This window comes from Triticum urartu, chromosome 2A (assembly GCF_056163025.1).
Source record: "Triticum urartu cultivar PI428250 chromosome 2A, HENAU_Tu73, whole genome shotgun sequence".
Classification (NCBI taxonomy): domain Eukaryota; kingdom Viridiplantae; phylum Streptophyta; class Magnoliopsida; order Poales; family Poaceae; genus Triticum; species Triticum urartu.
In genome coordinates, this window is record NC_141874.1 from 173224086 (window position 1) to 173368264 (window position 144179).

The window sequence follows — 144179 nt, forward strand, 5'->3', positions numbered from 1 at the left end:
TTAGATTCCATCCTGAACACCTCCGAACTACCTATGTGAGGGCAGAAGCCGACGAGTGGCCATCCCTCAGATTACATAGAACACGGCCGCACAGGAGGAAACAATTAAAGCATAACAAAATTACATCACAAAACAGGCTTTGTTTTTTATAATACAAGGCAAAGGCAACATGAATACATTTATTCAAATACAACATCCCGCGAACATTGTGCCGCCTCAAGGCAAGACCCCTCCAGGACATCCACAAAATACCATTCGGGTGTGCGGTGATCCTTGCCCTCCGGTGGCCCTCTGGTCACCTCGATGGCGTCCATCTTCGCCCACCACATCTTGCAATGGGCGAAGGCCATGCGTGCACGTTCAATGCAGGCCGAGCGCTTGACGACGTCCAGCCGAGGACACACCATCCGCCTCACGAGTCCGAAGTAGCTGCTTGGCATAGATTCGCCTGGCCATAGCCGGATTATCAAATCCTTCATGGCTAGTTCGGCCACCCTATGCAGCTCCACCAGCTGTTTCAGCTGATCGGTGAAGGACACGGGATGCTCTGGTGCCGCATACTGCGACCAGAGTAGCTTCTTTGTAGAACCCCCTCCTTCGGCTTGATAGAACTCCGCGGCGTCTGATACACTACGTGGTAAATCCGCAAGAGCTCATGGGGAACTTCGAACCCGGGTTAGTAAAAGGTACTGCTTCTCCGCATACTTGCTTTGCATCTTAAATGCCTTACCCGCCATGATCTTCTTGGCCTCCTGGATCTCCTGGAGGGCGACCTGGGCCTCATTCCGTGCGGTCTCCGCGCTCTAACGAGCCTTGGCGAGTTCGGCCCCTTGAACCGACGCATCATGCTCCAAGGCCTCGCATTTTTTCACCACATCCTGGAGCTCCTGTTGGAATTCTTGACCCGGGCCTTGAGCTTCTTATGGGCGGCTTGCTACTGGACAGCCTTCTCCTCGCCCTTGCCCAAGGCCTTCTTTAGGGCCTCGACCTCGGTCACGGATCCTGCACATATTACGACACCACGGTCAATATACAGCGCCTACTCCTTCCGAACACACAACAAGTCGTCACTCACCTTGCTTCTCCTGGAGCCGAACCCTAACCTCGTCGAGCTCGTTCTCGGTCCGCTCCAGCCTCTGCCTTAGTTCGGAGACTTCGGCAACATGCGAGGTTGTGGCCAACAATGATGCTTGCTTATCCATCCATATTACGTTAGTCTCCTATAACAAAAGATTGATCCTCTGTCCGGTTCTTCTTGCCGAACAACAGACAGTGTCTCAGGGTCTACTGTCTACACGGGGTTTTCTCTATCTTACCTCGAAACCTATCAACAGGCTGCTGCAGGCTTCATTTAGTCCACTCTTGGTGGACGGAATCTTCTCGATCACCGCACCCATAAGGACACGGTGCTCGTCCACGACGGAGGCGCCTCGAAGCGCCTCCATCAGTTTATCCGACGCCCCTGGGTGGACAAGGGACACCGGTGGAAGCGGCGCACCCCCCTCCTTCAAAGGGGGCTGCTCACCCGACTCCGGAGCCATATGGGCCTCCGGAATCGTATTCAGCTAAGGGCCGAACTAGATGCGGCCCTCTTCGCCAGTTTCCGTGGGGATTGGCTCCTCCATGTGTCCGGCAGTGGAGGTCTCACCTTGTGGCGCCTCCCAGACGGTGTCCTGGGCTCCTCCCCGGTTCGGAGCGGTCCTCCGGGATAACACTTCAGTGTCGTCCCTAGCCCCGGGGGAATAAGCAGGCGGTGGCGACATGCTCGCCATCTTCGACGGAGCCAACGAACCTCCAGATGAGGATCGCTGGATAAGGTCGCGGGCCGTACTACAATAGTACAATTAACTATGTCGAGATAATGAAGAGAAAGGGCCGGATGCGCGCATGAGCGAGCCATGTCACTTAAGATGCGGCCTGGGGCTTAGTGCGGGGGCGTCGCTCCGGACTGCTGTCAACGTCCCATGAGGTGTTGATCGCTAGGGCGCCTTCCCCTTCTTAGGCGTTTCCGCCTCCGGATGCACCGAAGCCTCCCTCTTCTTCTTCCTCTCCTCAGGGGGAGGATTGTTTTCCTCCTCATCCTCTTCCTCGCCATTGTCCTTAGGGATAGAGGAATAAGCTTCGTCACCTTCGGACGTCACGTCCGAAGTGCCCTTGCGACGGGGGCCACTCTTGGCCCCCTTGGCCCTCTTCTTGGCCTTCTTCTCCGGCGCCTTATAAGGCGTCGGCACTAGCATCTTCGCTAGACACGGGATGACCGGTTCTTCAGGCAGCGGAGCCGGACACTGGATCCACTTCGCCCTCTCCATCCAGTCCTGAAAAAGCAACAATAAAAGCTCAGGCATCATCCTTGAAACAAACAGGTGGAGAATGCATCAAAAAAGACATACCTCGCTAGCGAGGTGTTTAGCGTTGTGCCCGCGATCCGAATCTGCGGCCGGCGGTTTCTCGTTGCCCTTAAAGAGCAACTTCCATGCACCTTCATGAGTAGTCTCGAAGAGCCTCACCAGGTCTGGTGCTTCTTCAGGTTGAACTCCCACAGAGGATGGCTTCGTCGCTGGCATGGAAGGATCCGGCGAACTAGCATCACCTGGATCACATCAATGAGCTTGACGTTCTTGGTTACCATGCTTTGAACACGCGTCTGCAGCGCTACCAGCTCGTCAGGTGAAGCCCAGTCCGGACTCTTCTCGAACCAGGAGGTGAGTTGCATGGGAGCGCCATAGCGGAATTCGGCAGCCGCGACCCAGGTGGTGCCGCGAGGTTCTGTGATGTAGAACCACTGCTTCTGCCACTCCTTTACCGTGTCCACAAAAGTACCATTGGGCCAGGAGATGTTGGACAACTTGCTCACCATGGCTCCTCCGCACTCCATGTGCTGGCCATCCACCACCTTCGGCTTCACGTTAAAGACTTTGAGCCACAACCCGAAGTGGGGTTGGATGCAGAGGGAGGCCTCACACATGACGATAAAGGCCGAGATGTTGAGGAAGGAATTCGGGGACAGATCATGGAAATCTATCCCGTAATAATACATCAGCCCGTGGACGAAAGGGTGGAGTGGAAAGCCTAGCCCGCGGAAGAAATGGGGGATGAACACTACCCTCTCGGTGGGCTTCGGCGTGGGGACGACTTGTCCCTTGGTCCGCAGGCGGTGAGTGATCTCCTTCGCCAAGTATCCGGCCACCCGAAGCTCAGTAATGTCCTCTTCCTTGATGGAGGAGACCACCCACTTGCCTTAACCTCCGGATCCGGACATGGTTGCTTGAGTGGAAAGGAAATGAGAACTCGGGCACTGGAGCTCAAGATTGGAGAGGCAGAGACAGAGAGATGGCATGAGAGAGGAAGAGGGAACCCTTATCCCCTTATAAAGGCAACGAATATTAAACGCCTCCTCACTCGCCTTATGATTCGCCTATTCCCAAGGGATGTATAAACGACACAGTTGGGTTACCCATGCCCGCATTGATGAGAATCCCGCGATAAGGGGACACGATCTCTGCTTTGACAAGACGTGCCAATGGCAACCGCGACTCGGGAGGTGGGATGTGGGACGTCGAACACAAAAGCGGTTCGGAATTATGACCGGTCAGACGTGATGTCATGTTGTAAAAAGCTGTCAGCAGATTAGACTCGTGTAAGGATATATTCTCTCTACGGTTAGGTATGGTGTGTGTAACAGGTCCGGATACTATCATCGCATCCGAAGACTATCTTGAAGTCCGGATAGAAGGGAACCCACCTTGCAATGCCGAAGAAAATCTGCGCGCCGAACTCCTCATCATTGAAGCCAGGTTCAGGGGCTACTGAGGGAGTCATGGACTAAGGGGTCCCCGGGCGTCCGACCTGTTATCCATGGGCCGGACCGATGGGCTGTGAAGACATGAAGGCCGAAGACTGTACCTGTGTCCAGATTAGACTCTCCTTGGCGTGGAAGGCAAGCTTGGCGACCGACTGTGAAGATTCCTTCTTAGGTAACCGACTCTATGTAAACCCTAGATCGCCTCGGTGTCTATATAAACCGGAGGGGTTAGTCCGGAAAGGATATATTCATTACTATAGTCATACAGGCTAGACTTCTAGGGTTTAGCCATTACGATCTCGTGGTAGATCAACTCTTGTAACACTCATATTCATCAAGATCAATCAAGCACGACGTAGGGTATTGATACATCCATTTTGCATCATGCTTTTATATCAATATTTATTGCATTATGGGCAGTTATTACACATTATGTCACAATACTTATGCCTATTCTCTCTTATTTTACAAGGTTTAGATAAAGAGGGAGAATACCGGTAGTTGGGATTCTGGGCTGGAAACGGAGCAAATATTAGAGACCTATTCTGCACAGCTCCAAAAGTCCTGAAACTTCACGGAAGATGTTTTCCAAATATATAAAAAATACTGAGAGCAAGAAACTCACCAGGGGGGCCACACCCTGCCCACGAGGGTGGGGGGCGCGCCCTACCCCCTGGGGGCGCCCCCTACCTCGTGGGCCCCCTGGTGGCCCTCCGGTGGCCATCTTCTGCTATATGGAGTGTTTTGATGGAAAAAAAATCATAAGCCATATTCTCGGATGAAACTCCGCCACCACGAGGTGGAACCTGGGCAGAACCAATCTAGGGCTCTGGCGGAGCTGTTCTGCCGGGGAAACTTCCCTCCCGGAGGGGGAAATCATCGCCATCGTCATCACCAATGCTCCTCTCACCGGGAGAGGGCAATCTCCATCAACATCTTCATCAGCACCATCTCATCTCAAAACCCTAGTTCGTATCTTGTATCCAATTCTTGTCTCCAAGTCCGGGATTGGTGCTAGTAGGTTGCTAGTAGTGTTAATTACTCCTTGTAGTTGATGCTAGTTGGTTTAATTGGTGGAAGATCATATGTTCAGATCCTATATGCATATTAATACCCCTCTGATTATGAACATGTTTATGCTTTGTGAGTAGTTACTTTTTTCCTGAGGACATGGGAGAAGTCTTGCTATTAGTAGTCATGTGAATTTGGTATTCGTTTAATATTTTGATGAGATGTATGTTGTCTCTCCTCTAGTGGTGTTATGTGAGCGTCGACTACATGACACTTCACCATTATTTGGGCCTAGAGGAAGGCATTGGGAAGTAATAAGTAGATGATGGGTTGCTAGAGTGACAGAAGCTTAAACCCTAGTTTATGCGTTGCTTCGTAAGGGATGATTTGGATCCATATGTTTCATGCTATGGTTAGGTTTACCTTAATACTTTTCTTGTATTTGCGGATGCTTGCAATAGAGGTTAATCATAAGTGGGATGCGTGTGCAAGTAAGGGCAGCACCCAAGCACCGGTCCACTCACATACCAAATTATCAAAGTACCGAATGCGAATCATATGAACGTGATAAAAACTAGCTTGACGATATTCCCATGTGTCCTCGGGAGCGCTTTACATCATATAAGAGTTTGTCCAGGCTTGTCCTTTGCTACAAAAAGGATTGGGCCAACTTGCTGCACCTTATTTACTTTTGTTACTTGTTGCTCGTTACAAATTATCTTATCACAAAACTATATGTTACCACTTATTTCAGTACTTGCAGAGAATACCTTGCTGGAAATCGCTTATCATTTCCTTCTGCTCCTGGTTGGGTTCGACACTCTTATTTATCAAAAGGACTATGATAGATCCCCTATACTTGTGGGTCATCAAGACTCTTTTCTGGCGCCGTTGCCGGGGAGTGAAGCGCCTTTGGTAGGTGGAATTTGGTAAGGAAAAATTTATATAGTGTGCTGAAATTTACTGTCACTTGTCACTATGGAAGGTAATCCTCTGAGGGGCTTGTTTGGGGTATCTTCACCCCGACCAGTAGAGCAAAGAGTTGCTCCTCAACCTACTGAACCTATTGAAATTGAAAATGAAAACGAAAATGCTTGCTTTGAAGTTCCTTCGGGTATGATAGAAAAACTGCTAGCTAATCCTTTTCTAGGAGATGGAACAAAACATCCTGATGAACATTTGATATATGTGGATCAAGTTTGTGGATTATTTAAGCTTGCAGGTGTACCCAGAGATGTTGTTAAGGAGAAGGTCTTCCCCTTATCTTTGAGGGGAGATGCATCGACATGGTATAGGCTATGTGATGATATGAGGTCTTGGAATTACAAACGATTGAAATTGGAATTTCATCAGAAGTTTTATCCTATGCATCTTGTTCATCGTGATCACAATTATATATATAATTTTTGGCCTCGCGAAGGAGAAAGCATTGCTCAAGCTTGGGGGAGGCTTAAATCAATGTTATATTCATGCCCCAATCATGAGCTCTCAAGAGAAATGATTATTCAAAATTTTTATGCTCGGCTTTCTGGTAACAATCGCACCATGCTTGATACTTCTTGTGCTGGCTCTTTTATGATGAAGACTATTGAATTCAAATGGGATTTATTGGAAAGAATTATACGCAACTCTGAAGATTGGGACCTTTACATTGGTAAGGAGTCAGGTATGACACCTAGTTTTGATTGTGTTAAATCTTTTATGGATACCGATATTTTTCGTAAATTTAGCACTAAATATGGACTTGACTCTGAGATAGTAGCTTCTTTCTGTGAATCTTTTGCTACTTATGTTGATCTCCCCAAGGAGAAGTGGTTTAAATATCATTCCCCCATAGAAGTAAAAGTAGCTGCACCTATTAAAGTTGAAGAAAAGACTATTACTTATAATGATCCTATTGTTCCTACTTCTTATGTTGAGAAACCACCTTTCCCTATTAGGATAAGGGATCATGCTAAAGGTTCAACTGTGGTTCATAAAAGCAATATTAAAACATATACACCTCCTGAGCAAGTTAAAGTTGAACCTAATATTGCTATTGTTAAAGATCTCTTGTCTGATAATATAGATGGGCATGTTATTTTTTTCTATAATGAAACTGCTAGAATTGCTAAACCCCATGATAAAGATAAACCTAGACCTGTAGTAGGCATGCCTGTTATTTCTGTTAAAATTGGAGATCATTGTTATCATGGCTTATGTGATATGGGTGCTAGTGCTAGTGCAATACCTTATTCCTTATACAAAGAAGTTATGCATGATATTGCACCTGCTGAGATGGAAGATATTGATGTCACAATTAAACTTGCCAATAGAGATACTATTTCACCAATGGGAATTGTTAGAGATGTTGAAGTCTTGTGTGGGAAAACTAAATATCCTGCTGATTTTCTTGTTCTTGGTTCCCCACAAGATAGCTTTTGTCCCATTATATTTGGTAGACCCTTCTTAAACACTTTTAATGCTACCATAGATTGCAAAAGAGATGTTATTACTATCGGTTTAGATGATATGCCTCATGAATTTAATTTTTCTAAATTCAGTACACAACACCGTGAAGAAGAATTATCTAGTAAGGATGAAATTATTGTTCTTGCTTCTGTTGCCGTACCTCCTAGTGATCCCTTAGAACAATATTTGCTAGACCATGAAAATGACATGTTTATGAATGAAAGAAGGGAATTAGATGAAGTATTCTTTAAACAGGAACCTATGATGAAAAACAATTTACCTGTTGAAATCCTAGGGGATCCTCCTCCACCCAAGGGTGATCCCGTGTTTGAGCTTAAACAGTTACCTGATACTCTTAAATATGCTTATCTTGATGAGAAAAACATATATCCTGTTATTATTAGTGCTAACCTTTCAGAACATGAAGAAGAGAGATTATTGAAAACTCTAAAGAAGCACCATGCTGCTATTGGGTATACTCTTGATGATCTTAAGGGCATTAGTCCGACGCTATGTCAACATAAAATTAATATGGAAGAAGATGCTAAACCAGTTCGTGATCATCAATGCTGGTTGAATCCTAAAATGAAAGAAGTGGTAAGAAAGGAGATACTAAAGCTCCTTGAGGCAGGTGTAATTTATCCCGTTACTGATAGTCAGTGGGTAAGCCCTGTCCATTGTGTCCCTAAGAAGGAAGGTATTACTGTTGTTCCTAATGATAAAGATGAATTGATTCCTCGAACAATTATTATAGGTTATAGGATGGTAATTGATTTCCGCAATTTAAATAAGGCTACTAAAAAGGATCATTATCCCTTACCTTTTATTGATCAAATGCTAGAAAGATTATCTAAACATACACATTTTTGCTTTTCCAGATGGTTATTCTGGTTTCTCTCAAATACCTGTGTCAGCTAAAGATCAATCAAAGACTACTTTTACATGCCCTTTTGGCACTTTTGCTTATAGATGTATTCCTTTTGGTTTATGTAATGCACCTCCTACCTTTCAAAGATGCATGATGGCTATATTCTCTGACTTTTGTGAAAAGATTTGTGAGGTTTTCATGGACGACTTTCCCGTCTATGGATCTTCTTTTGATGATTGCTAGAGCAACCTTGATCGAGTTTTGCAGAGATGTGAAGAAACTATTCTTGTCTTCAATTGGGAAAAGTGCCACTTTATGGTTAATGAAGGTATTGTATTGGGTCATAAAGTTTCTGGAAGAGGTATTGAAGTTGATAAAGCCAAGGTTGATGCTATTGAAAAGATGCCATGTCCCAAGGACATCAAAGGTATAAGAAGTTTCCTTGGTCATGCCGGTTTTTATAGGAGGTTCATTAAGGACTTCTCAAAAATCTCTCGGCCTTTGACTAATTTATTACAAAAAGATATACCATTTGTTTTTGATGATGATTGTGTAGAAGCATTTGAAATACTTAAGAAAGCATTGATCTCTGCACCTATTGTTCAGCCACCTGATTGGAATTTACCCTTTGAAATTATGTGTGATGCTAGTGATTATGTTGTAGGTGCTATTCTAGGACAAAGAGTTGATAAGAAACTAAATGTTATTCAATATGCTAGTAAAACTCTAGACAATGCTCAAAGAAACTATGCTACTACTGAAAAAGAATTCTTAGCAGTTGTATTTGCTTGTGATAAGTTTAGACCTTATATTGTTGATTCTAAAGTAACTATTCACACTGATCATGCTGCTATTAAATATCTTATGGAAAAGAAAGATGCTAAACCTAGACTTATTAGATGGGTTCTCTTGCTACAAGAATTTGATTTGCATATTGTTGATAGAAAAGGAGATGAGAACCACGTTGCAGACAACTTGTCTAGGATAGAGAATGTGCTTGATGACCCACTACCTATTGATGATAGCTTTCCTGATGAGCAATTAAATGTCATAAATGCTTCTCATACTGCTCCATGGTATGCTGATTATGCTAATTACATTGTTGCTAAGTTTATACCACCTAGTTTCACATACCAGCAAAAGAAAAATTATTCTATGATTTGAGGCATTACTTTTGGGATGACCCACATCTTTATAAAGAAGGAGTAGATGGTGTTATTAGACGTTGTATACCTGACCATGAACAGGAACAGATCCTACGCAAGTGTCACTCTGAAGCTTATGGAGGACACCATGCTGGAGATAGGACTGCACATAAGGTACTGCAATCTGGTTTTTATTGGCCTACTCTCTTCAAGGATGCCCATAAGTTTTTCTTATCTTGTGATGAATGTCAAAGAATTGGTAATATTAGTAGACGTCAAGAAATGCCTATGAATTATTCACTTGTTATTGAACCATTTGATGTTTGGGGCTTTGACTATATGGGACCTTTTCCTTCCTCTAATGGTTATACACATATTTTAGTTGCTGTTGATTATGTTACTAAGTGGGTAGAAGCTATTCCAACTAGTAGTGCTGATCATAACACCTCTATTAAGATGCTTAAAGAAGTTATTTTTCCAAGGTTTGGAGTCCCTAGATATTTAATGACTGATGGTGGTTCACATTTTATTCATGGTGCTTTCCGTAAAATGCTTACTAAATATGATGTTAATCATAGAATTGCATCTCCTTATCACCCTCAGTCTAGTCGTCAAGTAGAATTGAGTAATAGAGAACTCAAATTAATTTTGCAAAAGACTGTTAATAGGTCTAGAAAGAATTGGTCCAAGAAACTTGATGATGCATTATGGGCCTATAGAACTGCATATAAAAATCCTATGGGTATGTCTCCGTATAAAATGGTCTATGGAAAAGCATGTCACTTACCTCTCGAACTAGAACACAAGGCCTATTGGGCCATTGAAGAACTTAATTATGATTTTAAACTTGCCGGTGAGAATAGGTTATTTGATATTAGCTCACTTGATGAATGGAGAACCCAAGCCTACGAAAATTCCAAGTTGTTTAAAGAAAAAGTTAAAAGATGACATGATAAAAGGATACAAAAGCGTGAGTTTAATGTAGGTGATTATGTATTGCTATACAACTCTCGTTTAAAATTTTTTGCAGGAAAACTTCTCTCTAAATGGGAAGGTCCCTACGTTATCGAGGAGGTATACCGTTCCGGTGCCATAAATATCAACAACTTCGAAGGCACAAATCCGAAGGTGGTGAACGGTCAAAGAATCAAACATTATATCTCAGGTAATCCCATAAATGTTGAAACCAATGTTATTGAAACCGTAACCCCGAAGGAATACATAAGGGACACTTTCCAGAATGTTTCAGACTTCGAAAAGGAATAGGTATGTGGTACGGTAAGTAAACCGACTCCAAAACAGTTTTTAAGGCAATATTTCTCCGTTTTGGAATATTTAGAAAAATAGAAAAATAAGCAGCAGTCCGAGAAGGACACGAGGGCTCCACGAGGGTGGAGGGCGCGCCCTACCCTACTGGGCGCGCCCCTACCTCGTGGGCACCTCGTGTGCTCTCCGGACTCCGTTTTCGTACACGACACGTATTTTGGTCGGTAAAAATTCATTATATAATCTCCCGGGGGGTTTTGACTCCCGTATCATGCAAAAATCTCCTGTCTTTGTTTCGAGCTGTTTTCTTCCAGGGTTGTCAAGGCCAGGCACTTTGTCGTCTCCCTCCTCCTCCAACCATGAGGGCAATGATGCTTGGCTAATGAAGATAGAGCTGAAGAGAGAAGAACCCATGGAGACTAACAAGGATGAAGGGATCAAGAAGGCCACGGAGGACCAAGCTTCGGCAACAGAAGACATCCTTCAACTTGATCACAATCTTCTCACCCCAACTGAGATCGAATCTTTCAAGATGATCGAGTTAGCTCGTATACAAAATAAGTATCTCACACGTGAAAATATTTTGTTGAAGGAGCATATCATCGCACTCAAGGGCATTATCCACAAGTTAGAAGACCTCCTACGCTCGATGTGCGACTGTCCATCGTCAACGACTCCACCTTCTCCACCAACAAAGAAGAATTGAGTATCTGGTATGGGCACTCCACTTTGGCAACTGCCAAGCTTGGGGGAGTGCCCCGGTATCGTATCACCATCACTTTTATCTTTACCGTTTGCCTTAGTTCGATCCTTTTGATAATATCTTGATCTAGTAGAATAGAAGTTCTTAGTGTGATCTAGTTGTGAGTTTTGCTTTATTATCCTTCTATGTAATCGAGTCCATGAGCTATATAATAAAGATTAGTGTTGAGTTAAGGGCTTGATTATTTTGCCATGATCTTAGATGAATAAAAGAAAAGAGAAAGAAATAAAAAGAAACAAAGAGATCATTTGAGTCTTATGGAGAGTAATGAGCTCACATAGAAAGAGTATGATGAATAAAAGTTGTTGAGAGTTGACAAACATAGTTTTGGTCATCGTTGCAATTAATAGGAAGTAATAAAGGAAGAGAGGTCTTCGCATATAAATATACTATCTTGGACATCTTTTATGATTGTGAGCACTCATTAAAATATGACATGCTAAAGAGTTGACATTGGACAAGGAAGACAACGTAATGGGTTATGTTTTCTTACAGGGATAAATTATATTGTCTTGGATCTTCCAACATGATGAGCTTGCCTTTCCCCCCTCATGCTAGCCAAATTCATTGCACCAAGTAGAGATACTACTTGTGCTTCTAAATACCCTTAAACCAGTCTTGCCATAAGAGTCCACCATATCTACCTATGGATTGAGTAAGATCCTTCAAGTAAGTTGTCATCGGCGCAAGCAATAAAAATTGCTCTCTAAATATGTATGATTGATTGGTGTGGGGGAAATAAGCTTTATACGATCTTGTGATGTGGAAGAAATAAAAGCGACGGACTGCATAATGAAGGTCCATATCACAAGTGGCAATATAAAGTGACGTTCTTTCGCATTAAGATTTTGTGCATCCAACCATAAAAGAGCATGACAACCTATGCTTCCCTCCGCGAAGGGTCTATCTTTTACTTTTATCTCCTACATTGCATAAGAGTCATGGTGATCCTCACCCTTCCTTTTTACATTTTATCCTTTGGCAAGCACAATATGTTGGTAAGATCCTGGTATATATGGCTAATTGGATGTGAGTTTTCATGAACTATTACTGTTGACATTACCCTTGAGGTAAAACGTTGGGAGGCAAAACTATAAGCCCCTATCTTTCTCTGTGTCCGATTAAAACTCCATACCCATAAGTATTGCGTGAGTGTCAGCAATTGTGAAAGATTATATGATAGTTGAGTATGTGGACTTGCTGAAAAGCTCTTATACATTGACTCTTTCCTATGTTATGATAAATTGCAATTGCTTCAACGACTGAGATTGTAGTTTGTTAGTTTTCAATGAAGTTTATGATTCATACTTGATATTGTGATTGAATTATTACTCTAGCATTAGAGATCATATGACACAAATTATATGAGTTGCTATTCTAAGAATGATCATGATGCCCTCATGTCCATATTGTATTTTTATCGACACCTCTATCTCTAAACATGTGGACATATTTTTCGATTTCGGCTTTTCGCTTGAGGACAAGCAAGGTCTATGCTTGGGGGAGTTGATACGTCCATTTTGCATCATGCTTTTATATCAATATTTATTGCATTATGGGCTGTTATTACACATTATGTCACAATACTTATGCCTATTCTCTCTTATTTTACAAGGTTTACATAAAGAGGGAGAATACCGGCAGCTGGGATTCTGGGCTGGAAAAGGAGCAAATATTAGAGACCTATTCTGCATAGCTCCAAAAGTCCTGAAACTTCACGGAAGATGTTTTCCAAATATATAAAAAATACTAAGAGCAAGAAACTCACCAGGGGGGCCACACCCTGCCCACGAGGGTGGGGGGTGCGCCCCCTACCTCGTGGGCCCCCTGGTGGCCCTTCGGTGGCCATCTTCTGCTATATGGAGTCTTTCGATGGGAAAAAAATCATAATCCATCTTCTCGGACGAAACTCCGCCGCCACGAGGCGGAACCTGGGCGGAACCAATCTAGGGCTCTGGTGGAGCTGTTCTGCCGGGGAAACTTCCCTCCCAGAGGGGGAAATCATCACCATCGTCATCACCAACGCTCCTCTCATCGGGACAGGGAAATCTCCATCAACATCTTCATTAGCACCATCTCATCTCAAAACCCTAGTTCATCTCTTGTATCCAATTCTTGTCTCCAAGTCCGGCAATCTCCATCAACTCCTTGTAGTTGATGCTAGTTGGTTTAATTGGTGGAAGATCATATGTTCAGATCCTATATGCATATTAATACCCCTCTAATTATGAACATGTTTATGCTTTGTGAGTAGTTACTTTTGTTTCTGAGGATATGGGAGAAGTCTTGCTATTAGTAGTCATGTGAATTTGGTATTCGTTCGATATTTTGATGAGATGTATGTTGTCTCTCCTCTAGTGGTGTTATGTGAACGTCGACTACATGACACTTCACCATTATTTGGGCCTAGAGGAAGGCATTGGGAAGTAATAAGTAGATGATGGGTTGCTAGAGTGACAGAAGCTTAAACCCTAGTTTATGCGTTGCTTCGTAAGGGGCTGATTTGGATCCATATGTTTCATGCTATGGTTAGGTTTACCTTAATACTTTTGTTGTAGTTGTGGATGATTGCAATAGAGGTTAATCATAAGTGGGATGCTTGTCCAAGTAAGGGCAGCATCCAAGCACCGGTCCACCCACATACCAAATTATCAAAGTACCGAACGCGAGTCATATGATTATGATGAAACCTAGCTAGACGATATTCCCATGTGTCCCCGGGAGCGCTTTACATCATATAAGAGTTTGTCCAGGCTTGTCCTTTGCCACAAAAAGGAATGGGCCACCTTGCTGCACCTTATTTACTTTTGTTACTTGTTGCTCGTTACAAATTATCTTATCACAAAACTATCTGTTACCACTTATTTCAGTACTTGCAGAGAATACCTTGCTGGAAACCGCTTATCATTTCCTTCTGCTCCTCGTTGGGTTCGACACTCTTACTTATCGAAAGGACTACGATAGATCCCCTATACTTGTGGGTCATCAGGTATTACCTCCATCGAGAGGGCCCGAACCTGGGTAAATATCGTGTCCCCCGTCTCCTATTACCATCGATCCTAGACGCACAGTTTGGGACCCCCTACCCGAGATCCACCGGTTTTGACACCGACATCCGCTTCCCCATGCTGCCTCGATATCCATTTGACTTGACAAGACTCCGCTGCATGCAGAGAAAACCATCATTGCGTGGGATCATGGAGGCCGGTGGTTGGCCTCCCTCAGGCTATAATTGTGGGTAGGGGTGGAGCCCCTCTTGCTCATCTCCGTCTTCTCACCGCCCGCTTAATCTTATTCTTCTTTCTTGTCTTGCCGTCTTGCCATAGCTCCCATGGCACCGATTAGGAGGTTCTCCACAATGGAAAAGGGAAAGGCCCCTCAGGTGGAGTCTGAACCGATTCTGCGGAAGAAGAGGTTTAACCGCCCTCGCGATGCCGGCGAAAGGCCAGACGTGACGCGACCTTGGTACGAGCGACCTCTGCCTGGCTTCCCGCTCCCTCTGTACGCCCATGCGCAGGGCTCCGGAGAGGGCAGCAGTGCCCAACACCGTGCGATCCACGACCACGGTGGCCAGGCTAGGGCTGTGCGGCCAGTCGGTCCGCAAACCCATGCCGAGGGCTCCTCGCGTGAGTTCGCGGTGTGGGCGGCAATGCCGCCCGCACGTGGATCCAATTCCCGCGGTTCTTTGCTGAGGATATGCTGCCATGGGGGCCGCTCGAGCTATGGCTGTAGCACGCCGGGTGCTGCAGCCTGGCTACCGGGGCGGAGCTCAAGGTCGTCCCCCCGGGCGGCATCTTCATGACCCGAGGATGGGCGCGAGGTCGCCCATGCCTGTCACCCAAAAGGGGCCCTCGCCATCCATTTTGAGTACGATGGCGCCTCCACATTGTTCTCCAAGGTCTTTGATGAGGAGGGCTGACGGCTGGAGTGCTGCCCTGGGGGAAGCAGCCCGCATGGCGCGGCCATGAGCATCGAGCCCGCCTCCGGTCTTGCCGGAAGCTCCTCCAGCAGCAGCGATGACTCCTGGGAATCGAGCGACTCTCTCGAGCCCAGCGATTCTGCAGAGTCCAGCGATGATAACTACATGCCGCCGAGCTCTCGCCGTGCCAGGAGCGCGGCAGCGACGTCCGCTCGGCGTCGCCGTCGCCGGTGATACCCAGCGGCCTGGTCCTTTGAGGTTTTCTTCTTTTGTTTCCCTGCGCGGAATGTTACGAGCCCCGTGGGGGTATGTAAAGAACTATAAAGCTTTTGTTTTAATGCTATCCTCCTTAACTTTGCGTTGAAATTGCGTATCCCACTCCGGCACGGTTCCCCCTTTTCGTTCTCGTGGCAGCTTAGTGCTCTACGCCGGCATGACCTAGTCCTCAGGCAGGCTTCAGCCGCCGCTGGTATGACAGGTCGCGATGCCATGGTCAAAGCCAGGAAGTGAGCGGCCCGAGGTCCGGTGAGAGCTCCTGAGGCACGATGCTCAGGAGGTTCCCTTTGGCGTGTAAGCAGCTCCCCAAAGGGCGAAAAGAAAAGCGACATTGCCCGAGCGAGGCTGCGAGGGTCGAGGGACTAGGTCGTGAGGTTGATGCTGATGTGTATGGGTGACTTATCTTAGTTAGCCTGCGGCGGTTCCCTTGTGCACTAAAAGGATCGAGAAGAGGTGTCTAGAGGGGGGTGATTAGACCCTCAACAAAGAAAAGTAGCAATTTTTAAATTCTTTAGATTAAGGTGGAGTTTTAACACAAGCTTAAGCATTCACAATACATTTCAAGCAAGCATGGCAAGAGTATATGATTGGCGAAAAGTAAAACATGCAAGCTACAAGAAAGTAAATGGATGGGATTGGAGTGTGCAAACGCAATTGGAGACACGGAGATTTTTGGCGTGGTTCCGATAGGTGGTGCTATCGTAAATCCACGTTGATGGATACTTCAACCCACAAAGGGTAACGGTTGCGCGAGTCCACGGAGGGCTCCACCCACTAAGGGTCCACGAAGAAGCAACCTTGTCTGTCCCACCATGGCCATCGCCCACGAAGGACTTGCCTCACTTGGGTAGATCTTCACGAAGTAGGCGATCTCCTTGCCCTTACAAACTCCTTGGTTCAACTCCACAATCTTAATGGAGGCTCCCAAGTGACACCTAACCAATCTGGGAGACACAACTCTCCAAAAGGTAATAGACGGTGTGTTGATGATGAACTCCTTCCTGTTGTGCTTCAAATGATAGTCTCCCAAACACTCAAATCTCTCTCACAGATTTGGATATGGTGGAAAGATGATTTGAGTAGAAAGCAACTTGGGGAAGGCTAGAGATCAAGATTCTTGTGGTTGGATTTGAATATCTTGGTCTCAACACATGAGTAGGTGGTTCTCTCTCAGAAAATGAGTAGTAGAAGTGTAGGCACGTTCTGATGGCTCTCTCCACGAATGGAGGAAGGGTGGAGGGGTATATATAACCTCCACACAAAATCTAGCCGTTACACACAATTTACCAAACTTGGTGGGACTGAATAGTAAAACTCGGTTAGACTGATTCAGTTCAAAATGTGAACAATAGGTTTTTCGGTGGGACCGATATGATCAACGATGGGACCGATGTGCTAGGGTTAGGGTAAGACATTAACTCGGTTTGACCAATTACACAAACTCGGTGGGACCGATTTTGGTAATAAACAGACAGAGAGTTGGTAAGGGAAACTCGGTGGGACCGAAATGATTGCAACAGGCAATAGATAGTTTGCAAGTCCATCTCGGTCAGACCGAGGTCCCATCGATGAGATCGAATTGATTAGGGTTTCTGGCAGTGGCTATGTCAAGTGAGCCCGGTGGCGCCTGATAGATCAAATCGGTGGGGCCGAGTTTGACTTTTGGTTTGGGACATATGTGGAAATGAGAAAGTGGTTGAGGGCTTTGGAGCATATCACTAAGCACTTTGAGCAAGCAAGCCATTAAGAAACACCTCATCCCCTTTTAATAGTATTAGCTTTCCTATGGACTCAATGTGATCTTGGATCACTAAAATAGAAATGAAGAGCCTTGAGATTTTGCCAATCTTCTGTCCTTAGCTTCTTGAAGGGGTTCCACATCCTCTTGTCCATGCCACGCCTTTGTTGAACTATCTGTAATATGCTAGATAAAAATATTAGTCCAATAAAAAATATGTTGTCATTAATTACCAAAATCACCCAGGGAGCAATTGTGCTTTCATGCACCGTCTTGTCATGCCTTAGAGGTGGCGCTTCTAGGTAGGGATCATGCCGGCCTCCCCCTTTTCCTCTCTCATCTAGGTGCTCTACCTCCTCAGGTCCCGGACCTCGAGCGAGGCTCAGCCGCCGCTGGTGTGCCAGGTCGCGATGCCGTGGTCAAGGCCAGGGGGTGAGGGCTAGAGAGCCAGTAGGGAATCCTAAGGCGTGGTGGTTAGGAGCCCCCACTTGAACGTGCAAGCGAATTGCATGGAAAAAGGGGCGGCCGGTAGGGCCCTTCCATAGTTAAGCTCTCGGGGTTCCTGCGAGTTAGTCCATGGAGAAGAACACAACGCATGACCACACTTGTTGTCCCGCCACTGATCATTCTGCAAGAAGATGAAGGCACTGAGGACCTAGTGAGGTGACGTGCGCGGGGTAGGCCGTGAGCCAGAGCTCAATCTCTCAGATTTCTCAACGTTGCAGGGACGGACCCGAGCACAAGCACTGTGCTAGCATGTGTAGCCCCCATTGCGGGATGAGCAAGATGCGGGTCAGCAGTGCGGGGAGGCCGCGAAGGGCGATAGAGCACCAGGCAAACAAGTGATAATCATAAGCCAGCTAATGATCGAAGGTAGAGCCAGTTCTGATAGATGCAGGAAGGATACATGCCACAAGGACGGACCCATGCAGCTTGGGGATAATACTGCCCGAGGGGCGCCCCAACTGAACAAACCATAAAGATGTCACCTGGTACCGTTGCTGAAGAAGCGTCTAGGTAGGTGAAGATGCGTGTCACCGAAGTCGCTCCTCATGAGTTGATACGTCTCCAACGTATCTATAATTTTTGATTGTTCCATGCTATTATATTATCAACCTTGGATGTTTTATATGCATTTATATGCTATTTTACATGATTTTTGGGACTAACCTATTAACCCAGAGCCCAGTGCCAGTTTCTGTTTTTACCTTGTTTTAGAGTATCGCAGAAAAGGAAAATCAAACAGAGTCCAATTGACCTGAAACTTCACGAAACTTATTTTTGGAAGGAAAGCAACCCGGGAGACTTGGAGTCCACGTCAAGGGAGCTTCGAGGAAGCCACGCGGTAGGGGGCGTGCCCTCCACCCTCGTGGGCCCCTCATGGCTCCCCTGACGTACTTCTTCCGCCTATATATCTCCATATACCCTAAAACGATCGAAGAGCACAATAGATCGGGAGTTCCGCCACCAGAAGCCTCCGTAGCCACCGAAAACCAATCTAGACCCGTTCTGGTACCCTGCTGGAGGGGGAATCCCTCTCCGGTGGCCATCTTCATCATCCCTGCGCTCTCCATGACAAGGAGGGAGTAGTCCACCCTCGGGGCTGAGGGTATGTACCAGTAGCTATGTGTTTGATCTCTCTCTCTCTCTCTCTCTCTTTTTCTTGAGATGATACAATCTTGATGTATCGCGAGCTTTGGTATTATAGTTGGATCTTATGTTTCTTCTCCCCCTTTACTCTCTTGTAATGGATTGAGTTTCCCATTTGAAGTTATCTTATCAGATTGAGTCTTTAAGGATTTGAGAACACTTGATGTATGTCTTGTCGTGCGTATCTGTGCTGACAATGGGATATCACTTGATTCACTTGATGTATGTTTCGGTGATCAACTTGCGGGTTCCGCCCATGAACCTATGCATAGGGGTTGGCACACGTTTTCGTCATGATCTCCGGTAGAAACTTTGGGGCACTCTTTGAGGTTCTATGTGTTGGTTGAATAGATGAATCTGAGATTGTGTGATGCATATCGTATAATCATACCCACGGATACTTGAGGTGACATTGGAGTATCTAGGTGACATTAGGGTTTTGGTTGATTTGTGTCTTAAGGTGTTATTCTAGTACGAACTCTAGGGCTGTTTGTGACACTTATAGGAATAGCCCAACGGATTGATTGGAAAGAATAACTTTGAGGTGGTTTCGTACCCTACCATAATCTCTTCGTTCGTTCTCCGCTATTAGTGACTTTGGAGTGACTCCTTGTTGCATGTTGAGGGATAGTTATGTGATCCAATTATGATATTATTGTTGAGAGGACTTACACTAGTGAAAGTATGAACCCTAGGCCTTGTTTCAACGCATTACAATATAGCTTGTGCTCAGTTTTATCATTAGTTACCTTGCTGTTTTTATATTTTCAGATTACAAAAACCTTTATCTACCATCCATATACCACTTGTATCACCATCTCTTCGCCAAACTAGTGCACCTATACAATTTACCATTGTATTGGTAGTGTTGGGTACGCAAGAGACTGTTTGTTATTTGGTTGCAGGGTTGCTTGAGAGAGACCATCTTCATCCTACGCCTCCTACGGATTGATAAACCTTAGGTCATCCACTTGAGGGAAATTTGCTACTGTCCTACAAACCTCTGCACTTGGAGGCCCAACAACGTCTACAAGAAGAAGGTTGTGTAGTAGACATCAAGCTCTTTTCTGGCGCCGTTGCCGGGGAGGTGAGTGCTTGAAGGTATATCTTTAGATCTTGCAATCAAGTCTTTTAGTTTCTTGTTTTATCACTAGTTTAGTCTATAAAAGAAAACTACGAAAATATGGAATTGAGTTTGTCTCATACGCTTCATCTTTTTAATATCTTTCGTGAGTATGATGGAAAATAAAATTGTGCCAAAGTGTTAGAAGAAGAATGCATTAAAATGCTTGGCACAAAATCTTTGAATGATGAGCATGATTGCAATGTTGTTAGTATGAACTCCTTGAATATCCATAGTACTAATGATGATTCACTAGTTATGATCAAAATGTCTCCTATAAACATGTCAATTTTTGTGGAGTGCATTGGGTTTGTAAGTACACACCAAATAGGGAAGATAGATTTTGCAAGAAGCATAAGTACTTAGAAACTAAATTGTTGCAAGAAAGGCTAGATGATTGTGCTGAAAATTTAAATTTTCTTGGCCATACTTGTGAGCTTTGCAATGAAGGTGGTCATTTAACCATCCGATGCAAATTGTTTCATGATCTAATCATGTCCAAAAATTGTGATGATTTGATTCCCTTGCACATTATAATGAACTTAGTTTGCTTATGGGTTATGAAGAAATGAAACGTATAACTAACTATCTTCCAATATTTGCCCGTGATAAACTTCTTGGCTTTGATCTAGAGGAAATTTATATGTATTGTGCGGTGAATTGTATTGAAAATCCTTATATTGCCAACTAAATAAAGAAAAGAAAACAAATAGAAGATGAAGATAATACTAATGAAAGGGAAGAGACTTCCCAATACCCTCCTATTATTTCTTATGATGAATCAGGTAACGAGGAGGAGCCTCCTATTCAACCAATCTCATTAATAAGGAGCTCCAAAAACAGGATTGAACCCACACATGATGTGGTGAAGAAGAAGAAAAGAAAAAGGAAGAGAGGTAAAAAGATATCTATCCCAAATAATGTTGCTCCTATTACTATTGTGCCTCATGAAAATATAATTGTGGAAGATAATGATACTTCTTATGATCTTGAAAATCTTTTTGGCACTTGCTTGGAAGAATATGATAATTGCTATACTATTGGTGCTATCCATACTATTAATGATGAGAGTGATTATGCTTATGATATGAAAAGGCCCAAGCTTGGGGATGCTATATTTGATGAAGATGATGTTTTTGAGAATATATTTGCTGCAATTAATGTTTGTCCCAAGCTTGGGGAAGCTATGATTAATGAAGATGATATTTTTAGTCTCCCAAGTTTTGATATGCAAATTTATAATGATGATAGCATGCCTCCTACTTATGATGATTATTGTGATGATACTTATTCTATAAAAAGTGATTATATTTATAAAAATTATCATGATTATGATTACCCCTTTTCTGAACATTACTCTTTTAATGTGGAAACAATTTATAGTATTCGAGTTTCTTATGATACTCCCACTATTCCGAATGAGAAGAATTTTGCTTATGTGGAGAGTAATAAAATTTCTATGCTTGTAGATCATGAAAATAATGCTTTAGGTGCTGGTTATATTGTTGAATTAATTCATGATGCTATTGAAAATTATTATGAGGGAGGAATATATGCTTGTAGGAATTGCAATAATATCAAGTTTCCTCTCTATGTGCTTAAAGTTTTGAAGTTATGCTTGTTTTGCCCTCCTATGCTAGTTGATTATTGTTCCCATTAGTTGTTTGCTCAAAAAATCCCTATGCATAGGAAGTGGGTTAGACTTAAATGTGCTAGTCATATTCCTCATGATGCTCTCTTTATGTTTCAATTCTTATCTTTTATGTGAGCATCATTGAAATCATCATGCCTAGCTAGGGGCGTTAAACGATAGCGCTTGTTGGGAGGCAACCCAATTTTATTTTTGTTCCTTGCTTTTTGCTCCTGTTTAGTAATAAATAATTCATCTAGCCTCTGTTTATATGTGGTTTTATTTTTTAATTAGTGTTTGTGCCAAGTAGAACCTTTGGGAAGACTTGGGTGAAGTCTTTATGATCATGCTGTAAAAAACAGAAACTTTAGCGCTCACGAGAATTGCTTCCATTTTTTACTGAAGAGTGATATTTAGTTAATTATTTTTGCAGATGATTAATAGACAAATTACTCAGGTCCAAAAATTTATTTTAGAATTTTATGAGTTCCAGAAGTGGTCGAAACCTACAGATTACTACAGACTGTTCTGTTTTTGACATATTCTGTTTTCTATGTGTTGTTTGCTTATTTTGATGAATCTATGAGTAGTATTGGAGGGTATGAACCATAGAGAAGTTGTAATACAGTATATATTACACCAATATTAATTTATAATGAGTTCATTACAGCACCTTATGATGGTGATTTGCTTTCTTATACTAACGGAGCTTACGAGTTTTCTGTTAAGTTTTGTGCTGTGAAGTTTTCAAGTTTTGGGTAAAGATTCGATGGACTATGGAATAATAAGTGGCAAGATCCTAAGCTTGGGGATGCCCAAGGCACCCAAGGTAATATTCAAGGACAACCAGGAGCCTAAGCTTGGGGATGCCCCGGAAGGCATCCCCTCTTTCGTCTTCGTTCATCGGTAACTTTACTTGGAGCTATATTTTTATTCACCACATGTATGTGTTTTGCTTGGAGAGTCAATTTATTTTGTTAGTATTTGCTTGATTTTATTTAGAACAATGTTTTGTATCTTTTATTTCAATAAAAGTGGCATTGATAGCCTTTACTATGCCTATTTTACAAGTCTTCATGTTGTCGTTTGAAAACAGAAAGTTTACCGCTGCTGCAATAATTCCCTAGAAAAGTCAGGATGTGATAAAATGTTGAAACCTTTTGCATATTAATATATGATATATTTACTACAGTGGGAATTTTCTTTCATAAATTTTGGATCTAGGGAAGTATGGATCTTGCTGCACTCTTTATAGACTGTCCTGTTTTGGCAGATTGCTGTTATGTTTGCATTGTTTGCATATGTTTGCTTCTTTAATGATTCTATTTGAGGATAGGACTATTAAATATGCAGAGGAATTTAGTATGAAATGTTGAATAATAATTTTAGTGATTTTCTACAGTAGAGTATGATAAGGTTTTGGCAATGGTTTATACTAACTTATCTCACGAGTCCTTGTTGAGTTTTGTGTGGATGAAGCTTTTGAGATTTAGGGAGACCGTGATATGAGAGGAATTAAGGAGACACAAAAGATAAATATTGGGGATGCCCAAGTCATCCCTAGATAATATTTCAAGAAGTCTCAAGCTTCTAAGCTTGGGGATGCCCCGGTTGGCATCCCACCTTTCTTCTTCAACAACTATCGGTTAGTTTCGGTTGATCCTAAGTTTTTGCTTCTTCACATGATGTTTGCTATTCTTAGAATGTCATTTTCTTTTGATTTGCTTGCTGTTTTAATAAAATACCAAGATATTAAATTATTAAATGTTAGAGAGTCTTCATATCGTTGCATAATTGTTCGACTACTCATTGATCTTCACTTATATCTTTCAGAGTAGTTTGTCATTTGCTCTAGTGCTTCACTTATATCTTTTTAGAGCACGGTGGTGGTTTTATTTTATAGAAATTAATGAACTCTCATGATTCACTTATATCATTTTGAGAGTCTTTAGAACAGCATGGTAGTTTGCTTTGGTTATGAAACTAGTCCTAATATGATGGGCATCCAAGAGGGATATAATAAAAACTTTCATATGAAGTGCATTGAATACTATGAGAAGTTTGATACTTGATGATTGTTTTGAGATATGAAGATGGTGATATTAGAGTCATGCTAGTTGAGTAGTTGTGAATTTGAGAAATACTTGTGTTAAAGTTTGTGATTCCCGTAGCATGCACGTATGGTGAACCGTTATGTGATGAAGTCGGAGCATGATTTATTTATTGATTGTGTTCCTTATGAGTGGCGGTCGGGGACGAGCGATGGTCTTTTCCTACCAATCTATACCCCTAGGAGTATGCGCGTAGTACTTTGTTTCGATAACTATAGATTTTTGCAATAAGTATGTGATTTCTTTATGACTAATGTTGAGTCCATGGATTATACGCACTCTCACCGTTCCACCATTACTAGCCTCTCTAGTACCGCGCAACTTTCGCCGGTACCATAAACCCACCATATATCTTCCTCAAAACAGCCACCATACCTACCTATTATGGCATTTCCATAGCCATTCCGAGATATATTGCCATGCAACTTTCCACCGTTCCGTTTGTTATGGCACGCTTCATCATTGTCATATTGCTTTGCATGATCATGTAGTTGACATCGTATTTGTGGAAAAGCCACCGTTCATAATTCTTTCATACATGTCACTCATGAGTCATTGCATATACCCGTACACCACCGGAGGCATTCATATAGAGTCATATATTGTTCTAAGTATCGAGTTGTAATTCTTGAGTTGTAAGTAAATAAAAGTGTGATGATCATCATTATTAGAGCATTGTCCCAGTGAGGAAAGGATGATGGAGACTATGATTCCCCCACAAGTCGGGATGAGACGCCAGACGAAAAAGAAAAAAAAGAGGCCAAAGAAGCCCAAATAAAAAAGAGGCCATAAAAAAGAGAAGGCCCAAATAAAAAAATATAAATAAACGAATAAATAAAAATGAGAGAAAAAGAGAGAAGGGGCAACGCTACTATCCTTTTACCACACTTGTGCTTCAAAGTAGCACCATGATCTTCATGATATAGAGTCTCCTATGTTGTCACTTTCATATACTAGTGGGAATCTTTCATTATAGAACTTGGCTTGTATATTCCAATGATGGGCTTCCTCAGAATGCCCTAGGTCTTCGTGAGCAAGCAAGTTGGATGAACACCCACTAGTTTCTTTTGTTGAGCTTTCATATACATTTATAGCTCTAGTGCATCCGTTGCATGGCAATCTCTACTCACTCACATTGATATCTATTGATGGGCATCTCCATAGCCCGTTGATACGCCTATTTGATGTGAGACTATCTTCTCCTTTTTGTATTCTCCACAACCACCATTCTATTCCACCCATAGTGCTATGTCCATGGCTCACGCTCATGTATTGCGTGAAGATTGAAAACGTTTGAGAACATCAAAAGTATGAAACAATTGCTTGGCTTGTCATCGGGGTTGTGCATGATTTAAATACTTTGTGTGGTGAAGATAGAGCATAGCCAGACTATATGATTTTGTAGGGATAGCTTTCTTTAGCCATGATATTTTGAGAAGACATAATTGCTTAGTTAGTATGCTTGAAGTATTATTGTTTTTATTTCAATATTAAAGTTTTGTCTTGAATCTTATGGATCTGAATATTCTTGCCACAATAAAGACAAATACATGATAAATATGTTAGGTAATATTCCACATCAAAAATTCTGTTTTTATCATTTACCTACTCTAGGACGAGTAGGAATTAAGCTTGGGGATGCTGATACGTCTCCAACATATCTATAATTTTTGATTGTTCCATGCTATTATATTATCAACCTTGGATGTTTTATATGCATTTATATGCTATTTTATATGATTTTTGGGACTAACCTATTAACCGAGTGCCCAGTGTCAGTTTCTGTTTTTACCTTGTTTTAGAGTATCGCGGAAAAGGAAAATCAAACGGAGTCCAATTGACCTGAAACTTCACGGAACTTATTTTTGGAAGGAAAGAAACCCGGGAGACTTGGAGTCCACGTCAAGGGAGCTTCGAGGAAGCCATGAGGTAGGGGGGCGCGCCCACCCCCTGGGCGCGCCCTCCACCCTCGTGGGCCCCTCGTGGTTCCCCTGACATACTTCTTCCGCCTATATATCTCCATATACCCTAAAATGACCGGAGAACACAATAGATCGGGGGTTCCGCCGCCAGAAGCCTCCGTAGCCACCGAAAACCAATCTAGACCCGTTCTGGCACCCTGCCGGAGGGGAATCCCTCTCCGGTGGCCATCTTCATCATCCCGGCGCTCTCCATGACAAGGAGGGAGTAGTCCACCCTCGGGGCTGAGGGTATGTACCGGTAGCTATGTGTTTGATCTCTCTCTCTCTCTCTCTCTCGTGTTCTTGAGATGATACGATCTTGATGTACCGCGAGCTTTGCTATTATAGTTGGATCTTATGTTTCTTCTCCCCCTCTACTCTCTTGTAATGGATTGAGTTTCCCCTTTGAAGTTATCTTATCGGATTGAGTCTTTAAAGATTTCAGAACACTTGATGTATGTCTTGCCGTGCGTATCTGTGGTGACAATGGGATATCACGTGATTCACTTGATGTATGTTTTGGTGATCAACATGCGGGTTCCGCCCATGAACCTATGCATAGGGGTTGGCACACATTTTCGTCATGATTCTCCGGTAGAAACTTTGGGGCACTCTTTGAGGTTCTATGTGTTGGTTGAATAGATGGATATGAGATTGTGTGATGCATATTGTATAATCATACCCACGGATACTTGAGGTGACATTGGAGTATCTAGGTGACATTAGGGTTTTGGTTGATTTGTGTCTTAAGGTGTTATTCTAGTACGGACTCTAGGGCTGTTTGTGACACTTATAGGAATAGCCCAACGGATTGATTGGAAAGAATAACTTTGAGGTGGTTTCGTACCCTACCATAATCTCTTTGTTCGTTCTCCGCTATTAGTGACTTTAGAGTGACTCTTTGTTGCATGTTGAGGGATAGTTATGTGATCCAATTATGATATTATTGTTGAGAGGACTTACACTAATGGAACTATGAACCCTAGGCCTTGTTTCAACGCATTGCAATACCGTTTGTGCTCAGTTTTATCATTAGTTACTGTGCTGTTTTTATATTTTCAGATTACAAAAACCTTTATCTACCATCCATATACCACTTGTATCACCATCTCTTTGCCGAACTAGTGCACCTATACAATTTACCATTGTATTGGGTGTGTTGGGGAAACAAGAGACTCTTTGTTATTTGGTTGCAGGGTTTCTTGAGAGAGACCATCTTCATCCTACGCCTCCTACGGATTGATAAACCTTAGGTCATCCACTTGAGGGAAATTTGCTACTGTCCTACAAACCTCTGCACTTGGAGGCCCAACAACGTCTACAAGAAGAAGGTTGTGTAGTAGCCATCATGAGCCGCCCATGCCCTGAACCTCGGGAGGCCCTAGAGACCCAGGGAGCTCACGAGGATCCGTCGTCATCTCCGTCAGGATCGCCTAGAGCCTTGCCTCCTAAGCAGCCATGATGCTCAACTTGTGATGCTGATGCCCGACAGCCCTGCTCAGCAAGTCAAAAGGCATGTGAACGTAGCTGTGAGGAGGGCCTTCGCACCGGCCAACCCGTGATGGCCAGAAGCGCTCCTCAGATGCGGCCCTGTTGAGCCCTGGGATGTTGATGTAGACACACAGCTCGCTATCCTCGCCGGGACAAGGAGCCGCGCCGGATGGTGGGCAGCGGTCGCCGCGCATAGCTCTCGTCTCTTTAAGTTACTCGGTTGCCTTGGTGATGAACTCCTGAGCACCTGGCTCCCCGTGCCTTGTGCCTTCCTGGAAGTAGCATGTGCTAAAGCACGCCTCCACATGGTGCCCGAGCGCCTCCCTCGTGACGTTGGCTAGGTCAGAGGCCCTCCGGAGGAGAGCCCCCGAGCCCAGCCTGAGAGGGCCGCTGGGCGTGCCTTCCTATGCGAGAGAGGGAGGCGCCTGCTGGAGAGTTTGGCTCCACTACAGTGATCGATGGAGGCATCACAACAAGATCTGTCTCTGGGCATTCTTCTTCTTTGTGGTTCCCATCTCCTGCTTCCTCGATGATGTCAGCAATGACAACCTCAACGCCAATGCTCTCTAAAGGAAAGGAGATAGTGGACTCACGCTAGGGGCTGCGTTGGGGGATGATGATCACCACGTTTGCATCAGATGCTGTGCTTGTCGTTGGCCCATCCCTACTTTGGTCCTCACCTTCTTTGCCATCCTTTGTGCCAAGGTTAGACCGTCATTATCAAACTGGAGCGAAGTAGGACAAATCAGATTAACAAAAACAATGTATCAAGAACTGATAGAAGCAGTTGGCAGATACTCTTTGTCCTCCTCCTTGTCTCTAAGGATAGAGAGGTCGTATTCGCCCTCGGGTCCAGTGCTAGAGGCAGGAGGCGGTGTGGGAGTCATTTCTCGCTTGGTTGGCGTATGTGTAGAAGGTCGAGAGGACCCGACTACTCCAATAGCCGATGTGGTTGGTTGCCTCAAAGAGGCGCGTCGCATTTGCTGCTGTTGAGGAGTTTGGCGTTGAGATCCTTGCTGCCAAGTGGACTTGACGACCGTTCCCTTGTCAAACACTTCGTCACCTGAAGGTGGAGGATGGACTATATCTCCAGAGACAACTTTCCGGAGGGTGCGAGGTTTCCTTGCCAGGGCAGGGGAAACAGGGGGCTCCCTGTGAATTTGCCCCTCAACATTTTCTTCGCCTCGTCCCCCGGCAAGATTTTTCGGTGACTCATATATTATTCCACCATCAGATTCTTCTTATACACCGGCTGCCATGATATCAAGTTCACCGCCGCCTCCGGCCATTCTTGCTTCTGCCGCCTTGCCGGCGTTATGTGCCGGCTCTTCGTTGGTGGTGTTGTGGATAAGGTCCGTCTCCTCCCTGAAGGTTTTCTCCACCAGGGTGTCAAACCATTTCCTAACCGCGTCTTCGGGTGGTTCTTGCCAACCATTGATGCTATGGGCATTGTAGTTAGACATCATCGCAATAATTGCATCCTTGGTGGAATTGTTGCACAAATGCACTACGTTCGTCGGCAGCTTGAACTTGCCGGTGGTATAGAAGAGCTGGTGGTAGAGGACTCTATGTTGCATCATCGTCAAGTTGGTGCCAAGCCCAGTGGTCACGCGCATGATATCAGCTGTGTTCTTGTAATCCCAAGCTGGCCTTCCCTTGTCCTGAAGGGGGGCAATGCGGCGGCAGAGGAAATCTGCTCCTACCATCTTGATGGTGAGGTCAATGATACGTCTATTTTGCATCATGCTTTTATATTTATATTTATTGCATTATGGGCTGCTATTACACATTATATTACAATACTTTTTCCTTTTCTCTCTTATTTCACAAGGCTTACATGAAGAGGGAGAATGCCGACAAATGGAATTCTGGACTGGGAAAAGGAGCAAATCTGAGAGACCTATTCTGCAAAACTCCAAAAGTCCTGAAACTTCACGAAGAATTATTTTGGAATATATAAAAAATATTGGGCGAAGAAAGCACCCGAGGGGACCCACCAGGCTTCCACAAGGGTGGGGGGTGTCGTGGATCTAAGACTGACAGTAGAATGGGGGGTAAGTATGAGGAGGCAAGATCCTAGCTATGGAGGAGTTGTACGCACGAGTTTTACGAGTTCAGGCCCTTCTCGGAGGAAGTAACAACCCTACGTCTCGGTGCCCTGAGGCGGTCGACTAGATTATATGAGTGTGTGTTTACAAAAGTGCGAACCCTTGTCCCAGAGGAGGAGGGTGGCTTATATAGAGTGCGCCAGGACCCCAGCTCCCCTCCGTTACACAGGGTTCAATGTTCATAAAGGAGGGGCGTTACTGGTAACGCCTACAGTAAAGTGTTATAAATGCCCATAAAGCTATGGTTTAAGTCTTGACCATTGCAGAGTGGAGAGTTTCTCATCTTCTGGTGGTCGAGTATCTTCAAGGTGGTCGAGTGAGCGCATCTTCATGGTCGAGTGGACGATGGTTTCTCTTTGACTGCTTCTGATTCTTTGCAGAGATGTCCTTGGGGAGGGTATGTCGGACAGGTCCATGACCCTACCCTAGGTACATAGCTTCATCATTAGCCCCCGAATGGATCAGGGTTTGAGTGGGGAAGGAGTTGGGAACACTTCCGACCCATTCTTTGTGTTACGAGTATATCCTGTTCTGGAACAATGAGTTGAGGTGATGACGTTGACTCCTTTGTCAGTCGCCGTGGTCCATTCTTGGTTTTTGTCGAGTGAATTTTCACAGTAGAATTCCGAATGATGATGCAGAGGATGTTTGTCTTCCGTCTGATAGGTTGTTCTGCTCTCCGCGGATCTCGCGGGATTCGAATTATGGGAAGCGTGCCAGGCAAACGGAAACAAGGTTATCGGGACGGATTAGGCAAGTCTCCTCGATCCCCACGCCACCTTTTTCGCCATGTATTGCACGCGCGACTGTTGCGGGATTTGTTTAGATCGCCTGGGTCCACCCGTCAGTCACTCGGATGATGACCTTATAAAAGGCCTCGGACCAGGCCTCTGCCCTGTGCGCTCCCATTCTCTCTTCTTCTCTCAATCTCTCCACCACGCTCGCTTCCGCCCTCATCGCCGGGCCTTTACTCGAGCTCGACCCACCGCCATGGGGAAGGAGAGGACGGTGGCGCTGGAACGCGTGAAGAAGGCGACAGCGAAGGCGAAGGGGAAGCGGACCAGCCGGGGTGGATCCTCGTCGAGATTCGGCCTACCGGCGGGCTGGTTCCAGGGCAACTGGATCCGCTTGACAATCACCCAGGATGACCTCGACGACCTGGTGGAGGGGGGACTGATCCCCCACAAGTCAGCACGGCTCCCGGGGGATGAAACCGAGCCGCAGCCGAGGGAGGGTGAGTGTGTTCTCCTCGCCACTCACGTAGATTGCGGATTCTCACTGCCCCCCATCCTTTCTTCCGGGTTTTTTTGAATTTCTTTGGGGCTCAACTCCACCATTTCACCCGAAACACTATAGTATATCTGGCCGCTTTTGTTTTGATGTGCGAAAACTTCTTGGGTTGTCGACCGCATTGGGGCCTTTTCAAACATATCTTCACCTGCCGATCGCAGTCGGTCAAAAAGGCCAAGTCAAGTGACGAGAGGACACAAGTGATCCAGATGTGCGGGGGTCTGGGGATCCAGATGAGGAGCAAGAGTACTTTCCCAGCCATGATTCTTCCCGACTCGGTTCGGGGCTGGCAGTCGACTTGGTTCTACTGCAAGGATCAGCCGACCCCCGGCCAGTCGACTGGACTTCCTCCTTTTTCTTTGGCTCGAGTGGAGAAGCCCGCCCCCTAAAGGTAGTTCTAGAAGAGAAGGCGCAGGTCAAGGTGCTGGTCGAGCAGGTCGTCCAGCTTGTCCGCGATGGGGTGACCGGGATGGACCTGCTGGAGGTCTTTCTCGGTCGACGCATCCAACCTCTTCAGGCGCGCGATCATCCGATGTAGATGTATTCTGGGCTCGAGGATTCCACTCGGATCCACCCGGAGGACGTCAACGAGGACACCTTGGAGAAGTGGTTGATGGGGATCACCAGCAACAAAGACAACCCTCGGGGGTCTAGGAGGGTGGTTCCATTCGACAACTCGCACCAGCCGGAGCAGGTATAATTCTGTCTTATCGAGTATCTTTTCGATTCACCGAGTGACATCTTGTTTATGGTCGATTGAATTTCCTTTGATCATTGTCCTTTCAGGCCCTCATCGACATGTACTCAATGCCCAACGGAGTGCAGGACCAAGAGGCTGAGGAAGAAGGGAGCGGTGGCGAGAGCGGCGAGGAGCATTCGGAGGCCGAGGAAGACGAGGAGAGCGACGAATCGACTGGTGACGAAGAAGTCGACTCGCCTCCTCGCAGGGAGAGGAGATCCAAATAAGCCCACGACTCGGCGAGTGCTCCGGACTTAGTGGTCGCGCCGACTGGTCAGACTTCGAAGCTTCCCAGGACGTCTTCCCCAACGCTGGCTGAAAAGGCTCCAAAGCAGTCCAAAGTTGCGCCGCCTCCAGCGCCGAAAGCCACCTCTTCCAAACTGCCAAAAGCTTTGCCCAGGATCAAAGTGACCGTTCCTACTATCTTCGCGTAACCATTTGACTTGTCTTTTTCATCGACTCGATTAAACGGACGTAACCGATTGAATACGGGTCTTTGCAGTGCTCTATGTCAGGAACCTCTTCTTTCCAGTACCGAGACGAGGAAATGGAAGATGCTATGACCTCCAACCCAGGTATAAACTCTTGTGATCTTGTTCTGGATTCTTTGGTCGACTGCGTTCGTGTGGTTCACTTGGGCTCAAATGATCTGCCTTGCAGCTCCACCCAACATCATTGATCTTCCAGATGACGATGAATATGTGGCTCCTAAGCCTAGGAAGAGCAAGAAGGTAGCAGCTGGTAGGGTGGCTCGGCAAGAACCAACTCCAACACCTCCCGTCCGTCAAGCTGAAGAGGAGGGCAGGGCCTCTGTGACGTTTGCTGCACCCTTGTCGAGTGGGCCTCCCGCACCGTCGACTGCACCTGTGGTTCCTTCAATTATTCAACTCCATGCCACAGAGCTCCAAGCCACCACACCTGGGTCGTCTGCACACTTTTTCACTAGCTACCCCGTCCCGGACAACTAGTTGGAAGCGGCTGTGGAAGCCATTCGACAGGCTGACATGATGATGCAGCGGGTGAAGACGGTGCACGAGAACAGCCAGGATGCCTAAGACGCCAGTGCCGCCCTTCAGGCCAATGTCCAGGTGAGTAAACTTTCCGACTGTTTTTGTTCTCGAAAAATCTTCTTCTGCACAATCTCCTGTTGTTTGCGTCGAATTAGAGCACCCACTGGGTGTTTTGTTGTTTTTGGTAGTTTAGCTCTTCCACTCGGTCTGGGCGAGTGGGATCAGAACCGGTGGGGGCATGCTAAGTGCACCCATCGGGTATAGTCCCCGAGACCACGGTCGACTGATGGCAGTCGACTGGGGTCTGAGTTCTTTGTTCTTTTCTTTCTACTCCTTACACTCGACTCCGGCAGGCCGGTCGAGTAAGATCCGAACCGGTGGGGGCACACCAAGTGCACCCACTGGTTGTAGTCCCCTAGACCGCGGTCGACTGCTGGCAGTCGACTGGGGTCTTAATAGCTTGCTGCGCTTTTTTTAACCTGGTCCAGGCGGACTAGACGAGTTGAGTCTTAGTCAGCGGGGGCACGCTAATTGCACCCGCTGGGTGTAGCCCCTGAGACCGCAGTCGACTGTGTGCAGTCGGCTGGGGTCTAATTGGACTTCTCTAGGTTTTATTCACTCGGAAGTGAACCACCTTTGATCCTATCGATTGATCTGTCTTTTGCCTTCTGCAGAAGTCTTGTACTCTTATTTCCACGTTTGCTGAACTCGAGGAGAAGCAGAGGCAACTCAACTTAGACTTGGAATTGGCTCAGCAAAATCTGAAAAAAGCTCAAAACGAGGCCACTTGTATGGAAGGTAACTGATTGTCGACTAACTCTCAATATATCTCTTTGATCTCTTCTTTAACTCGATTGCTTATTTTGCTGAGAAAATGAAGTTGGCTCTGGAGAAGAAAGACTTGGACCTCGCCACCGCGCAGAAAGCAGCCCAAGACAAAACCGCTCTCGCAGACAAGAAGCTTGCTTCAATCAGAACGCTTGAAGGAGAGGTGAACAAACTGAAATCTTGTCATAATGAAGCTAACCACGAAGTGAACAGTCTAAAGAAGGACAAGGTTGTCCTGAATGAAAAGTTAGAGTCTGCAATCCGCAAGAGGAATGACACAGAAGCTTATCTGAGGACTCTCGCCAAGAAGCTTTATCTCGCGCTGGAAGGTATTTCCTTTAATCCGACTGTGTTGATGCTTGCGATCGGATCTTGCTCGGTTGATTGACTAACTTTTGGCTGCAGAACTCTGCCAAGACTTCAATGAAGAAACTGGAAGGGCCGAGACGGGTCTGGACCCTATCACTTCACCAGTCTGCGACAAAACTGCGATGAACGTGCTCTGACTGGAGTCCCGTATCGCCAGCGCCACAAGCTACCTCACATGCCTGAAGGAGGTTGTCTCTCGAATCGACTCGTCGCTTTGGCCGGGGGCGACGCTTCAGAATAACCTGGAATCCCTGATGACTCGACTGAACGAGATCCCTGACCGAGTGCAAGAATGGAAGAAATCCTCTGCCCGGTGCGGTGCTGACTTTGCGCTGTCCTTGGTGCGAGTCCATTGCAAGGAGGCGCATGAAGATAAGCTGGCTGCGATCAAAGTCGCTAACACCAAAAAGCACGACTTCCAATCCTTCATGGAGACTTTCATCGCTGCCGCCACTCGGATTGCTGATGGGATCGACCTGGACTCATTCGTGGAGCCTGCCAGTCCTCCTCCGGCCGAGTGAACAGACTCATGAAACCTGAATACGCTTTAAATTTGCCTCGGAATGCCGAGTGATTGTTGTAACCGTTGAATTCCATCGAGCTTGATGCCCGAGTACTTTTGATTTACTGCTCGAAATCTTTAGGATTTATCTGAATTTGGTTTATTTCTGACTGTGCTTGTGTTTGTCCTCGAATGGACTTTACACACTGCTTTGAATAGTCTTTGTGCCGGAGACGTAGCAGCTCCAAAGGAGAAGGTTGCAGTCGACCTGCACCTCGTCGTCCTTGCGGATAGGGATGGACCGGACATTGTATTTGTGCCGCAGCTCCGAAGGAGAAGGTTGCAGTCGACCTGCACCTCGTCGTCCTTGCGGGTAGGGATGGACCGGACGTTGTACTTGTGCCGCAGCTCCGAGGGAGAAGGTTGCAGTCGACCTGCACCTCGTCATCCTTGCGGATAGGGATGGACCGGACGTTGTATTTGTGCCGCAGCTCCGAAGGAGAAGGTTGCAGTCGACCTGCACCCCGTCGTCCTTGCGGGTAGGGATGGACCGGACATTGTACTTGTGCCGCAGCTCCGAAGGAGAAGGTTGCAGTCGACCTGCACCTCGTCATCCTTGCGGATAGGGATGGACCGGACGTTGTATTTGTGCCACAGCTCCGAGGGAGAAGGTTGCAGTCGACCTGCACCTCGTCATCCTTGCGGATAGGGATATGTTTCAAACTTAGGCGAGTACTGGACTGCAGCTAAGTCTCCTAGTGAGAGAACTTAGGCGAGTGCTGGACCGCAGCTAAGCCCCCGAGTGGGAGGGTTGCTCTCCACTCGGTAGGATTTTTTCAAACTTAGGCGAGTACTGGACTGCAGCTAAGTCTCCTAGTGGGAGGACTTAGGCAAGTGCTGGACTGCAGCTAAGCCCCCGAGTGGGAAGGTCGCTCTCCACTCGGTAGGATTTTTTCAAACTTAGGCGAGTACTGGACTACAGCTAAGTCTCCTAGTGGGAGGACTTAGGCGAGTGCTGGACTGCAGCTAAGCCCCCGAGTGGGAGGGTCGCTCTCCACTCGGTAGGATTGTTTCAAACTTAGGCGAGTGATGGACTGCAGCTAAGCCTCCTAGTGAGAGAACTTAGGCGAGTGCTGGACTGCAGCTAAGCCCCCGAGTGGGAGGGTTGCTCTCCACTCGGTAGGATTTTTTCAAACTTAGGCTAGTACCGGACTGCAGCTAAGCCTCCTAGTGAGAGAACTTAGGCGAGTGCTGGACTACAGCTACACCCCTGAGTGGGAGGGTTGCTCTCCACTCGGCAGGATTTTTTCAAACTTAGGCTAGTACCAGACTGCAGCTAAGCCTCCTAGTGAGAGAACTTAGGCGAGTGTTGGACTGCAGCTAAGCCCCCGAGTGGGAGGATTGCTGTCCACTCGGTAGGATCTTTTCAAAATTAGGCGAGTACCGAACTGCAGCTAAGTCTCCTACTGAGAGAACTTAGGCGAGTGCTGGACTGCAGCTAAGCCCCCGAGTGGGAGGATTGCTCTCCACTCGGTAGGATTTTTTCGAACTTAGGTGAAACGGATTCGCGACTAAGCCCACCCACTGGGGGATTTCAGAAGTAAATAAGAACAACACAATCGAATGAGAGAACCGTAAGCTCTTGTCTTTGATAAAAAAATTACAAAAGGTGTTTCTCATTACATTTTATTCGAACGAGTGCTTAAGTATAAAAGGGGCGGAGCAGCTCCGCGTTCCAAGCCCGTGGCTCGTCTTTCTGATGCTCAATACTATAAAGATGGTATGCTCCGTTGTGGAGAACTTTGGTGATGATGAAGGGGCCCTCCCAAGTCGGGGAAAGCTTGTGTGGTTTCTGTTGATCCACTCGAAGAACTAGGTCTCCTTCTTGAAAGGCTCGACCCCTCACATTTCTGGCGTGGAATCGACGCAAGTCTTGCTGGTAGATGGTCGACCGGATCAAGGCCATCTCTCTTTCCTCCTCCAAGAGATCGACTGAATCTTGCCGGGCATGCTCTGCTTCCTCTTCGAAGAAGAGCTCGACTCGGGGTGTGTTGTGGAGCAGGTCACTTGGAAAAACTGCTTCGGCTCCATAAACCAAAAAGAAAGGAGTTCGTCTGGTCGACCGATTAGGAGTTGTCCTCAAGCCCCACAGAACTGACAGAAGTTCATCAACCCAAGCGCCTGCTGCGTGTTTGAGATCACGCATTAGTCGGGGTTTCAATCCTTTGAGAATTAGGCCATTGGCTCTTTCTGCTTGTCCGTTTGACTGCGGGTGAGCGACCGAAGCATAGTCGACTCGAGTGCCCTGAGAGGTGCAGAAATCTCTGAATTCATCAGAGTCGAAGTTTGACCCGTTGTCCGTGATGATGCTGTGTGGGACTCCATATCTGAACGTCAATTCTCTGATAAAACTGACAGCGGTGCTAGCATCAAGGTTCTTGATAGGTTTAGCTTCGATCCATTTGGTAAACTTGTCGACTGCAACGAGTACATGAGTGAAGCCGCTCCTGCCAGTTTAGTGGTCCAACCATATCCAATTCCCAAACAGCAAAGGGCCAGATGAGGGGGATGGTCTTCAGAGCATACGCTGGTTTGTGGGACATGTCGGAGTAAAACTGGCAGCCTTCACATCTGTCGACTATATCTTTCACCATTTCATTTGCTCGTGGCCAATAGAATCCAGCTCGGTATGCTTTAGCCACGATGGCCCGAGACGACGCATGATGACCACAGGTCCCCGAGTGGATGTCATTGAGGATCATTCGACCTGCTTCTGGTGTTATGCATTTCTGACCGACTCCAGTCACGCTTTCCCTGAACAGCTGCCCTCTTATCACAGTAAAGGCCTTGGATCGACGAATGATCTGTCGAGCCTCTTCTTCATCCTCTGGGAGTTCTTTCCTGAGGATGTACGCAATGTAGGGCACCGTCCAGTCGGGAGTAATGGCCATAACCTCCATGATCAGGTCGACCACGGCTGGGACCTCGACTTCAGTCGGATATGTGGCGCTCTTAGGTTGCGGGGGCTCTTCAGTAAAAGGATCTTCCTGAACTGTCGGCGAGTGGATATGCTCCAAAAATACATTGCTGGGAATGGCTTCTCTCTTGGAACCTATCTTTGCCAAATCGTCGGCTGCTTGATTTTTCAGTCGGGGTATGTGGTGGAGTTCTAATCCCTCAAACTTCTTCTCGAGCTTTCTCACTGCGTTGCAGTAACCAGTCATGGCTGGGCTTCTGACGTCCCACTCCTTCATCACTTGATTAACTACCAAATCTGAGTGGCCATAGACCATGAGGTGACGGACGCCGAGTGAAATGGCCATGCGCAACCCATACATGAGTGCTTCATATTCTGCTTCATTGTTGGAGGAATCAAAGTGAATCTGGAGGACATATCTGAGCCTGTCTCCTCGGGGGGATACCAGAACTACTCCAGCACCAGAACCGTTCAGCATCTTGGATCCGTCAAAGAACATGGTCCAGTGTTCAGAGAGAACTTGAGTCGGCAGTTGCTGTTCGATCCACTCAGCGAGGAAATCTGCTATTGCTTGGGACTTGATAGCTTTCTTTGCCTCAAACTTGATATCCAGGGGAAGGAGTTCAATCGCCCATTTGGCTACTCGACCAGTTGCATCTCTGTTGTGCAGAATCTCTGACAATGGAGCGTCGCTGACGACTGTAACAGAGTGATCTGAGAAATAGTGTGCAACCTTCTTCGTGGTCATGTAAATCCCATAGACAAGCTTCTGATAATGAGGATATCTTTGCTTTGATGGGGTCAGGACTTCAGAAATATAATAAACTGGGCGTTGAACCTTATAAGCTTTTCCTTCTTCTCCCTGCTCGACCGTAAGTACTATACTGACGACTTGTCCAGTGGCTGCTATATAAAGCAGTAGAGGCTCTTTGCTGATTGGAGCAGCAAGCACCGGCTGGGTGGAAAGCAGGGCTTTTAGCTCTGGAAATGCTGCATCAGCTTCTGGGATCCACTCGAACTTGTCTGATTTCTTCATCAGTCGGTAAAGAGGCAGCGCCTTTTCACCGAGGCGAGAAATGAATCGACTTAGGGCGGCCAAGCAACCAGTAAGCTTCTGGACATCGTGCACACGCACAGGGCGCTTCATTCAGAGTATAGCGCCTACTTTCTCTGGGTTAGCATCGATTCCTCGTTCGGAAACAAGAAAACCGAGTAACTTTCCGCTTGGAACTCCAAACGTGCACTTTGATGGATTGAGCTTGATATCATACCTTCTGAGGTTGGCAAAGGTTTCAGCAAGGTCAGTCAGTAGGTCGGAACCTTTACATGACTTGACCACAATGTCATCCATGTATGCTTCCACATTCTGACTGATCTGAGTGAGCAGGCACTTCTGGATCATCCGCATGAATGTGGCTCCGGCGTTTTTCAAACCAAATGGCATTGTGATGTAATAGAAGCACCCAAACGGGGTGATGAACGCTGTCTTTATTTCGTCGGGTCCATACAGACGGATCTGGTGGTACCCGGAGTAGGCGTCCAAAAAGGACAAATGCTCGCACCCTCCAGTCGAGTCGACTATTTGGTCGATGCGAGGGAGAGGAAAGTGATCTTTCGGGCAGGCCCGATTGATATGCTTGAAATCGATGCACATGCAAAGTGAGTCGTCTTTCTTTGGGACCATGACAACATTGGCTAACCACTCGGAGTGGTAAATCTCTCGGATAAACTCAGCTTCCAAAAGCCGAGCCACCTCTTCCCCGATTGCCTTTCTTTTCTGGACGGCAGACCGTCGAAGATGTTCGTTGACTGGTTTCACCTTCGGGTCGACTCCCAAACGATGCTCATCCAGTTCCCTGGGAACACCCGGCATGTCAGAAGGCTTCCATGCAAAGATGTCCGAGTTCTCACGGAGGAACTGGATGAGCGCTTCTTCCTATTTGGAGTCGAGTGATGTTGAAATGTGAGTCGGAGCAGCACTGGGATCTGTCGGGTGAATATGAATCGACTTCGTTTCACCAGAAGACTGGAATGCTGAATCTGTGGCTGGCTTCTTGGCTCGCAGCAAGTCACTCGGATCTGCATTTTTCTGGTATTCTTGCAATTCTACTACGGCCATCTGGGCATCGGCGATCTTTGAGCCCTTCTGGAAGCACTCTTCTGCCTTCTTCCGATTACCAGAGATAGTAATCACTCCTCTGGGACCTGGCATCTTCAGTTTGAGGTAGACGTAACATGGTTGAGCCATAAATCGTGCATAAGTTGGCCTGCCTAGAATTGCATGATAAGCACTCTGGAAATCCACAACTTCAAACATCAACTTTTCTTTACGGTAATTTTTGGAATCACCGAAAACCACGTCAAGTGCAATCTGACCGAGGGATGCGGCCTTCTTGCCTGGAATGACCCAATGGAAACTCATATGGCTTTCACTGAGCCTGGACATCAGAATGCCCATTCCTTTCAATGTTTCTGCATAAAGTATGTTCAGACCACTGCCACCGTCCATCAGGACCTTTGTCAGTCGAGTGCGTTCGACCACCGGGTCGACCACCAGTGCTTGCCTCCCAGGGGTGTCGATGTGCGCTGGATGATCAGACTGGTCGAATGTAATGGCAGTCTGTGACCACTTCAAGTAACTGGGTGTCGCCGGAACGACCATGTTCACTTCCCTGTTGATAACTTTCAATCGACTTTTGCTCTCGACATCAGCAAAAATCATCAGAGTAGAACTCACGTGGGGGTAACCATCGTCATCTTCTTCCTCATCCTCAGCCTTGCCTGTCTCCTTCTCTTTTTCCTTGGGTTGTTTCTCTCGGAACTGCTGGATTAGGAGCCGACACTGCCGAGTGGTGTGCTTCGGGTAAATGAAATTACCTTCTTCATCTTTTTTGGTGTGGATATGGCACGGCAGATCCAACACGGCATTTCCATCTTGATCTTTTACTTTCTTGGGGTTCCACGGCCCTTTGGGCTTCCCCTTGAACTTTCCTTGAACCACAGCCAAGGCTTCACCCGGAGCAGCTGGCTCAGCCTTGCGCTTCTGTTTCCGACCAGAGTTTCCTCCTCCGGCTTCGTGGGCGACTGCTTTGAGCTTGCCGCTCCGGAGCCACTCTTCTTCTTCACCATTGGCATACTTGGTGGCAATTTCCATCATCCGAGCCAGAGTCATATTCCCTGTCCGGACGAATTTCATATTCAACTCTCGATACCTGACGCCTTCCTTAAAGGAACAAATTGCCCGATGATCTGACACATCTTCTACTGTGTGGTGCAGGGTGATCCATCTCTGGATATAATCCCTCAAAGTTTCATTCGGTTTCTGAACACAACACTGCAACTCTGTCAAACCTGCCGGCCGTTTGCACATGCCCTCGAATGTTCTGACAAACACTTGGGCGAGATCTTCCCAAGTATAGATGCTGCCAGGTGCTAAATGATTCAGCCACGCTCTAGCCGAGCCCTCTAACGTCAGAGGAAGGTGTTTCATGGCCACTTCATCATTACCGCCACTAATCTGGACAGCCACTCGGTAGTCTTGAAGCCAAGTGTCAGGCTTGGACTCCCCGGTGAACTTACTAACTCCAGACGCCAACCTGAAGTTGGGGGGAATCACCGTAGCTCTGATAGCTCTACTGAAGCACTCTGGACCAGAGACATGCACCCTGTTGCTGGTTTGTGGACCTCCATCATGGCCCTCCCGGTGACCTCTGTTTCTGTCGACCAAGCCCTGCACAAGAATAGATCTCGCATCAAAGCCTGGCTCCCTGGGGTCGATTGGAATACCTCGCCCAACACTGTGAGGACGTCTGTCTTCATGCTGCCGAGGCACGTACGACCCACTCCTCGAGGGAGCGCGTGGGCACTCGACGGCGATCATCACGATCGACTCGACGATCATACTGCTCTCGGTTTCTGTACTGATCTCGTCGATCCCCACGTCCCTCACGCCTCGGAGGCGATCTTGGGCTATTGGCCGACTGAACTGTGTCTGCCATCACGGATCTGCTGTGGATCATATCCCGTGACTGAGATACAACTCTATTCTGCTCTCCCGCCGCCCGAAGCAAGGCTCGGATCTGCACCAGACCTCGACTAGCTTTTGACTGGGAGGGTTGGATCGACTCCACTATCCGGGCAGCAGCAACTAGATTCTGGATCGGGGTTCGGTATGCCTGAGTTGGAGGTGGAAACAGGTGGCGTCGACTGGATTCAGGAGCACGTTGTCGAGCGCGATCGTCGAGTGCGTGCTGGAGGTTCTCTAGTTGAGTGCGCTCAGCCAGATTGGCCAAGCGCGCCTGCTCCAAGGCCTGGGCCTCGGGGGTTTCTCCAACTATAGGAGTGTGCAGGGCATCCATGTTCCGGCGATGAAGTTCTTCCCTCTGCTGTGAGGAGAGAGGTTCGGGGCGGTACTCCTCGTGAACGCGCGACGGATCACCGTTCCCATCACCTCCATCTTCACGATTGAAGCCAGGAGGACTGCGTGGTCCATTGACCATCAGGACTTCCGCCGCCGAGTCACTGCTGCCGCACTCGGATGCGGTCTCTACGGAGCCAGTCGACAGATCGAACAGGCCATAGAGAGATTCGTTGGGCTCGATCTCTGCGACATTAGGGGTGGCCCATTGGCGGGCCACCGCATGCTTCACCCACCGCTGAAGCCTCGACCGACCGGTGCGCTTGCTCCGGCAGGTCGCAGGGAGGGGGAAAGCTGCTGGAGTCGACTGGTACTGGGTCGACGGTTGCCACAGGAGGACGCCGCGGACGCACGCACGAAAGTGCACTACCCCACAGGTGGGGAACGCGTCGGCGTCGAGTGGTGCCTCCTGGAGCCAAGCGGAGTCGTCGGCGACAAACACGAGCGCGTCGAGACGGATCTCGCGGCCCTCAGCCAAACCTCCGCCTGAAACCATGATGAAGGGGATCGGAAAAATTGCAAGTTCTCCAATAAGTCGCTAAGACACCTGCCCCACGGTGGGCGCCAACTGTCGTGGATCTAAGACTGACAGTAGAATGGGGGGTAAGTATGAGGAGGCAAGATCCTAGCTATGGAGTAGTTGTACGCACGAGTTTTACGAGTTCAGGCCCTTCTCAGAGGAAGTAACAGCCCTACATCTCGGTGCCCTGAGGCGGTCGACTGGATTATATGAGTGTGTGTTTACAAAAGTGCGAACCCTTCTCCCAGAGGAGGAGGGTGGCTTATATAGAGTGCGCCAGGACCCCACCTCCCCTCCCACATGCTTCAATGTTCATAAAGGAGGGGCGTTACTGGTAGTGCCTGCAATAAAGTGTTATAAATGCCCATAAAGCTATGGTTTAAGTCTTGACCGTTGCAGAGTGGAGAGTTTCTCATCTTCTGGTGGTCGAGTGTCGTCAAGGTGGTCGAGTGAGCGAATCTTCATGGTCGAGTGGACGATGGTTTCTCTTCGACTGCTTCTGATTCTTTGTAGAGATGTCCTTGGGGAGGGTATGTCGGACAGGTCCATGACCCTACCCTAGGTACATAGCTTCATCAGGGGGTGCGCCCCCTGCCTTGCCGTCCACCTGGCAGGCCCACGGTGCCCATCTTTTGCTATATGAAGGGTTTTTACCTTGATAAAAATCAGGAGGAAGCTTTCGGGACGAAGCGCCGTTGTCTCGAGGTGGAACTTGGGCAGAACCAATCTAGGGCTTCGGCTGAGCTGTTCTAGTGGGGAAACTTCCCTCCCAGAGGGGGAAATCATCGCCATCGTCATCACCAACGATCCTCTCATTGAGAGGGGGTCAATCTCCATCAACATCTTCACCAGCACCATCTCCTCTCGAACCCTAGTTCATCTCTTGTGTCCGATCTTTGTCTCAAAACCTCAGATTAGTACCTGTGGGTTGCTAGTAGTGTTGATTACTCCTTGTAGTTGATGCTAGTTGGTTTATTCGGTGGAGGATCATATGTTCAGATCCTTAATGATAATTTATACTCCTCTCATTATGAACATGAATATGCTTTGTGAGTAGTTACATTTGTTCCTGAGGACATGGGAGAAGTCTTGTTATAAGTAATCATGTGAATTTGGTAATCGTTTGATATTTTGATGAGATGTATGTTGTCTCTCCTGTAGTGGGGTTATGTGAACGTCGACTAGATGACACTTCACCATGATTTGTGCCTAGGGGGAGGCATTGGGAAGTAATAAGTAGATGATGGGTTGCTAGAGTGACAAAAGCTTAAACCCTAGTTTATGCGTTGCTTCGTAAGGGGGCTGATTTGGATCCATATGTTTCATGCTATGGTTAGATTTATTTTAATTCTTCTTTCATAGTTGCGGATGCTTGCGAGAGGGGTTAATCATAAGTGGGAGGCTAGTCCAAGAAAGGACAGCACCCAAGCACCGGTCCACCCACATAACGAATTATCAAAGTAACGAACGTGAATCATATGAGCATGATGAACACTAGCTTGACAGTAATTCCCATGTGTCCTCGGGAGCACTTGCTTTATATAAGAGTTCGTCCAGGCCTGTCCTTTGCTACAAAAAGGTTGGGCCACCTTGCTGCACCTTAGTTACTTTTGTTTCTTGTTACCTGTTACGAATTATCTTATCACACAACTATTTGTTGCCGATAATTTCAGTGCTTGCAGAGAATACCTTATTGAAAACTGCTTGTCATTTCCTTCTGCTCCTCGTTGGGTTTGACACTCTTACTTATCGAAAGGACTATGATAGATCCCCTATACTTGTAGGTCATCAAGACTCTTTTCTGGCGCCATTGCCGGGGAGTGGAGCGCCTTGGTAAGTAGAATTTGGTAAGGAAACATTTATATAGTGTGCTGAAATTTACTCTCACTTGTTACTATGGAACGTAATCCTTTGAGGGGTTTGTTAGGGGTATCTTCACCCCAACCGGAAGAGCAAAGAGTTGCCCCTCAACCTACTACACCTACTGAAAATATTTATTATGAAATTCCTTCACGTATGATAGAGAAACTGCTAGCTAATCCTTATGCATGAGATGGAACATTACATCCTAATATGCATCTAATCTATGTGGATGAAGTTTGTGGATTATTTAACCTTGCAGGTTTGCCCGAGGATGAAGTCAAGAAGAAGGTCTTCCCTTTATCTTTGAAGGATAAGGCATTGACATGGTATAGGCTATGCGATGATATTGGGACTTGGAACTAATATAAATTGAAATTGGAATTTCATCAGAAGTTCTATCCTATGTATCTAGTTCATCGTGATCGGAATGACATATATAATTTTTGGCCTCGTGAAGGAGGAAGTATCTCTCAAGCTTGGGGGAGGCTTAAGTCAATGTTATATTCATGCCCCAATCATGAGCTCTCAAAAGAAATTATTATTTAGAATTTTCATGCTCGGCTTTCTCGTAATAATCAATCCATGCTCGATACTTCTTGTACTGGTTCTTTTATGAAGAAGAGCATTGAATTCAAATGGGATTTATTTTAAAGAAGTAAATGCAACTCTGAAGATTGGGAACTCGATGAACGTAAGGAGTCAGGTATAAACCTTAAGTTTGATTGTGTTAAATCTTTTATGGATACTGATCCTTTTTGTGATTTTAGCACTAAATATGGACTTGACTCTGAGTATTATATTCTTTTTGTGAATCTGTTGCTACTCAGGTTGATCTCCCTAAGGAGAATTTTAAATATCATCCTCCCATTGAATTAGAAGAAGTAGAACCTATTAAAGTTGAGGAATAAACTATTACCTATAATGTTGATCATGTTGTTCCTACTGCTTATATTGAGAAACCACCTTTTCCTATTAGGAAAAAGGATCATGCTAAAGCAACTATGGTTCGTAAGAGTTATACTAGAACACCTACACACCCTAAACAGATTAAAGTTGAACCTCGTATTGCTATGGTTAAGGATCTCTTGGTTGATAATATTGATGGGCATGTTATTTATTTCTATGATGAAGCTGCTAGAATTACCAAACCTGATGATAAAGATAAACATAGACCTGTTGTTGGCATGCGTGTTGTTTCTGTTAAAATAGGAGATCATTGTTATCATGGCTTATGTGATGTGGGTGCTAGTGTGAGTGCAATTCCTTTTAATTTATATCAAGAAATTATGAATGATTTTGCACCTGCTGAGATGGAAGATATTGATGTTACTATTAAGCTTGCCAATAGAGATACTATATCACCAATTGGGATTGTTAGAGATGTTGGAGTCTTGTGTGGGAAAATAAAATACCCTACTAATTTTCTTGTTCTTGGTTCTCCAAAAGGTGACTTTTGTCCCATGATATTTGGTAGACCTTTCTTGAACACTGTTAATGCTAAGATAGACTATGAGAAAGATATTGTTACTGTTTGTTTTGGGGATGCATCTCATGATTTTAATTTCTCTAAATTTCATAGACAACCCCATGATAAATAATTGCCTAGTAAGGATGAAATTATTGGTCTTGCTTCTATTGCCATGCCTCCTACTGATCCTTTAGAACAATATTTGCTAGACCATGAAAATGATATGTTTATGAATGAAAGGAAGGAATTAGATGAAATATTCTTTAATCAAGGGTCTGTTTTGAAACACAATTTGCTTGTTGAAATCCTTGGAGATCCTCCTCCACCCAAGGGTGGCCCCATGTTTGAGCTTAAACAATTACCTGATACTTTGAAATATGCTTATCTTGATGAAAAGAAGATATATCCTGTTATTATTAGTGCTAACCTTTCAGAGCATGAAGAAAGGAGATTATTGAAAACTCTGAAGAAGCACCATGCTGCTATTGGATACACTCTTGACGATCTTAAGGGCATTAGTCCCACTCTATGTCAGCACAAAATTAATATGGAGCCTGATGCTAAACCAGTTGTTAATCACCAACGACGGTTAAATCCAAAAATGAAAGAAGTGGTAAGAAATGAAATACTAAAGCTTCTAGAGGCAGGTATAATTTATCCTATTGCTGATAGTAGGTGGGTAAGTCCTGTTCATTGTCTCCCTAAGAAGGGAGGTATTACTGTTGTTTGTAATGATAAGAATGAATTGATTCCACAAAGAATTGTTACATGTTATAGAATGGTAATTGATTTTCACAAATTGAACAAAGCTACTAGAAAAGATCATTACCCTCTACCTTTTATTGATCAAATGCTAGAAAGATTGTCCAAACATACACATTTTTGCTTTCTATATGGTTATTCTGGTTTTTCTCAAATACCTGTGTCAAAAGAGGATCAAGAAAAGAACACTTTTACTTGTCCTTTCGGTACTTCTGCTTATAGAGGTATGCCTTTTGGTTTTCTGCAATACACCTGCTACCCTTAAAAGATGTATGACTGCTATATTATCTGAATTTTGTGAAAAGATCGTTGAGGTTTTCATGGATAATTTCTCTGTTTACGGAACTTCCTTTGATGGTTGCTTAAGCAACCTTGATCGAGGTTTGCACAGATGTGAATAAACTAATCTTGTTTTGAATTTGGAGAAGTGCCACTTTATGGTTGATGAAGGTATTGTCTTGGGGCATAAATTTTTCACAAAGAGGTATTGAAGTTTATAAAGCTAAAATAGATGCTATTGAAAAGATCTCGTGTCATAAAGATATCGAAGGTATAAGAAGTTTCCTTGGTCATGCTGGTTTCTATAGGAGGTTTATTAAAGACTTCTCTAAAATTTCTAGGCCTCTCACTAATGTCTTGCAAGAAGATGTTCCTTTTGTTTTTGATTATGATTGTGTAGAAGCATTCGAAAAACTTAAGAAAGCCTTGATTTCTGCACCTATTGTTCAACCACCTGATTGGAATTTACCCTTTGAAATTATGTGTGGTGCTAGTGATTATGTTGTTGGTGTTGTTCTAGGACAAAGAGTTGAAAAGAAGTTGAATGTTATTCATTATGCTAGTAAAACTCTAGACAGTGCCTAGAGAAATTATGCTACTATTGAAAAAGAATTCTTAGCAGTTGTCTTTGCCTGTGATAAGTTAAGATCTTATATTGTTGTTTCCAAAGTAACTGTTCACACCGATCATGCTGCTATTAAATATCTTATGGAAAATAAAGAAGCTAAACCTAGGCTTATTAGATGGGTTCTCTTGTTACAAGAATTTGATTTGCATATTATTGATAGAAAGGGAGTTGAGAACCCCGTTGTTGGATTTTGGGTTCCGCAGACCCTTGAGAGGTTCGAAATCTGGGGGGCGTGCGAAGAACTCAACCTCCCCAGTCTGCCTACTCGCCAATCTCACAGCCTAGCTGGATGAACTCATAGTAAAAGGGGACACAACAGTTTACCCAGGTTCTGGACACCTTGCGGTGTAAAACCCTACTCCTGCTTTGTGGTGGATTGGCCTCGAGGGGCTAAGGATCAACTAGTACAGTGGGAGAACAACCTCAGGAGGAAGAGTGTTCTTCATCTCAAGTGAGCTGGTGAGCTGATCAGGGTGGAATGGATCCAATCCCCTCCATGGTGGTGGCTAGGTCCTATTTGCCTTGGTCCTCTTCCCATATGAAGGCGGGAAGGGATCCCACAACGGCCAAATTTGAAGGGGGACAACTAGTACATCTTGTCTTGACAAAAGTAGTCTTCACCTGCAAAAGCCTCTGGTCGTGATGCTGTGGTGGGCTCGACGATGACCTACGTCCTGCCGCCGTGGCGGTCTTGGTCTTGTTGCACGGGAATGGAAACCTTTGGCTGATTCCTTGGGACTCCGCGTCTGCGCTTGCCTCCTTAGCACCAAAGAGGAAACTGGTACATTGCGCCCGCTGGCACCCACCTTGCCTTGGTCATCATGGCTCATATCATCTGAACCTTGCGAGGTGAGGCTTGCATAGAAATCACCGCTCCTCGGGAGCCAGCCTGAGGTGGCTGCTCCTCGTGGAGGTCTTGGTGTCGTCCGCCTCACGAGGCTTGGCCCCTCATGAGGGTCTTGAGTTGTTGATGCCGAAGCTGGGCCGTACCAGGCCGTCGGTGAGCCACGCCATAGGTCGCAGGTAGGCAAGTCTGGGTACCCTGATAACCCACAAGTATAGGGGATCGCAAAAGTTTTCAATAATTAAGAGTGTCGAACCCAACGAGGAGCTAAATGTAGAACAAATATTCCCTTAAGTTCTATCGACCACCGATACAACTCTACGCACGCTTGACGTTCGCTTTACCTAGAACAAGTATGAAACTAGAAGTACTTTGTAGGTGTTGTTGGATAGGTTTGCAAGATAATAAAGAGTATGTAAATAAAAAGTAGGGGCTGTTTAAGTAAAGAAACAATAAAGTAAATATAGCGAGTGTGGAAAAGTGGTGGTAGGAGTTGCAAAATTGCCCCTAAGCAATTGACTACTTTACTAGACCGATAGCAAGTATTATGTGGGAGAGGCCACTGCTAGCATGTCATCCTTGACTTGGAATTCTATGCACTTATGATTGGAACTATTAGCAAGCGTCCACAACTAGTAATGTTCATTAAGGTAAAACCCAACCATAGCATTAAGATATATCGGTCCCCCTTCAATCCCGTATGCATCAATTTCTATGCTAGGTTGAAGCTTCTGTCACTCTTGACCTCCAATACATAGTCCTATCAACATACAACTAAGCCTAGGGTGTGATCCACGCGCGCAATCATATGATGGGCACCAAAGGACAACAATATAACCACAAGCAAATTAAATCAATCATAGCAATTCATCAACCACCGATAGGGCAACGAAAATCTACTCAGACATCATAGGATGGCAACACATCATTGGATAATAATATGAAGCATAAAGCACCATGTTCAAGTAGAGGGTACAGCGGGTTGCGGGAGAGTGGACCGCTGTAGATAGAGGGGGGAAGGTGATGGAGATGTTGGTGAAGATGGCGGAGGTGTTGGTGTAGATCGCGGTGATGATGATGGCCCCCGGTGGCACTCCGGTGCCACCGGAAGCGAGGGAGAGAGAGCCCCCCTCCTTCTTCTTCTTCTTCTTCCTTGACCTCCTCCCTAGATGGGAGAAGGGTTTCCCCTCTGGTCCATGGCCTGCATGGCACGGGAGGGGCGAGATCCCCTCCGAGATTGGATCTGTCTCTCTGTCTCTCTTTGTTTCTGCGTTTTCAGATTCTTCCCTTCCACCGTTTCTTATATTCCCGGAGATCCGTAACTCTGCTTGGGATGAAATTTTGACACGATCTCTATCCGGAAATTAGCTTTCTTGTGGCGAAAGAAGGGCATCAACCACCTTACGGGGTGGCCACGAGGGTCAGGGGCGCGCCTGCCTCCATGGGGCGCGCCCCCTACCTCGTGGGCCCCTCAAGCATCGTCTCACGTGAATTTTCTTCCCAAAAATCATATATATTCCAAAAAAAATCTCCGTCAGTTTTTATTCCGTTTGGACTCCGTTTGATATGGATATTCTGCGAAACAAAAAACATGCAACAAATAGGAACTGGCACTGGGCACTGGATCAATATGTTAGTCCCAAAAATAGTATAAAAAGTTGCCAAAAGTATATGACAGTTGAATAATATTGGCATAGAACAATAAAAAATTATAGATATGACGGAGACGTATTAGCATCCCCAAGCTTAATTCCTGCTTGTCCTCGAGTAGGTAAATGATAAAAAAGATAATTTTTGATGTGGAATGCTACCTAGCATAATCTTGATCCTATGTCTAATCATGGCATGAATATTAAGACACGAGTGATTCAAAGCAATAGTCTATCATTTGACATAAAAACAATAATACTTCAAGCCTACTAATAAAGCAATCATGTCTTTTCAAAATACAAGGCCAAAGAAAGTTATCGCTACAAAATCATATAGTCTGGCTATGCTCCATCTTCACCACACAAAATACTCACATCATGCACAACCCCGATGACAAGCCAAGCAATTGTTTCATGCTTTTGATGTTCTCAAACCTTTTGAACTTTCACGCAATACATGTGACGCCCCGCTTCAATCGTACACTAATCATACACGCAAACGATCAAGATCAGGGACTCACAGGAAGATATCACAACACAACTCTACAAATAAAATAAGTCATACAAGCATCATATTACAAGCCAGGGGCCTCGAGGGCTCGAATACAAGAGCTCGATCATAGACGAGTCAGCGGAAGCAACAATATCTGAGATACAGATCGAAAGTTAAACAAGTTTGCCTTAAGAAGGCTAGCACAGACTGGGATACAGATCGAAAGAGGCGCAGGCCTCCTGCCTGGGATCCTCCTAAACTACTCCTGGTCGTCGTCAGCGGGCTGCACGTAGTAGTAGGCACCTCCGGAGTAGTAGTAGTCGTCGACGGTGGCGTCTGGCTCCTGGGCTCCAATGTCTGTTCGTAGCAATCGGGTATAGAAAGGGGGAAAAGAGGGAGCAAAGCAACTGTGAGTACTCATCCAAAGTACTCGCAAGCAAGGAGCTACACTACATATGTATGCATTGGTATCAAATGGAATAAGGGTATCATATGTGGACTGAACTGCAGAAAGCCGGAATAAGAGGGGGATAGCTAGTCCTTTTGAAGACTACGCTTCTGGTAACCTCCACCTTGCAGCAGGAGAAGAGAGTAGATGGTAAGTTCACCAAGTGGCATCGCATAGCATAATCCTAACTCCCTTCGTCGCCATGTGGGAGAGCAATCACCGGTTGTATCTGCCACTTGGAAGGGTGTGGTTTATTAAGTATCCGGTTCTAGTTGTCATAAGGTCAAGGTACAACTCCAAGTCGTCCTGTTACCGAAGATCACAACTATTCGAATAGATTAACTTCCCTGCAGGGGTGCACCACATAACCCAACAATCTCGATCCCATTTGGCCGGACACGGGTCATACCTAGCCTCGGAAGATCAACACGTCGCAGCCCTACCTAGGCACAACAGAGAGGTCAGCACGCCGGTCTAAATCCTATGGCGCAGGGGTTTGGGCCCATCGCCTATTGCACACCTGCACGTTGCGAGGGCGGCCGGAGAGCAGACCTAGCAACCTCCATTACAAAGGAAGTTGCGTTACGCGGTCCAACCCAGCGCGCGCCACTCAGTCGCTGACGTCATGAAGGCTTCGGCTGATACCACGACGTCGAGTGCCCATAACTATCCCCGCGTAGATTATTAGTGCGTATAGGCTAGTGGCCAGACTCAGATCAAATACCAAGATCTCGTTAAACGTGTTATCTTGAAATAAACGCGAACACCGACCACGGCCAGGCCCACCTCTCTCCTAGGTGGTCTCAACCTGCCCTGTCGCTTCGCCACAAAGATCCACACAGAGGGCCGTTGGGACAAAGGTCCTTTCAGCCCCCAATCCGTGAATCACTCGCGGGTGCTCCACGAGCCGACCCGACTTTAGTCACAACATGTATCATGTATAAAGTATATACCCATGATCACCTCCCGAGTGATCACGGCCCGATAGTATAGCATGGCAGACGGACAAGAATGTAGGGTCACTGATGATAAACTAGCATCCTATACTAAGCATTAGGATTGGAGGTAAAGGTAAAAACAGTAGTAGCAAGGACAGGCTATACATCAGAATAGGATTAACGGAAAGCAGTAACATGCTACACTACTCTAATTCAAGCAGTATAGAGGAGAGTAGGCGATATCTGGTGATCAAGGGGGGGCTTGCCTGGTTGCTCTGGCAAGAGAGAGGGGTCGTCAACATCGTAGTCGTACTGGGTAGCAGCGGCGTCGGTCTCGGTGTCTAGCAAGAGAAGAGGGGGGAGAAACAATAAATATAATGCAAACAAATGCATGACGATGCATGACATGACAAAGCGAAAAGCTAGGTGTGCCCTAACGCGGTACGAGGTGGTACCAGTGAAGGGGAAAACATCCGGGAAAGTATTCCCGGTGTTTCGCGTTTTCGGACAGATGAACCAGAGGGGGAAAGTTGCGTGTTTGCTATGCTAGGGATGCGTGGCGGATGAACAGGTTGCGTATCTAGATTCATCTCGTTGTTCTGAGCAAATTTCATATAGAAAACTTTTTCATCCGAGCTACGGTTTATTTTCTATGATTTTCTAAAGTTTTTAAATGATTTCCTAATTTTCTTATTTACTTTAATTTCGAAATTCGCCAAATAGAAACTGGGTGCACCCGGTGCAGTGCACCCAATAGTGCACAGAGGCTGCCAGTGGGCCCCGTTGACTGCCATGTCAGCAGTCAACATTGACCCGTTGACTGGTCAATGGTGCCAAAGGGTCCCACACGTCAGTGTCTTAGAATTTTCTAACTTGATTTACTTTAATCTAATCAAGAGGGGGACCCACATGTCATTTGCTACAGAGTAGGTTAGTACTAATCTAATCCTAGGCTAACCTAATACACACACGCACACACACACAGAACACACGCACACACGCGCGCATGGCCGCTCGGCCATGGCCGGCCATAGCCAACAATAGGAGCAACCGACGGGGAGGCGAGGCCACGCGCGGGACGGGGCCCGGCCTCGGCGTAGGGGGAGCTGCGCGGACGCGGTTAGGTGCCGGCGGACGCGGCAGCGACGGCGATAGTACAGGAGGAGGAGCTGGCAGAGCAACGCGGCGGCAGCGGGTGAGGCCAAGGGAACGCGGGCGCCGGCAGGGCTCGCCGGAGTTAGCGGCAGATGCGGCCGGCATGGCGGGTGACCGGCAGCCAGGGGAGGCGCGCGCTCGCGGCGGGAAGCAGCGAGGTGCGGTGGGGCGGCGGCGGTAATAGCAGAAGGAGCAGCAGGGGGAGGAGGGGCGGACAGGCTAAGCGGCTGCAGGGGGGTGATGCGGGCGAGGTAGAGGGAAGGGGCGGCTAGTGGGACGAGCACCGGCAGGCAAGCGCGAGTGCGGGCCGGCAAGGCAGCGGTCGCAGGCGACGCGAGGCATGGACGGGCGTGCGCGAGCACGCGACGCACGCGCAAGGCAAGGCCGCGGCCTGTCGATCTTGTGAACGTGGCGGTAGGGGGGCGTGGGGACGCGGCAAGCGGCTGCGGGGTACGGGACGGTGCCAGTGGGCATCATGGGTGTGGGCTAACGGGGCGCCGGCCGACGAGGTAAGGCGGGCGTCATAGAGTAGTGGGGCGCCGGCGGACAGCCACGGCGGGCGCGGCGAGCAGGCAGGGCGGGGCGCTCGGGGGAGGCACGTGGTGAGCGCGTCCACGCAGCAAGCTGCAGGCGCTCAACATTGACGACTATGGTGAGCTATGAGGAGAAGAGGGCGGAGGAGAAGGGGAGCTCACAGCGGAGCTGCAGGGGATGGCAGTGGGCTCGGTGAGGGTCGACGGCGACGGAATCGTCGGCGAACGGCATCGGGTCCCGAGTTGAAGGCGGGGTCGATGGCGGAGCTCGGGGCCGTCGGTTGGAGACGATGTCGATCCCGTCGTTGCGGTGGCTCCGAGGTTGAACGCATCCACGTAGTCATCTAGGAGACGCATACGATGCTCCTGACATAATCTCAGGTGGCGGCGAGGTCGCTGGGCGCGTGCACGGAGGAGGCCATGGCGATGGTGGCTCGGTTGAGCGAGGGGAATAAGGAGAGCGACACGAGGGGGAGAAGTGGGAGAGGCAGGGCGAGCGGGCGAACCCTAGGGCACCGGGGATAGTCTTATCCAACTGGGGACCCGTGAGATAGCCGACATAGAGGCCTCGGCAAGGTGGATGGTCGCCACGCACTCCTCTGCTCGTGTAGCGGGAGGTAGGGGATGCCCCCGCGGGCTGGGCTGGCTATTGTGCTAGATGGGCCAAAGCGCCCAGAAGATCAGGTCCTTTTTTTAAAACTTCTCTTTTTTTCTACTTATTAGATCCTGGTTTTATTTAGTTTTTGTTATCAAATGAATTTTGTTGATCATGTAACTTTGCACATAATTCAAACACTATATTTAGGGGCTGCACAAAATGTTTCGGGGTATTTACAAATAGTCAATTTTTGGTTTGTATTTAAAGGTCTCAACTAAGTGTTGCAGATATATCTTAAATAATCTCAGGTTCAATTAAAAATCCACTTGATGTTGGGTTCCTACTTGTTAATTTCCTAGTGAATATTTTCCGCCCTACGAACATTTTTGTTCTACCGTTTGAAGAATAAAAAATTGACTTGTAATTTAATTTGTATTTTTATTTGATTTTTATGAAGCGGCAATTTGCATAGTAATCATAATGACTTGGCCACCTATAGGGGGAGATTACTGTAGCATGATTCTCGGGGTGTTACAAATCTCCTCCACTACAAGATATCTCGTCCCGAGATTTGAGCGGTGGAGTAAGGGGGGAAAGGTGCTGGTAGCGAAACCTAACGAGCCTTCTCGGTCTTGGCTGCCCTTTCGAAGAGGTCGATCCATTACGTTGATGTCTTCATTTATATGCTTCAGGTCATCATGATGAAGTTGGCAACCTTTCTTCGGGAACTCCATCGTAGTTATGAAATAATAAGGGGTGGGTATTCCGGGGGGAACGGACCTCTGAAAGGTTGACTACCTGGTCGATAACATCGGGGAAGGTGGCAGAGAGTAACTCTCGAATTGAAACCAAAAAATATCGAGAGCAAAGTAAGGAGGTACCATGAGAGGTTTCCAATGGGCAGGCAATCATTCGATGGCCTAATCAGAAGGTGAAAGGGGTTCAGAGCAATGATAATAAGTATTGCGTCTCATACCAGAATAGATCACTAGACAGGTGGTCCGTGAATTACATATGAGGCCACGTGCGAGGAATAGCTTTGGGAACAGGGGGTGTACAGGAGAGTCAGGTTTCGATCCTGGGACCTATGGGTTATGGACCCACCATGTGGGTTGAAAACAGGAAAGCTCTATCAGGTGCACGGTCAAGATAGCAAGGTATGTCAGAGGATAGCCTGCCAGTTATGTTGGTAACAACGTTGGTACCAAGGGAGAGGGACGAAGAGAACCATTTCCCTGCTCGTTGAAACGAGGCAGACCAATAGGCAAGGTTCTCGTCCATCGGTGGTTATCAGAATGTCATCAACAATAGTGACGGGGTCTTGCTGATAGAATTGTACAACGAAGTGTTTACATAAGCAGGATAATATTGCTGCTTAGATCATTTAGATCACAAGAAACGTTAACCCAACCAATGCAAAGGAAAATATGATTATCAGTTTAAACAGAACAATGGAAAGGAAAATGTGTTTAAACACATATTTCAAGGGTATATCCTTCCCAAGGACAAGCAGAGAATGATATCCATGACATGATATAAAGTAGAAAACCCTTTAGGAAAGGGGAGAGAAATATCACGACTTTACCCATACAACGGTGTTTGGGGTAAGTAATAAAGAAGTTCTTGCATTGTGCTTCAAATGTTCTTATTGAAAATCGGAGTACCACATACATGCTTCGGGATAGCATGGACATGGTCTTTAAGCAAAGGTCGGACTTGGATACACAAAGGATTCAACAGAAACAACTTATTGAATAAGTCTTACAGTTTCCCCATGGAAGAATGGGTAACCTTGCTAAAAAGAAAACTATAACAATAGGGCCTTCGGCCAGGTGTGCTAGGCATGACATCACCTTACCGAGTCATATAAAGACCAATGTTATAACTCTTGGAAATATGTTCCAACCATCATATCTGACCGAGATTCAGATCTGGTCGGTGTTAGGATACATCAGACTCAGGGTGCTTGAGAAGAAAAGGTGTAACACACATTGACAAGATGACATTGTAAGATTCTTGGAAATGAACTATAGAAGCAAGTTTCAAAACAAGAGTTCATCATTAAACCAAGGAGAGGATGGGGTGGCTGATGGACTTAGCGAGAATTCCTCGAGATTTCCAAAAACTTGGATTTCCATAGTTATGTGAACAAGGAGATAACATTTGTCAGATCAAATGATATAATGAGGTATGCTGGAGGAAAACATACACAGTTAAACATTGGTTGAAAGGTGCACCAGAAATATGGGCTTAGGTAGCATGATCAATGTTAGAATGGTGATTCAACAACCAATAGTCTAAGAACGAAATATCGACCATTAACTTCAAATCAATAGGGTTGCTAAAAACATGAACAAGTTTGGGTTGAACGGAAGACAATAAAGTGGTCGATGATAACACAAATCATCGAGGGCAAGGATGGTACTTCCCATCATGAATTCAATTGATATCCTGGAAGGGGTCAAAATGTTGATGATGATCACGACACATTTATCGAGAGGTTTCAAGAAGATGTAACCGATCGGCGATGACATCAAGTCAACGGAATGATGAAGCGAGAAGTTAGTGAAACCATAGGTACGACAGAAACTTGAAATCAAGCTTGTCATTCAAGGACAATTTTTATGACAAGGAAGATCGACGTAAGATTAGCTCACCTCGAAATTTTTGCTTCGGGAAGAAGGACCAGGTAGCACAGTTAAAATCGGCATGACAAAGGTATAGCCAAGCAGGCTAGGAATGACGTGATTGAGTTTATCACCTCAAGAGTTGATTAATCATGGTGCGGACTCGAGTCAGTTATAGGTGTCTTTGAGTGTTTAATAACTCAGAGCCCGTGAAAAATTGGAATCAATGGGAATGTAGCACTTGATGAAGAACTCATAAGAAGTTATGCGGTTCCATGATATTCTCGAGATACCAAAGTGTAATACTCGACGGTAGATCAAAGTAAAGGTTGGACTGGGGTATTGATCCACAGAAGACAAATGCTTAAACTTGCCCGAGAAATGGGATCAAAGAAGAACAACATGGTCGGAACCATAGCTGCAAGGGATCCAATTTAATGACACTGGAAGAATTTCCCAAATGATTAAATATTTTGCAAGAAGCTTCCATGATAATTTCCACATCGGGTCCATGGGCATGAACACAAAGTTCAAGGTCGACTCCCACTTCTTCAATGCATAACCTATCATTCACTTCTCGTTTCTTTTTGAAATGGCATTAGTTATTGAAAGTTTTACCTGGTGCAGTACCAGATAAGTATGACCTGTGAAATCTTTCGGGTTCACACGGATTAGGGAAGGCATAGGTTCAACCCATCAGGGCATCTTAGGAACATATACCACAAACTTCAATCGTAAATACCACGAGCTCAAAAACAGAGCATGGTTGAGAAAACAGAGGATACAATTTACCAAAAGCATTATGTATCAGAGGAAAGGCTCACGAGGTTATTGAATAAGGAGGACACTATCGAATAATAATCCAATAAAGGATCTGATGGTCCATAGCGGAGCTGATGTGAGCATCGACACACAATCAGTTGAAGAAAGGATGCAAGGGCATTAGATTATAGAACACCTGAATGATTCGATGCTTAGATATCAAAGGAATTATAATTTCCAAATAGAAGGATCAGAAGCAGACGCTCTGATCAAGGGTGGATAAGTTCAATAGACCTAAGGGTACAATTGACGGCAAACAGATTGGTCGAGAACAAGCTCATGTTCAAAAATGACGTCTGAGCCAGAAAGATAATTTGAAAGGATCAACTAATGATTGCATGCATTCGCACTCATGTTGAATCAATAGGATCAAAATGACGGTGCCTAAGGATACTGACGAATATTGCCAGACATATGGAAAGCATCCATAATGCAAGCAGACAAGTATTGTAGAGCAATAAGCTACTAAGGATTTTTGGAGGATCGAATAGTATTTCGAAGACCATTGTGAAACACATGAACAACTGGGGGATGAGCGGATACTCGATAAGTGCGAGAATTATCCATAGGGGTATTCAGGTGACAAAGAACAGCAAGGCAGTAAGCTTAAAGGATTATCGAAACAACGACGAGCATTTCGGGGTATCTTGTAATAACAAGACCAACTGGGGATGAATGTAAGAATAACAACTGCAAGTAGTTATCCATAAGGGTTGACGGTGGAAGGGGAATTGCAAATGCGATGAACACAAGTTCTCGGGTTAACAGCAGAGAGTATCTTCAGGGTCTTCACGTGCAGCAGACGATCATCAGTAATAAGGGGCTCTCTGGGTGAAAGTGATAATGAGATCCTAATGTTAGATTTAGCAAAATTCATTTTACCCGAATAGAAGAGAGATCAGAGTCCCAGAGTATAGACAAGGAGTAAAAGATCCTAATACCACCCAATGGCGATGTGGGCCCGTAAGCCACACAGCCATGTTAGTAAAAGTTTTTCTATGACTAGACTCGACTTCGGCCAAGGAGCATGGAAGGGGGATTCCTACAGGCAGTCGGCTCTGATACCAACTTGTGACACCCCCACTTCAATCATACACTAATCATACTCGCAAACGTGTATGATCAAGATCAGGGACTCACGGGAAGATATCACAACACAACTCTACAAATAAAATAAGTCATACAAGCATCATATTACAAGCCAGGGGCCTCGAGGGCTCGAATACAAGAGGTCGATCATAGACGAGTCAGCGGAAGTAACAATATCTGAGTACAGACAAGTTAAACAAGTTTGCCTTAAGGAGGCTAGCACAGACTGGGATACAGATCAAAAGAGGCGCAGGCCTCCTGCCTGGGATCCTCCTAAACTACTCCTGGTCGTCGTCAGCGGGCTGGATGTAGTAGTAGGCACCTCCTGAGTAGTAGTAGTCGTCGTCGACGGTGGTGTCTGACTCCTGGGCTCCAACATCTATTCGCAGCAATCGGGTATAGAAAGGGGGAAAAGAGGGAGCAAAGCAACCGTGAGTACTCATCCAAAGTACTAGCAAGCAAGGAGCTACACTACATATGTATGCATTGGTATCAAATGGAATAAGGGTATCATATGTGGACTGAACTGCAGAAAGCCGGAATAAGAGGGGGATAGCTAGTCCTTTCGAAGACTACGCTTCTGGTAACCTCCACCTTGCAGCAGGAGAAGAGAGTAGATGGTAAGTTCACCAAGTAACATCGCATAGCATAATCCTAACCGATGATCCTCCCTTCGTCGCCCTGTGAGAGAGCGATCACCGGTTGTATCTGGCACTTGGAAGGGTGTGTTTTATTAAGTATCCTGTTCTAGTTGTCATAAGGTCAAGGTACAACTCCAAGTCGTCCTGTTACCAAAGATCACGGCTATTCGAATAGATTAACTTCCCTGCAGGGGTGCACCAGATAACCCAACACGCTCGATCCCATTTGGCCGGACACACTTTCCTGGATCATGCCCGGCCTCGGAAGATCAACATGTCGCAGCCCTACCGAGGCACAACAGAGAGGTAAGCACGCCAGTCTAAATCCTATGGCGCAGGGGTGTGGGCCCATCGCCCATTGCACACCTGCACGTTGCGAGGTTGGCCGGAGAGCAGACCTAGCATCCTCCATTACAAAGGAAGTTGTGTTACGCGGTCCAACCCGGCGCGCGCCGCTCAGTCGCTGACGTCACGAAGGCTTCGGCTGATACCATGACGTCGAGTGCCCATAACTATCCCCGCGTAGATGGTTAGTGCGTATAGGCCAGTGGCCAGACTCAGATCAAATACCAAGATCTCGTTAAACATGTTATCTTGAAATAACCCCGAACACCGACCAGGGCCAGGCCCACCTCTCTCCTAGGTGGTCTCAACTTGCCCTGTCGCTTTGCCACAAAGATCCACACAGAGGGCCGTTGGGACAAAGGTCCTTTCAGCCCCCAATCCGTGAATCACTCGCGGGTGCTCCATGAGCCGACCCGACTTTAGTCACCACATGTATCATGTATAAAGTATATAATATATACCTGTGGTCACCTCCCGAGTGATCACGGCCCGATAGTATAGCATGGCAGACGGACAAGATTGTAGGGCCACTGATGATAAACTAGCATCCTATACTAAGCATTAGGATTGCATGTAAAGGTAACAACAGTAGTAGCAAGGACAGGCTATGCATCAGAATAGGATTAACGGAAAGCAGTAACATGCTACACTACTCTAATGCAAGCAGTATAGAGGAGAGTAGGCGATATCTGGTGATCAAGGGGGGGCTTGCCTGGTTGCTCTGGCAAGAGAGAGAGGTCGTCAACACCGTAGTCGTACTGGGTAGCAGCGGCGTCGGTCTCGGTGTCTAGCGAGAGAAGAGGGGGGAGAAACAATAAATATAATGCAAACAAATGCATGACGATGCATGACATGACAAAGCGAAAAGCTAGGTGTGCCCTACGCGTTACGAGGTGGTACCGGTGAAGGGGGAAAACATCCGGGAAAGTATTCCCGGTGTTTCGCGTTTTCAGTCAGATGAACCGGAGGGGGAAAGTTGCATGTTTGCTATGCTAGGGATGCGTGGCGGACGAACGGGCTGCGTGTCCGGATTTGTCCCATTGTTCTAAGCAACTTTCATATAGAAAACTTTTTCATCCGAGCTACGATTTATTTTCTATGATTTTCTAAAGTTTTTAAGTGATTTCCTAATTTTCTTATTTACTTTAATTTCGAAATTCGCCAAATAGAAACTGGGTGCACCCAGTGAAGTGCTCCCAACAGTGCACAGAGGCTGGCTAGTGGGCCCCGTTGACTGCCATGTCAGCAGTCAACGTTGACCCATTGACTGGTCAGCGGTGCCAGAGGGTCCCACACGTCAGTGTCTTAGAATTTTCTAACTTGATTTACTTTAATCTAATCAAGAGGGGGACCCACATGTCATTTGCTACAGACTAGGTTAGTACTAATCTAATCCTGGGCTAACCTAATACACACACACACATAGAACACACGCACACACACGCGCATGGCTGCTCGGCCATGGCCGGCCATAGCCAACAACAGGAGCAGCCAGCGGGGAGGCGAGGCCATGTGCCGGACGGGGCCGGCCTCGGCGCAGGGGGAGCGGCGCAGACGCAGTTAGGCATCGGCGGACGCGGCAGTGACGGCGACAGTACGGGAGGAGGAGCCGGCAAAGCAACGCGGCGGCAGCGCGCGAAGCCAAGGGAACGCGGGCGCGAGCAGGGCTCGCCGGAGGTAGCGGCGGATGCGGCCGACACGGCGGGTCGCCGGCAGCCAGGGGAGGCGCGCTCGCGGCGGGAAGCGGCGAGGCGTGGTGGGGCGGCGGCGGTAATAGCAGAAGGAGCAGCAGGCGGGAGCAGGGGCGGACATGCTGAGTGGCTGCAGGGGGTGACGCGGGCGAGGTAGAGGGAAGGGGCGGCTGGTGGGACGAGCACCGGTAGGCGAGCGCGAGTTCGGGCCGGCAAGGCAGTGGTCGTGGGCGACGCGAGGCATGGACGGGCGTGCGCGAGCATGCGACTCACGCGCAAGGCGAGGCCGCGGCCTGTCGAGCTCGTGAACGTGGCGACAGGGGGCGTGGGGAGGCGGCAAGCGGCTGCGGGGTAGGGGACGGTGGCTAGTGGACATCACGGGTGTGGGCTATCGGGGCGCCGGCCGACGAGGTAAGGCGGGCGTCCCAGTGCAGTGGGGCGCCGGCGGACAGCCACGACGGGTGCGGCGAGCAGGCAGGGCGGGGCGCTCGCGGGAGGCACGAGGTGAGCGCGTCCACGCAGCAAGCTGCAGGCGCTCGACATCGACGACTATGGTGAGCTATGAGGAGAATAGGGCGGAGGGGAAGGGGAGCTCACAGCAGAGCTGCAGGGGACGGAGTGGGCTCGGTGAGGGTCGACGGCGACGGAATCGGCGGCGAATGGCATCGGGTCCCGAGTTGAAGGCGGGGTCGATGGCGGAGCTCGGGGCCGTCGGTTGGAGACGATGTCGATCCCATCGTTGCGGTGGCTCCGAGGTCAAACGCATCCACGTAGTCATCGTAGGAGATGCATACGATGCTCCTGACATAATCTCAGGTGGCGGCGAGGTCGCTGGGCGCGTGCACGGAGGAGGCCATGGCGATGGCGGCTCGGTTGAGCGAGGGGAAGAAGGAGAGCGGCACGAGGGGGAGAAGTGGGAGAGGCAAGGCGAGCGGGTGAACCCTAGGGCACCGGGGATAGTCTTATCTAACCGGGGACCCGTGAGATAGCCAACACGGCGGCCTCGGCAAGGTGGATGGTCGCCACGCACTCCTCTGCTCCTGTAGCGGGAGGTAGGGGATGCCCCCGCGGGCTGGGCTGGCTATTGTGCTAGATGGGCCAAAGCGCCCAGAAGATTAGGTCCTTTTCTTTTTAAACTTCTTTTTTTTCTACTTATTAGATCTTGGTTTTATTTAGTTTTTGTTATCAAATGAATTTTGTTGATCATGTAACTTTGCACATAATTCAAACACTATATTTAGGGGCTGCACAAAATGTTTCGGGGTATTTACAAATAGTCAATTTTTGGTTTGTATTTAAAGGTCTCAACTAAGTGTTGCAGATATATCTTAAATAATCTCAGGTTCAATTAAAAATCCATTTGATGTTGGTTTCCTACATGTTAATTTCCTAGTGAATATTTTCCGCCCTACAAACATTTTTGTTCTACCGTTTGAAGAATAAAAAATTGACTTGTAATTTAATTTGTATTTTTATTTGATTTTTATGAAGTGGCAATTTGCATAGTAATCATAATGACTTGGACACCTATAGGGGGAGATTACTGTAGCATGATTCTCGGGGTGTTACAATACATGAGCGTGAGCCATGGACATAGCACTATAGGTGGAATAAAATGGTGGTTGTGGAGAAGACAAAAACGAGAAGATAGTCTCACATCAACTAGGCGTATCAACGGGCTATGGAGATGCCCATCAATAGATATCAATGTGAGTGAGTAGGGATTGCCATTCAACGGATGCACTAGAGCTATAAGTATATGAAAGCTCTAACTGAAACTAAGTGGGTGTGCATCCAACTTGCTTGCTCATGAAGACCTAGGGCATTTGAGGAAGCCCATCATTGGAATATACAAGCCAAGTTCTATAATGAAAATTCCCACTAGTATATGAAAGTGATAACTCAAGAGACACTCTATATGAAGAACATGGTGCTACTTTGAAGCACAAATGTGGTAAAAGGATAGTAACATTGCCCCTTCTCTCTTTTTCTCTCATTTTTTTTGTTTTTTTGTTTTTTTGTTGGCTTCTTTGGCCTCTCTCTCTCTCTCTCTTTTATTTTTTGGGGCTTCTTTGGCCACTTTTATTTTGATAACCTCACATGGGACAATGTTCTAATAATGATGATCATCACACTTTTATTTACTTACAACTCAATATTACAACTCGATATCTAGAACAAGGATATGACTCTATATGAATGCCTCCGGCGGTGTACCGGGATGTGCAATGATCTAGCGTAGCAATGACATCAAAAAACGGACAAGCCATGAAAACATCATGCTAGCTATCTTACGATCATGCAAAGCAATATGACAAAGTATGCTCAAGTCATGTATATGATGATGATGAAAGTTGCATGGCAATATATCTCGGAATGGCTATGGAAATGCCATGATAGGTAGGTATGGTGGCTGTTTTGAGAAAGGTACATGGTGGGTTTATGGTACCGGCGAAAGTTGCACGGTACTAGAGAGGCTAGCAATGATGGAAGGGTGAGGGTGCGTATAATCCATGGACTCAACATTAGTCATAAAGAACTCACATACTTATTGCAAAAATCTATTAGTCATCGAAACAAAGTACTATGCGCATGCTCCTAGGGGGATAGATTGGTAGGAAAAGACCATCGCTCGTCCCCGACCGCCACTCATAAGGAAGACAATCAATAAATACCTCATGCTCTAACTTCGTTAGATAACGGTTCACCATACGTGCATGCTACGGGAATCAAAAACCTCAACACAAGTATTTCTACAATTCACAACCACCCACTAGCATGACTCTAATATCACCATCTTTATATCGCAAAACTATTGCAAGGAATCAAACACATCATATTCAGTGATCTACAAGTTTTATGTAGGATTTAATGACTAACCATGTGAATGACCAATTCTCGTCATCTCCCTAAATAGATATAAGTGAAGCAAGAGAGTTTAATTCTTTCTACAAAAGATATGCCCATGCTCTAACAAATCTAAGTGAAGCAAAAGAGCATTCTACAAATGGCGGTTTTCTATGTAAAGAGAAACAGGCAATCCAAACTTCAAATGATATAAGTGAAGCACATGAAGCATTCTATAAAGCCATACTCAAAAGATATAAGTGAAGTGCAATGAGAATTCTATAAATCAACCAAGTTCTATCTCATACCAGCATGGTGCATAAAATAAAGATGAAAACTAAATGCAAAAGACGCTCCAAGATTGCACATATCGCATGAACGAAACGAATCCGAAAACATACTGATACTTTTTGAAGAAAGAGGGGATACCTTCCGGGGCATCCCCAAGCTTAGATGCTTGAGTCTCCTTGAATATTTACTTGGGGTGCCTCGGGCATCCCCAAGCTTGAGCTCTTGCCTCTCTTCCTTCTTCTCACATTGAGACCTTCTCGATCATCGAACACTTCATCCACACAAAACTTCAACAGAAAAACTCGGTAAGATCCGTTAGTATAATAAAGCAAATCACTACTCTAAGTAATGTTGCAAACCAATTCATATTTTGTTTTTGCATTTTTTCTACTGTAATATAACTTTTTCATGGCTTAATCCACTAATATGAATCGATAGTTTCATCAAAACAAGCAAACTATGCATCGAAAACAGAATCTGTCTAAAACAGAACAGTCTGTAATAATCTGAACAATCAACATACTTCTTATACTTGAAAACTTCTACCAAAATTAGTAAAAATAAAAAATTTGTATAGAAAGACAGTGCAAAAAGAATCAGAACCATTTGATGTTCCAGCTAAAAATGTAAAATCGCGCACTACAGCCAAAGTGTCTGTCCTGCACCGTACAAACCATCAAGCAAATGTAAACACCCTAAAGGCAAACCTTGGCACATTATTTTTATAATACAATGGAATTGTACAAGGAGATAATTATTTTTATTTAAAAGTTTCTGTAATCAAGATTCACAAAGTTTCCGTGAGCATGAACAAAGTTCAAGGCTAGCTCCCACTTCAACAATGCTTGTCTTTCTCACTTTCGCTTTCCTTTTTGAAAAAGATTTGGGTTCCCCTCTTTATTTTTGTTGTTTTTAAACTATATAAAAGCACTCAACATAAATAAATGACTCTCTAAAACTTCCGGGTTGTCTCCCTAGCAGCGCTTTCTTTAAATCCATTAAGCTAGGCATATAGTGCTCAAGTAATGGATCCACCCGGATCCCAAGGTATATCAAAGCCAATTTTAATTAACAATGATTTGTAATTTAGTGGTGAGCACAAGGTAACATATATCATGTAATGACGAAGTCTAACTCTCTTCCTATGCATCAGCATGTCATAAAAGAACAATTCATGCACACAAAGTAAGGGCCAATGCATAGTATAAACAGTTTCTTGCAATTTTATCGTATTGGAGACATACAGAGGTGGAGATATAGTTCCTATGTCATAATAATTGCAAGTAGGAGCAGCAAGCACATGCATATTATATTCATTAAAATCATCATGTGCAACGGTAAAAGGCAACCCATCAATATATTCCTTAATAAGAGCAAACTTCTCCGATATAGTGTAGTTTGGAGAATTCAAAAAGATAATAGGACTATCATGTGTGGGTGAAATAGCAACAATTTCATGTTTAACATAAGGAACTATAGCAAGTTCATCTCCATAAGCATAATTCTTATTGTCATCTTGTCCACAAGCATAGCAAGCACCATCGAAAAGGGATATTTCCAGAGAATCAACGGGATCATAACAATAATCATAGCAATCATCCTCCGGTAAGCACGAAGGGAAATTAAACAATGTATGAGTTGAAGAGTTACTCTAATTGGAAGGTGGGCACGGGTAGCTAATCCGCTCTTCCTCCTTTTGTTCTTCGCTCTCCTCATCTTTTTCATCCAACGAGCTCACAGTTTCATCAATTTCTTCTTCCATAGACTCCTGCAAAATATTAGTCTCTTCTTGGACAGCGGAGTAGTACTCAATATATGGTTCAACATAGGCATTATAAGCATAATTATCATAGCATTATTTAAGTATGGAAAATTTTTCTGATTTGTAAAGAGTAGCATCACACTTTTCAATCAAAGAAGCAATTTCGTAAGCACCCTTAAAAGCAACAAATTCTTCAATTTGTTGAACATCAAAGTAACTATAAACACCCTTAGCATAAGAGGATATGATTCCATTATCACTAAACAAACATTGGTAGGGAAGGTGTTTCTTAGGGTCTTCAGAACAACAAGTATAATCATATATTTCACATAAATTCCAAGCATAGCATTGCAAACGATGAATTTGATATAGTAAAGTTTTCCCTTTTTCAGATATTCGGTGTCGCACATAATAAGCATGCTCATCTAAAGATTTGCCCTCAACTAAGCTAATTGGAGTTTCAGCACGAGCACATAGGGATCGAAGATGATCCAAGTAATAAGCTTCAGCAGTGTGATAGATTTTGAGTGGTTCTTCAACCATTGGTTTAGTAGGTACAACTAATTTATTGGTATTTTGCGTTTCCTACCCATAACTAAAGATAGAAAACAACTAAGAACAGCAAATAAAAATTACTTAGCGATAAATCAAACAAGCACACACGAGAATATTCACCCCACGTTATTGCTTCCCGGCAACGGCACCAGAAAAAGGTCTTGATAACCCACAAGTATAGGGGATTGCAACAGTTTTCAATAAGTAAGAGTGTCGAACCCAATGAGGAGCTAAAGGTAGAACAAATACTCCCTCAAGTTCTATCGACCACCGATACAACTCTACGCATGCTTGATGTTCGCTTTACCTAGAACAAGTATGAAACTAGAAGTACTTTGTAGGTGTTGTTGGATAGGTTTGCAAGATAATAAAGAGTATGTAAATAAAAAGTAGGGGCTGTTTAAGTAAAGAAACAATAAAGTAAATATAGCGAGTGTGGAAAAGTGGTGGTAGGAGTTGCGAAATTTCCCCTAAGCAATTGACTACTTTACTAGACCGATAGCAAGTATTATGTGGGAGAGGCCACTGCTAGCATGTCATCCCTGACTTGGAATTCTATGCACTTATGAATGGAACTATTAGCAAGCGTCCGCAACTAGTAATGTTCATTAAGGTAAAACCCAACCATAGCATTAAGATATATCGGTCCCCCTTCAATCCCGTATGCATCAATTTCTATGCTAGGTTGAAGCTTCTGTCACTCTTGACCTCCAATACATAGTCCTATCAACATACAACTAACCCTAGGGTGTGATCCACGCGCGCAATCATATGATGGGCACCAAAGGACAACAATATAACCACAAGCAAATTAAATCAATCATAGCAATTCATCAACCACCGATAGGGCAACGAAAATCTACTCAGACATCATAGGATGGCAACACATCATTGGATAATAATATGAAGCATAAAGCACCATGTTCAAGTAGAGGGTACAGCGCGTTGCGGGAGAGTGGACTGCTGTAGATAGAGGGGGGAAGGTGATGGAGATGTTGGTGAAGATGGCGGAGGTGTTGGTGTAGATCGCGGTGATGATGATGGCCCCCGGTGGCACTCCGGTGCCACCGGAAGCGAGGGGGAGAGAGCCCCCCTCCTTCTTCTTATTCTTCCTTGACCTCCTCGCTAGATGGGAGAAGGGTTTCCCCTCTGGTCCATGGCCTCCATGGCACGGGAGAGTCCCTCCGAGATTGGATCTGTCTCTCTGGTTCTGCGTTTTCAGATTCTTCCCTTTCACCGTTTCTTATATTCCCGGAGATCGGCAACTTTGATTGGGCTGAAATTTTGACATGATCTCTATTCGGAAATTAGCTTTCTTGCGGCGATAGAAGGGCATCAACCGCATTACGAGGTGGCCACAAGGGTCAGGGGCGCGCCTGCCTCCCTAGGGCGCGCCCCCTACCTCGTGGGCCCCTCGAGCAACGCCTCGCGTGGATTTTTCTTCCCAAAAATCATATATATTCTGAAAAAATCTCCGTCAGTCTTTATTTCGTTTGGACTCCGTTTGAAATGGATATTCTGCGAAACAAAAAACATGCAACAAACAAGAACTAGCACTGGGCACTGGATCAATATGTTAGTCCCAAAAATAGTATAAAAAGTTGCCAAAAGTATATGAAAGTTGAATAATATTGGCATGGAACAATAAAAAATTATAGATACGACGGAGACGTATCATACCCCCATCCCCAGAACGTTGACAGTAGCCCCTGGGCCCAAGGCGCGCTCGGACTTGGCTTCGAGGCGAAGCCAAAGGGTAAGTGCGAAGCGCCACGGGCCCTAACCGCCTGCGGCCTTGGTCAAAATGTGGCGATTGATGGGACGTGGGTGCCTCCGCTTCCCCACACGGCCTCGGCAACCATTCGACTTGATGAGTCCCCGCTGCACACAGAGAAAAACTAGCATTGCATGGGATCATGGAGGCCGGCGGTTGGCCTCCCTCAGTCTATAAATGAGGGGAGGGTCGGAGCCCCTCTTGCTCATCTCCGTCTCTTGCCGCCCACTCCTTCTTCTTCCTCTTCATCTCGCTGTCTTGCCGAAGTTCTCATGGCGCCAACAATGAAGTTCTCCATAGCTAAGAAGGGGAAAGCACCCAAGGAGGGGCCGGACTCGCTGCCGCCCAGGAGGGGGTGAGGCGCCCCGCAAGCATGCTGCGACCTCAGAGGTAGCTCCTCAAGGGCGTGGGCACACTTCCTCGGGGGCCGGTGTCGCTTGGGGTGGCCGCGGTGGCGCTTCTTCTCAAGGTGGGGGCCGCCAAAGGCAAGGCAGCCCCCGTGATAAGGGGGGCGTGCCATGCTCGCCCGACCTCCTTAACCGAGCTTCCATTTGGACGATGTGCTCCCGGAGTTCGAGCTCCTTTGTTGGCGAGTTGCCGGTCACGAGGCTTGACAGCCTATGGCTGCAGGCTCGCGGCTGCTGCAGCAGGGCCTCATGGGCCAAGGTCGAGGTCACTGCCGCAGGCAATGTGGCCTGGGTGTTCGCTCGCGCACGAGTGTCGGCGTTCTGGGAACGGGGGTCCCCAAACTTGCCTGCCTGCGGCCCACGGCGCGGCTAAGTCAGCAGACCGTACGGCCCACCTTCATCAACAAGGCATCCAAGACCCTCGCGAGGGTCCAAGCCTCGCGAGGCAGACGACACAAGACCTCCTCGGGAGTAGCCTAGCCAGGAAGGCTCACGAGGAGTGGAGATATCAAGGCGGGACAAACCTCACGAGGATCTCGTGACGTGAGCCATGACGCACGGCACCAGGCGGGCGCCAGGTGGGCGCTAGTGCGCGCAGCATCCTTATTTCCTCTTTGGTGCTAAGGAGGCAAGCACAGGCGAGGAGTACCGAGGCATCCGGCAAAGGTTGCCATATTTGTGCAACGAGACCAAGACCAGGAGGACAGCAAGACGGAGGTCATCGTGGAGCCCAAGACAACGTCACCACCAAAGCTTTGCACAGGCGAAGACTACTTTTGTCAGGATAGCTTGTACTAGCTGTCCCCCTTCGAATTTGCCCACCGTTGTTGGTTCCCTTCCCGCTCAATATTTGGGAAGAGGACCAGGGCCAATATAAATAGAACTAGCCACCACCTTAGAAAGGCGGAGAGAGATCATTCAGACCATCCTCACACACACAAGCTCACCGAGCTCAAGAACACCTCAACCTCAGGAGGCTGTTCTTCCCTTGTACTGTTCATCATCAGCCCTAGAGGCAATCCACCACCACCACACTGGAGTAGGGTATTACACCACAACGGTGGCCCGAACCAGTATAAATCTTGTGTCTTTCTGTGTTGCGAGTTCGTCGAGTTCGTCCGCGAGATCTTAGCGAGCTAGGGCGTAGATCGGTGGGAGGAAAAGACTTCGCGCGCACCCCAGTGTTCGAACCTTAAGGGTTTGCCGGAACCCCTCATCCGACATTTGGCACGCCAGGTAGGGGTGTGCCGGGACTCCTCTCCACCATCCTGCGCCCCGTGCGGCCGCACTACACTCCCATGACAGGTGCCCCGCCACCCATCTCTGCGGCCAGCACCAGCAGCAGGGAGTCTGGGTACCGAGCCCTGGCCCCCGCCCTGCGACAAGTGCAGTGGCCGGCCAAGTTCAAACCGGAGATGCAGCCGCGTTACGACGACGCGACAGACTCGGCGCCATTCCTTCTGGCATAGGAGGAGGCCGTCCTCGAAGCCGGAGGTGACGACAAGATCATGGCCAACTTGTTCCCCTGGCCCTCGCCGGCGAGCCACGCGCCTGGTTGCTCAACCTCCCGGGATCCACGGTGGAATCCTGGGGGGAGCTCCGCAACCTCTTCACCACGTGCTACATAGTGCCGGCGCACCACGCAGTCGCGACACTACTGGGTGGCTCCCAAGCACCGCCTTCAGATCGCCACGTCAAACCTTTCTTGCTCAGATTGGGGCGTCCTCCAGGCGCCCAGGGGCTCCGCCTGGTTGGGCTGCGCCAGAGGCCGACCTCAGCTTCGGCTCGGAATACCACCCCATCTCCACCGCCGGCGCAGGGATGCTCCCGATGCTCTGCACACCCACCATCTTCAACGTGGCCATTACCAAGACCCTCATCGACGGCGGCGCCGGCCTCAACTTGCTCTCCGTAGAAGCCTTCAGCCTTCTTCATGTGCCGCTCGAATGGCTCAGCCTCAGCAAGCCCTTCACTTGAGTGGGTGGTGGAGCTGCCCACTCTCTGGGGCAGATCCGCCTCCCTGTCACCTTTGGCATGCGAGACAACTACCACACCGAGCTGGTGGACTTTGGCATCGCACGCATCGGTCTCCCGTACAATGCCATCCTCGGGTACCTGGCCCTCGCTCAGTTCATGGCGGCGACTCACCCGGCCTACAACATCATGAAGATGCCAGGGAGCAAGGGCGTCCTCACCATCAAGGGGGGAGCTAAGGAGACCGTGGCGGTGCTCAGGCTCGCCTTCAAGACCGCGGCAGTAGCACAGCCAGCCGACGTCGGTATGCCCGAGGCCAAGGAGACCGCGCCCACCAAGAATAAGCAGTTGTTCACTCAAGACAAGGCGGAGACCAAGTAGGTGCCGGTCAACGCGGATGGGTCTTCAAGAGCCACCTTCACCATAGGAACCGGCCTTGACCCGGGACAAGAAGAAGCTTTGGTGAGATTTTCGCGCGCGAACAAGGAGATATTCACGTGGGAGCCCAATCAGCCGGTAGGGGTCCCAAGAGAGGTAATCCAACATCATCTAAAGGTGTGCCCCAACGTACGCCCCATGAAGCAGCGAGCAAGACGACAGTCCACTGAGAAGTAGGCCTTCATCGTCCAAGAGACACAGAAGTTGGAGGCGGCGGGTACCATCCGAGAAGTTCGATACCCCGAATGGCTGGCGAACCCCGTCGTAGTACCAAAGAAAGGCGGAAAGGAACGGATGTGCGTGGACTTCACCAACCTTAACAAACCGTGCCCCCAGGATCCATTCCCGCTTCCACGCATCGATCAAATTGTCGACTCCACCGCCGAATGCGACTTGCTATGTTTCCTGGATGCATTCTCAGGATACCACCAAATCAAGATGGCAGTGGAGGATGCGGAGAAGACAGCCTTCCTGACACCATGCGGGGTGTACTGCTACACCTGCATGCCCTTTGGGCTGCACAACGCGGGTGCAACCTTTCAACGGTTGATGCAAATCGCCTTGGGGCGGCAGCTTGGCAGAAACACAGAGGCCTAGGTTGATGACATAGTGGTCAAATATCACGAGGCGAGGACATTGATTCAAGACTTGGAGGAGACCTTCGGGAGCTTGCGCCAAGTGAACTTGAGGCTTAACCCGGAGAAGTGCGTGTTTGGTGTCCCCTCCGCCAAGGTACCGGGGTTCCTCGTATCCCACAGAGGGATCGAGGCAAACCCAGAGAAGATCAAGGCCATCAAAGACATGAGCCCACCACAGACCCTCAAGGAAATGCAGAAGCTTGCATGGTGGGTAACCGCGTTAGGGCGTTTCATCTCCAAGCTAGGCGAGCGCGCCTTACCCTTTTTAAGCTCATGAAGAAGGGCTCATTCGAGTGGACCCTGGAGACCGACCAGGCCTTCCAAGACCTCAAGAAATACCTCACTAGCCCCCTGCTACCTCTTGAGCACTGCGTTGGATTTCCTTGAAGAGGAAAGGATGGTGCAGCAAAGTAGCGTAAGTGTTTCCCTCAGTTTTTGAGAACCAAGGTATCAATCCAGTAGGAGGCTACGCGTGAGTCCCTCGTACCTGCACAAAACAAATAACTCCTCGCAACCAACGCGATAAGGGGTTGTCAATCCCTGCACGGTCACTTACGAGAATGAGATCTGATAGATATGATAGGATAATATTTTTGGTATTTTTGTGATAAAGATGCAAAGTAAAATAAAAGCAAAGGAAATAATTAAGTATTGGAAGATTAATATGATGAAGATAGACCCGCATGCCATTGGTTTCACTAGTTGCTTCTCTCAAGAGCATAAGTATTTTATGGTGGGTGAACGAATTACTGTTGAGCAATTGACAGAATTGAGCATAGTTATGAGAATATCTAGGTATGATCACGTATATAGGCATCACGTCCGGGACAAGTAGACCGACTCCTGCCTGCATCTACTACTATTACTCCACTCATCGACCGCTATCCAGCATGCATCTAGAAAATAGAGTAACGCCTTAAGCAAGATGACATGATGTAGAGAGATAAATTCACGCAATATGATAAAAACCCCATCTTGTTATCCTCGATGGCAACAATACAATACGTGCCTTGCTGCCCCTATTGTCACTGGGAAAGGACACCGTAAGATTGAACCCAAAGCTAAGCACTTCTCCCATTGCAAGAAAGATCAATCTAGTAGGTCAAACCAAACTGATAATTCGAAGAGACATGCAAAGATAACCAGTCATACATAAAAGAATTCAGAGAAGATTCAAATATTGTTCATAGATAATCTTGATCATAAACCCACAATTCATCGGTCTCAACAAACACAGCACAAAAAGAAGATTACATCGAATAGATCTCCACAAGAGAGGGGGAGAACATTGTATTGAGATCCAAAAAGAGAGAAGAAGCCATCTAGCTAATAACTATGGACCCGAAGGTCCGAGGTAAACTACTCACACTTCATCGGAGAGGCTATGGTGTTGATGTAGAAGCCCTCTGTGATGGATGCCCCCTCTGGCGGAGCTCTGGAACAGGCGCCAAGATGGGATCTCGTGGATACAGAAAGTTACTGCAGTGGAATTAGGGTTTTGGCTCCCGTTTTGATCGTTTGGGGGTACGTAGGTATATATAGAAGGAAGGAGTACGTCGGTGGAGCAACAGGGGGCCCACGAGGGTGGAGGGTGCGCCTAGGGGGGGTAGCCGCCCCCTACCTCGTGGCTTCCTCCTTTATTTCTTGACGTAGGGTCCAAGTCTCCTGGATCATGTTCATTCCAAAAATCACGTTCCCGAAGGTTTCATTCCGTTTGGACTCTGTTTGATGTTCCTTTTCTGCGAAACTCTGAAATAGGCAAAAAACAGCAATTCTAGGCTGGGCCTCCGGTTAATAGGTTAGTCCCAAAAATAATATAAAAGTGGATAATAAAGCCCAATAATGTCCAAAACAGTAGATAATATAGCATGGAGCATTCAAATATTATAGATACATTGGAGACGTATCAAGCATCCCCAAGCTTAATTCCTGCTCGTCCTCGAGTAGGTGAATGATAAAAAAGATAATTTTGATGCGGAGTGCTACTTGGCATAATTTTAGTGTAATTCTTCTTAACTGTGGTATGAATATTCAGATCCGAAATATTCAATATAAAAGTTCATATTGACATAATAATAATAATACTTCAAGCATACTAACTAAGCAATTATGTCTTCTCAAAATATCATGGCCAAAGAAAGTTCATCCCTACAAAATCATGTACTTTAGTCATGCTCCATTTTTGTCACACAAGAATGCTCTCATCATGCACAACCCCGATGACAAGCCAAGCAATTGTTTCATACTTTAGTAATCTCAAACCTATAAACTTTCACGCAATATATGAGCGCGAGCCATGGACATAGCACTATGGGTGGAATAGAATATGATGATGGGGGTTATGTAGAGAAGACAAAAAAGGAGAAAGTCTCACATCAACGAGGCTAATCAATGGGCTATGGAGATGCCCATCGATTGATATTAATGCAAGGAGTAGGGATTGTCATGCAACGGATGCACTAGAGCTATAAATGTATGAAAGCTCAACAAAAGAAACTAACTGGGTGTGCATCCAACTTGCTTGCTCACGAAGACCTAGGGCACTTGAGGAGGCCCATTGTTGGAATATACAAGCCAAATTCTATAATGAAAAATTCCCACTAGTATATGAAAGTGACAAAACAAAAGACTCTCTATCATGAAGATTATGGTGCCACTTTGAAGCACAAGTGTGGCAAAGGATAGTAGCATTGTCCCTTATCTTTTTCTCTCCTTTTTTGGGCCTTCTTTTTTTATGGCCTTTCTCTCCTTTTTTTAATTCCTCACTTGGAACAATGCTCTAGAAAATGATGATCATCACACTTCTATTTATTTACAACTCAATGATTACAACTTGATGCTAGAACAAAAGATGACTCTATATGAATGCCTCCGGTGGTGTACCGGGATATGCAATGAACCAAGAGTGACATGTATGAAAGATTTATGAACAGTGGCTTTGCCGCAAATACTATGTCAACTACATGATCATGCTAAGCAATGTGACAATTATGAATGTGTCATGATAAACGGAATGGTGGAAATTGCATGGCAATATATCTCAGAATGGCTATGGAAATGCCATAATAGGTAGGTATGGTGGCTGTTTTGAGGAAGATATAAGGAGGTTTATGCGTGAAAGAGCGTATCATATCACGGGGTTTGGATGCACTGGCGAAGTTTGCACCAACTCTCAATGTGAGAAAGGGCAATGCACGGTACCGAAGAGGCTAGCAATGATGGAAGGGTGAGAGTGCGTATAATCCATGGACTCAACATTAGTCATAAAGAACTCACATACTTATTGCAAAAATCTACAAGTCATCAAAAACCAAGCACTACGCACATGCTCCTAGGGGGATAGATTGGTAGGAAAAGACCATCGCTCGTCCCCGACAGCCACTCATAAGGAGGACAATCAAAGAACACCTCATGTTTCAAATTTGTTACATAACGTTTACCATACGTGCATGCTATGGGACTTGCAAACTTCAACACAAGCATTTCTCAAATTCACAACTACTCAACTAGCACGACTTTGATATTATTACCTCCATATCTCAAAACAATCATCAACTATCAAACTTCTCTTAGTATTCAAATAACTCATAAGATTTTTTTACTAATATTGAATACCTAGCATATTAGGATTATTTAAGCAAATCACCATGCTATTTAAGACTCTCAAAATAATATAAGTGAAGCATGAGATATCAATAGTTTCTATAAAACAAATCCACCACCGTGCTCTAAAAGATATTATTGAAGTACTAGAGCAAAACTATATAACTCAAAAGATATAAGTGAAGCACATAGAGTATTCTAACAAATTCCAAATCATGTATGGCTCTCTCAAAAGGTGTGTACAGCAAGTATGATTGGGTTAAACTAAAAAGCAAAGACTCAAATCATACAAGACGCTCCAAGCAAAACACATATCATGTGGTGAATAAAAATATAGCTCCAAGTAAAGTTACCGATGGATGCCCCCTCCGGCGGAGCTCAGGAACAGGCCCTAAGATGGGATCTCGTGGATACATAAAGTTACGACAGTGGAATTAGGGTTTTGGCTCCCGTTTTGATCGTTTGGGGGTACGTAGGTATATATAGGAAGAAGGGGTACGTTGGTGGAGCAACAGGGGGCTCATGAGGGTGGAGGGCGCGCCTGGGGGGGAGGGGTTAGGCACGCCCCCTACCTCGTGGCTTCCTCCTTTATTTCTTGACGTAGGGTCCAAGTCTCCTGGATCATGTTCGTTCTGAAAATCACGTTCCCGAAGGTTTCATTCCGTTTGGACTCCGTTTGATATTCCTTTTCTGCGAAACTCTGAAATAGGCAAAAAACAGCAATTCTGGGCTGGGCCTCTGGTTAATCGGTTAGTCCCAAAAATAACATAAAGGTGGATAATAAAGCCCAATAATGTCCTAAACAATAGATAATATAGCATGGAGCAATCAAAAATTATAGATACGTTGGAGACGTACCCCCCCCCCAGTGATGGTGGCACCGCGGCCACTTGAGCCCCTGGTGCTCTACCTTGCCGTCACCCCGTACTCCGCCAGCGCGGCGCTGGTGGTGGTTCTGGAGGAGCGCCAAGGCAAGGGTGTGCCACGCCAAGCTAGAGCTGATGCAGCACGGGGTCAGGAGGGTGCAGCCTAGCCATCAGCGGTGGAAGACTAAGCTCAGCAGGGCAACATCATAGAGGCTCCTGAGGACGGTCAGGTCTCAGGAGACCCATCACCCCAGGATATGCCACAATCTCCGCAGGACCCGAGCCTCGGCAGAGTGCCAGCCCTCGTCGAGCATCCGGTGTACTTCGTCAGCACTATACTGCAGGACGCAAGGGCGTGCTACCCCATGCCGCAGAAGCTCCTGCTCGCACTTTTGGTGGCCTCACGCAAGCTGTGGCACTACTTCAAGGGCGACCCCCTGAAGGTCGTCTCAGCCTACCCATTGGAAAGGGTGCTCAGGAGCCCTAACTCAGCCGGAAGGGTCGTTGAGTGGAACATCGAGTTGCAAGCATTCCAGTTGTAGTTCAGCACTACCAGGGTCATCAAGGGAGCCGCGCTCGCCGATTTTGTGGCAGAATGGACAGATGCAGCGGCTCTTGAGGAGGGAGAAGACCGGTCCACCTCCCCAGGAAGCGAGGCTCCAGATGGCTGGGTCATGTATTTCGATGGCGCCTTCGCGCACCAGGGCACGGGGGCTGGAGCAGTGCTCATCTCGCCCACTCAGGACAAGCTCTACTACACCGTGCAACTCTGTTTTCAGCACGGCGAGAAGGTCTCCAACAACATCGTAGAATACAAAGGTCTCATAGCTGGCCTGAGGGCTGCGGCAGCTCTAGGGGTGAAGCGCCTCACCGTCAAAGGCGACTCGCAGCTCCTCGTCAACTTTTCCAACAAGGTGTACGAGCCGAAGGACGAGCACATGGAGGCCTACCTCGTGGAGGTGCACAGGATGGAAAAGCAGTTCTCGGGCCTAGAGCTGCAGCACGTGCCTCGAGGCACCAACAAGGAAGCCGATGACATTGCCAGGAGAACATCCAAGCGACAACCGCAAGAGCCCGGCGTCTTCGAAGAGCATCTCCTCAAGCCATCAACTATGCCGCCCCTTTCAAGCATGACTCAGCCTCGGGAGGAGCTCCCACAACCCCCGGCCACGGGAGCCCCAGCCTGTGGCCCGACCTCGGGAGCTCGGCTGCTCTTGGCGCTCGAGCCCCAGGAGGAGTGCTGGATCAAGGAATTCAAGGAGTACCTGATGCACGGGACACTGCCGGAGAAGGAAGAGGACGCGGAGCGCCTGGCCCGGCAAGCCACGGCATACTGTATCCAGGATGGCAAGTTATACAGGAAACGACCGTATGATGTCATGCTGCGCTGCATCTCCAGCGATCAAGGAAGGGAGTTGCTGATTGACATACATGGCGGTGATTGCGGACACCACTCATCATGACGGACCCTCGTCGGCAAGGTGTTCCGCAGTGGGTTCTATTGGCCTACAACACTCAACGATGCGGCCGAGCTGGTGAAATCCTGTGAAGCTTGCCAATTCCACGCCAAGCAAATCCATCAGCCTGCTCAGGGCCTCCAAACCATCCTGCTCACATGGCCGTTTGTGGTCTGGGGGCTGGACATCTTAGGCCCGTTCCCCCGGGCGCCAGGGGCTACCGCTATGTCTACGTCGCCATCAACAAGTTCACCAAGTGGGCGGAAGTGGAAGCCGTCCGTACCATTCCAGGCGGCTCTGCTCTCAAGTTCATCAAGGGCCTCATGAGCCGCTTTGGGGTCCCCAACCTCATCATCACAGATAACGGTTCACAGTTTACTAGCAACCTTTTCAAAACCTACTGTGCTAACCTTGGAACGCAGATCTGCTACGCTTCGGTGGCCCACCCCAAGAGTAACGGGCAGGCCAAGCGCGCTAATGCGGAAGTCCTGAGGGGCCTCAAAACCAAGACCTTCCAGAAGAAGCTGGAGGCCTGCGGCAGGGGCTGGCACGACGAGCTCCAGTCCGTGCTGTGGTCCATCCGAACCACCGCTACCAAGCCAACGGGCGGGACTCCGTTCTTCCTCGTCTACGGAGCTGAAGCCGTCCTTCCTCACGAGGTCAAGCATCACTCCACACGGGTCCCAGCGTTCGACAAAACGCAGTAGGACACCATGCGGGGGATGGATCAAGTGTTGGGAGAGGAACGTCGTTGCGAAGCTGCATTGAGGGTGGCAAGGTACCAACAAGCGATGCGGCGATACCACTGCCGCAACATCCACTCCAGAACGCTCGAGGTGGGCGACCTCGTCCTGAGGCGGGTCCTCTGAGAGAAGGGTTGCATAAGTTGTCGCCCATTTGGGAGGGCCCGTTCAGGGTCGTCCATGTCTCCAGGCCGGGTGTAGCGCGCCTGGAGACGCAGGACGGGATACCCGTCCAGAACGCCTAGAACATCCAGCACCTCCGGAAGTTCTATCCATGAAGCAAGGCCTAGTGCCTGAGAAGCAAGGCGCAGAGCCTGAGAAGCAAGGCCCAGAGCCTGAGAAGCAAGGCCTAGAGCCTGTGAAGAATCGCCGCCCGTGACACTCTCACGTAGTAATGAGTGGGGCTATACACGCCCCGGAGTCTCAGGAGCGCCGGCCTCAGGCCTTGGGGATCCCTCCCATGCCTAGTGGACAGCACTTAGCTCCGCGCTGGTGAGAAGACTTGAAGACTAGATTAGGTGCCGGACGCGGCTTTTCATTTGCTTTCCGTAGTTGACTCGCTTTTCCTTAATCAAAGTTTGCCTTTGGCGTTCCTTGCCGATTTGGTTCCCTCGCCTCTCACTGCATTTTTCCGGCTCGAATTTTCTCGTGTTCTCTCTCTCGCATGCCTCGTGGGGGGGGGGGGGGGCTAGGCAGGTGCCCTCGTGAGCATTTTTCTCTCCTTTCTGCCTTCTCGCGAGCCACCCTCGTTCAAGCCCAAAAGCTGGCGCACCTCTCCTAGTCCGAGCCCCTCGGGTACTACGATACGAAGCGCCAGGTCAGGGCCAGGACGTACGACAAATCTCTTAACGCACTTCCTAACGAGTTTTTTGCAGTTCCTGAACGAATGCAAGCCACCAAGGAAAGATGGATGCGAGGAAATAAACGCTTCGCGAGGAAGAGGATGTCCTGAGTATACCAGGTTAAGTTATCATTGCGCAAAGTAACGACACAGCACGAGAACAACACGCATACTGACATAACCAAGGAACCATAGTTCGATACACGCCCCCTGGGCCCATTATGGTTTCATTCTTGATGCAGGAAAAGAGCAAAACAAAAGTAGCGTTGCGGCGATCCATGAAGACAGGCCCCTGGCGCCACCCCGAGCCTAGCCGGATCCTTCCTCATGCTTCATAGAGATGCGGCGACGAGATGACCCGCTGCCACCTTCGAAACAGGCGCAGGGGCTGGTCGTAGCTGCCACTATTGGAGCTGTCGCCGGAGGAAGAGATGCCGTAGCTGGACGAGACACCGTCGCCGCTGAGGGCGGGCTCGCCTTCGTCCTCGCCGTGGCCGTCCCCAAGGCTGAGCACCTCCTAACCATCGTTCGCCTCGGGGCAGCACCCAGCGCGGCGACCATCTTCCCCAAACACCCTCACATACATGGTCGATCCGCCATCATACCTGAAGTGGAGGGTGCACCGCCTGCCCAGGCCGCGCACGGGCAAATGTCTGCCAACCGCGGGCCAGGGCTATGTTGCCTGCGGTAGATGTCTCGACCGCAACCTAAGAGGCCTTGCTGCAGCAGCCATCCGCCTGCAGCCAGAGTCCGCCTGGACCGGAGGCTGGCAGTTCGCCGGCGAAGAAGCGCGGAAGTTGGAGCCAGTTGCCGGCCGGGTTCTCCGACCGGATGACAAACTCCGGCGACACCTTAGCCGTGTGGAAGCGCGGACGAGGAGGCCGCGCCACCACAGCACGCCTCCCCTCGACGACTAGACCACCATGGCTGGGATGACCCGCTCCACGTATCGCGGCGCCGCCTCGACAATGGGCCACGGCAGGGGTCGTGGCATGCTTGCGCGGACGGCCGCGACCGCGCTTGGGCGCCGGGGAGCCTGGTCCCTCGTGAGGGGCCTTCCCCTTCTCAGCGGCAGAGAACTTCCTTCGTGGCGCCATGGGTGTCACTGCAAGCGATGGAGCAAGGAAGAAGAAACAAGCAAGTGGGGAAGAGATAGGCGACGGGGGCTCCGCCCCCCTCCCCATTTATAGCAAGAGAAGGCCAACCGGCGTCTCGCACGATCGCAGGTAATGATGGTTTTCATTACATGTCGTAGGGACTTGTCAAGTCGTGCAGTTGCCGAGGCGACATGGGGAAGCTGAGACGCCCACGTCCAATCAACCGCCACGCGTCGACCAAGGCCTCAGGCTTTTGGGGCCCACGGTGCTCTGCACATGGCCCTTGGCTTCGCCGCGAAGCCAAGCCCGAGCGCACCTTGGGCCCGGGGGGCTACTGTCGGTGTTCTGGGATCGGGGGTCCCCAGACCTGCCTGCCTGCAGCCCACGGCGTGGCTAAGTCATCAGACCGTATGGCCCACCTTCACCAACAAGGCATCCAAGACCCTCGCGAGGGTCCAAGCCTCGCGAGGCAGACGATGCAAGACCTCCTCGGGAGTAGCATAGCCAGGCAGGCTCATGAGGAGCGGAGATATCAAGGCGGGGCAAACCTCACGAGGATCTCGTGACGTGAGCCATGACACACGGCACCAGGCGGCCGCCAGGCGGGCGCCAGCGCGTGCAGCATCCTTGTTTCCTCTTTGGTGCTAAGGAGGCATCCGACAAAGGTTGCCATATTGGTGCAACGAGACCAAGACTAGGAGGACGGCAAGACGGAGGTCATCGTGGAGCCCAAGACAACGTCACCACCAGAACTTTGCGCAGGCGAAGACTACTTTTGTCAGGATAGCTTGTACTAGCTGTCCCCCTTCGAATTTGCCCGCCGTTGTTGGCTCCCTTCCCGCTCAATATTTGGGAAGAGGACCAGGGCCAATATAAATAGAACTAGCCACCACCTTAGAAAGGCGGAGAGAGATCATTTAGACCATCCTCACACACACAAGCTCACCGAGCTCAAGAACACCTCAACCTCAGGAGGTTGTTCTTCCCTTGTATTGTTCATCATCAGCCCTAGAGGCAATCCACCACCACCACACTGGAGTAGGGTATTACACCACAATGATGGCCTGAACCAGTTTAAATCTTGTGTCTTTCTGTGTTGCGAGTTCGTCAAGTTCGTCCACGAGATCTTAGCGAGCAAGACTTCGCGCGCACCCCAGTGTTCGAACCTTAAGGGTTTGCCGGAACCCCACATCCGACAACGAGGTCTAATTGGGAGGTGCACCCTCCACTTCAAGTACGACGACCTCGCTAACCTTTACGTGAGGGTGTTTAGGGTGGACGGCCGCCGTGCAGGGTGATGCCTCGAGGATGGCAGCAACGACGATGAGCTTGGCCTTGACGATGACTGCGACGACGACGAGGGTGGGCTTGCCCTTGGCGACGGCCGCGCCTCCTACAGTGGCGGCGGCTCCTCCTCCGACGAGAGCACCAGCAGTGGTGGCTATGATCAGCCGCCCCGCCGCTGGGCTTGGATCGGGGAAGGCGACGGGTCGTCTCGCCGTCGTGCTCTGGTGAAGCGGGAGGAGGACTCGGGCTGAGTCCAGGGTTGTTTGAGCCTGGCTTCAGGAGCTGCTGCGGTAGTACGGGCCACTTTTGTTTAACATTTCCTTCCTCCTGCATTTTGAAAAAAGTAGAGGGCCCCGCTTGGGTGTGTAATGAACCATGGCACTTATGCCACTATGCTATGCTTATTATTTTGATGTTATGTTGTGATATGTGTGTTCCGAGTAGGTGCGGTTTGGGTAAATTATCTTGATATGCTTGCGGCAGTTTCCTTCCTCGCGACGCACCACCTCTCTAGGAGCGTCCGGCGGAGCCGCCTTCCTGATGACCCGGGAGCCATCGGGGCTCAGGAGGCATTGAAAGCTGCGGGGTTATTAGAATGCTTGGCGGGGCGTTTCATTCTTCCTCGCGCGAGCCCCCAGGCGTGGGTTGGTTGGGGTTGGTACACTGCATCGCACTGCCCACGAGCTCATTCGAGAGCGTCTCGTGAGTATTAAAGAAGCCGAGGATTCAATGAGGTGTGTACACAGTGTGGGCAATCCCAAACACACACACCTGCCTAGTCCCCATGCGTGTGACGCGCTAGGAGGAGCGACGGGCAACTGCCGCTCTTCCGGAGCCAAGACTGAGAGGCGAGCGAAGTAAGAGGAGAAAAAATCCAACTCACTGAACGAAAAGGAACACAAAAACTCCAAATTCCATTAAAAAGTTGCAAACCAACTACAGAAAGCAAGCAAAAGAACAGCCGTGTCTGGCACCTAGTCTAGTATTCTCACCAGCACGGAGCTAAGTGCTACCACTAGGACGTGGGAGGGAGCCCCCATGAGGCCCGCGGGTGAAACTCAGGAGACTCCGGGGCATGTATAGCCTCACTCATTATTATGTGAGAGTGTCACGAGCGGAGACCTTCATAGGCACGGGGCCTTGCTTCATGGGTAGAACTTTCGGAGGTGCTGGATGTTCCAGGCGTTATGGATGGGGATGCCGTCCTACGTCTCCAGGCATGCGGCGCCAGGCCTGGAGACATAGGCGATCCTGAACAGGCCCTCCCACATGGGTGAGAGCTTATGTAGCCCATCCCTAGAGTGCACCTGCCTCAGGACGAGATCACCCACCTCGAGCATCCTGGAGCGGATGATGCGGCAGTGGTACCGCTGCAGCGCCTTTTGGTACCTTGCTGCTCGGAGCGCTGCTTGACGGCGGCGTTCCTCCCCCAGCATGAGGTCCATCCCTCGCCAGGCGTCCTGGCATGCCTCATCAAAGGCCAAGACTCGTGCGGAGCGATGCCTGACCTCGTGAGGGAGAATCGCTTCGGCTCCGTAGACGAGGAAGAATGAAGTTTCGCTTGTTGGCTTGGTCGCGATGGTGCGGATGGACCACAACATGGACTGGAGCTCGTCCAGCCAGCCCCTGCCGTAGGCCTCTAGCTTCTTCTAGAAGGTTCTTGCCTTGAGGCCTCTCAGGACCTCCGCGTTGGCACGCTCAGCCTGGCCATTGCTCCTAGGGTGTGCCACTGAGGCATAGCATATCTGCGTTCCAAGGTTAGCACAATATGTTTTGAAAAGGTTGCTAGTGAACTGTGAGCCGTTGTTAGTGATGATGCGATTAGGAATCCCGAATTGGCTCACGAGGCCCTTGATGAACTTGGCTGTCGAACCAGCTAGGATGGTGCGGACGGCCTCTACCTCCGCCCACTTGGTGAACTTGTCGATGGTGACGTAGAGGTAGCGGTAGCCCCTGCGCGCTCGAGGGAACGGGCCCAGGATGTCCTGCCCCTAGACCGCGAATGGCCACGAGAGAGGGATGGTCTGGAGACCCTGAGCGGGCTGGTGGATCTGCTACGCATGGAATTGGCATGCTTCATAGGATCTCACTAGCTCGGCGGCATCATTGAGTGCCATGGGCCAGTAGAACCAATTACGGAATGCCTTGCCCACGAGGGTGCGTGATGAAGAGTGATGCCAGCAGTCTCCGCCATGTATGCCCGCCAGCAGCTCGTGCCCTTGCTCCCTAGAGATGCACAGCAAAGAGACATCGTTTGGCCGCTTTCGATAGAGCTCACCGTCTTGAATGTAGTAGGCCGTGGCCTGGCGAGCCACGCACTCCGCGTCTTCTTCCTTCTCCGACAAAGTTCCCTAAAGCAGATATGCCTTGAACTCCTTAGCCCAGCACCCCTCTTGAGGCTCAAGCGCGAGGAGTAGACGTGCTCCCGAGGTCGGGCCGCAAGCGGGGGGCTCCTTAGAGGGGCACTGGGGGGATCTCCTCCTGAGGTGATGTTGGTTACGCAGCAGGAGGGGCTGCCAACGGCTTGAAGAGCCGCTCCTCAAAGATGCCAGGCTCCTGTGGCAGGCGCCAGGACGCCCTCTTGGCGATGTCATCTGCTTCCTTATTCGTGTCGCGTGGCACGTGTTGCAGTTCCAAGCCTAAGAATTGTTTCTCAATTTTGCGTACCTCCGCGAGGTATGCTTCCATGTGTTCATCCTTCGGCTCGTATACTTTGTTGGAGAAGTTGACGAGGAGCTGGGAATCGCCCTAGATAGTGAGGCGCTTTGCTCCCAAGGCTGCCGCAGCCTTGAGCCCGGCGATCAGGCCTTCCTACCTTCTCACCCTACTGGAAGAAGAGCTGCACGGCTTAGTAGAGCTTGTCCTGGGTGGGTGAGATGAGGACGGCTCCAGCCCCCGCGCCCTGACGCACGAAGGCGCCGTCGAAGTACAGGACCCAGCCGTCTGGTTCTTCGCTTCCCGGCGAGAGGGGTCGACCCTCGCCCACTTCTGGGCTAGGAACGTTGGTCCATTCTACCACGAAGTCAGCGAGCGCCACACCCTTGATGGCTCTGGTGCTGCTGAACTCCAACTGGAACGCCTGTAGTTTGATGTTCCACTCTGCGACCCTTCCTGCAGCATTAGGGCTCCTGAGCACCATCTCCAGTGGGTAAGCTGAGACAACTTTGATGGGATGGCCTTGGAAGTAGTGGCGCAGCTTGCGGGAGGCGGCAAGAAGCGCGAGCAAGAGCTTCTATGGCATGGGGTAGCGTGCCCACGCATCGCGCAACACGGTGCTGACGAAGTACAGCGGATGCTCGATGACGGCGGAAGTGTTGGTGACGTCTTGTACCTCCTGAGGCCATCGGGCCTCAGGAGCCTCATCGCTGGTTGGGCTACTGGAGCCTCAGGATCTCCATCCTGAGGGGCTCGGTCTTCTGTTGGGGTAGTCAAGGCCTCAGGAGCGCCATCCTGAAGCCGGTGCATTCCAACCGGTTGCGGGGTGATACTCCACGAGCCCTTGGCCGGGCGTTCCTCCCGGACCGCCACCAGCACTGCGCTAGCCGAGTGAGGGTGGCGTCCAGGTAGAGCACCAAGGGCTCGAGGGGGCGTGGCTCTACCATCACCAGCGGGCTGGTGAGGTACTTCTTGAGGTCTTGGAACGCCGCGTCGACTCCGGAGTCCACTCGAATGGTCCCTTCTTTTTCATCAGCTTGAAGAATGGGAGGACACGCTCTCCTAGCTTGGAGGTGAAGCGCCCTAAAGAGGTCACACAACCCGCCAGCTTCTGCATCTCCTTGAGGGTCTGTGGCAGGCTCATCCTCTATTGCCGTGACCTTCTCTGGGTTGGCCTCGATTCCCCTATGCGACACCAGAAAGCCCAGCAACTTGCCGGAGGGGATGCCAAACACACATTTCTCCAGATTGAGCCGTAGATCTACATTGCGCAGACAGGCAAATGTTTCTTCCAGGTCTTCCTTAGGGTCCTTGCCTCTTGAGACTTCACCACTATATCGTCATTGTAGGCCTCGGCGTTCCTCCCGAGCTGCTGACCCAGAGCAATGTGCATCAGCCACTAGAAAGTTGCTCCAGTGTTACGCAGTCCGAACGGCATGCAGGTGTAGCAATATACCCCATAAGGGGTCAGGAAGGCTGTCTTCTCAACATCCTGCACCGCCATCTTGATTTGGTGGTAGCCCAAGAAGGCGTCCAGAAAGCACAACAGGTCGCATTCGGCGGTGGAGTCGACGATCTTATCAATGCACAGAAGTGGGAAGGGGTCTTGAGGGCAAGCCTTGTTGAGGTTGGTGAAGTCGATGCACATGAGCTCCTTCTCGCCCTTCTTGGGGACGACAAACGGATTTTCCATCCATACCGGGTACTGCACCTCCCGAATGACACCAGCTTCTTGTAGTTTGCACGTCTCCTAGACGATGAATGATTGCTTCTCTGCGGACTGCCGCTGAGCCCTTTGCTTCACCAGACGCACGCTAGGGCATACCCTCAGGTGATGCTTGATTATACCCCTCGGGATCCTGACCTGATCCTTAGGCTCCCATGTGAACACATTCTTGTTCCTGCGCAAGAAGCTGATCAACGCCACCTCTTGATCTGGAGGGAGACCGGCACCTATGGTGAAGGTGGCACTCGATGCCCCATCTTCATCAACCGGCACCTGCTTCATCTCGGCGCGGTATTGGGAGAACAGTTGTTTCTTCTTCGCTGGCACGGCCCCTGGAGCCTCTGGGTCTCCTCCCTCACTTGGTTGCGCAGCCGCTGCAGCCCTGAAGGCGAGCTTGAGGGCTAGCAACGCTTCCTTGGTATCTCCTGCCACGGTGAGGACGCTGTAGCTCCCCCGCATCTTCATGAGATTGTAGGCAGGGTGATTTGCTTCCATGAAATGGGCTAAGGCCGGGTACCCGAGGATGGCGTTGTAAGGGGGTCCAATGCGGGTGATATCAAAGTCGATAAGCTCGGTGCGGTAGTTGTCACGGGTGCCAAAGGTGACCGGGAGGCGGATCTGCCCCAGGGGGCAGGTGGAGCCGTCGACGACCCTGGAGAAGGGTTTGGTGGGGCGGAGCCGGCCATGAGGCACATGAAGCCTTGATTTCTGCACCTATTGTTCAACCACCTGATTGGAATTTACCCTTAGAAATTATGTGTGATACCAGTGATTATTCTGTTGGTGTTGTTCTAGGACAAAGAGTTGATAAGAAGTTGAATGTTATTCATTATGCTAGTAAAACTCTAGACAGTGCTCAAAGAAATTATGCTACTACTGAAAAAGAATTCTTAGCAGTTGTCTTTGCCTGTGATAAGTTTAGATCTTATATTGTTGATTCCAAAGTAACTGTTCACACCGATCATGCAGCTATTAAATATCTTACGGAAAAGAAAGAAGCTAAACCTAGGCTTATTAGATGGGTTCTCTTGTTACAAGAATTTGATTTGCATATTATTGATAGAAAGGGAACAAAGAACCCTGTTGTAGGATTTCGGATTCCGCAGACCCTTGAGAGGTTCGAACTCTGGGGTGCGTGCGAAGAACTCAACCTCCCCAGTCTGCCTACTCGCCAATCTCACAGCCTAGCTCAACGAACTCAAAGGAAAAGGGGACACGACAGTTTACCCAGGTTCGGGCCACCTTGCAACATAAAACCCTACTCTTGCTTTGTGGTGGATTGGCCTCAAGGGGCCGAGGATGAACTAGTACAGTGGGAGAACAACCTCAGGAGGAGGAGTTTTCTTTAGCTCAAGTGAGCTGGTGAGCTGATCAGGGTGGAATGGATCTGATCCCCTCTATGGTGGTGGCTAGGTCCTATTTATAGTGGCCTTTTTCCTCTTCCCAAATGAAGGCGGGAAGGGATCCCACAATGGCAAAATTCAAAGGGGGACAACTAGTACGTGCTGTCCTGACAAAAGTAGTTTTCGCCTACAAAAGCCTCTGGTCGTGATGCCGTGGTGGGCTCGACGATGACCTTCGTCCTACTGTCCTAGCGGTCTTCGTCTTGTTGCACGGGAATGGAAACCTTTGGCTGATTCCTCGGGACTCTGCGTCTACGCTTGCCTCCTTAGCCCCAAAGAGGAAACTGGTACACTACACCCACTGGCACCAGCCTAGCCTTGGTCGTCATGGCTCACGTCATCCGAACCTTGCGAGGTGAGTCTTGCATAGAAATATCCGCTCCTCAAGAGCCAACCTGAGGTGGCTGCTCCTCGTGGACGTCTTGGTGTTGTCCGCCTCGCGAGGCTTGGCCCCTCGTGAGGCTCTTGAGTTGTTGATGCTGAAGCTGGGCCGTACCAGGCCATCGGTGAGCCCCGCCGTGGGTCGCAGGCAGGCTAGTCTGGGTACCCCCATTCCTAGAATGCCCACACCCGTTTTAGACTTGTCTAGGTTAGAAAATGTTCTTGATGACCCACTGCCAATTGATGAAAGCTTTCTTGATGAGCAATTAGTTGTCATAAATACTTCTCATAATACTCTATGGTATGCTGTTGAGCTAATTACATTGTTGCTAAATTTATACCGGCTAGTTTCACATACCAACAAAAGAAAAAGTTTTTCTATGATTTAAGACATTACTTTCGGGATGACCCACACCTTTATAAAGAAGGACTAGATGGTGTTATTAGACATTGTGTACCGGAGCATGAACATGAACAGATCCTACGCAAGTGTCACTCCGAGGCCTACGAAGGACACCATGCTGGAGATAGAAGTGCACACAAGGTATTACAAACTGGTTTTTATTGGCCTAGTCTCTTCAAGGATGCTCGTAAGTATGTCTTGTCTTGTGATGAATGTCAAAGAATTGGTAATATTAGTAGACGTTAGCAAATGCCTATGAATTATTCACTTGTTATTGAACTATTTGATGTTTGGGGATTTGATTATATGGGACCTTTCCCTTCCTCTAATGGATATACACATATTTTAGTTGTTGTTGATTACGTTACTAAGTGGGTAGAAGCTATTCCAACTAGTAGTGCTAATCATAACATTTCTATTAAGATGCTTAAAGAAGTTATTTTTCCGAGTTTTGGAGTCCCTAGATATTTGATGACTAATGGTGGTTTACATTTTATTCATGGTGCTTTCCATAAATTGCTTGATAAGTATGATGTTAATCATAGAATTGCATCTCCTTATCACCTCGATCTAGTGGTAAGTAGAATTGAGCAATAGAGAAATTAAACTGATCTCGCAAAAGACTGATAATAGATCTAGAAAGAAATGGTCTAAGAAACTTGATGATGCTTTATGGGCTTATAGAACTGCTTATAACAACCCTATGGGTATGTCTCCATATAAAATGGTTTATGGAAAAGCATGTAACTTACCTCTTGAATTAGAACATAAGGCTTATTGTGCAATCAAAGAGCTCAACTATGATTTCAAACTTGCCGGTGAGAAGAGGTTATATGACATAATATTGCTTGATGAATGGAGAACCCATGCCTACGAGAATGCCAAGTTGTTTAAAGAAAAAGTTGAAAGATAGCATGACAAAAGAATACAAATGCGTGATTTTAATGTAGGTGATCATGTTTTGCTATACAACTCTCATTTAAGATTTTTTGTAGGAAAGCTTCTCTCTAAATGGGAAGGACCTTACATTATCGAGGAGGTTTACCATTCCGGTGCCATCAAAATCAACAACGCCGAAGGCACTAACCCAAAGGTGGTAAATGGTCAAAGAATCAAACATTATATTTCAGGTACTCCCATAAGTTTTGAGACAAATATAATTAATACCATAACACCGGAGGAGTACATAAGGGATACATTCCAGAACATTTCAGACTCCGAAAAGGAATAAGCATCTGGTATGGTAAGTAAACCGACCCCAAAACATTTCCAATGGCAACTTTTCTCCGTTTTGGAATATTTAAAATTAGGGAAATTAAAAGCCCTATTCAAGAATTCATCCGATTAACTAGTTAACTTGCCGATTAATCGCTACTCATAGGGCCACCGAGTAGCCGATAAACCAAAAAATCGTCCGATTAATTGATTAAATGGCCGATTAACTTGCCGATTAGCCGATTAATCTCCTACTTGCTAGCCAACCGAGCAGCTACCCGTTAACGATTTCCTCAACAATGATTAAAAGTAGTCCGAAGAGCGCATGAGGAGGTGGCAAGGCAGGAGGGTGCGCCCCCACCCTTGTGGCCACCTCGTGTACCCTACGGACTCCATTTTCTTGCACAATACTTCTTTTGGTCGACAAAAAATCATTATATAATCTCCCGAAGGTTTTGACCACCTTGCCACGACAAAATCCTCTATTCTTGTTTCGAGCTGTTTTTCTGACAGATCTAGATCACCATGACGTCTCCAAGCACCCCCAAGGGCAAGTTTTTCGAGAAGGTCATCAACCCCTACCTTGCGGAGATGCTGCAACACCCTCAAAACATTGAGATGCACGAGGGGTGCTGCACATCCGCGATGTTGAAGGGCCAAAGAAGAGTGGAAGCATGGAGACAAGACTCGAAGCAATGGAGCAGCAAGTTTTCAAGTGTCAAGGGATGGTGGAACATGGACTCAACGCCAATCGCTTGATGATCGCAGAATTTACCAATAAACACAAGCGGGATGCCAAGGACATTGGGGAGGCCATCTTCAAGCTTCACGAGAAAATCGAGCCCCTCCAAGCCTAGATCTATTACTTGCAAAACCAAAACTGTGAGTATGAATACATATTTAAGAAAATGAGTTTGGATGCAGATTTGAGGATCCCGGAGACTCTATCATCCTTCTATGATGGTGAGCCTATGCCCTGAAAGATGGATGACAAGCCTACAACGTCAACAACTTCATCATCACCACCTCCGAAGAAAGATATATATATATATATATACACACACATGGGTATGGGACTCCCCTTGGCTTGTGCCAAGCTTGGGGGAGGTGCCCTGGTATCGTATCACCATCACATCCTTACCTTTATCATTTTTCTTAGTTCGATCCTTTTAGTTATACCTTGATCTAGTAGAATAAAGTTTTTAGTATGATCTAGCTTTGAGTTTTGTTTTGATCTCTATCTATGTAATCGAGTATGTGAGTTATATATAATAAAAAGTAGTTTTGAGTTGAGGGGATTTGCTTTCTTGCTATGATCTTGAGGGTATAAGAATAAGAGAAAGAACAAAAAAAATAAAAAGATCATATAGTGATCTTATGGAGAGTGATGACTTCACATATAAGAAGTATGATGAATAAAATTTATTGGAAGTTGACAAACATAGTATTGGTCATTGTTGCAATTAATAGCAAGCAATAAAGAAAGAGAGGCTTCACATATAAATGTACTATCTTGGACATCTTTTGTAATTGTGAGCACTCATTAAAATATGACATGCTAAAAAGTTTCTGTTGGACAAGGAAAACAACATAATGGGTTATGTTTTCTTATATCCAATAGAAGTTATATTGTCATGGATCCTCCAACATGTTGAGCTTGCCTTTTCTCTCTTATGCTAGCCAAATCCTTTACACCAAGTAGAGATACTACCTGTCCTAACAAACATCCCTTAAACAAGTCTTGCCTTGAGAGTCCACCATACCTATCTATGGATTGAGTAAGATCCTTCAAGTAAGTTGTCATCGGTGCAAGCAATAAAAATCACTCTCTAAATATGTATGATCTGTTTGTGTGAAGAAAATAAGCTTTATATGAACTTGTGATATGGAAGAAATAAAAGCGACATACTGCATAATTATCACAAGCGGCAATATAAAGTGACGTTCTTTTTCATTAAGATTTTGTGCATCCAACCATAAAAGCGCATGACAACCTCTACTTCCCTCTGCGAATGGCCTATCTTTTACTTTTATCTTCTACCTTTATATAAGAGTCATGGTGATCTTCACCTTCCATTTTTACATTTTTTTCTTTTGGCAAGCACTATGTGTTGGAGAAAGATCCATATATATATATATACATACATACATAAACACTATTCTGATCATGGGATCAGAATAATATTCTGATCACAACCTGACCTGCCCCGCTAGTAGTACGTTGAACTTCCCTGTGAACTAGGTTGAACTTCCGCCAACATTGCTCAAATGGGGCTTGCGATATACCGTTGGAAAGCTATGGACACCAATATCATGACCCAACTTAAATTTTCGGCAAAATATAAGCGGTTTAAGAGCAGTTTTGAAAACCATTTTTTCTTCGCACAAAAAACGTGAATCGTATTTTCGATTGCATTTCTAAACCGTATATCGGAATGAGGCATATAATATGGCCTTGGAAATCTGCTGCAAAACCGCTCCTTCCACATATTGAAAGTTTTCTCTAATTCCCTATGGTTAAAGAGTAATTTGAAAAAACGTAAATTTTCGTAAACCGAACAGCTGAGTTCGTTTTTTCGATGTCATTTCTAAACGACTAATCCAATGGAGGCATATGATACGGCGTTGGAAAGCTTATGAAAATGCGCTACTTTTTCATCTTGATTTTTTTTTGTAATTTTGAATGGTTTAAGAGTAATTTAGAAAATGGTCCAAGTCCTACCGAGTTCGTATTTTCGAGCTAATTTTTTAACCGTGTGTCCGAATGCAGCAAGTGATATGGCGTTGGAAAGCTTGAACAAATGCGAAACTTTTTGGTATGTATTGTTTCTCCCAATTCTTTACGGTTTAAGTCAGTTTAAAAAATGGCAAAAAATGTATTTTCGCCGTATTTTCTACAAACTTTATCGGAATGAGGCAAATAATATCCCGTTGAAAAGCTATGGAAAATGCGAAACTTTTTCATGTTGATGGTTTTCTCTGATTCCTAGCCGTTTTCAAGAAATTGCGAAAATGGCGAGATCATTCGTTTTGCCTTTATCGCGAAACAGATTCTTCGAAAATGCACCGCGTGAAGAACTTGAACTTCTCGGCGCGTGTACCTGAACTTCACTATGTTTTTCACGTGATTTTTTTGCTCATAGGTCTCCATCCACTGCTCGTAGCTCTCCATCCATTCACCGGAATTGAGCAGGTGATATACCGATGGAAAGCTGCTGTAAGCACGCAAGTTTCCTGTGTTGATCGTTTTTTCGTACTCGCGACGATTTTAAAAGTTTTTCATCTAAAATTCATTCATCGTAGTAGTTGAACTTCGTTCTGTTTTCACGTTGAACTTCTGTGACGTTTTTTCGTTCGTAATTTTCTAATCCGTTCGTCAGTGTTGCATAGATGATATTCCTTTTGTAAAAAACTCTCTCACAATAATTTTTTTAATTTTCTTCGACCGAGAACTTGAACTTATAAAAATAAAATTTTAGTCTTTGCCTTTTCATTCCTTTTTAATACAAAATACACACCGTGTAGACGTGAACTTATGGCAGTTATCAATCTGAACTTCTCTCGGTTACGTGAAAATATCTGAGTTTTTTATAAATATTAATCTGATTTTTCTTAATCTTTTTTTCATGAATTCTGAAGTGCTCTATTTTTAAAAGTTGAACTTCTTGTTATTTTATTTTTGAACTTCTTGTTTCCAATTCTTTAATAACGAGTGAAATCTTTTTTTTTATAATCAGCGAACTTCTCCATCTTCTTAATATGGACTTCCTGGTTTTTTTCTTAAACTTTTTTATGAAATTTTGAAGCGCTCTATTTTTAAAAGCTGAACTTCTTGTTATTTATTGAACTTCTTATTTCCATTCTTTAATAATGAGGAAAATCTGAGTTTTTTATAATCATCGAACTTCTCCATCTTTTTAAATTGGACATCCTGGTTTTATTTTTTCTTAATCTTTTTTATGAAATTTTTGAAACGTTCTATTTTTAAAAAGTTGAACTTCTTGTTATTTACTTTTTGAACTTCTTGTTTCCATTCTTTAATAACGAGGAAAATCTGAGTTTTCTATAATCATCGAACTTCTCCATCTATTTAATATGGACTTCCTCGCTTTATTTCTTAATCTTTTTATGAAATTTTGAAGCGCTCTATTATTAAAAGTTGAACTTCTTGTTATTTAATTTTTGAACTTCTTGTTTCCATTCTTTAATAACAAGAAAAATTTGAGTTTTCTATAATTATTGAACTTCTCCATCTTTTTAATATGGATTTCCTGGTTTTATTTCTTAATCTTTTTTATGAACTTCTTGGTGTTTTCGATTTGGACTTCTTGCTGTTATTCATTTGTAACCCAAAAAAATCCTAGTTTTGTGATAAACATCATACAACTTCCTGGTTATTTCGAACTAAACTTCTTGGTTATTTAAATTTGAACTTCTAGAGTTTTTTATTTATAAATGGTGAAAATACTTCTTTATTGAATTTTGAACCGGCCCATTATTTATATTTGAACTTGTATAGTTTTTTATTTAGAAAACCGTGAAAATATTTTTTATGAATTTTAAAGTGCTTTATTTTTTTGTTTGAACTTCTCACTTTTCATTATTTTAGTAAAAGAAAAACTCTGAGTTATTTTAAACATCAAACTACACTGTTATTTTTATTTGAACTTCTCAACTTTTTTATTCTGAACTTCTGTGTATTTTATTTTTAGAAATGGGGGAAATAAAACCGATATATTTTCCCCTATAAGGAATTTCAGGAGTTTATTCTTAAGTTGAACATGTAATTTTTTTCTTTTTCTTACATATCTAGGTTTTCCATATAACTTTTGTTCATGAAATTCCTTTTTCTTTTCAAGAGGGGGGGGGTTCTATTTTTTTAGAAAAGAGGTGGGAGGCAAGTAGTAGAAAATTTTGGATTTATTTTAACATTTTTTAGCTTCCATATTTGAACAATTTGAACTTCTCGTAATTTTTCCTACGAACATTATTGGATATGTGTTTTTTTTGTTTTTATGAACACAATTTGACTTTTGAGCCACACAGGACAAAATAACTAACTGGATTATGGGGAGAGATAGCAATGTGAAGAATCGTATGTGCCGAATTGTTGTTCCCCTTGCTGGTGAAACCATGGTCAATGCTAAAGTTGATCTGGGAGAACACACACAAACAGACATACACACATATGTGGAAAGAGAAATTATATGTGCACACACTTAGTAATACATGAACCTTCCTGGAACTAATACATGAACTTCTTTGTACAGACTTCTTTCACACGTTCAAATGCACATCTGTTCCAAAACAAAATCTTAGGAGAATAAAATTGGGCAAAAACTTGGAAACATTAATGCACATATAAGGGAGTGGGAAAAACAATAAACTGCGTGTATATGGCAATGGAAAACCGCGGCTAACTAGCATAAGAGATAGAGGAGGTTCTCATTTGTGTCACATATGGCCAATTGATGGCCACGTTTTTCAAGATGGTTGTAGGTTGAGGTACTAGTAAGGATGAAAGAACGAACCTAGGCAAACAAGTGTATATGTAGCCTGTTCTTTTTCTTGGACAGGCCAAACATAATCAAGTTACACTCACAATTAGCAACAGATTGCACCTCTCGCACCAGTTGTACCATGATATGTGACCTTGCAACATCCATGGAGAAGAAGACTGTCATTTGTACTGCTCCTAGTGTTGTTTACACTAGCATCCACTTTGCCTGCACGATGCGCCCCTCTGAACACATTGTGTGGTAGCAACAACACCCAAAAAACAAGGAATAACCTATCTGAACCTTAACCCCAATACTCTCTGAACTTTAGTCCCCCTCAAACTGATGTGTCCGCCACTTCAGAGTAGGGATGAGCTAGGTTCTCTTGGTGCGCTACTTCAATTCCTCCATGGAGATGGATCTTCAGCGCCTTGAGCACGACATCATGAACTGCAGCGTGGAGTGAGCCTGCTGTGACAAGAGGAGAGGCACGACAGGGCTGGGCCATGCCGGTGTCTTCGACGGAGGACCGCGGCCGCGCGATAGCTAGTTGGGTGCAGGGACTCAGTGGCTGCACGTAGATGGACGCCGGTGGTCGAAGAGCGGGAAATGGGGCGGCCGAAATAGTGTGGGCTGGAGCATGCGACCGCGGCGGCACACGAGTGGCGGACGCGGTGCCTACCTCGACGGAGCGGATGGTTGCGCCACTGCCGCCGTCCCCTGCAGTTTTGCCTATGGTTGAACGCACGTGATGAAGGTAGGGGCTGCACCCCATGAAGGTCAGGTAGGGGCGCATGGAGACCAATGGCGGCGGATGTGCAGAGGACTGCCGGGGGAGACGCACGACTGCTGCCAGGAAGGGAGCCACAACGGCTGCTGCCGTGGAGGTCGGCCACGTCGGGCGCTAGCGCAAACGTGACGCAGGGAGGTGGTGGGATCGGGATGTTCCGATGGCGGCGCGTGGTCGTGAGGCAGCAGAGGGTAGATGCGTGCGCGCAGGATCCATGGCGGCCATGAGTTGCGGCCGGATGCGTACGTGCGGGATCCGTGGTGGCCGGATCCACGGGCGGTGGTGTGTGGTTGGCCGGAACCCTGGAGGACAGGTCCTCGCGGCGGCGCGCGGGGAGCATCCGGGGAGGAGAGGTCCTGGCGGAGGCGTGTGTGTAGAAGGGCGGTGATGGCCGGCGCGGTGGTGGAGGCGGGCTATGGCCGCGGTGGCGAGCTGTGCTGCTAGTGGTGGTGGCACACATGGCCGGAAGATGGGGTGGGGCGGGGTAGCGCGGCGTGACGGACAGATCCGGGGGTGGGGGTGGTGCGACGGCTGGATCCGGGGGCGGCGTGGCGTGGTGGCCGGGGACGGGGTTGAGGCAGCACATAGTGAGCTCGTGGCGGCGGCTGAATCGGTGGAGAGGAATAAAAGTGCGAGGGTTGGGGAAGGAGTGGGTGGGATCTGATTCGGGTGTTTTTATCTCAGGAACATCTGATTGCCCCTATATAAGGTCGCTGTGATCCAAATAACTATTCTAATCCCAGGATTAGAATAGTGCTACTATATATATATAAATATATATATATATATATCCACTCGGATGTAGGTTTTCATAAAGTATTATTGTTGACATTACCCTTGAGGTAAAAGGTTGGGAGGCTAAACTATAAGCCCCTATCTTCCTCTGTGTCCAACTGAAGGTTTGAACCCATAAGTATCGCATGAGTGTTAGCAATTGTGGAAGACTAAATGATAGTTGAGTATGTGGACTTGTTGAAAAGCTCTTGTATTGACTCTTTCCGAAGATACGATAAATTGCTATTGCTTCAATGTCCGAGATCATAGTTTGTTAGTCTTCAATGAAGTTTCTGATTCATACTTTACCTTTTGAACGAATTTTTACTTTAGCATAAGAAATTATATGACAATATATGTTGTTGTTCTAAAGATGATCATGATGCCCTCATGACCGCATTTTATTTTATCGACACATCTATCTCTAAACATGCAGACATATTTATCGATTTTGGCTTTCGCTTGAGGACAAGCGAGGTCTAAGCTTGGGGGAGTTGATACGTCCATTTTGCACCATGCTTTCATATTGATATTTATTGCATTATGGGTTGTTATTACACATTATGTTAGAATACTTATGCCTTTTCTCTCTTATTTCACAAGGTTTACATGAAGAGGGAGAATGCCGACAGCTGGAATTCTGGACTGGAAAAGGAGCAAATCTGAGAGACCTATTCTACACAACTCTAAAAGTCCCGAAACTTCACGGAGAATTATTTTGGAATATATAAAAAAATATTTGGCGAAGAAAACACCCGAGGGGCCCCACCAGGCATCTACAAGGATGGGGGCGCGCCCTACCCCCCTGGGCACACACGCTGCCTTGCCATCCACCTGGCAGGCCCACGGTGCCCACCTTTTGCTATATGAAGGGTTTTTACCTAAAAAAATCAGGAGGAAGCTTTCAGGATGAAGCGCTGCCGTCTCGAGGCGGAACTGGGGCAGAACCAATCTAGGGCTCTGGCTAAGTTGTTCTGCCGGGGAAAATTCCCTCCCGGAGGGGCAAATCGAAGCCATTGTCATCACCAATGATCCTTTGACCGAGACGGGGGCAATCTCCATCAACATCTTCACTAGCACCATCTCCTCTCAAACCCTAGTTCATCACTTGTATCCGAACTTTGTCGCAAAACCTTAGATTGGTACTTGTGGGTTGCTAGTAGTGTTGATTACTCCTTGTAGTTGATGCTAGTTGGTTTATTCGGTGGAAGATCATATGTTCAAATCCTTAATAATAATTAATACTCCTCTGATTATGAACATGAATGTGCTTTGTGAGTAGTTACGTTTGTTCCTGAGGACATGGGAGAAGTCTTGTTATAAGTAATCATGTGAATTTGGTATTCGTTCTGTATTTTGATGCGATGTATGTTGTGTCTCCTCTAGTGGTGTTATGTGAACATCGACTACATGACACTTCACTATGATTTGGGCCCAGGGGAAGGAATTGGGAAGTAATAAGTAGATGATGGGTTGCTAGAGTGACACAAGCTTAAACCCTAGTTTATGCATTGCTTCGTAATGGGCTGCTTTCGATCCATATGTTTCATGCTATGGTTAGATTTATCTTAATTCTTCTTTCATAGTTGCAGATGCTTGCGAGAGGGGTTAATCATAAGTGGGAGGCTTGTCCAAGAAAGGATAGTACCCAAGCACTGGTCCATCCACATATCAAATTATCAAACTAATGAACACAGATCATATGAGCATGATGAACACTAGCTTGACAGTAATTCCCATCTGTCATCGGGAGCGCTTTGCTTTATATAAGAGTTCGTCCAGGCTTTTCCTTTGCTACAAAAAGGATTGGGCAACCTTGCTGCACATTAGTTACTTTTGTTACTTGTTTCCCGTTATAAATTATCTTATCGCACAACTATTTGTTGCCGATAATTTCAGTGCTTGCAGAGAATACCTTACTAAAAACCGCTTGTCATTTCCTTCTGCTCCTTGTTGGGTTCGATACTCTTACTTATCGAAAGGACTACGATCGGTCCCCTATACTTCTCGGTCATCAGCCAGTGGCCCTGAGGTGAAGGATGCGAATTGTGGCGATTGAGAGTTCTTGTCGTTTATGTAAGGGAGCCCCAATCCCCGCTGTGCTCCACCTTTTTCATCATAGGCCTGCAGAAATCTCGTAACTCAGCGTCCCTTATCTAGCACCATTCTGCTCTCCATTCGTCCCACCTCAAGTTCAGTTGTCCATCGAGGTTGGCCTCCTTGGCGCTGGCTTTGGGGATCCATGTAATGCCACCGGAAGGAACATCCACTTCGACATGTGGAACAAAGTAATGGCGGAAGAGAGGAACATTGGGTGTTACTCCAACAAAGTTCTCGCACATGTGCGAAGATAGACATAAAAGTCATGACATTTGGTGTGAATTCAAGGAGATGGAACTCATATGTGTACATGATCTTAGAGAAAAAATCAGAGAAAGGGGGGGACAAGCCCGCAATAGAAATTTGCGGTGAAGAAGGGGTACTTGTCTCTGCTGGATTTGGTAGAGCCGGGAAAAACTTGCAGCGTGGGATGGGCCACCATTTCCCTCCCCCACATGATCACGTAATGCTCTACTAGATCCTCTTGCTTGAGCACTGGCACGAGGACGACGTTCTTCCTCTGAAGCGCTTCCATTTCCTCCTTCATATCCTCTACTTCTAGGTCGGCTGGCTTTTTAGCCTTGCCCCGGCCTCTTTTGGGAGCCATGGTGGATGCCAAGGAAGTGGATTCGGTGGGAGGGCAATGACGCAGGGGAGCGGCGGCGAAAGGAGCAGGGCACTCTGTTCTTGCGCAAGGAAGAAGATGAAGGAGGCGGATGCTAGATTGGAAGTGAAAGGGGATAAATTAGCAGTGCCTCTCGTGATTTCCTTTTTATGGGGAAGGCGCGGGGACTGGCTCTTTACTGTCCTATGTGGTTGCACTTTTTATACCCACCACCCCTAGCAACCATTTTAATCCACCTCTCCCATGTTTGACATTTAATGCACGTCACGGGGGCGTGGTAAAAGAGAAGATTATAATAGTTATCCTCTGCCACGCGTGCCTGTGTACTGTTTGGGCCAAACCCAATGACACCTCGCATGCGTTTGTGGCCCAGGCCCAGGGGCTCCTATTGGTGCACTAAAATGTGGGTGCCTTAGTACCCTGACTTATGCACAGGCAGTTTTAGCCTTCCTGACAGCAAGGCTTGCCGGCGGACTACTCCAGACAAGATACCAACATACAAGATCGTTGATACGTCCATTTTGCATCATGTTTACCTACTGTTATTTATAAAGGTTTTATGCATAAAAATGCTTTTTGGAGTAATTCTAATGCATTTTCTCTCATAATATGCAATGTTCACGCAAAGAGGGAGAATTCCGACAGCTGGAAATCTGGACCTAAAAAAGCTACGTCAGGCTACCTATTATGCACAACTCCAAATGAGCTGAAACTTCACGAGGAATTTTTATGGAATATATGGAAAATACTAGACTAAATGACTACCAGATGGGGGCCACCTAGTGAGCACAAGACACCAGGGCGCACAAGGCCCCCAGGCGCACCTTGGTGGGTTGTGCTCAGCCTAGCCCACCTCCGGTGCCCATCTTCTGGTATATAAGTCATTTTGACCTAGAAAAAAAATAAAGAGAGGACTTTCAGGACGAAGCACCGCCGTCTCGAGGCGAAACTTGGGCAGGAGCACTTTTGCCCTTCGGCGGAGTGATTCCGCTGGGGGAACTTCCCTCCCGGAGGGGGAAATCAGCGTCATCATCATCACCAACAACTCTCCCATCTTGGGGAGGGCAATCTCCATCAACATCTTCAAGAACACCATCTCCTCTCAAACCCTAGTTCATCTCTTGTGTTCAGTCTTTGTACCGGAACTATAGATTGGTACTTGTGGGTGACTAGTAGTGTTGGTTACATCTTGTAGTTGATTACTATATGGTTTATTTGGTGGAAGATTATATGTTTAGATCCATTATGCTATTTAATACCCCTCTGATCTTGAGCATGATTATCAACCATGAAGAAGCCTCCTGGCAGGTCATCGAGAAGTACTAAGTTAGTACTAAAGGACAAGATTCCAATTACCCGCAAGCTCCGCACCGGCAAGCCAAGACCCAGCATGCTCCTTGCCACGAAGTACCCCCTTCTCGCTTTTCAACCACTCCACCTCATCGACTAGCTGATGGCTTGGCAATATTAGGTGTCAAAAGGACGAGCGACTTGGGGAGGATCATCGGGGCATGTGTTAGCACATTGCACAAATGTCAACTTTATTGACACCCGTCTATTCATCGTGTCGAGACAACATGCTCACCCAGACCGGCGGCACAGAAGGAGAGACGCCTTTTGCCAAAAGATCGTTATCAGCTCAGGGTGCATTAAATTCCCTTATCCTAGTTCGGTAGGATTAGGTTGAATAGCATCAAGGCCGCTATTACATAATATGTAATGACCATGTTGCCACTATGGTGACCCCTTTTGGTCTATAAAAGGAGGTCCATGGTTACCTTGGCACGGATTGACACTTTGCTCACTCTTACACAGTAGTTGTGCTTTGCACGCACCTTTCCGGCAAGCTGCTCATTGTAACTTGAGACCCAGGTCAATCCACCCAAAGTCAGGGCTAGGGTTTTACGCCCCCCACGATGTCCCGAACCCGGGAAAAACCTCGCGTGCGAACTTATGGATTTACTCTCCACCCTGTTGATCTCCCCAGCCGAAATGCAAAGGGGCCACACTGGTCCCATAGATTGTCATGCCCCGACAACATCAAACGCCACTTCAAATCCATCTGTGATTACATCGAGGGAGACATAGAACTTTGCAAAGTACATACGGATCTGAATGTTGCAGACCCATTGACTAAACCTTTTCCATGAGCAAAACATGAGCATCACCAGAACTCTATGGATGTTAGATTCATTATGATGTAAACTAGATTATTATCATATTTGCACATTCAGGATAAATGTCTATTATCCATGCTAGAATTGTATTAACCAGAAACATAAATACACGTGTGGATACATAAACAACACCGTGTCCCTAGTGAGCCTCTAATAGACTATGTCATTGATCAAACATGGTTAAGGTTTCCTAACCATAGACATGACTTCTCATTTGATAATGGGATCACATCATTAGGAGAATTGTGTGATGGACAGACCCAACCGTGTTTGCTTGTGATAAATTTAGATCATATATTGTAGATTCAAAAGTAATTGTTCACACTGATCATGATGCAATAAAGTATCTTATGGAAAAGAAAGATGCCAAACCTAGGCTTATTCGATGGATTCTCTTGCTACAAGAATTTGATTTGCATATCATTGATAGAAAAGGAGCAAAGAACCCAGTAGTTGATAACCTGTCTAGGTTGTAGAATGTCCTTCATGACCCACTACCTATTGATGATAGTTTCCTGATCAGCAATTAGCTGCAAGAAATGTTTCTAATAGTACACCTTGGTATGCTAACTATGCTAATTATATTGTTGCTAATACATACCACCTAGTTTCCCATACCAACAAAAGAAAAAAATTCTTCTATGATTTAAGACATTACTTTTGGGATGAGCCACATCTTTATAAAGAAGGAGTAGATGGTATTATTAGACGTTGTGTACTTGAGCGTGAACAGGAACAAATACTATGGAAATGTCACTCTAAAGCTTATGGAGGGCATCATGCGAGAGATAGAACTGCTCACAAGGTATTATGATCTGGTCTTTATTGGCCTACTCTCTTGAAGGATGCTCGTAAGTTCGTCTTATCTTGTGATGAGTGTCAAAGAATAGGTAATATCGGTAAGCGTCAAGAAATGCCTATGAATTATTCATGTGTTGTTGAACCATTCGATGTTTGGGGATTTGATTACATGGGACCTTTTCCTTCATCTAATGGGTATACTCATATTTTGGTTGATGTTGATTATGTTACTAAGTGGGTAGAAGCTATTCCAACTAGTAGTGCTGATCAAAACACCTCTATTAAAATGCTTAAAGAATTTATTTTCCCAAGGTTTGGAGTCCCTAGCTAGTTAATGAATGATGGTGGTTCACACTTTATTCATGGAGCTTTCCATAAAATGCTTGCCAAGTAAGATGTTAATCATAGAATTGCATCACCCTATCATCCTCAGTCTAGTGGTAAAGTTGAACTTAGCAATAGAGAAATAAAATTTATTTTACAAAACACTGTTAATAGGTCCCGGAAGAATTGGTTTAAGAAATTAGATGATGCACTTTGGGCTTATAGAACAACATATAAAAATCCTATGGGTATGTCTCCTTATAAAATGGTTTATGGAAAAGCTTGTCATTTGCCTCTTGAGTTAGAACATTAAGCTTATTGGGCAATTAAAGAACTCAACTATGATTTCAAACTTGCTGGTGAGAAGAGGTTATTTGATATTAGCTCATTAGATGAATGGAGAACCCAAGCTTATGAGAATCCCAAGCTATTTAAAGAAAAAGATAAAAGATGGCATGATAAAAGAAGCCAAAAGCGTGAGTTCAAGGTTGGAGAATATGTTCTTTTGTACAACTCTCGTTTCAGATTCCTTGCAGGAGAACTCCTCTCCAAATGGGAAGGACCCTATGTTATGAAGGACGTTAATCGATCTGGAGCTATCAAAATAAATAATGCCGAAGGTACTAACCCGAAGGTTGTTAGTGGGCAACGAATAAAACATTATATCTCAGGTACACCCATTAATATTGAAAGAAATATTATCTAAACTATGACACCGGAAGAACACATAAAAGAAACCTTCTGAAACACTCCATAAACGTGAAAAAAGGAGGTAGGTGATACGGTAAGTACACGGACTCCGAAAAATCCGCAAAATATTTTCTATCTGTTTTGGAATATAAAAAATTAGGAAAATAAGAAACTATTAGGAAGGTGACCCTAGTGGGCACAAGACACGAGGGCACACCTGGCTTGCCAAACGCGCTCAGCTGGGTTGTGCCCACCTCGGGTACCTTCCAGACTCTGTTTTTCTTCTGTTTGCTTGTTTCCCAAGATAAAAAATCTTTATATACCCCCCAAATCTATTGACCATTGTATCACGGAGAAAACATCTATTTTCAATCCTTGCTGGTTTCGATCGGATTTGTTGAGCCAGACAAAATGTCTTCTTCTTCCTCCAACAACATGGAAGAGGATGCTTGGTTGATGAAGATCGAGTTGAAGAGAGAAGAGCTCGTAGAAGCCGTCAAAGGGGAGAAGAGTAAGGAGGCTCCCGGAGATCAAGCGCCGGCGGTTGGGCATGCCTGGCCTACCGGAGATCAACCTTACTATGATCATCTCACCCCCATCGAGATCGAAGCTTTTCAAATCATCGAAATGGTTCATGTGCAAAATAAATATCACACCCGTGAAAATATTCTGTTGCAAGAGCACATCATCTCCCTCCGGAGTGTCATCTGTAGATTGGAGAATCTCTTGATCATCAAGGATAAGATCGCTACCACTTCATCACCACCAATTCCTTCTTCATCACCAAAACAAAATTGAGTATCGGGTATGGGCACTCCCCTTGGCTTGCGCCAAGCTTGGGGGAGGTGCCCTGGTATCGCATCACCTCCACTATGTTTTGCATTTAGTTACCTTAGTTCGACCCATAGTTCTCTTTTGCTTTAGATGAATAAAAGTTTAGTTCGATCCTTTCTTTTCGAGAGTGATCTATCATTGTAATCGTAAGCGAGATATATACTAAATTTTAGTTGGAGTTTTCCTTTCTTTACTTTCATGTTCAATAAAAAGGAAGGAAATAAATGAAAAAGATCATATGCTAATCTTATGGTAAGTAATGACACCTGTAACGCCCCGAGACCGATGTGCCAGGTGTCTTCCAGTAGTTCGCTATTGTTGCCTTGTCATTTGCTTGCGTGTCATGCATATCATGTCATCATGTGCATTTAATTTGCATATGTGTTCGTCTCATGCATCCGAGCATTTTCCCCGTTGTCCGTTTTGCATTCCGGTGCTCCTATGTCCTCCGGTGTCTCCTTTTGCCTCTTTTCGTGTGAGGGTATTAAACGTTCTCGGATTGGACCGAGACTTGCCATGCGGCCTTGGTTTACTACCGGTAGACTTCCTGTCAAGTTTCGTGCCATTTGGACTTCGTTTGATACTCCAACGGTTAACCGAGGAACCGTAAAGGCCTCGTGTGTGTTGCATCCCAACACCCCTCCAAAGTGGCCCAAAACCCACCTAAAACCCCTCTATCATCTCGGTCGTTCGATCACGATCGCGTGGCCGAAAATCGCACCTCATTTGGACTCTCCTAGCTCCCTCTACATATATATATATATGTGATCCCCTCCAAAATTCGCGGACGAAACCCCAGTGTCTTCCTCCTTGTGCCGCCGGACATGTCCAACCGCGCCGGACATGTCCACTGGACACCTCACTCCGACCAATGAGGGTGTGCCACGTCAGCTCCGCCGCCGCCTCTCCCAACCACGGCGCGCCACCTGTCATCGCCTCTCTCTCCTCCACCGCGCGGCCTGCGGGACCCGGATCGGGCCCGCGCGAGCCCACGCCGCCGCCGCCGCCCACCCGTTCGGCCCGCGCCTCAGCGCGCCGTCACCCGTGCCTGCTCGTCGGGACTTTGCCGGCCGCATCGCCGGAGCTCCTCCGCCACCACGTCGCCGCCCCGGCTCGGCACCGCCGCGCCGCCTTCGCGCCTCGCCCCGGCCACTCCCGAGCACCGCCACGGCTCGCGCGCGCCGCCGCGGAGCCCGTTCCCCGCCGCCTCGCCTCCCGAGCGCCGCCACAGGCCACCTTGACCGTAGGCCGTGCCACTCTCGTCACTCAAGCCGGCAGCTTCCTCACTGCGCCGTCCTCGTCGAGATCTGTCTGGATCCGGCTGGATCCGGCACGGATCCATCAACTCCGGCCATCTTCAACTTCGCCGGACTTCCTCGAGCTCGTCGGAGAACCGCGCCTCGCCGGAGACGAAGCGGGACCAGATCCACCCATCCCGCCAACCAAACGCCTCTCTGCGCCCAGATCCCTCCGTCCCGGGTCTTCTCCTTCCAGTTTTCGCGAGGTCTAATTTCGACTAAGTTCCCAGATCTGCATATTTTCATGCCATATTCATCGCATCATAACTTCATCACCGTGGCTCCGTTTTGACCGTGTAGCATATCGAATTGTTCGCCTCGACGAGGACTTCATTTCATTCCATTGCACCATGTTCATTTGAGTTCATCTTCTTTCCCTAATTGCTGTTGCAAGAGTGCTAGTTAATATTCGTTTCAGATTCTTATCAGTAATTGGTCATTTGTCATTTTTGCCATGATTAATGTGTGCCTCCTATGAACTTGAGCCCTACATGTGTTTTGAAGTATGCCATGCCATCTTTACAAGGGTGTATGCCATGTATTTTTGTGATCTCTGTGGTGACTAGCACAAGCATGCAAAGTAGCCCTCGTAATGTTGCTAATTTCAGGGACTTAGAAATCTTCTAAGTCTTTGCCCTGTTAATATTTTTATGCCATCTATTCATGTTGCTACAGAGTGATCCATGCCTCTTTTGAGCATGATCAGTAAGGATGTTTTGAAGATATTGTTGTGCTCTATCCATCCATGTCTTTGTTTGCATTTATGGAGCACCTTAGCTTGACTCAATCGAGCTCTACTTTTGCTATAAAATATTCCTGGCAGATTGTTTGCATGTTAATCAATTTTGCCGAGGTTGTTTTAGTTTATCCTTGCATGCTATGAAGTTGTTCTTGCCATGTCTAGCTTCTATGCCATGTCTACTTGCTGGGTGTATGCTTAGTTTGTCCTGCAATGCCTTGTGGTGAGTGCATCAGGCTCGTAAACATGCCTACTTAATATCTGTTTTACCATGTTCCAGTTTTCTTCTAAGTCTGAATCAGTTAACGTAACTTGCTATGTTTACATGGGTGCCATTGTATTTTCTGATCCCTTTTGGCTTATGGTCACTAAGGGACTTTTGTTGTATGCTTTGAGTAGATTCATGCCATGCCTTGCTTTGCCATGATATGTTCCTGTAGCATGTTGTTATCTTGCTCTAAACATTGCTTCCTGATGTTAAATTCCTGACATGTTTTCACTATGTCTGTAACCTGATATCTTTTGGACTTTTGCCATGCTTGTTTGAACCTGCTATTGAGTGAATTAGCCGTAGCTCAGTGTTCATATTTTGTCAAGCATCTTGAGTGGATCCCTGCCATGTATTTTGTTGCTATGTTAGAGTGCAGTAGCTTGTTGTTCTTGATGCATTTAGATGGCCTCGTGCTGTTAATCGCAGATCGGTGCCATCTTTATTTTGCTTGTCATTTGCTAACCGTGCGTCCGATTCCGGTGATCTTTATATCGATTTCGACCGAAATCAACTCCTCTTTCCAGTTCCACTCTTGGTTTTCCAATTTGAGGCCAGGTTCAATATTTCCTTTCCGAAACATGCATATGCATCGCATATCACGTCCCGCATATCATGCCATGTTTTGCATCATGTTGCTTGCGCATTGCACCGTGGTTGATTGTGTCTCCCTTTGCTTGTTTTCTTGCTATGGGTAGAGCCGGGAGATGAGTACGTGATCGAGGACCCGTTGAGTACGTTTACAAGGTCAAGCTTTCCTTCTTCTCGGAGAACTTTGCAGGCAAGATGACCATACCCTCGAAATCACTTCTATATTTGCTTGCTAGTTGCTCGCTCTATTGCTATGCCTATGCTGCTATACCTACCACTTGCTATATCATGCCTCCCATGTTGCCATGTCAAGCCTCTAACCCACCTTGTCCTAGCAAAACGTTGTTTGGCTATGTTACCGCTTTGCTCAGCCCCTCTTATAGCGTTGTTAGTTGCAGGTGAAGATGGAGTTGTTCCATGTTTGGAACATGGATATGTTTGGGATATCACAATATCTGTTATTAATTAATGCATCTATATAATTGGTAAAGGGTGGAAGGCTCGGCCTTATGCCTTGTGTTTTGTTCCACTCTTGTCGCCCTAGTTTCCGTCATACCGGTGTTATGTTCCTTGATTTTGCGTTCCTTACACGGTTGGCTTATAATGGGAACCCCTTGACACTTCACCTTGAATAAAACTCCTCCAGCAAGGCCCAACCTTGGTTTTACCATTTGCACTAACAACCTATCACCTTCCCTTGGGTTCTTTAGACTCAAGGGTCATCTTTATTTTAACACCCCTGGGCCAGTGCTTCTCTAAGTGTTGGTCCGAACTGAGTAGACTACGGGGCCACCTCGGGGCAACTTGAGGGTTGGTTTTACTCGTAGGATGTCTCATCCGAGTGTGCCCTGAGAACGAGATATGTGCAGCTCCTATCGGGATTTGTCGGCACATTCGGGCGGCTTTGCTGGTCTTGTTTTACCATTGTCGAAATGTCTTGTAACCTAGATTCCGAGTCTGATCGGGCCGTCCTGGGAGACGGATTATCCTTCGTTAACCGTGAGAGCTTGTGATGGGCTAAGTTGGGACACCCCTGCAGGGTTATGAACTTTCGAAAGCCGTGCCCGCGGTTATGGGCAGACGGGAATTTGTTAATGTCCGGTTGTAGAGAATTTGACACTTAACTTAATTAAAATGCATCAACCGCGTGTGTAGCCGTGATGGTCTCTTTCCGGCGGAGTCCGGGAAGTGAACACGGTGTTGGAGTTATGCTTGAACGTAAGTAAGCTAGGATTTCTTCTTGATCATAGATTATCGACCGTGCTTTGCCTTCTCTTCTCGCTCTCATTTGCGTATGTTAGCCACCATATATGCTAGTGCTTGCTGCAGCTCCACCTCATACCTTTTACCCTACCTATAAGCTTAAATAGTCTTGATCGCGAGGGTGTGAGATTGCTGAGTCCCCGTGACTCACAGATTACTTCCAAAACCAGTTGCAGGTGCCGATGATACTGTGCAGGTGACACAACCGAGCTCAAGGAGGAGCTCGATGAAGATCGTGTTCGTTATGTTGTTTCGCTTCCAGTTGATCAGTAGTGGAGCCCAGTTGGGACGATCGGGGATCTGTAGCATTTGGGGTAGTCTTCTTGTATTTTGGTTTCGTAGTCGGACCTTGATTGTATCTAGGTGATGTAATGCTTTATTCATGTATTGTGTGAAGTGTCGATTGTAAGCCAACTATGTACCTCTTTTCTTATTCATTACATGGGTTGTGTGAAGATTACCTCACTTGCGACATTGCTTACAATGAGGTTATGCCTCTAAGTCGTGCTCCGACACGTGGGAGATATAGCCACATCGTGGGCGTTACAACACCACATAAGGAAAAGTATAAGTAGGAAATTTTATTGGAGATTGACGAACATAGCATTGGTTAATGATGCAATTCATGAAAGAATTAATAAGGGAAGAGAAGATTCACATGTAAATACACTATCTTGGAAATATTTTGTGATGTTATATTCCAAAAATTTTGGCATTGGACAAGGAATACAACGTAATGATTTATGTTTGTCCATATTCACATAGAAGTTATATTGTCATAGATCCTTCAACATGTGGTGCTTCGCCCCCCATCTTTGCTCGCCAAAAGTTCCGCACCAAGTAGAGATATTACTTGTGCATCCAAAAACCCTTAAAGCCAAATTTTATTTTCAAGAGTCCATCATACCTACCTAAGGATTGAGTAAGATCCTTCAAGTAACTTGTCATCGGTGCAATAAGGCAATAAAAATTGCTTCTAAAAGTGTTAGATCATTTAGTGTAAGAGAAAATTGAGCGTTGTGCGAACTTGTGATGGCAAAGAATAAAAGCGACAGACTGCATAATAAAGGTTGCTATCATAAGGGACAATATAACATGATGTTCTTTTGCACTAAGAGATTGAGCATACAAACAAAAAGCGCATGGCAACCTCTACTTCCCTCTGCAAAGGGCCTATCTTTTACTTCTATGTATTTACATTCATGCAACAATCAAAGTTTTTCTCTCTATTCCTCTTTATTTTTCTCTTTTGGCAAGCATCATGTGGTGAGGAAAAATCTAGGCACATATATCCAATTGGATATGGGTAGCATGAGTTATTATTGTTGACACCACACTAGTACAGCGAGGTGCTATACAAATGGTTTTTAACCCCTTTCCGCGACGGCATTTGGAACCGTCGCCAAGTGAGTGTGGGCGATAGGGGGGTCCTTCCCACATGACCCAGAAACCGTCGGGGATATGCCCTCCTGGCACACATGCTCAGCAAAATGAGGTCATGTGCGACCGGTGAGCGACCAAATACGGTTATACATACAGTAGTGCTCAAAAAAATACAATCATACATGCAAAAATCATTTTCGGTCGTAAGTACATCCCACACAGTCAGTCCCCGCTAAAAGTTTCCATTCATATATACATCCCACATAGTCTCTCCAAGGAAAACATTTCTACTCGCAGGTACATCACACACAATTTCCCCATTAAATCGTTTATGATAGCGTTTCATTGCACACGGTATTAACAATTTTATCGTTTGCGTTATTGAATGCATCACACACGGTGCGTAGAAGAAACTGTGTGGCAAAGGCTGTCCATCACACACAGTTTTTATGTGGTAAATGTTTGCGCCAGGTGGCCTAATGCAAACAGTTTTCAAGAGGATGTCCTATGTGATTGTTGATTAATCTTACATGATTTATTCCTAGACAGTGTGTGTGTTATTGATTGCATCACACACGGTGTTTTCTCAATAACCGTTTGCAATAAAAAAACCCAATTAGGAGGCTAATTATCCTATTATTAGTAATCCATTTATTAATCTAATTTACATTTCATATTAAGCACACAATATATTTCATTTTCATAATTGAAATACATCAAAGTACAACATTATATAGCTTCAGCACTATGCTACCCCATTACGCAACTGCACCAGCACCGAGTTTCACATGCAACATCCATAACCTTGCGAAATTAGCATCATAGATGGTAATGGTACATAGACAGATGTATCTCATCTGGAAAACTGCTGAAGTAGAAGGCGAACATTGAGACTTCATTGATATTGAAGGTCTTTGCAACTTTAGGCTAGTGTCTATGGATGATTGACCGTCCATCCTTCGTCCTCTTCAGGAACACTTCAATATTGAACCGTGGGTGTTGTATGAATACCTTCCTTGCCTCCTGACCATACAGGTGGTTTGAGAGGTAATCATCAGTGAACTGCTTTGGAAAGGCCTGAAAACAAGGATGTGCATAAATATCTCTCTATATTGGAAATGGGGCAAAGAAATAAAAAAGGCAAGGTATAATAGTTAGTACCATCCAGTAGTGAAATGATGTCTTCTTCATTGTGCAGACAAAGATCTTGTTGTTTTTTTGTCGCTAATTTCTTTATCCTAACAATCTTTCTGAGTTTCTTGACTTGACTGATATTCATGGACAACTAATTTCCCAATATGCAAAAAGGGTCGAACAGTGGGTCAAAACCGCTGATAGTGGGACCTACATGTGCAAGACCAAATTGTTAAAAAAAACTAAATATTAGAATGGTTCCTGTAATTGCACAATAATGTGCTATTAGACAAAAGGACCATGAATGTGCAAACCTCGATTGTAAACCTCGGTGCTTCCCATTGTTTCCCTGCAACACATATAAGGTAGTTAGTCATCAGGTTAAGTGAGGGTTCACATGCTATCTGTAAAATATGTTGATGAAAAATAAGCACATTGCAGATTCATCATATTAATTCAAGATACATGGAAAACCCATTTATCCAAACCAAGCATGATTAAGAACTAGGAAATATAGCACTTGTATATGTTTCTCATGTATTAAGTGCAACCAAATTCGATTTATTCCTCACATGCACAACAATACAAAATTCTACCCACGATAATTGGACTTTGCATTGTAGAATTGAACCAAGCAGTTAACTAAACACCACGACAAATGAGCCAAACATTAACTGAGCACCACATTGCACAATATAACATACTCCTAATAGAAGATCAGACAGTTAACCAAACCAAGCATGCTTAACAACTTGGAAATATAGCAATTGTATTTGTTTCTCATGTATTTAGTACAACCAAATTCAATCTATTCATCACATGGTATACAATAACAGAATGTACCCACAACAATTGAACATCGCATTGCAGAATTGAACCAAACAGTTAACTAAACACCACAACAAATGAACCAAACATTAACTGAGCACCACATTGCACAATATAACGTACTCCTAATAGAAGATCAGACAGTTAACCAAACCAAGCATGCTTAACAACTTGGAAATATAGCAATTGTATTTGTTTCTCATGTATTTACTACACACAAATTCGATATATTTCTCACATGGTAAACAATAAGAGAATGCACCCACAACAATTGAACATCACATTGCAGAATTGAACCAAACAGCTAACCGCATCGTGTCGTCGACGCGTGAGGCGTCGACGGTGGCCTCGATGGCGAGGTGCTCCTCCAAGATCTGGGGGTCGACACGAATGGCAGCCATCGCGACCTCATCCGCGCGTGCGGCCGCGATTTGCTTCTCCACTGCCAAATGCTCCTTGAGATCCTGGCTATACTGCGCGCACCATGGCTTAGGGCGACGCTTATTTGGTGGAGGGGTCGGTGATTTGGGTGGAAGGTGTTGCGCCGGCGGTCAGGGCATGTGGGAAGTGGAAGGAGGAGGAGGATGGGGCTCGAGTGTGGATTACCTGCCTGGATAGACGAGGCCGAACAGCGTGAAGGAGGGTCGCCGGCGAGGAGGCAGCGCTGCAAGCAAGGAGTGAAGGTTTCAACTTGGAAAGGAAGGCAGAAACAGGGGAAATGTGGCTATTGGTAAGGGGGAGGGGCGGGGAGGTGCATATTTCCGCGGAAGCCGAAAATTTGGAATCGCTTCAGCAAAGAAACTAGCGCGCAAAGTGTCATCACACACGGTCCCCTATTCAGAACTATGTACGATATGTGAACATCACAAGCGATTCAGATAGCTTAACCCGTGTGTGATGAGTTTGAACGTCAAAAATTTTGGTTCGAATTTCCTTGGTTACAGTGGTCATCCACGTCATTGCATAATTTGGGTACACAAAGCAGACTACAACATACCCACACTTCTTAATCGAGCAAGTTCCGCCATCAAACAGAGCTAGATGACCTAAACATTACTCTAACAAATTAAAGACCAGCATTTCAGGTGCATAATTCAAATTGGTTTTGTAGGCATTTCAGGTGCATAATTCAAATTTGAACTACATGCACATGCTCCAGTGCATATAAGCGGGTTGAAAAATCAAATCTGTGTCCTTGGTTGCATGCTTAGGTCCCATGCAAGAAATAGGAATGAATGTCAAAAAGCCTGCCACCGTCACTCGAACGCAAACATTGAGATACCTGATTTTTAAGTTCTAGTAAATCTAAAATTCGTCTGAAATTCATGAAACTTGGCATGCTATCATGGAGCAGCATCAACATATCGTGGTAATTTTTTTGTCCCATTTGGGGCGGGTTTGGGTATAAGCTTGTCACAAACCAGAGCTTCTCGCAACAAGCATGATGGTTTCGGTAGGGAATGTGACACCTTTGGGGAAGAAACGATATCTGTTTCCTCTTATTGCTTTCAAAATTTTTGTAGTGTCAAAATAGAACAATAGGAGTGTTGTGTTTAATTTTGGAATTTTTCGGGGTTCGTTTGGAAATTTTTATATATTAACTGGGTTTTCTAGGCATTTTATGTGCATAATTCAAATTTGAACTACATGCACATGTTACAGTGCATATAAATTGGTTGAAAAATCAAATCTGTGTCCTTCGGCGCATGCTTAGGTCCCATGCAAGAAATGGGAATGAATTTCAAACACCCTGCCACCGTCACTCGGGCGCAAACATTGAGATACCTAGTTTTTAAATTCTAGTAAATCCAAAACTCGTCTGAAATTCATGAAACTAGGCATGCTATCATGGAGCGGCATCAACATGTTGTGGTAAAATTTTGTCCCATTTGGGGCAGGTTTGGGTATAAGCTTCTCACAAATCAGAGCTTCTCACAATAATCGTGATGGTTTCGGTAGGGAACGTGGCACCTTTGGGGATGAAACGATATCCGTTGCCTCTTATTGCTTTCATAAATTTTCTAGTGTCAACATAGAACAACATGAGTGTTGTGTTTAATTTTAGAATTTTTCGGAGTTCGTTTGGACATTTTTTTACATTAAATGGATTTTCCAGGCGTTTTATGTGCATAATTCGAATTTGAACTACATGCACATGTTCCAGTGCATATAAATTGGTTGAAAATCAAATCTGTGTCCTTCAGTGCATGCTTAGGTCCCATGCAAGAAACGGGAATGAATTTCAAACACCCTGCCACCGTCACTCGGGCGCAAACATTGAGATGCCTGGTTTTTAAATTCTAGTAAATCCAAAACTCATCTAAAATTCATGAAACTTGGCACGCTATCATGGAGCGGCATCAACATGCCGTGGTAAATTTTTTGTCCAGTTTGGGGTAGGTTTGGATCTAAGCTTCTCACAAAACAGTGCTTCTCACAACAATCGTGATGGTTTCGGTAGGGAACGTGCCACCTTTGGGATGAAACAATATCCGATGCCTCTTATTGCTTTCAAAAATTTCTAGTGTCAACATAGAACAACATGAGTGTTGTGTTTAATTTTGGATTTTTTTTCGAGGTTCGTTTGGACATTTTTATACATCAACTGGGTTTTCTAGGATTTTTATGTGCATAATTCAAATTTGAACTACATGCACATGCTCCAATGCATATAAATTGGTAGAAAAATTAAATATGTGTCCTTCGGTGCATGCTTAGGTCCCATGCAAGAAATGGGAATGAATTTGAAACACCCTGCCACCGTGGCTCGGCCGCAAACATTGAGATACCTGGTTTTAAATTCTAGTAAATCCAGAACTCGTATGAAATTCATGAAACTTGGCATGCTATCATAGAGCGGCATCAACATGCCGTGGTAATTTTTTTGTCCCATTTGTGGCAGGTTTGGGTATAAGCTTCTCACAAACTAGAGCTTCTCACAACAAGCATGATGGTTTCGGTAGGGAACGTGCCACCTTTGGGGACGAAACGTTATTCGTTGCCTCTTATTGCTTTCAAAATTTTCTAGTGTCAACATAGAACAACAGGAGTGTTGTGTTTAATTTTGGAATTTTTCAGGGTTCGTTTGGACATTTTTATACGTTAACTGAGTTTTCTAGGCATTTTATGTGCATAATTCAAATTTGAACTACTAGCACATGCTCCAGTGCATAAAAATTGGTTGAAAAATCAAATCTGTGTCCTTCGGTGCATGCTTAGGTCCCATGTAAGAAATGGGATTGAATTTGAAATTCATGAAACTTGGCATGCTATCATGGAGCGGCATCAACATGCCATGGTAAAATTTTTGTCCCATTTGGGGCAGGTTTGGGTATAAGCTTCTCACAACAAGCATGATGGTTTCGGTAGGGAACGTGCCACCTTTGGGAACAAAATGATGACCCACAAGTATAGGGGATCAATTGTAGCTTTTTTCGATAAGTAGAAGTGTCGAATCCAAGGAGGAGAAGAAGAAAATGACAAGTGGTTTTGAAAGTGCGTTATATCGACTAGAGGGGGGGTGAATAGGCGATATTTATGAAAGTCTTCAAAACGTGGAAGTTATGAACACAAACGATAGAAATAAACCTATTACCCTGCAGCGGAAGGTAGACTACACTAGGCAAGCCATAGTCAAGTATTCAATAGAGTGAAAGCACAATGACTAATAGCTGTAATGTAGTAAGGATCAGGTAGGAAGATATTGTGAAGCCACACAGAACACGCAGTCACTCAGTGAAGACAAAAGATAGTGCGAACATACAATGACTTCACAACGAGTAAAAGTAAGTAAAGGGAAGGGAAGATGAAACCAGTGACTCGCTGAAGACAATGATTTGTTGGACCAGTTCCAGTTGCTGCGACAACTGTACGTCTGGTTAGGGCGGCTAGGTATTTAAACCTTAGGACACATAGTCCCGGACACCCAGTCCTGAACACGCAGCTCAGGACACCCAGTCCTCACCGTATTCCCCTTGAGCTAAGGTCACACACACCTCGCCCAATCACTCTGGTAAGTCTTCAAGGTAGACTCCCAAACCTTCACAGACTTTGTTCACCAGCAATCCACAATGTCTCTTGGAAGCTCAGAACACGACGCCTAACCGGCTGAAGCATGCACAGTCCTCAAGTGTAATAAGTCTTCAGATCACACAGACAAGAAGACTTAAGTGATGCCTCATTCTCTTTGGCTCTGGGTGGTTAGGGCTTTATCCTCGCAAGGAATTCTCTCTCAAAGGCTTCGAGGTGGGTTGCTCTCAAACGACAAAAGCCGTACTCTGAATCTGAGCAGCCAACCGTTTATGGTTGTAGGGGGTGGGCTATTTATAGCCACTTGGCAACCCAACCTGATTTGTCCGAAATGACCCTGGGTCACTAAGGAACTGACACGTGTTCCAACGGTCAGATTTCAAACTCACACGGCAACTTTACTTGGGCTTCAAGCAAAGCTGACTTGCCCAACTCTGGACAAGATTCGCTCTCAAAGTCTTCACTCGAAGACATAGGTTTTGTTTAAGCATCACTTCAGTCATTCTGACTGGTTCTCTTGGACCCCACTTAACAGTACGGTGGTTCCTATGACTCAACACAGAAGAAAGAGAACTACGAAAGATCTAAGTCTTCGAGCTCCATAGGCTTCATGTTGTGTCTTCTCTTGTCATAGTCTTCAATGTGAATATCTTCATATACCACCTTTGACTTCAATGTCTTCATACATTTTTAGGGGTCATCTCTGGTAGGAAAACTGAATCAATGAGGGACTTCTACCTATGTTATCCTGCAATTCTCACAAACACATTAGTCCCTCAACTAGGTTTGTCATCAATACTCCAAAACCAACTAGGGGTGGCACTAGATGCACTTACAATATCCCCCTTTTTGGTGATTGATGACAAACTAGTTGAAGTTTTCAACGGGGAATATAATCTGTGAAATTGTAAAGAATAAGGAATTGTTTTCATAAGTTGCAAGGGCTCCCCCTGAAGATGTGCATATAAGTAATTAGCTTTTGGAATGCAAATGCACATGGCAGGTTGTACTTTCTGGAGATCCACTTCAACTTATGATGACAATCCACTATGCATGTTAAAGTATATGAAGATAATGACATGCATAATGGAAAATGACATGCATAATGGAAAATGGACGTTTGCAGAATGATTTAAGTGCGGAATTTATCGTCGCAACACAAGGTGGCAGATAAGTAGCAGACGACCATCGAGTTTAAGTGTTACAACTCAAAGAACCAAATGTAGCAAAACGAGAGTTGTAAGCATGAAGCAAATATAAAGCACCCGCCCATATGGACCCGCTTGAAGACTATCAACCTCATATGCTTCTCCCCCTTTTGTCAGTAAGGACCAAAAAGGTTTGAAGACATAGAGCATCTACTCGTTCCCATGAGGAGTAGGTGAAGCAGCAGGGTCGTTGGTGGTGTTTGGCGGTGCTGAAGAGCTTGGAGCAGAGTCGAAGCGTGCTGAAGGAGGTGGCGGTGAAGTAGCATCGTCTTCATCCTCGATCACTCTGGCATTCACAGTTGCAGCAGAGGAAGAGAACTCAGAGTCTTCAAGGGATGGAGTTCGTCGCAGCACTGCCCTTCGAGGAGGTGTGGAGTCAAACTTGAATCGCTCAGTGAAGCCATCCTCTTGAAGATCATCTTCAGAACACATCAGCGTTAGCCCTTTCCATGTGCGGCGAGAGGTTTCATGGGCAACAAAAGCATTCTTGGTGGCAAGATTGCGAATGCGATTAACATCCACCAAGAGGCTTTGCATCTGACGCTTCAGCCAGTCATGATGCCTATCTTGTTTCTGATGAAGAGCCACAAGAAGCTCTCGGTCGTTGAGAACACGAGTTCGCTTCTTGGGTCGTGGAGCAGTTGTACTGTCAGTGGCTTCAGTGAGAGCAGGATGCGGTGCACGTGTATTGCCAGCCAAAGGATACACACGAGTTACGGCTTCCACGCCTTCAACGTTCTGAGTGAAACTTTGATGCTCTGCATTCTGAAGACTGAGAGGTTCCTTGGCAGGCTCAGGTTAGATGACTTCAATAGACATACCACATCAGGCAAAAAGATCCGATGGTTGCGGGCCGAGGGCTGATATGAGATAGCGGAGTGAAGTTTGATCAGCTGCATCACCCAAGGGGCGTAGAACTTCAAACCAAACAGATCAGAGCCAGATGCAGCAAGTTGGCGAATGAAGAAATCCTGTGTATTGAAGCATTTTCCATGACGAATGTAGAAGACCAAAGTCTTCATTGCACCTTCCAGCTTGGCATGGGGAGAATGTCCTTTGATTGGCCAGAGAGTTCGCCTTATGATGTGATAAATGGTTCTTGGCAGATACTCAAGGTCTTCAACGAAGAACTCCGTGGGATAAGCAGCATCGTGGGGCAATGGCTTCATCATACTGAGCATCTAACTCATATTAGGTTCAGTCTTCTGAAAGATGCTCTCAATAGCTTCACTATGAAGCTGACAGCCATGCTCGTAGAGATCGCCAGGAGTGGGCAAACCAGTGAGCTCAATGATGTCAAAGGCTTTGGCTTCGTGATGAACGTTTCCTGTCATCCACTCCAGGACCCAAGTCTTCGGATCTCTGCTATACCCGCGGATGTGAAGTGTGGCATAGAATTGGAGCAGCAACTCTTCATTCCAATGCTCTTGGTCAGTGACGAACGGCAGCAGTCCAACCTCTTTGAAGCAATCCAGAGCTTCTTCCAGACAGGGCAGACCAGCTATAGCTTCAATGTCAAGGCGCTTGTGTGGGAAGATGCGACCTTGGTTGTAAAGAACGCATGAGTAATAGCTTCGCTGCGGATAACTCCAGAACCGATCAGATGATATTCTTTCCCTGGAGTAGGGGTTCCTGGAGCTGTTGAAGAATGTGTTGTCTGCTCTGAAGCCATTGATATTGAAGGAGCCAGGTGCTGATGCAGGACCTGGGAACCTTGGCAATCTCAGGATTGGCTTCTGTACCTGAGGCCTGTGCTCAACATGATAGTCGAACTGGGGACTGGCAGCAGACTCAGGAACAGAAGTGGTGGGATCAGTGGCTTCACTGACTTCTGGTGCTTTTCTTGGTGAGGTCTCCACATTAGCTTCAGCCATGACAGCGTCAGTGGCTTCAGTGGTGTTGGCGGTGGCAGCCTCAAGATTTTCAACCTCCACTTGACGAGCTGGAGGGTCGGTCACAATCACGTTCTCCTCGAGAACCGCTTCTTGGTGGGACAGGGGAGTAGCAGCTTGTGGGACTTCTTCTTCATCGGCTGATGCAGCCGGAATGTCTTCAGCAGATTCAGCTTCAGACGTAGAGACTGGAGGCCTTGGTCCTTTGCGAAGCCTATGCAACGCAGGCGACGCCTGTGTAGTTGGAGTTGTCTGGGCCTCAAAGTCTTCTTCCTCTTGTGGGCGATCAGCCCATGAAGCATCCTGAGCGATTGGCGTCAGAGGACGACCAATGCTGATGAGTTCGCTGTGCTCGAGCTGAGGAAGGACTGCACCATCTTCTACATGGTCATGGTGACCAATGTCTTCAGCAGTGATGGGATCAGCTGCTGGAAAGTCTTCAGCTTCATGAGCCTCTATGAACGCAGGCTCATGGATTGTTAGTTGGCGTTCCTACTTCTCTGGGTTTCTTGTGGAGGAATGAGCATTGAAAGTGGACTTAAGGTTTGTCTTTGGATCTTCTGCTGACAAGGACGCAGAGAAGACATTCGACAGTTTCAATAGAATGCATATGATTTGGAGAGATAGAGTTTGAGATAGACAGCATAGAGAGGTTAGGGTCCGATCACATTCACTTAGTTCAAAAGATTCAACAAGAAGACATAGCTATAAGTGAATGCTATAGAGGACAGAACACTAGTATCTATATATATAATCAACATAGTGAAGATAATCATGAAGACATGTTGAGATTGAAGCCAAACCAAATGTGAAGACATAGCAAGGTAACGCCATGAGTGAAACACTTCAAAATAGAACATTTGGTGGTGGCGTTACCCACCGTATAGGAAGTATTAGACCCAGACACGGCGCACAATTATCGTGGCGCTCCGAAGTCAAATTCGACATTAATGGATTCATACTTAGAATGTATGTCTTCATTGATTGAAGATATACTTTACTTTGTGTGTTGCACATCTAAGTCATCAATATGCATAAGGGTTAGGACGTGTGCCTGATCACAGGACATTTGAGGATTCCAGGATATTTAGCTCACACCGTAACTTGCAAAATCTCTTCTCATCCAAGGTCTTGGTGAAGATATATGCCAATTGCTCTTCAGTGTTGACGTGTATGATATCAATATCTTCCTTCACAACATGATCTCTGAGAAAGTGATGACGAATTTTAATGTGCTTTGTCTTCAAGTGCTGAACTGGGTTGTTGGCAATCTTGATGGCGCTTTTGTTGTCGTAGTAGAGTGGCACTTGCTTCAGATGAATGCCATAGTCTTTGAGCGTTTGCTTCATCCACAGAAGCTGAGCGCAGCAAGATCCAGCAGCAATGTATTCAGATTCAGCAGTGGAGAGAGATACACGGTTCTGCTTCTTTGAAGACCAACATACAAGTGATCGTCCCAGAAAGTGACATGTGCCTGATGTAGACTTGCGATCAACTTTGTCACCAGCATAATCAGCATCCGAGAATCCAACCAGATCAAACTCTGAGCCCTTTGGATACCATAATCCTAGAGTTGGGGTGTGAGCCAAATATCGAAGAATTCGCTTCACAGCTAAGTGATGCGACTCCTTTGGTGCCGCTTGAAATCGAGCACACATGCAAACACTAAGCATAATATCTGGCCTAGATGCACATAGATAAAGTAAAGAACCAAACATGGAGTGGTATACCTTTTGATCGAACTCTTTACCATTGTCGTCAGGACCCAGATGATGCTTGGCTGGCATTGGCGTCGTGAAGCCTTTGCAGTCTTGCATACCGAACTTCTTCAGGAAATCTTTGAGATTCTTCTCTTGAGATATGAAGATGCCGTTGCGTTGCTATCGTATTTGAAGACCGAGAAAGAACTTCAGCTCTCCCATCATAGACATTTGATATTGCTCTTGCATCATATATCCAAACTCTTCACTGTACTTCTGATTGGTGCAGCCGAAGATAATGTCATCCACATATATTTGGCACACAAACAGTTCACCATCATATGTCTTCGTGAAGAGAGTGGGGTCGAGAGAACCAGGTATGAAGCCTTTGCTCTTCAGGAAGTATTTGAGTGTGTCATACCAGGCCCGAGGGGCTTGTTTGAGGCCATACAATGCCTTGTTGAGCTTGTATACCATGTCAAGATTTTTTGGATCTTCAAAGCCAGGAGGTTGTGCAACATACACTTCTTCTTCAATCTTGCCATTGAGGAAGGCGCTCTTCACATCCATTTGATAAAGAAGTATGTTGTGATGATTTGCATAGGCCAGCAGTATGCGTATGGCTTCAAGTCTAGCCACAGGAGCAAATGTTTCATCGAAGTCAATGCCTTCCACTTGAGTATATCCTTGAGCAACGAGACGAGCTTTGTTTCTGACAACTTGACCATGCTCATCTTGCTTGTTGCGGTATATCCATTTGGTGCCTATTATGTTGTGTTTCCGAGGACAGGGACGTTTGACCAGTTCCCATACATTATTCAGCTCAAACTGTTGAAGCTCGTCTTGCATAGCTTGAATCCATTCAGGTTCCATGAAGGCTTCTTCAACTTTCTTGGGTTTTGTTATTGAGACGAATACGAAGTGCCCACAGAAATTTGCTAGCTGAGTTGCCCTTGAACGAGTGAGTGGACCGGGTGCATTGATGGTATCAATTATTCTTTCAATCTGCACTTCATTGGCAACGCGAGGATGTACAGGGCGAAGATTTTGCTCTTGCCGATCATTATCGTTGTTAGAAGGAATGTCTTCAGGCTGAACATTGTCTTCATGTTGATCAGGTGCTGAGATGATAAGTTCTTCTTCCGGATGAGCTTCAGAAGTTATAATTTCTCCAGTTCCCATTAGCTTGATTGATTCACTGGATTGAACTTCATCTAGCACATTTGGCAGTTGCTCTCTTTGTGAACCATTGGTCTCATCGAACCGCACATCCACTGTTTCAACCACTTTGTAATGAAAGAGATTGAAGACTCTGTAGGAGTGCGAATCCTTTCCATATCCAAGCATAAAACCCTCCTGTGCTTTTGGTGCAAACTTTGAGGTGTGATGTGGGTCCTTGATCCAGCACCTGGCGCCAAATACTCTAAAGTAACTGACATTTGGCTTCTTGCCAGTAAGGAGCTTATAAGATGTCTTTTTCAGAAGCTTGTGAAGATAAACACGATTGATTGTATGGCATGCAATATCAATGGCTTCAGGCCAGAATTTTCTTGGAGTCTTGTATTCATCTAGCATCGTTCTGGCCATCTCAATGAGTGTTCTGTTCTTGCGTTCGACGACCCCATTCTGCTGTGGTGTGTACGGGGCTGAGAATTCATGTGTGATGCCCAAGGTATCAAGATATGTATCAAGGCCAGTGTTCTTGAATTCAGTGCCATTGTCACTTCTGATATGCTTTATCTTGGCGCCATAGTTGTTCATTGCTCGATTGGCGAAGCGTCTGAAGACATCCTGCACTTCAGTCTTGTAAAAGATTATGTGCACCCAAGTATATCTAGAATAATCATCAACAATGACAAAGCCATAGAGACAAGCAGTAGTAGTAAGAGTTGAGTAATGAGTGGGACAGAAAAGTCCATGTGAAGCAGTTCGAAGGGTCGAGTAGTGATCATGATTGTCTTCGAGGGATGTTTGGCCCTCGTCATCTTTCCTGCCTCACAGGCACCGCATAAGTGATCTTTCTTGAACTTGACGCCCTCGATGCCTATGACATGCTTCTTCTTTGCCAGGGTGTGGAGGTTCCTCATGCCAGCATGCCCAAGCCTCCGATGCTAGAGCCAGCATTCTGAAGCTTTTGCTAGAAGACATACGGCAAGCTGTGGTCCTGCTGAGAAATCTACCACGTACAAATCATCTTTTCAATACCCTTCAAATACTAGAGACTTGTCAGATTCCATTAGAACAAGGCAACGATATTTTCCAAATATTACGATCATGTTTAAATCGCAAAGCATTTAGACAGACATTAAGTTGAAGCCAAGGGATTCAACAAGCATGACTTTATCCATGTGTTGATCCCTTGAGATTGTAACTCTACCTAGACCCAATACCTTACTTTTACCAGTGTCAGCAAATGTGATGTGGCTCTTGTCGGATGGACGTAAGGTTGAGTCCATAAGAAGGCTTCTTTTGCCAGTCATGTGATTTGTACACCCACTGTCAATAATCCATTCTGAAGACGCTGGTGTCGTACCCTACAGTGCAGTTAGGGGGATAGGCTTCACCAAGAGCATTGTGAAGCAAAAACATTTGACGAACCAGTGGGTTATGAAAGCTTAGATCCAGATTAGGACTAATAGGGAGAGTAGTAAGTGATTCGGGAACGAAGTACATAGTAAGACCATTCGGGCATTTGATCTTGCGCCCTACAAGATGTTTAAGGTCCCCAGCAATAGCGTCAGACGATTTTGGTTTTCTGCTGGAGACCTTTCCCTGCAAAAGAGAGTTAAGCTTTCTTAGCCACCCACATCTTCAAGGGTGGCTTAGAAGCAATAAGTCTAAGTGCAGCATCTGAGAACTTTGGCTTTGGAGCCCTAGCAAACAGTCTTGCAGGCGGACAATAGTACTCATAAGAATAAGCAGAATAGTTCTTGGTCTTATGAACATGGCGGTTTGATGAACCGCTCTCATATTCATATTCCTGAGTATGGTTTCCCTGCAGAACATTTGCGTTAGTGCGACTCAGGTGAGTCCTCTGTCTGTATGAAGCCTTTGGACCATATGAAGCCTTTGGTCTGAGGTTTGTCTTCTTCAAGTGAGGTGTCATGAAGACATTCACAGGAAGATTTTCCAGACACTTTTTCGGAACCCAGATCTTCTTCATAGGCGGTCCATTCCTGCAGTTAGTACCAATGTACCTGGCAAACACTTCACCATTCTGATTCTTAAACAGTATATAGTTTGCATCAAAGGATTCATCAATGATAATGGGGTTAGCACAAGTGAAGCCAGATAGATTGGATGGATCTGCTGAAGGTTCCTTTGTAGCAACCCACATGGTTTTGGGGTACTGCTCAGGTTTCCAGTAAGAGCCATCTGCATTTTCCTTATGAACCCTACACCCTCTTTCCTAGGGTTTCGGTTCAAAATCTGCTTTTTCAGGACATCACATAGCGTCTAATGCCCTTTAAGACTTTTGTACATCCCTGTTTCAAGCAATGTCTTCAACCTAGCATTCTCATCAGCAATAGCGGTGGTATCCTCAGCAGAGGGGTTAGTTACCGCATCAACAGTTGAAGATATTGCAACAGCAGTAGCAGTAGAACATTCAGCAACAGAAGTAGCATTATCACGCTCAATGCATTTAAGACATGGTGGTTCAAATCCTTCCTGAGCGAGACCGATCTGTTTGGCGTGAAGTGACTCATTTTCCGTTTGAAGATCTTCATGAACCGCTCTCAATTTCTCAAGATCTTGCTTCCTTTGAAGATAATCATAGGAAAGCTTTTCATGAGTTGTTGAGAGAGTTTCATGACGACTTTCAAGTTCCTGATACTTAACGTGAAGATTTTTTATGTCTTCAATTAAGGATTCAGATCGAGTCATTTCAGCACCTAACAGATCATCGCTTCTGTCTAACAGTTTTTGAATATGTTCCATAGCTTTCTGTTGTTTATTTGCAATTTTAGCAAGTGTTTTGTAGCTGGGTTTTGAACCACAATCAGAGTCATCGTCACTAGATGTTTGATAGTGAGTAGTGCATGTGTTTACCTTGGCACCGCGTGCCATGAAGCAGTAGGTAGAAGCGGAGTAGTCCTTGTCTTTTGCATCGGTGTCGGTGATGAAGTCATTGTCTTCAGTGTTGAAGATGGACTTGGCAACGTATGCTGTAGCCAGACTTGCGACCCCTGAATCGGACTCCTCCTCAGACTCCACCTCCGCCTCCTCAGAAGCGGACTCCTCCTCTCAATCCATTTCCTTGCCAACAAACGCACGTGCCTTGCCAGATGAGCTCTTCTTGTGTGATGAAGACTTTGAGGAAGATTTGGAAGAAGACTTTGAGTATTTCTTCTTCTTCTTGTCGTCAGAGTCATATTCCTTACTCTTCTTCTTCTTCTTTTTGTTCTGATTGTCCCACTATGGACACCAAAGATGAAGTGGCCAGGTTTCTTGCACTTGTGACATGTTTTCTTCTTGTAGTCGTGAGCAGAAGCTTCATCATTCCTTGAGCTTGATCGGGAAGACTTTCTGAAACCTTTCTTGTTGGTGAATTTTTGGAACTTCTTCACAAGCATAGCAAGTTCCCTTCCAATGTCTTCAGGACCATCCGAACTGCTGTCAGATTCTTCTTCAGATGAGGAGACAGCTTTCGCCTTCAAGGCATGAGTTCGCCCATAGTTTGGACCGTAGATATCTCTTTTCTTAGAAAGCTGAAAATCATGTGTGTTGAGCCTCTCAAGTATGTCAGACGGATCGAGTGTCTTGAAATCAGGACGTTCTTGAATCATCAGGGCTAGGGTGTCAAACAAACTATCAAGTGATCTCAGTAGTGTCTTGACGACTTCATGTTTGGTGATCTCAGTAGCGCCGAGGGCTTGAAGCTCATTTGTGATGTCAGTGAGTCGGTCAAATGTGAGCTGGACATTCTCATTGTCATTTCGCTTGAAGCGGTTGAAGAGGTTGCGAAGGACACTGATTCTCTGATCTCTCTGGGTTGAGACGCCTTCATTGACCTTGGAGAGCTAGTCCCAGACCAGCTTAGATGTTTCCAAAGCACTCACACGTCCATACTATCCTTTGGTCAGATGAACGCAGATGATATTCTTGGCAGTAGAGTCCAGTTGAACGAACTTCTTGACATCAGCAGCAGTGACACCTTCTCCAGCCTTGGGAACACCGTTCTTGATGACATACCATAGGTCGACGTCAATGGCTTCAAGATGCATGCGCATCTTATTCTTCCAGTAGGGATATTCAGTTCCATCAATGACAGGGCACGCAGCGAAGACTTTAATTATCCCTGCAGTTGACATAGCTAAAACTCCAGGTGGTTAAACCGAATCACACAGAACAAGGGAGCACCTTGCTCTGATACCAATTGAAAGTGCGTTATATCGACTAGAGGGGGGGTGAATAGGCGATTTTTATGAAAGTCTTCAAAACGTGGAAGTTATGAAGACAAATGATAGAAATAAACCTATTACCCTGCAGCGGAAGGTAGACTACACTAGGCAAGCCATAGTCAAGTATTCAATAGAGTGAAAGCACAATGACTAATAGCAGCAATGTAGTAAGGATCAGGTAGGAAGATATTGTGAAGCCACACAGAACACGCAGTCACTCAGTGAAGACAAAAGATAGTGCGAACATATAATGACTTCACAAGGAGTAACAGTAAGTAAAGGGAAGGGAAGATGAAACCAGTGACTCGCTGAAGACAATGATTTGTTGGACCAGTTCCAGTTGCTGTGACAACTGTACGTCTGGTTAGGGCGGCTAGGTATTTAAACCTTAGGACACACAGTCCCGGACACCCAGTCCTGAACACGCAGCTCAGGACACCCAGTCCTCACCGTATTCCCCTTGAGCTAAGGTCACACACACCTCGCCCAATCACTCTGGTAAGTCTTCAAGGTAGACTCCCAAACCTTCACAGACTTCGTTCACCGGCAATCCACAATGTCTCTTGGATGCTCAGAACGCGACGCCTAACCGGCTGAAGGATGGACAGTCCTCAAGTGTAACAAGTCTTCAGATCACACAGACAAGAAGACTTAAGTGATGCCAAATTCTCTTTGGCTCTGGGTGGTTAGGGCTTTATCCTCGCAAGGAATTCTCTCTCAAAGGCTTCGAGGTGGTTTGCTCTCAAACGACAAAAGCCGTACTCTCAATCTGAGCAGACAACCGTTTATGGTTGTAGGGGGTGGGCTATTTATAGCCACTTGGCAACCCGACCTGATTTGTCCGAAATGACCCTGGGTCACTAAGGAACTGACACGTGTTCCAATGGTCAGATTTCAAACTCACATGGCAACTTTACTTGGGCTTCAAGCAAAGCTGACTTGCCCAACTCTGGACAAGATTCGCTCTCAAAGTCTTCACTCGAAGACATAGGTTTTGTTTAAGCATCACTCCAGTCATTCTGACTGGTTCTCTTGGACCCCACTGAACAGTACGGTGGTTCCTATGACTCAACACAGAAGAAAGAGAACTACGAAAGATCTAAGTCTTCGAGCTCCATAGGCTTCATGTGGTGTCTTCTCTTGTCATAGTCTTCAATGTGAATATCTTCATATACCTCCTTTGACTTCAATGTCTTCATACATTTTTAGGGGTCATCTCTGGTAGGAAAACTGAATCAATGAGGGACTTCTACCTATGTTATCCTGCAATTCTCACAAACACATTCGTCCCTCAACTAGGTTTGTCGTCAATACTCCAAAACCAACTAGGGGTGGCACTAGATGCACTTACAGGTTTTCATCAAGGTAATGTCTACAAGTGCTGAAGTTGTAAGTAGCAGAGTAGTTTGATAGCAAGATAATTTGTAACGAGCAAGTAACGATAGTAGCAATAAAAGTGTGCCAAGGTAGCCCAATCCTTTTGAGGCAAAGGACAGGCCAAAACGGTCTCTTATGATGAGCAAAGCGTTCTTGAGGGTACACAGGATTATCATCTAGTCACTTTCACCATGTTGGTTTGATTCGTGTTCGGTACTTTGATAATTTGATATGTGGGTGGACCGGTGCTTAGGTGTTGTTCTTACTTGAACAAACCTCCTACTTATGTTTAATCCTTCAACAAGCATCCACAACTAGGAGAAAAGTATTAAGAATAAATTCAAACCATAGCATTAAACTTTTGGATCCAATCGGTCCCTTACGGAATAGCGCATAAACTGGGGTTTAAGCTTCTGTCACACTCGCAACTTGATAACCCACAAGTATAGGGCATCGTAACAGTTTTCGAGGGTAGAGTATTCAACCCAAATTTATAGATTCGACACAAGGGGAGCCAAAGAATATTTGAAGGTATTAGCAGATGAGTTGTCAATTCAACCACACTTGGAGATTAATTATCTGCAGCAAGTAATCAGTAGAAAGTAACATGACAGTTTTGATAGTAGTGACAGCAGTAACAGTAACGGTAACAGTGATAGCAGTTTTGTAGCAAGTGTAACAATGATGATAGCAGTAGTAACTTAGCAGGAACAATATAAGATAAATTGTAGGCATTGGATCGATGACTTGTTGGATGATATTCATCACGAGACAGTTATAGCCTAGGGTGATACGACACTAGCTCCAGTTCATCAATATAATGTAGGCATGTATTTCGTAAATAGTCGTACGTGCTTATGGAAAGAACTTGCATGACATCTTTTGTCCTAGCCTCCCGTGGCAGTGGGGTCCATATTGGAAACTAAGGGGTATTAATGCCTCCTTTTAATAGAGAACCGGCACAAAGCATTAACACATAGTGAATACATGAACTCCTCAAACTACGATCATCACCGGGAGAAGTCCCGGTTTCTGTCACTCCGGGGTTGCCGGATCATAACACATAGTAGGTGACTATAACTTGCAAGATCGGATCTAGAACATGGATATAATGGTGATAACATAAACGGTTCAGATCTAAAATCAGGGCACCTGGGCCCGAAGTGACAAGCATTAAGCATGGCAAAGTCATAGCAACATCAATCTTAGAACATAGTGGATACTTGGGATCAAGACCTAACAAAACTAACTCGATTACATGACGAATCTCATCCAACTCCTCACCGACCAGCGAGCCTACGAAGGAATTACTCACTCCCGGTGGGGAGCATCATGGAATTGGCGATGGAGAAGGGTTGGTGATGATGAAGAACGAAGATCCCCCTCACCGAAGCCCCAAACGGACTCCAGATCTGGCGTCCTGATGAAGAACAGGAGTTGACGGCGACTCCGTGTCGTGGATTGTGATAATTCTTCCTCCCTGATGTTTTTATGGAAAAATAGGATTTTATAGCGTCAGTTTTAGGGTCTGAGGGGCCACCAGGTGGGCACAAACCACCTAGGCACGCCAGGAGAGGGGGGCGCGCCCTGGTGGGTTGTGCCCACCCAGGTGCCCCTCTCCGGTGGATCTTGGCTCCAGAAATTCTTAGTATTGATATAAAAAAATCCTTGCAAAGTTTTGTTCCATTTTTAGAACTTTTATTTCTACACAAAAACAACACCATGTTAGTTTTGCTGAAAATAACGTCAGTCTGGGGTTAGCTTCATTCAAATCATGCAAATTAGAGTCCAAAATAAGAGGAAAAGCATTAGGAAAAAGTAGATACATTGGAGACGTATGAACTCCCCCAATCTTAAACCTTTTCTTGTCCTCAAGCAATTCAGTTGATCAAACTGAAAGTGAAAAAGAAACACTTTTACGAACTCTTTTGCTCTTGTTTGCATAAATAAGCTTAAACAGCACCTAGGTTTTTAGCCAACATTATAACTAACCATGCCAACAATAACTCTTAAAGATTATATTAACTCATATCAATGACATAATCAGCTAGCGAACAATAATAAGGTATCTCAAATGGCAACACATTGTCAAAACAACAATGATTTAATATGACAATAGTGGTATCTTGCTAGCCCTTTCTGAGACCGCAAAACATAAATGCAGAGCACCTCCAAAGTCCAAGCAGCGACTAGACATTGTAATTCATGGTAAAAAGATCCAGTCGTGATGCACCCAACATTAGCTAGACACAATGCATAAGTCATGATAGTTGTGCTCTCAGGTTCTGGCGCTTGTTTTAAAAGGTGATGACACAACATAAAAGTAAATAGATTTGTAGAGGTGCCAGAGCTCAAGTTTTAAAACATAGGTAAATGATATTTTGAGACATGCACTCTTCTCATTTACTTCACGACCATCAGTTATCAATATCTTCCATGCTAAGCACACTAGTGGCGGTTCCCAAGCGATAAAAGTAAAGGTTTACTCCCCCTCCACCAACAATCACATTCCATGGCTTGTCCGAAACAATGGGTGCCATCCAAACCAACAACAGTCCCAGTGGAGTTTTGTTTAATTATTTGCATTTTTGAGTTCGGGACTGGGAATCCCTATTACCGCCCTTTTCTCATGCTATGGGGAGTGAATAAACACTCGAACTGAGAATAACCCGCTTAACATGGAAGATACCGACCACCTCCTGTCGTTCCATGAACGATCCAGGCACACAAAAAGGATATTTTTTAGAAGTTTTTAGAGGTGGCACACGCAAATTTACTTAGGACGGCAGGGTAATACCGCATATACGTAGGTATGGTGGACTCATCTAGAATAACTTCGGGTTCAAGGTTTTTGATGTACAAGCAGAACCCCCACTTAGTACAGGCGAAGGCTAGCAATTAGATTGAGAAGCGGCCAGCTAGAGAGCCACAACGATCATGAACATGCATTATGCATAAGTAACATTGGACACTAGCATGAGTAGGATATGAACACCATGAACATATATCATAGAGGCTATGTAGGTTTTGATTCAACTACATGCATGAACATGTGCCAACTCAAGCCACTCGAACATTCAGAGGAGGATACCATATCATCATACTACATCACAATCATTTTAACGCAATGTTGATATCCAAGATAAATCATTATCCACTCCCAGCTACTTATGCATGGCATGAGAAACTATAATCTCTAATTGTCATTGCAAACATGTTTAATCATAATGGGCTGGATCAAGGATACTAGGTTAAACATATTTACACAAACAGAACAAGTCGAGTTCATACCAGTTTCTCTCTGCCACGGCCAATTCATCGAATATCATCATTATTGCCTTTCACTTGCACGACCAAACGATATGAAAAAAATAATAGTGCAAGAGCGCCATGGACTAAGCTGGAATATGTAAACATTTTATTCAATAGGAGAATACAATGTAAAATGTGCTCTTTATTAGTTCAACAATTATTCATATAAGAGCCACTCAACATTTTCATTGTGGTCTTCTCCTTGGTGCAACTCGAACAAAAAGAAAATAAATTCAGAGAAACACACGGAAATATTTTTGGAGTTTTTGGAGTTTCTTGAACAAACAAATAAAATGGGAAAAAGCAAAAGGAGAAAAACTATTTACACGGGAAAGCTCCCAACAAGAAAAAGAAGAACAAGGAAATCTTTTTGGATTTTCTTTTTAATGGTACAACTAAGCATTGATACGTCTCCAATGTATCTACTTTTTCTCACGCTTTTCCTCTTGTTTTCGACTCTAATTTGCATGATTCGAATGAAACTAACCCCGGACTAACGCTGTTTTCAGCAAAACTACCATGGTGTTTTTTTGTGCAGAAATAAAAGTTCTTGGAATGGAACAAAACTTTGCGAGGAATTTTTATATAATATATAAGAATTTCTGGAGCCAAGACCTACTGGAGAGGGCCCCCTGGGTGGGCACAACCCACCAGGGCGCGCCCGCTCTCCTAGCACGCCCATGTGGGTTGTCCCCACCTGGTGGCCCCGCTGACCCTGAAACCAACTCTATAAATTCATATTTTCGGAGAAAAATATGAGGGAGAAAGAATTATTGCAATCCACGAGACGGAGCTGCCGCCATGCCCTGTTCTTCCTCGGGAGGGCAGATCTAGAGTCCGTTTGGGCTCCGGAGAGGGGGATTTTCATTCTTCGTCATCACCAACCAATCTCCATCGATAATTCCATGATGCTCCCCACCAGGAGTGAGTAATTCCTTCATAGGCTCACTGGTCAGTGAGGAGTTGGATGGGATTCATCATGTAATCGAGCTACTTTTGTTAGGGCTTGATCCCTAGTATCCACTATGTTCTTAGATTGATGTTGCTATGACTTTGCCATGCTTAATGCTTGTAACTTCGGGCCCGGGTGCCATGATTTCAGATCTGAACCGTTTATGTTATCATAATTATATCCATGTTCTAGATCCGATCTTGCAAGTTATAGTCACCTGCTACGTCTTATGATCCGGCAACCCCGGAGTGACAACAACCGGGCCCACTCCCGGTGATGACAATAGTTTGAGGAGTTCATGTATTCACTATGTGTTAATCCTTTGTTCTGGTTCTCTATTAAAAGGAGGCCTTAATATCCCTTAGTTTCCAATATGGACCCCGCTGCCACGGGAGGGTAGGACAAAAGATGACATGCAAGTTCTTTTAATAAAGCATGTATGACTATTTACGGAATACATGCCTATTGGGGATCGTTGCAAAAATCAAAATATTTTTCTATGCATCACCAAGATCAATCTATGGAGTAACTAGCAACGAGAGAGAAGGGAGTGCATCTTCATACCCTTGAAGATCGCGAGTCGGAAGCATTGCAAGAACACGGTTGGAGGAGTCGTACACGTAGCGATTCAGATCGCGGCCGAATCCGATCTAAGCACTGAACAACGGCGCCTCCGCATTCAACACACGTTCAGCCCAGTAACGTCTCCCGCGCCTTGATCCAACAAGGAGGAGGGAGAGGTTCAGGAAGAAGGCTCCAACAGCAGCACGACGGCATGCTGGTAATGGAGTGGCAGTTCTCCGGCAGGGCTTCGCCAAGCTCACGCGGAGGAGGAGAGGTGTTGGGGAGCGGAGGGGCTGCGCCTTGGATGTGTTGCTGCATCCCTCCCCTCGCCCCTCTATTTATAGGGACAAGGGGGAAGGGGGTCGGCCCCTCTAGATCAGATCTAGAGGGGGCGGCGGCCAAGGGGGAGGGGGCTTGCCCCCCAAGCAAGGGTGGCGCCCCCCCTTTTGGGTTCCCCCCAAACCCTAGGTGCATGGGCCCTAGGGTGGGATGGCGCCCAGCCCACTAGGAGCTGGTTCCCTTCCACCTACAGCCCATAAGGACCTCCGGGGCAGGTGGACCCTCCCGGTGGACCCCCGGAACCCCTCCGGTGGTCCTGGTACAATACCAGCATACCCCCGAATATTTCCGTGACTGTATGATGACTTCCCATATATAAATCTTCACCTCTAGACTATTCCGGAACTCCTCATGAAATCTGGGATCTCATTTGGGACTCCAAACAACATTTGGTAATAACATAAAAATCTTCCTAATAACCCTAGCGTCATCGAACCTTAAGTGTGTAGACCCTACGGGTTCGGGAACCATGCAGACATGACCGAGACAACTCTCTGGCCAATGACCAACAGCAGGATCTGGATACCCATGTTGGCTCCCACATGTTCCAGGATGATCTCATTGGATGAACCACGATGTCGAGGATTCAAGCAATCCCGTATACAATTCCTTTGTCAATCAGTACGTTACTTGCCCGAGATTCGATCGTCGGTATCCCAATACCTCGTTCAATCTCGTTACCGGCAAGTCACTTTACTCATTCCATAACACATCATCCCGTGACCAACCCTTTAGTCAAATTGAGCTCATTACGATGATGTCTTAACAAGTGGGCCCAGAGATACCTCTCTATCATACGGAGTGACAAATCCCAGTCTCGATTCGTGCCAACCCAACAGACACTTTCGGAGATACCCGTAGTGCACCTTTATAGCCACCCTGTTACGTTGTGACGTTTGGCACACCCAAAGTATTCCTACAGTATCCGGGAGTTGCACAATCTCATGGTCTATGGAAAAGATACTTGACATTAGAAAAGCTCTAGCAGACGAACTACACGATCTTGTGCTATGCTTAGGATTGGGTCTTGTCCATCACATCTTTCCCTTAATGATGTGATCCCGTTATCAATGACATCCAATGTCCATAGTCAGGAAACCATGACCATCTGTTGATCAATGAGCTAGTCAACTAGAGGCTCACTAGGGACATGTTGTGGTCTATGTATTCACACATGTATCACGATTTCCGGATAATACAATTATAGCATGAACAATAGAAAATTATCATGAACAAGGAAATATAATAATAACCATTTTATTATTGCCTCTAGGGCATATTTCCAACAGTCTCCCACTTGCACTAGAGTCAATAATCTAGTTACATTGTGATGAATCGAACATCCATAGAGTTCTGGTGTTGATCATGTTTTGCTCGAGGAAGAGGTTTAGTCAACGGATCTGCGACATTCAGGTCCATATGCACTTTACAAATATCTATGTCTCCATTTTGAACATTTCATGAATGGAGTTGAAGCGACGCTTGATATGCCTAGTCTTCCTGTGAAACCTGGGCTCCTTGGCAAGGGCAATAGCTCCAGTGTTGTCACAGAAGAGAGTCATCGGGCCCGATGCATTGGGAATAACTCCTAGGTCGGTAATGAACTCCTTCATCCAGAGTGCTTCTTGTGCTGCCTCCGAGGCTGCCATGCACTCCGCTTCACATGTAGATCTGAAAGTGCGTTATATCGACTAGAGGGGGGGGTGAATAGGCGATTTTTATGAAAGTCTTCAGAACATGGGAGTTTTGAAGACAAACGATAAAATTAAACCTATTACCATGCAGCGGAAGGTAGGCTACGCTAGGCAAACCATAGTCAAGTATTCAACGAAGTGAAAGCACAAAGAATATTGCAGCTAGGTAGTAAGGATCAGGTAGGAAGATATTGTGAAGCCAAACAGAACACGCAGTCACTCAGTGAAGACAAATGATAGAGCAAACACACAATGACTTCACAAGGAGTAACAGTAAGTAAAGTGAAGTGAAGATGAAACCAGTGACTCGTTGAAGACAATGATTTGTTGGACCAGTTCCAGTTGCTGTGACAATTGTACGTCTGGTTGGAGCGGCTAGGTATTTAAACCTTAGGACACACAGTCCCAGACACCCAGTCCTGAACACGCAGCTCGGGACACCCAGTCCTCACCGTATTCTCCTTGAGCTAAGGTCACATAGACCTCGCCCAATCACTCTGGTAAGTCTTCAAGGTAGACTCCCAAACCTTCACAGACTTTGTTCACTAGCAATCCACAATGTCTCTTGGAAGCTCAGAACGCGACGCCTAACCGGCTGGAGGATGCACAGTCCTCAAGTGTAATAAGTCTTCAGATCACACAGACAAGAAGACTTAAGTGATGCCCAATTCTCTCTGGCTTTGGTGGTTAGGTCTTTATCCTCGCAAGGAATTCTCTCTCAAAGGCTTCGAGGTGGGTTGCTCTCAAACGACAAAAGCCGTACTTTCAATCTGAGCAGCCAACTGTTTATGGTTGTAGGGGTGGGCTATTTATAGCCACTTGGCAACCCGACCTGATTTGTCCGAAATGACCCTGGGTCACTAAGGAACTGACACGTGTTCCAACGGTCAGATTTCAAACTCACACGGTAACTTTACTTGGGCTACAAGCAAAGCTGACTTGTCCGACTCTGGACAAGATTCGCTCTCATTGTCTTCACTCGAAGACATAGGTTTTTGGTTTAGGCATCACTACAGTCATTCTGACTGGTTCTCTTGGACCCCACTTAACAGTACGGTGGTTCCTATGACTCAACACAAAAGAAAAAGAACTACGAAAGATCTAAGTCTTCGAGCTCCATAGGCTTCATATCGTGTCTTCTCTTGTCATAGTCTTCAATGTGAATATCTTCATATACCACCTTTGACTTCAATGTCTTCATAAAGTTTTAGGGGTCATCTCTGGTAGTAAAACCGAATCATGAGGGACTTCTAGCTGTGTTATTCTGCAATTCTCACAAACACATTAGTCCCTCAACTAGGTTTGTCGTCAATACTCCAAAACCAACTAGGGGTGGCACTAGATGCACTTACAATCTCCCCCTTTTTGGTGATTGATGACAAACTAGTTGAAGTTTTCAACGGGGAATATAATCTGTGAAACTGTAAAGAATAAGGAATTGTCTTCATAAGTTGCAAGGGCTTCCCCTGAAGATGTGCATATAAGTTAATTTGCTTTTGGAATGCAAATGCACATGGCAGGTCGTACTTGTGGAGATCCACTTCAACTTATGATGACAATCCACTATGCATGTGAAAGTATATGAAGATAATGCCATGCATAATGGAAAATGGACGACTGCAGAATGATCTAAGTGCGGAATTTATCTTCGCAAAACAAGGTGGCAAATAAGTAGCAGACGACCATCTAGTTTAAGTGTTACAACTCATAAGAACCAAATGTTGCAAAAAAACGAGAGTTGTAAGCACGAAGCAAAATTTAAGGCACCCGCCCATATGAACCCGCTTGAAGACTATCAATCTCATATGCTTCTCCCCCTTTTGTCAGTAATGACCAAAAAGGTTTGAAGACATAGAGCCTCTACTCGTTCCCATGAGGAGTAGGTGAAGTAGCAGGGTTGTTGGTGTTGTTTGGCGGTGCAGAAGAGCTTGGAGGTGCTGAAGGAGGTGGCGATGAAGTAGCATCGTCTTCTTCCTCAATAATTCTGGCAGTGACTGTGGCAGCAGAGGAAGAGAACTCAGAGTCTTCAAGGGATGGAGTTCCTAGCAGCACAGCCCTTCGAGGAGGTGTGGAGTCAAACTTGAATCTCTCAGTGAAGCCATCCTCTTGAAGATCAGCTTCAGAAAGCATCATCGTTAGCCCTTTCCATGTGCGGCGACAGGTTTCATGGGCAACGAAAGCATTCTTGGTGGCAAGATTGCGAATGCGATTAACATCCACCAAGAGGCTTTTCATCTGACGCTTCAGCCAGTCATGATGCCTATCTTGTTTCTGATGTAGGGCCACAAGAAGCTCTCGGTCGTTGAGAACACGAGTGCGCTTCTTGGGTCTTGAAGAAGTGGCACTGACAGTGGCTTCAGTGGAAGCAGGGTGTGGTGCACGTGTAGTGCCAGCCAAAGGATACACCCGAGAAACTGCTTCAACGCCTTCAACGTTCTGTGTAAAACTCTGATGTTCTGCATTCTGAAGACTTTGAGGTTGCTTGGCAGGCTCAGAATATATGGCTTCAGTAGACATGTCCACGTCAGGCAAGAAGATCCGATGGTTGCGGGCTGAGGGCTGATAAGAGATGGCGGAGTGTAGCTTGATCAGCCGCATGACCCAAGGGGCGTAGAACTTCAAACCAAACAGATCAATGCCTAATGCAGCAAGTTGGCATATGAAGAAGTCCTGTGCATTGAAGCATTTGCCATGAAGTATATAGAAGACCAAAGTCTTCATTGCACCCTGAAGCTTGGCATTTGGAGAGTGCCCTTTGATAGGCCAGAGAGTTCGCCTGATGATGTGATAGATGGTTCTGGGCAGGTACTCAAGGTCTTCAACGAAGAACTCTGTGGGATACGCAGCATCTTGAGGCAATGGCTTCATCATACTGAGAATTTGACTCATATTAGGTTCTGGCCACTGAAAGATGCTCTCAATAGCTTCAGCATGCAGCTGACAGCCTTGCTCGAAGAGATCGCCAGGAGTGGGCAAGCCAGTGAGCTCAATGATGTCAAATGCATTGGCTTCATGATGAACGTTGCCAGTCATCCACTCCAGAACCCAAGTCTTTAGATCTCTACTGTATCCTTTGATGTGAAGTGTGGCATAGAATTGTAGCAGCAGCTCTTCATTCCAATGCTCTTCAGCAAAAACAAATTGCAGCAGACCCACTTTCTTGAAGCAATCCAACGCTTCTTCTAGACAGGGCAGACCAGCTATAGCTTCAACGTCAAGGCGCTTGTGTGGGAAGATGCGACCTTGGTTGTAAAGAATGCAAGAGTAATAGCTTCGCTGAGGATAGCTCCAGAACCGATCAGATGATATCCTTTCCCTTGAGTAGGGGTTCCTGGAGCTATCGAAGAACGTGTTGTCTGCCCTGAAGCCATTGATGTTGAAAGAGCCAGGTGCTGATGCAGGACCTGGAAACCTTGGCAGTCTTGGGATTGGCTTCTGGACCTGAGGCCTGTGCTCAACATGATAGTTGAATTGGGGACCGGCAGCAGACTCAGGAACAGAAGTGGCGTGATTAGTGGCTTCGCTGTCTTCTGAAGCTTTTGTTTGGGAGGGCTCCACATTAGCTTCGTTGTTGGTTGTGGCAGCCTCAAGATTTTCATCCTCCACTTGACTAGCTGGAGGGTCGGTCACAGGCACGTTCTCCTGGAGAACTGCTTCTTGGTGGAGCAGGGGAGTGGGATCTTGTGGTACTTCTTCTTCTGCGGCTGATGCAGCCAGAATGTCTTCAGCAGATACTTGAGGCCTTGGACCTTTGCGAAGCCTGCGGAACACAGACGACGCCTGTGGAGTTGGAGTGGGTTGGGCCTCATAGTCTTCTTCCTCTTGTGGGGCGATCCGCCCATGAGGCATCCTGTGCAATTGGCGTCAGTGGACGACCAATGCTGATGAGTTCGCTATTTTCGAACTGAGGAAGGACTGCATTATCTTCTACATTGTCATGATGACCAATGTCTTCAGCAGCGATGGGATCAGCTGCTGGAATGTCTTCAGCTTCAGGAGCCTCTGTGGAAGCAGGCTCATGAACTGTCAGTTAACGTTCTGCATCAGGATGAACCATAGAAATGGGTTCAACTATCAAGGGCTCTATGGGAGCAGCCCGAGCTTTCTTGGTTTTTCGCTTTTTCTTGGTGGGGGCAGGGAGGAGAGTCTTCAGAGTGTTTCCTCTTCCTGGCTTCAGCCTCAGCAGTTCTTGTCTTCTTGAGCTCTAAAGCTGTTGACCGGCTCTTTGGCTTCGAGCTAGTCATTCTTGTTGGGAATACAATCGGAACTGCTTCTTGCCTTGGTGCATCAGATTCAGCCGTAGCAGGCTTCTTCTTCTTCTTTGCGGCCATCCTGGGGTCGATGCCAGGACGCCCAAGTGCCTTGCGCTTCTCAGCCTCATTATAGGCTTGCACACATCTCTCAATCAGAGTCTTCATGCGCTCACGCGAACCCTGAGCTTCTGCACGCTTCTTCACAAAGGCTTCCTTGAGCTCGTGCATCATTGTCTTGAAGTTCTTCACTTCTTGCACGCTGAGCTTGGCCATATGCTTCTTGAACTGAGCCTTTTCATAGTCAATCTTCTGCTTCAGTTCAACAATGTGCTGGGCAATAGCAAGTTCTGAAGCAATGGTGCCTTGGAAGGCGACACTGAGGCCAATAGGTAGCTGCAGATCTTCAAAGCTGATGTTTGGCGTGTCAAACCACTCGTCAATGAAGTTGTGGATGATGGTGACATCAAAGAGAGGCAGATCATTGAAGATTTCTGCTTCTTCTTTGCTCTTGATGAGTTGCTCAAGAGCGTCATCTACAAGATCTTCATCACTTGATAGATCAATGTCGTCATTGCGCAGGATGGCAGAAGCTGTTAGCTCTTTGCCAGTATGAGACAGAGGCATCTTGGTCTTCTGGGGCTTGGAGTCGCGTGATAAATCTTCAGACTGCACACTGTCTTCAGGAGGTGCAGTTGCCAATGGCTTCGCCCTTGAGATTTTTGGTGAAGGGGCTCGCTTTGAAGCTTTTGGCTTCTTCAACTGCTTTGGCTTCGGCACTGCAGGCGCGTCATCAGATTCAGTGTCAGCTGCAGGCTCATTCACTGCAGTCCCTTGAACCAAGATGTAGGTGATGAGGCCTTCAAGGTTGGCGAAGGGACCGATGACATTGGGTTCTGCATGTCGTGTGCCATCTGCCCTTGGAGATGAGGGACCAGTGTTGAAGTCTAACCCAAATGTCTTCTTGTTCTGCTTCGTAGAGTTTTGAGCAAATTGGAAGTTGCGCTTGAACAGATTGTCGTCACGACACCGTAGCAGTGACGACGAGTGTGCATCAGCAGGCTGTGGTCCATGGACCATGCATGGATAGAAGCCTTGAGCAATGGCTTCATCTCTGGACCTGGGTAGAAGATTCTTGAAGAGGATGTCTCCCCACGGTCTCTTGATGGCGCTTTTCTCAGCATACTCCTGGGTCACAAATCTGTATTTGAACCATTGTTCTGCCCAATATCTTCGAATCCATTGGATTCGGGTCTTGCGCTGACTGTAATCCTCTTCAGGATCTGTCTTGTACATTTCTGAGAGTTCATCTGGCAGATCTCTGGAGGTCTCACCACGACGCTTTCTGCCACCCTTCCTTGCTGCCTTTTCGGAAGCCATAAACTTTAACTTGAAAGGCTTCAAGACGTTCAAAGGCTTCAAAGGTTTTTGTTTGCTGGACCAACAGGAACTGGCTTCGGGAGAATTTATGTGATGCTGTAAGAATTCTGCAAATGAATGCAGACTATGAGAACCAAAGGATTCTCCCACAGACATGTACCTGTGACAGCATTAAGGTGCGAGGGAAGGGGAAGAGGTCATATGCATTCTCAGAATATTTTGAAGATAAATCAGTTTAGAAGACATTGACCTCATCGTGCGAAGACATTCACTCATAGATAAGAAGTTGGTTCCAGATTTGTACGAATCCACATATCAGTACAAGTGAGGAATCTAACTACTTTGTGAAGCACAAGTGAACATACTAGGCATGTTATGAGATGCAGTATGAGAGAGATCTAGCTTGTGTGAACAGAAACTGATTGTGGTAGAAAGTGACAGATCAATAGGATCAACGGTGCTGTAAAAAGGGAGTTTTATTTACCACACTGAGAACTGCTAGACGGAGTGGGAGATGAGGCCGAGCAGTTCACTCTTCCGTGCCCTAACTTGGCGACGGAGAACACCTACGGTGACGGCGGATAGGACGATGTCCGCGGTCGGCGTGAAGACGGCGTCGGAGAGGTTGCGGCAGCGAAGCGCTTCGTCGCCAGCGTTGTTGAGAGCTAGCGGTGGCGCTAGGGTTCGTGCGAGGGTGGAAGAAGAGATAATGACCGCTGTGAGTGTGTATTTATAGGCACAGGGGCGGCACTGTGCTATTACACAGGTGCCCCTGGCGATTCGCATCTGAGGAACACGTGGCCAGTATGCGGAATTTTGGGGTTTGTTCCACGTCCCATGCACGCCTGGATTCTCGGGTGGTCGTTCCTACTTCTCCGGATTTCATGTGGAGGAATGAGCATTGAAAATGGACTTAATGGTTGTCTCTGTATCTTCTGCTGACAAGGACGCAGAGAAGACATTCGACAGTTTCAATAGAGTGCATATGACTTGGAGAGATAGAGTTTGAGATAGAAAGCATAGAGGAGTTGGGGTCTGATCACATTCACTTAGTTCAAAAGATTCAACATGAAGACATAGCTATAAGTGAATGCTGTAGAGGACAGAACACTAGCATATATATATATATATATATATATATAATCAACATAGTGAAGATAATCATGAAAATATGTTGAGTTTGAAGCCAAACCAAATGTGAAGACATTGCAAGGTAATGTCATGAGTGAAACACTTCAAAATAGAACGTTACGTGGTGGCGTTACCCACCGTATAGGAAGTATTAAACCCAGACACGGCGCACAATTATCGTGGCGCTCCGAAGTCAAATTCCATGTTAATGTATTCACACATAGAATGTATGTCTTCGTTGATTGAAGATATACTTCACTTCGTGTTTTGCACATCTAAGTCATCAATATGCATAAGGGTTAGGATGTGTGCCTGATCACAAGACATTTGAGGATTCCAGGATATTTAGCTCACACCGTAACTTGCAAAACCTCTTCTCATCCAAGGGCTTGGTGAAGATATCTACCAATTGCTCTTCAGTGTTGACGTGTATGATATCAATGTCTTCCTTCACAACATGATCTCTGAGAAAGTGATGACGAATTTCAATGTGCTTTGTCTTCGAGTGCAGAACTGGGTTGTTAGCAATCTTGATGGCGCTTTCGTTGTCGCAGTAAAGAGGCACTTGCTTCAAGTGAATGCCATAGTCCTTGAGTGTTTGCTTCATCCACAGAAGCTGAGCGCAGCAAGATCCAGCAGCAATGTATTCAGATTCAAAAGTGGAAAGAGATACACAGTTCTGCTTCTTTGAAGACCAACATACAAGTGATCGTCCCAGAAAGTGACATGTGCCTGATGTAGACTTGCGATCAACTTTGTCACCAACATAATCAGCATCCGAGAATCCAACCAGATCAAACTCTGAGACCTTTGGATACCATAATCCTAGAGTTGGGGTGTGAGCCAAATATCAAAGAATTCGCTTCACAGCTAAGTGATGCGACTCCTTTGGTGCCGCTTGAAATTGAGCACACATGCAAACACTAAGCATAATATCTGGCCTAGATGCACATAGATAAAGTAAAGAACCAATCATGGAGCGGTATACCTTTTGATTGAACTCTTTACCATTGTCGTCAGGACCCAGATGATGTTTGGCTGGCATTGGTGTTGTGAAGCCTTTGCAGTCTTGCATACCGAACTTCTTCAGGCAATCTTTGAGATACTTCTCTTGAGATATGAAGATGCCATTGCGTTGTTGTCGTATTTGAAGACCAAGGAAGAACTTCAGCTCCCCCATCATGTTCATCTGATATTGCTCTTGCATCATATATCCAAACTCTTCACTGTACTTCTGATTGGTGCAGCCGAAGATAATGTCATCCGCATATATTTGGCACACAAACAGTTCACCATCATATGTCTTCGTGAAAAGAGTGGGATCTAGGGAACCAGGTATGAAGCCTTTGCTATTCAGGAAGTATTTGAGTGTGTCATACCAGGCCCTAGGGGCTTGTTTGAGGCCATACAGTGCCTTGTTGAGCTTGTATACCATGTCAGGATGTTTGGGGTTTTCAAAGCCAGGCGGTTGTGCAACATACACTTCTTCTTCAATCTTGCCATTGAGAAAGGCACTCTTCACATCCATTTGATATAGAAGTATGTTATGATGATTTCATAGGCCAGTAGTATGTGTATGGCTTCAAGTCTAGCCACAGGAACAAATGTTTCATCGAACTCAATGCCTTCCACTTGAGTATATCCTTGAGCAACGAGACGAGCTTTGTTTCTGACAACTTGACCATGCTCATCTTGCTTGTTGCGGTATATCCATTTGGTGCCTATTATATTGTGCTTCCGTGGATCAGGACGCTTAACCAGTTCCCATACATTATTCAGCTCAAACTGTTGAAGCTCTTCTTGCATAGCTTGAATCCATTCAGGTTCCATGAAGGCTTCTTCAACTTTCTTGGGTTCTGATATTGAGATGAATGCGAAGTGCCCACAGAAATTTGCTAGCTGAGTTGCCCTTGAACGAGTGAGTGGACCAGGTGCATTGATGGTATCAATTATTCTTTCAATCTGCACTTCATTGGCAACGCGAGGATGTACAGGGCGAAGACTTTGCTCTTGCTATTCATTGTCATTGTTGGAAGGAATGTCTTCAGGCTGAGCATTGTCTTCATGTTGATCAGGTGCTGAAATGATAAGTTTTTCTTCAGGATGAGCTTCAGAAGGTATAATTTCTCCAGTTCCCATTAGCTTGATTGATTCACTGGATGGAACTTCATCTAGCACATTTGGCAGCTGCTCTCTTTGTGAACCGTTGGTCTCATCGAACCGCACATCCACTGTTTCAACCACTTTGTAATGAAAGAGATTGAAAACTATGTAGGAGTGCGAATCCTTTCCATATCCAATCATAAAATCCTCATGTGCTTTTGGTGCAAATTTTGAGGTGTGATGTGGGTCTTGTCGGATGGACGTAATGTTGAGTCCATAAGAAGACTTCTTTTGCCAGTCATGTGATTTGTACACCCACTGTCAATAATCCATTCTGAAGACGCTGGTGTCGTACCCTACAGTGCAGTTAGGGGGATAGGCTTCACCAAGAGCATTGTGAAGCAAAAACATTTGACGAACCAGTGGGTTATGAAAGCTTAGATCCAGGTTAGGACTAATAGGGAGAGTAGCAAGCGATTCAGGTACGAAGTACATAGTAAGACCATTTGGGCATTTGATCTTGCGCCCTACAAGATGTTTAAGGTCCCCAGCAATAGCGTCAGACGATTTTGGTTTTCTGCTGGAAACCTTTCCCTGCAAAAGAGAGTTAAGCCTTCTTAACCACCCACATCTTCAAGGGTGGCTTAGAAGCAATAAGTCTAAGTGCAGCATCTGAGAATTTTGGATATGAAGCCTTAGCAAACAGTCTTGCAGGCGGACAATAGTACTCATAAGAATAAGCAGAATAGTTCTTGGTCTTATGAACATGGCGGTTTGATGAACCGCTCTCATATTCATATGCCTGAGTATGGTTTCCCTGCAAAACATTTGCGTTAGTGCAACTCAGGTGAGTCCTCTGTTTGTATGAAGCCTTTGGACCGTATGAAGCCTTTTGTCTGAGGTTTGTCTTCTTCAAGTGAGGTGTCATGAAGACATTCACAGGAAGATTTTCCAGACACTTTTTCGGAACCCAGATCTTCTTCATAGGCGGTCCATTCCTGCAGTTAGTACCAATGTACCTGGCAAACACTTCACCATTCTGATTCTTAAACAGTATATAGTTTGCATCAAAGGATTCATCAATGATAATGGGGTTAGCACAAGTGAAGCCAGATAGATTGGATGGATCTGCTGAAGGTTCCTTTGCAGCAACCCACATGGTTTTGGGGTACTGCTCAGGTTTCCAGTAAGAGCCATCTGCATTTTCCTTATGAACCCTACACCCTCTTTCCTAGGGTTTCGGTTCAGAATCTGCTTTTTCAGGACATCACATAGCGTCTAATGCCCTTTAAGACTTTTGTACATCCCTGTTTCAAGCAATGTCTTCAACCTAGCATTCTCATCAGCAATAGCGGTGGTATCCTCAGCAGAGGGGTTAGTTACCGCATCAACAGTTGAAGATATTGCAACAGCAGTAGCAGTAGAACATTCAGCAACAGAAGTAGCATTATCACGCTCAATGCATTTAAGACATGGTGGTTCAAATCCTTCCTGAGCGAGACCGATCTGTTTGGCGTGAAGTGACTCA